At 37.4% G+C, this 117,182-nt stretch overlaps 1 protein-coding gene across 4 annotated transcripts; it reads right to left on the reverse strand.

Annotated features, from left to right (window-relative positions):
• Positions 1-9,296: 9,296 nt before the first annotated feature.
• On the reverse strand, positions 9,297-97,349 carry TDRD15 (tudor domain containing 15). Of its 4 annotated transcripts, none has more exons than XM_080812881.1 (5): positions 97,056-97,272; positions 70,487-70,578; positions 33,534-39,720; positions 29,590-29,703; positions 9,297-11,213 (listed from the first exon to the last, which is right to left on the reverse strand). In XM_080812881.1, exons 3-4 carry the CDS (start codon positions 39,715-39,717, stop codon positions 29,651-29,653), a joined length of 6,237 nt encoding a protein of 2,078 aa, XP_080669007.1. In that variant the 5' UTR covers positions 39,718-39,720; positions 70,487-70,578; positions 97,056-97,272; the 3' UTR covers positions 9,297-11,213; positions 29,590-29,650. The 4 variants fall into 4 exon arrangements, 2 of the variants coding, with proteins under 2 accessions (XP_080669007.1, XP_080669008.1); XM_080812882.1 differs by lacking the exon at positions 9,297-11,213 and adding an exon at positions 19,274-19,327; XR_013967372.1 differs by lacking the exon at positions 9,297-11,213 and having other exon boundaries at positions 29,589-29,703; positions 35,266-35,394.
• Positions 97,350-117,182: the final 19,833 nt, after the last annotated feature.

Below are 117,182 nucleotides of genomic sequence, written 5' to 3' on the forward strand. Positions count from 1 at the left end.
TTACTATTTTTGTCTTTTAACCTTTATGTTATCTCATAAGTGATTGTTCTACCCTTACTGTATGTTTGCTTTTATCCTCAAAAGTTTTTCCTTTCATAATTTTCTTCCACTTATGGTCTTTCTTTTCCACTTAAAGAAGTCCCTTTAAGTTCTTGTGAGGCCCATTTAAGTGGTGATGAACTCCGTTAACTTATGTTTGTCTAGGTAACTCTCCATCAATTCTGAGTAACTTTGCCACATAGAGTATATTCTTGGTTGTAGGTTTTTTTTCTTTCAGTTCTTTTATCTGTTTCTCTATTTCCATTCTTTTTTATTATGTTCAGTTAGCCAGCTTATACTATATCCTTTCAGTTCTATGAATTCATCATGCCACTCCCTTCTGGCCTTCCTGCTGAAACAAAACAAAACAAAACAAAATCAGTGACTAGCCTTATGGGGTTTCACTTGTATATTACTGCTTTCTTTTCTCTTGTTGCTTTTAAAATTATTTTTAATAGTTAGTATTTTAATTATAATGTGTCATGGTGTAGACCTTCTTGGGTTCATCTTATTTGGAACTCTGTGCTCCTGAACCGAGATGTCTGTTTCCTTCCCCAGGTTAGAAATCTTTTTAAGCTATTCTTTCTTCAAATAGGTTTTCTGCCCCTTGCTCTTATCCTTCAGGGACCCATATAATACAAATGTTTGTTTGCTTGATGTTGTCCAAGCAATCCCTTAACCAATTATATTTTTCATTCTTTTTTGTGCTGTCCACCTTGGGTACTTTCTATTACCCTGTCTTCCAAATTGCTGATTCATTCTTCTGCATCCTTTAATCTACTGTTGATTTCTTCTTTATTTCATTTCAGTTATTGTATTCTTCTAATCTTCTAATCTGATTGGTTTTTATGTTTTCCATCGTTTTGTTAAGGTGCTGAGTTCGTTCACTCTTCTCTCCAGTCGAGTGAGCATGTTGTATGATTACTTAAGATTCACAGATGAATTTTATCAAGCATCAAAGAGTTAATACCTATTCCCCTCAAATTATTCAGAAAAAATAAAGGAAAGCTTCCAAATACATTCAATAAGGCCAGCATTACCCTGATACCAAAAAAAAAAAAAAAAAAAAAAAGACTACAAAAAGAAAACAGACCAATATCCCTGTATTGGGATTTACATTTTACATAAATGTAAAAATCCTCAACAAAATATTAGCAAACCATATCCAACAATACATTGAAAAGATGATTCACCACAATCAAGTGGAATATACTGGAGGGATACAAGAATGGTTCAATATTCATAAATCAAAATTATATATCACATCCACAAAATGAACACTATGTATAACCATTGCAATAGATGCAGAAAAAGCATCTGACAAAATTCAACATTTTATGACTGACAAAGTGGGTTTAGAGGGAACACACCTTAACATAATAAAGGCAATACATGAGAAACCCACACTTAATATCAATGGTAAACTGACAGCTCTTGAAGATAATATCCACTCTCACCACTTTTATTCAACAGAGTACTAGAAATCCTAGCCATAGCAATCTGACAAAAAAAAAAAAAGAAAAGCATCCAAACTGTAAGAAAGAAGTAAAACTATCACTATTTGCAGATGACATACTATATACGGAAAACCCTAAAGACTCCACTGAAAAAAATTATTACACTGAGTTTAGTAAAGTTGCAGGATATAAAATATGCAAAAATCAGCTTCACTTCTCTATACTACAACAAAATAGCAGGAAGAGAAATTAAGAAAACAAACCTATTTAAAATCCCCAAACAATGCATTTGTAATTGCACCAAAAATAATAAATTATTTCAGAATAAACTTAGCCAAAGAGGGGCAGGACCTGTACTCCAAAAACTATAAAACGTTAATGAATGAAATTAAAGACACAAATAGGAAGACATATCATGTTCTCAGATTGTAAGAATATTATTAAAGTCTCCATACTACAAAGCAATCTATAGACTCAGTGCAATCCCTAGCAAAATACCAGCAACATTTTTCACATAAATAATAATAAAATTTGTATTAAACCACAAAAGAACCCAAGTAACCAAAGCTTTTTTCAGAAATAACAAAGCTGGAGGTATCCCAATATATACTATTAAAGCTACAATAATCAGAACAATATGGTATTGGCACAAGAACAGACACATAGATCAATGCAACAGAATAGAGAGCCCAGAAATAAACCCATGACTGTATGATCATTTAATCTATAATGAAGGACGCAATAATATACAATGGGGAAAGATCATCTCTTCATTCAGTAGTGCTGGGAAAACTGGGGAGCTACATACAAAAGAATATAAGACCACTATCTTATGTCATACAGAAAAATAAACTCAAAATAGATTCCAAGACCTAAATGTGAGGCCTGAAACCATAAAACTCAAGGAAAATATAAGCAATAATCTCTTTGATATCAGCCTTAGCAATATTTTTCTGGATTTGTCTCCTCAAGCAAGAGAAAAGCAAAACTATTAGGACTATACCAAAATAAGAAGCTTTTGCACAGTAAAGAAAATCAATAAAATGAAAAGGCAAATTACTGAATGGAAGAAATTTGCTAATCGTGTATTTAATAGGGGATTAATATCCAAAATATATAAAGAATTTATACAACTCAATGCCAAAAATACCCAAATAATCCAATTTTTAAAGGGGTAGAGGACCTGAAAAGATATTTCTCCAAAGATATACAGATGGCCACAGACATATGAAAAAACATTGAATGTCACTAATCATTAACGAAATCCAAATCAAAACCACAATGAGTTATCAAATTATACCAATCAGAATGTCCATTAAAAAAATAGTAACAAGTGTTGGTGAGGATGTGGAGAAAAAGGGACCCTTGTACACTACTAATAGGAAATAAAATTGGTGCAGCTCCTATGGAAAACAAGATGGAAGTTCCTTAAAAAAAAAAAAAAAAAATTGAAAGAAAGAGCATATGCTCCTGTAATTCCACTACTGAGTTTTTCCCATATAAATGAAAACATTATTCAAAAAGATACATACACTCCATGTTTATTGCATTATATACAACAGCCAAGATATGGGAGTGACCCAAGTGTCCATCCATAGATGAATGAAGAAAATGTGGTTTGTGTATATGTATTATATATACTTTATAAATATTATTGATGATGCTCATCCATAAAAAAAGAGATCTTGCCATTTGACATACTGTGGATGAAACCAGAGGGTATCATGCCAAGTGAAATAAGTCAAAGTAAGACACACATACCATACAATTTCAATTATATGTGGAATTAAAAAAAACAAAACAAAAAGAAAAAAAGAGATAGATCCACAAATAGAATATACTGGTAGTTGCCAGAGGAAAAGAGGTTTGGGGGATGGGGAAATTGGTGAAGAAGAGTGGGAGGCACAAAAATCCAGTTATGGAATGAGTCACAAAGTTGAAAGGAGAATAATCAAAGGTATCATAACAGCATTGTAGGGTAACATGTGGTAGTTACACTGGTAGTCCTCATAGTATAATATATAGAGTTGTCAATTCACTATGTCATACACCTGAAATGAACATAACATTATATTTCAATTAAAAAAAAAACTGTAACTTGAGGGAAATAGACAAATCCCCTATCAAGATGAGAGACTATAATATATCCCTCCAACATAAAATCTGAACAAAGTAGGTAGGGATGTAAAACATCCAAATAGCACAATTAAAAATGACCTGACAATCATAAGTAGTCTTTTCAGCTGTACATACAAGACAAACAAAATGATTATATGTGGTTCATAAAATAAGTCTTAAACTTGAACTATAAATCATTCAATTATGCTGTCTGACCACTATTGAATTAAGGTAGGAAAAAAAGTAAAAAGTAACTTGAAAAATGCCTAAATGTTTAAAAATAATATATTTCTAATCCATTGTTCAAAAGAGAAATGGAAATGGATATTAGAAAACATTTTAAACAATGGTACTGAAAATATATCTCAGGAAGTTGTAAGAAGGACAGCAAATTAAACCCAAAGAAATTAAAGAACAGAATTAAGAAAATAAAGGTAAAAGTACTCATCCAAACCCCCAAATTTGGCGTCCAATACAACATTCTCAACTAATAGAAACCAGAGTTCTTTGAAGAAATTGCTGATGCTGGGACTTGGGTAGGGAATATATAAGATGTGTCTAGAATATCTCATAACACCAAAAAGAAAAAGAAAAAAAGTGCTTAAGAACAAAACAATGGGACCATGTCAAAGGAACACAGGAGGCAACTGAAAGAGTGCTCAATGGCCAAAGCTGGGGCCATTAGAGTAAGAAAACACATGGTATCAGGAAATAACCAAAAGTATGAAATAAATATCCATGGATCCATACTGATAAAAAGAAATGATCAAATATTCACATGGGGGAGAACAAATATCTCAATTAATTTATGTAGAAACTCCCTCCTCCAAGAGGTGGGGCATAACTTACCACCCATTAAATATAAGATGCACAAACTGACTCTTTCCTAAAGAGTATATATATTCCAGAGAGGGGAAGAATACCTTTACCCAGAAGAAATCTGATTAATACTACCTCAGTCAAATGAATAAGTTTTCATCATCAGCGATAAGTCATGTTAACAGTAACTACCCCTGATACACAAGAATGAAAGTTTACCCCAGTAGTCTTTCTCCCACTCAGTTCCAATCAGAAAGATAGTCAATATATGAAAATATTTTAAAAGATATCACTACAGATCTTGCAATCATTTAAAGATTAAGAGATTATGAATTAATGCTAATAAATTTGGAAATTCACAAATATGGACAAAAATATATCGAATCTGATACAATAAAAAAAGAAAGAAAGTTTGATCCTTTAAGAATGAGATCTTGGTTTTAAAATTTTCCTAGAAAGAAATGAACAGACCCCTACAGTTTCACCAGTGAATTTTTCAAAACATGGAAAGAAAGTGTAACACAAGTCTTACATAAAGTCTTCCAGAGAATACAAATAAATACTTTCCATTCAATTAATAACAACTTAACCTTTACATCAAAACCTCTAAAGTTAGAAGAAAAAAAAAAGTATAGATAAATCCTCCTAATGATTATGAATGCAAAAATCTGAAACAGAAAATTAAATATGAAATAACTCATCATGATCAAGCAGAATTTAATCCATCAATGTAAGTTTGATCAAATATTTTTAAATGAAACAAAATGAGAAAAAGTTTTGAGATCATATCACTAGAAGCAACCAGATAAAATTCAATACCACTCATACTAAAAATTTTAAACTAGAAATAAAAACTTCCTTGATCTATTAAAGAATATAAAAAGCACTTTTGCACACATCCTACTTAATGGTGAAATATTAAAAGCCTTTTTCCAAAACTGGGAATGACATCAGGATGCTCACAACCAGTACTTCTATTCCACACTGCATAGAAATCAAACACAGTAAAGAAAAAATTTTAGATATAAGGATGAAAAAGAAAAAACCCTTCAAAAACTTCATCAGAAATAATTTAGCAAGATCACTAGATACAAGATCAGCTGACAAAAGTAAAAGGAAATAAAAATCTTAAAAATTATACCAACATCCAAAATAATCAAATACCGAGAAACAGGCCTATTTAAAGATGTAGAAGATTCTTATTATGAAAGTTCCAAAGTATTTTAGAAGAATTTTAAAGGACTTTAAAGAATTTAAATGTAAGAACACACCATATTCAGAGATTTGAAGATTCAATTTTTTTTTAAAGATTTTATTTATTCATTTAACAGAGAAAGATCACAAGTAGGCAGAGAGGCAGGCAGAGAGAGAGAGAGGGAAGCAGGCTCCCTGCTAAGCAGAGAGCCTGATGCGGGGCTCGATCCCAGGACCCTGAGATCATGACCTGAGCTGAAGGCAGAGGCTTAACCCACTGAGCCACCCAGGCACCTTGAAGATTCAATATTATGAAGCTGTAAGTGTTCTCTAAATGATCTACAGATTGAATGAAATCACAATGAAAATCACAACAGTGTATTTTTGTAGAAAATTAAAAGGCTAGCATTAAAATGTTTATGGAAATGTAAAAGCAAAGAAATGCTAAGGAATCTTTAAGAAGCTAGTGAATACTGGCAGATATCAAGACTTAGTGTAAAGCTACAGTAATTAAGACAGCAAGGTATTGACTTTATTGTCCATGAAAGAACACAAGAGTCCAGAAGCCTACCCAGGATAATAAACTCTTGATTTATCAGTTCAGCAGAGCATGTAAAGCCTTTTTCAGTAAGTGCTATGGGGTCAAATATCTATATGTAAAAAGTGAATACTGATCCATTTCTTATCACTTATATAAAAATTTTTAAGTGACTTGTAAACTGAACTTAATAAAATTCTCTAGGAAACAGAATTTGAGTATGTTTAATTTCTTCAACATGACAAAAAACACTAAACATAAAGGAAAAGAAATGTAGAATTAAGAGTTTCTGTTAACCAAAAATAATATACTGTCATAAAAAGTTTTTTTTAAAGCACTAAGTGGAAAACAAAGAGCCTGATTCAAAATATATAAAGAATTCCTACAAATAAGTAAGAAAATATCTACCTAAGAGGAAAGTGGCCAAAAGCAATTCTTAACTTAGTGACTAGTGAACATATGAAAGTAGTTCAACTTTAGTAATCAGAAATGCAAACCAAAACTCCAGTGAAGGAACTGATTATACTAAAGTTGAGACAGTCTCTTCAATAAATGGTACTGGGAAAATTAGACAGCTACATACAAAAGAATGAAACTCAACCATTCTCTTACATCATACACAAAGGTAAACTCAAAATGGATGAAAGACCTCAATGTAAGACAGGAATCCATCAAAATCCTAGAGGAGAACATAAGCAGTAACCTCTTCAACATCGGCCACAGCAACTTCTTTCAAGACACTTTCTCTCCAAAGGCAAGGGGAAAAAAAGTGAAAGTAAACTTTTGGGACTTCATCAAGATAAAAAGCTTCACACAGCAAAGGAAACAGTCAACAAAACGAAGAGGCAATCCACGAAATATGAGAAGATATTTGCAAATGACACTACAGACAAAGGGCTATAAAGATCTATAAAGAACTTCTCAAACTCAACACCCAAAAAACAAATAATCAAGTCAAAAAATGGGCAAAAGACACGAGCAGACACTTCTCTAAAGACATACAAATGGCTAACAGACACATGAAAAAAATGTTCATCACTAGCCATCACGGAGATTCAAATCAAAACCACCTTACATTGAGATACCACCTTACATTATACCAATTAGAATGGCAAAAATCAATGAGGCAAGAAACAACAAAGGTTGGAGAAGTTGCAGAGAAAGAGGAACCTTCTTACACTGTTGGTGGGAATGCAAGTTGGTGTAGCCACTTTGGAAAACAATGTGGAGGTTCCTCAAAAAGTTAAAAATAGAGCTACCCTATGACCCAGGAATTGCACTACTGGTATTTACTCCAAAGATACAGATGTAGTGAAAAGAAGGGCCATATGCAGCCCAATGTTCATAGCAGCAATGTCCACAATAGCCAAACTGTGGAAAGAGCCGAAATGCCCTTCAACAGATGAATGGATAAAGATGTGGTCCATATGTACAATGGAATATTACTCAGCCATCAGAAAGGATGAATAACCAAGTTTTGCACCAACATGGATGGGACTGGAGATTATGCTAAGTGAAATAAGTCAAAAAGAGAAAGTCAATTATCATATGGTTTCACTTATTTGTGGAACAAAAGGAATAGCATGGAGGACATTAGGAGAAGGAAGGGAAAAATGAAGGGAGAAATCAGAGTGGGAGACGAAGCATGAGAGACTATGGACTCCAGGAAACATACTGAGGGTTTTAGAAGGGAGAGGTTTAGGGGGATGGGTGAGCCTGGTAATGGGTATTAATGAGGGCACAGATTGCACGGAGCACTGGGTCTTATATGCAGACAATGAATCATGGAACACTACATCAAAAACTAATGATGTACTACATAGCGACTAACCTAAATAAAACTACAGTGAGATACCAGTATCTACCCATAAAAAAGAGTAAAATTTAAAAAGACAATGATAAGTATTGGTGAAGATGTAGAATGTTAGAATTCTTACTCACTGGTGGAAGTGTAAACTAGTATAATGATTTTGGAACACTTCTGGGCAGTAATAACTGACCTACTGAAGTTGGAAATCTACATGACTTATGAGGCAATTTCTCTCCAAAATATACATCCAACCGAAACGAATGCACAAAAGCATCAAGAGTAATGCACAAGAATATTCATAGCTATATTCTCTATTGCCATTCATTGAAAAAAATCCAAATATCTGTCAACAGTAGAATAATCACATTCACTCAATGGAATACCATACAGCAAGGAGAATGAACTGGTGCACACCACATGTAGATAAAACTCACCAACAAAATGTTAAACAGAAGATATTGGATATAAAAATACATATTATATGAATTTATATTAAGGTCAATGAGCAACAAACTAAACTGTAATGTTTAGAGATCCAGTTTAGAAGGCAACAATATGAAGAAAAGCAGGAAGGCAATTATCATAGATATCATGACAGTAATATCTAGGATAACGCAGTTTTAGTAATCAAGACTAGGATTATTCTGAGTGACTGGCTGCTGATTACATGGATCTATTTTGATAATCTTTTGATACAGTACTTCACTGGGTATATGTGATCTTTCAGTTCTGAAAAGTGTAATTAAATTCCGGATGGGTTAAAATTTAAACGTAAAATTCAGACAATAAAAATTCTGCAAAATTTTTTTAAAAAGGAAGGGCAGGGAGGAAAGGAATCTGGAAGATACATCCCATATGGGTGAGTGAGACTTTCTTCATTACATGCAGGAAACTGTTTAAAACAAAGATAGACCTGTTCATTTGTATCAAGAGTTAAAACTTTGTTATCTTTTGTACAAAAAGATTTGTTAATTGGGATGATAAACAAAGGAGTCAACATCTTACAATATAAAAAGTGCAAACATTAAAATCAGAAGTTTCATAGAATAAATTCGGTGTCAACAAACATGTAAAATTGTTCAAATTCTCTAATTAAGAAATTAAAATCATTTTAATCTCTCATACAGGCAAAAATGTTTAAAATTCTATAAAATGTACTACTGGTAGTGTAAGAAAAAGGTATTCTCATACACTGACATTTCAGCTGTTTTCAAAAGCAACAAGGTAACATCTATTCAAATTAAAAATATATTCTTTCACCCAGCAATCTTGCTACTAAAAAGCTATCTCAGAGAAACAAAATTACACCTAGAGAGGGATATACATGCAGATATTTATTGCAATCATATTCAAGGTGGCAAAAAATGCAAAAATAAATGGCAAAAATAAATGTCTATCAAGAGAAATTGTTAACAAAATTAAAATACATCTGCTTTTTAAAATCATGCATACATTTAGAATAGAACTACATTACTTCTTAGATTTCTGATACACTAAGTGAGGAAAGCAAAAGGCAGAAAAATTGTATGTGATCTTTTTTCTAAAACATAACAAAAACATATCATTGTATTTATGTTCACATAATTATATCCATTCATTCACTGAAATCTATGCACATGAAGAAAATGTAGACTATTATGATGTACCTCAGGGCAGGGGTTAAAAAATTCTATGAATGGTAAAAGGAAGGGGAACCCAAGCAAGTGAAGGAAAGAGTGCAGGAAAAACTGTACTTAAGAATGAATAACATGGTCATGTTTATTCACTTCTGTTAAATCATATAGGAGGCATATGTAGAATACCAGGTTTCTTCAAAAAAAATGATAGCCTCTCTTTAGGCACTTGAAATATATTTTTCCTTTAAAAAAAAAAAGTCTTAAAAAAATTAAGAGAAGACGGTGCCAGGAAAACGAGTAGAAATAAAGCTTGAAGGAATTTAAACTATAGAAATGACTGCCACTAGATGGCAGTAAAACCCTCCAAAAATTATAGGAACATTTTCTTAATTGCTAGAAAAACTTATCTGTAATCTTTACCTCATAAAAATACTCAAATTATATATGCAGACCACGAATCAAGTTCCTTAAGACAGACTTTAACCCTTAATTTAACACTAATATATAACTACCTATTTCCTAATTCATCTAGAAGTCATTAAAAAAAAAAAAAACTCAAGAATAATGCCCTCTGAGAGCTGACAAAATATTCGATTAGTATGTATTTATCTTACATCTACTATGTGTAAAATATGGAGGCAAACTGAAGAAAACATTTATTGAGTTTTAATCAAGTAGAACAAAATGTAAAGTAAATGGAATGTTTACAAATAAACTAGTACAAGCTAATATACTGGTTTGTACAGTGGCATGTCAACTCTCAAGAACGCATATGGCCACAGAACTTAGTGTCCCAAAACCAAATAAAAAAATAAGCAAGCCATTAGGCAGATAAAACATGTCACACTTTTTCACTGAAACTCATACTTTACTCAATAGCAGGCCTTTTTACTCTTACTATACACCAAAAGTTCTAATGATTCTTTAAAGTGGTTTAGAAGTAATCCAGTCATTCCACTTACTACCTCAAGGCTTAGTATAGAACAACTATTTTATTAAGTTTATGAGTCCTGTAGCTTAGGAATTTGCATATGATGAACATGACGGAGTTGTCTTGTTTCTGTACAATCAACACCCATGGCTTCAGCAAGGAAAACTCAAATGGCTGGAGTCTGGAACTATTGACAGGAGTCCTTACACATGGCCTCCCCATGTGGCGTGGGCTTCCTCACAACCTGGATGTGGTATTTGGATTTCTTGCATGATGGTCCAAGGCACCAGGTACAAGTGTTACAGAAAATAAGGTGAAAGCTACATCACTGCTTGTGAACTAGCCTTGTAAGATCACATGGAATGACTTCCACTCAAACCTACCCACTCCCAAGGGAATGGTAATTATACTCCTTTTCTTGAGGAGGAATAGCAAAGTCACAGCAGATAAAAACTTAAATATTACTGAGACAATCTTTGGATAATAAAGTATAACACAGTATGCCCTCTGGCCCCAATTCACATCATTCCCATATGCAGGAGTCACTACACCCTTCCCCAAAAGACCCCCAAAGTCTCAATCCATGATGGCATCAAAACAGTCTCAGACCTCATCATCTAAATCAGGTCCAAGTGTAGATTAGGCTCCCCAGTAGTCGTTCCTCAAGTACAGTTCCTCTTGATCTGAAGACCTATGAAACAAAATGGCATGTTAGCCCACACACATCCAACACACCACTCTGGGACAAGCATAGAGTAACTTCTATAGGCACTCTCATTCAAAACAAAGAATCAGGAGGCATACAGTAATTTCTTGGAAATCCCTGCAGACTAAATCCTTAATTCATTAGGTACATTTTCATTTTTTCCATATTGTGGCAGTAGCAATTTTGCTAGATATTCTTTTATTATACATAACAAAGATCTCCAGTCTCCTTTCTTTCAGCTTTCAACATTTTCCTCAGCTTCCTTAAGGCCTTCACTGACAGCCTCCTTGAGGCTTGTCAGGTTTCCTCTCCTCAAGGACCTTCCAGCTTCTGCCCATGATTCAGTCCAAAAGTTATAGCAGCATCTCATATCTGGTACCAAATTTTGTTTCAGTTATTATTTCTTTTTTTGTTAACATATAATGTATTATTTGCTTCAGGGGTACAGATCAAGAAATGGGCAGAAGACATGAACAGACATTTCTACAAAGATATCCAAATGGCCAATAGACACATGAAAAAGTGCTCAATGTCACTCATCATCAGGGAAATACAAATCAAAACCACAGTGATATACCACTTCACACCAGTCAGAAGAGCTAAAATTAACAAGTCCAGTTATTATTTCTATATAACAACTTCTTCCTAAAACCCAGGGGTAAAAATAGTATTATATCATGGAGTCTATGAGGCAGAAATTGAAACAAAACACAGCAGTTTGGCTTAAATCTGTTTCACAATGTCTGGACCTTAAACAGGGATATGCAAGTGGTAATACACCGGAACTATCAAGAAAAGAGCCCAAACGGAACCTTTCCATGTAGCTTGAGTTTCCTAGAGCATGGCAACCTTCAAGGTCACTGGACTACTTGCATGGCAACTCGAAATTAAACAGGACTATTCTAGTGAACAAGTTAGAGGTACACAACCTTGTACAACCTAATCATACAAGTCAAGCAGCACTCCTTAAAAAGGGAACAGGACAGAATACCGATGGTGTTGTAGCCATTTCTAAAAACTAAAATCCTCTGTCCCAGTTTATCAAGAAATAAATGAAGACCAAAGTGCTACTGGCAATATGTATAATGACAGGAAGGAGAAATAATGCTTGCAACACATGCATTGTTTTTTAAAGATTTTATTTATTTGACAGAGAGAGGTCACAAGTATGCAGAGAGGCAGGCAGGGGTGGGGGGAGGAGGCTCCCTGCGGAGCAGAGAGCCCAATGCGGGGCTCTTTCCCAGGATACCGAGATCATAACCTGAGCCAAAGGAAGAGGCTTAACCCACTGAGCCACCCAGGAGCCACAACACATGCGTTTTTGCTCTCTCTCAAAACCCTATTAAGATAACGAGAAGGTCGCCTGGGTGGCTCAGTGGGTTAAGCCTCTGCCTTCGGCTCAGGTCACGACCTCAGAGTCCTGAGATCCCCCGGGGTCGGGCTCTCTGCTCAGCGGGGAGCCTGCTTACCCCTCTCTCTCTACCTGCCTCTCTGCCTACTTGTGATCTCTGTCAAATAAATAAAATCTTAAAAAAAAAAAAAAAGATAACATGGGAAAAAAGCCACTTTGGGTTCCTCATCCACTGAACAAATAAGTAAAGAAGAGTTATATATAGTGGCTGAGGTGCTTGATCCAGCTTATAATGGAGGAAGAGTAGAAATTAAAACAAGAGGTCATTTGGAGACAATTATTGGAGAGAATTTCCCTAATATGGCAAAGGGAACAAACATCAAAATCCAAGAGATGCTAAGAACGCCCCTCAAAATCAATAAAAACAGGTCCACACCTTGTCACCTGATAGTAAAATTTACAAGTCTTAGTGACAAAGAGAAAATCCTGAAAGCAGCCCGGGAAAAGAAGTCTGTAATATACAAAGGTAAAAACATTAGATTGGCAGTGCACCTATCCACAGAGACCTGGCAGGCCAGAAAGAACTGGCATGATATATTCAGAGCACTAAAAGAGAAAAACATGCAGCCAAGAATACTTTATCTGGCTAGGCTATCATTGAAAATAGAAGGAGAGATAAAGAGCTTCCAGGACAAACAAAAGCTGAAAGAATTTGCAAACACCAAACCAGCTCTACAGGAAATATTGAAAGGGGTCCTCTAAGCAAAGAGAGACCCTAAAAGTAATAGATCAGAAAGAAACAGAGAAAATATACAGTAACAGTCACCTTACACTCAATAAAATGACATTAAATTCATATCTCTCAATAGTTACCCTGAATGTTAAGCGGCTAAATGCCCCAATCAAAAGACAGAGGGTATCAGAATGGATAAAAAAACAAAACCCATCAATATGCTGCCTACAAGAAACTCATTTTAGACCCAAAGACACCTCCAGATTTAAAGTGAGGGGGTGGAAAACAATGTACCATGCTAATGGATATCAGAAGAAAGCTGGGGTGGCAATCCTTATATCAGATCAATTAGATTTTAAGCCAAAGACTATAATAAGAGATGACAAAGGACACTATATCATACTCAAAGGGTCTGTCCAAAAAGAAGACCTAACAATCTTAAATATCTATGCCCCTAACATGAGAGCAATCAACTATATAAAGCAATTAATAACAAAATCAAAGAAATACATCGACCGTAATACAATAATAGCAGGGGACTTTAACACTCCCCTCACTGAAATGGAAAGATCATCTAAGCAAAAGATCAACAAGGAAATAAAGGCCTTAAATGACACACTGGACCAGATGGACATCACAGATATATTCAGAACATTCCATCCCAAAGCAACAGAATATACATTCTTCTCTAGTGCACATGGAACATTCTCCAGAATAGACCACATCCTGGGTCATAAATCAGGTCTCAATCGGTACCAAAAGATTGAGATCATTCCCTGCATATTTTCAGACCACAATGCTCTGAGGCTAGAACTCAATCAAAAGAGGAAATTTGGAAAGAACGCAAATACATGGAGACTAAACAGCACCCTTCTAAAAAATGAATGGGTCAACCAGGAAATTAAAGAAGAACTGAAAAAAATCATGGAAACAAATGATAATGAAAACACAACGGTTCAAAATCTGTGGGACACAACAAAGGCAGTCCTGAGAGGAAAATATATAGTGGTGCAAGCCTTTCTCAAGAAACAAGAAAGGTCTCAAATACACAACCTAACCCTACACCTAAAGGAGCTGGAGAGAGAACAGCAAAGAAAGCCTAAACCCAGCAGGAGAAGAGAAATCAAAGATCAGAGCAGAAATCAATGAAATAGAAACTAAAAAAACAATACAACAAATCAACAAAACCAGGAGCTGGTTCTTTGAAAGAATTAATAAGATTGACAAACCCCTGGCCAGACTTATCAAAAAGAAAAGAGAAAGGACGTAAATAAATAAAATCATGAATGAAAGAGGAGAGATCACAACCAACACCAAAGAAATACAAACAATTGTAAGAACATACTACGAGCAACTCTACGCCAACAAATTTGACAATCTGGAAGAAATGGATACATTTCTAGAGACGTATAAACTACCACAACTGAACCAGGAAGAAACAGATAACCTGAACAGACCCATAACCAGTAAGGAGATTGAAACAGTCATCAAAAATCTCCAAACAAACAAAAGTCCAGGACCAGACGGCTTCCCAGGGGAATTCTACCAAACATTTAAAGAAGAATTAATTCCTATTCTCCTGAAACTGTTCCAAAAAATAGAAAGGGAAGGAAAACTTCCAAACTCATTCTATGAGGCCAGCATCACCTTGATCCCAAAACCAGACAAGGATCCCACCAAAAAAGAGAATTACAGACCCATATCCTTGATGAACACAGATGCGAAAATTCTCACTAAAATACTGGCCAATAGGATCCAACAGTACATTAAAAGGATTATTCACCATGACCAAGTGGGATTTATTCCAGGGCTGCAAGGTTGGTTCAACATCCGCAAATCCATCTATGTGATACAATACATTAATAAAAGAAAGAGTAAGAACCATATGATACTCTCAATAGATACTGAAAAAGCATTTAACAAAATGCAGCATCCCTTCCTGATTAAAACTCTTCAAAGTGTAGGGATAGAAGGCACATACCTCAATATTATCAAAGCCATCTATGAAAAACCCACCGCAAATATCATTCTCAATGGAGAAAAACTGAAAGCTTTTCTGCTAAGGTCAGGAACACGGCAGGGATGTCCGTTATCACCACTGCTGTTCAACATAGTACTAGAAGTCCTAGCCTCAGCAATCAGACAACAAAAAGAAATTAAAGGCATCCAAATTGGCAAAGAAGAAGTCAAACTATCACTCTTTGCAGATGATATGATACTATATGTGGAAAACCCAAAAGGCTCCACTCCAAAACTGCTAGAACTTGTACAGGAATTCAGTAAAGTGTCAGGATATAAAGTCAATGCACAGAAATCAGTTGCATTTCTTTACACTAACAATAAGACAGAAGAAAGAGAAATTGAGGAGTCAGTCCCATTTACAATCGCACCCAAAACCATAAGATACCTAGGAATAAATCTAACCAAAGAGGCAAAGAATCTATACTCAGAAAACTATAAAGTACTCATGAAAGAAACTAAGGAAGACACAAAGAAATGGAAAAATATTCCATGCTCATGGATTGGAAGAACAAATATTGTGAAAATGTCTATTCTACCTAAAGCAATCTACACATTTAATGCAATCCCTATCAAAATCCCATCCATTTTTTTAAAGAAATAGAACAAATAATCCTAAAATTCATATGGAACCAGAAAAGACCTCGAATAGCCAAAGGAATGTTGAAAAAGAAAGCCAAAGTCGGTGGCATCACAATTCCAGACTTCAAACTCTATTACAAAGCTGTCATCATCAAGACAGTATGGTACTGGCACAAAAACAGACACATCGATCAATGGAACAGAATAGAGAGCCCAGAAATAGACCCTCAACTCTATGGTCAACTAATCTTCGACAAAGCAGGAAAGAATATCCAATGGAAAAAAGCCTCTTCAACAAATGGTGCTGGGAAAATTGGACAGCCACATACAGAAAAATGAAATTGGACTATTTCCTTACACCACACACGAAAATAGACTCAAAATGGATGAAGGACCTCAATGTGAGAAAGGAATCTATCAAAATCCTTGAGGAGAATGCAGGCAGCAACCTCTTTGACCTCCACCGCAGCAACTTCTTCCTAGGAACATCGCCAAAAGCAACAGAAGCAAGGGCAAAAATGAACTATTGGGATTTCATCAAGATCAAAAGCTTTTGCACAGCAAAGGAAGCAGTGAACAAAACCAAAAGACAACTGACAGAATGGGAGAAGATATTTGCAAATGACATATCAGATAAAGGGCTAGTATCCAAAATCTATAAAGAGCTTAGCAAACTCAATACCCAAAGAACAAATAATCCAGTCAAGAAATGGGCAGAGGACATGAACAGACATTTCTGCAAAGAAGACATCCAGATGGCCAACAGACACATGAAAAAATGCTCCACATCACTCGGCATCAGGGAAATACAAATCAAAACCACAATGAGATACCACCTCACACCAGTCAGAATGGCTAAAATTAACAAGTCAAGAAATGACAGATGCTGGCGAGGATGCGGAGAGAGGGGAACCCTCCTACACTGCTGGTGGGAATGCAAGCTGGTGCAACCACTCTGGAAAACAGTGTGGAGGTTCCTCAAAAAACTGAAAATAGAGTTACCCTATGACCCAGCAATTGCACTACTGGGTATATATTCTAAAGATACAAATGTGGTGCTCCGAAGGGGCACGTGCACCCGAATGTTTATAGCAGCAATGTCCACAATAGCCAAACTGTGGAAAGAGCCTAGATGTCCATCAACAGATGAATGGATAAAGATGTGGTACATATACACAATGGAATACTATGCAGCCATCAAAAGAAATGAAATCTTGCCATTTGCAATGACGTGGATGGAACTAGAGGGTATCATGCTTAGCGAAATAAGTCAATCAGAGAAAGACAACTATCATATGATCTCTTTGATATGAGGAAGTGGAGATGCAATGTGGGGGGGTTGGGGGGAGGTAGGAAAAGAAAAAATGAAAAGATGGGATTGGGAGGGAGACAAACCATAAAAGACTCAATCTCAAAAAACAGACTGAGGGTTGCTGGGGGGGAGGGGGTACAGGAGAGGGTGGTGGGGAAATGGACATTGGGGAGGGTATGTGCTATGATGAGTGCTTTGAAATGTGTAAACCTGGCGATTCACAGACCTGTACCCCTGGGGATAAAAATACATTATATGTTTATTAAAATAAATAAATAAATAAATAAATAAAAACAAGAGGTCAGAGAATATGCCCAAAATCCAAGTGACTGTATGACCTCCAAGTTCTTCCTTACTCAATGGTGTAAGTTAATGAAAAACTAGGGAATTCTTGTCTTGGCTATGAGATGGATATTAAACTTGTCCTATTACAAGCAATAGGACATAAAACCTAGAGAATATATAGAACTTTTGCAGGCATTGGACAGCACTCATGAAAGGCTCTAATCCTTGAGAAAGGAGACACACATGGAAAAATCCCTATATTCATCCAGATTCTCTCCCTAAGTAAGTTATCTGAACCACAGCACAGGAAGGGAGACCAAGCACAGAGCAGTAGTTTTACTGGATTAAGGATGCAGAAATCAAGGTTCAAGGCAGCTGGGATTTAGGTGCCACAGTTAGATCCACAGAGAATGAACCCCAAAGGCTTGCATGTTAATTCCACAGGTCCTTAGCCAACTACTAAGCTGCAAATTTACAGGGCAGGACTCTTTATAGTTAGTGTAGCTGTTATAAGAGGTTGAAAGCTGGGAGGAGTTTCTGGACGTAACAGGGTGCTTGGGTGAATTTGCAGTTTGGGCCAAGCCAGAATATAAGCACCCTGGAAAACAGTCTGGGCGCTCAGTTGAGACTCCAGAAAAGTTATCTACAGAAAGATTAAGATTAAAGCATGAAAACAAAATTAAAAATAGATCTTCCCTTATACTAGATGAGTAAAAGCCAAGTGATCCATCTGTAACTTAAACACCTACCAGAACAAAAATTTATAATCTTAAAAAGAAGGAAATATAACCCAAAATAACTATAATATATATCCACATTGTCTTCTATGTAATAAAAAAATAGGGAAAGAAACCAGTAAAAGTGATACATAACCAAGAGAATTAAAGTAGGCATCCATTAATGATAAACTCTCAAATTTAGATTAGAAAAAAACTTCAACCTGTTTAAATGTTAACACACAACCACAAACATCATACTTAGGTATAAGACAGGCCTTTTCCCTAATACAGGCAACAAGACATGGATACCTGCTCCCACCATTTCTTTCCGTTACATTGGAGATTCTAAATACTGCAATTTGGCAAGGAAAAAAAAAAAAAACCAGCATCCTAATAAAGGGAAGACTTAAATGTTTTTGCATAGTATATTCTGTATGCAGCAAATCCAAAGAAACACATACACAAATTAGAATGAATGGATAAGTACAGGAAGGTTACAAAACACAAGGTCAAACTTCAAAAAAATCAACTGTATTCTAATTCCAATAGATAAACAATTAACAATTAGAGAATGAAATCAGTATCTTTCATAATAGCAACAAAGAATGAAAATATTTATAAATAGAATAAGTGCTTCAAGACCTGTACAGTAAAAATTACAAACATGGAGGAGGGAAATTAAAGATCAACAAACAGATAGTTACCGTTCATAGATTGGAAAATTCAATATTGTTAAAATAGCAACTCTTCCCAAATTAGTCTACAGATTCAACCAACTGCCATAAAATCTAGCAGGCTTTTTTGCAGAAATTTAAAAGGTGACCCCCCCACACATTCATACGGAAATGTAACAGACCCAAAACCATTTTGGGAAAAAAAATGTGAATTTTCACATTTATTTCAAAAAAATATTCCAAAGCTATAGTAATCAAAATGGTGAAGTATAGGCAAAAGGCTAATCCTATTCATCAATGGAAGATAATTAAGAGTCCACAAATAATTAATTTTGGGTCAAGTGATTTTGACAAAGTTTCCACAACAACTCAGTGGACAAAGTGTCTTTTTAGATAGATGGTGATGTAAAAACTGGAAATCCACCTGCAAAAAATAAAAATAAAAATAAAAATGAAGTTAGATTCCACCTCATTCCACATACAAAAATTAACTTAAAATAGATCAAATACCTAAATAAGAACTAGGATTCTAAAACTTAGGAAAAAAACTTTTATAAGCATTCATCATCTTGAATTAGGTAGTAATTTCTTATGTAGGACACCAAAAGAAAATGTAAAAGCAACAAAAATATGGATATCACTGGACTCCATCAAAATTAAAAACATCTGTCCTTCAAACGGACATCAAAGCCAAACAGACAACCCTCAAAAAATGGCATAAAATACTTGTAAACCTATACGGGATAAGGCCTTGTATCCAGAATACACATTACTACTCCACAATGAAGAGACAAAAAAAATTTTAATGGTGAAAATTTTTGAAAACTTATTCAAAGATATACAAATGACTAATAAGCACATGAAGACATGCTCAATATCATTAATTAAATGCAAATTAAAACCAAAAGATAGCTTTTCACATCCACTAGGATGGTAAGAATAAAAATGGATCAAGAACCAAGAACTGGTCCTTTGAGAATATAAACAAAATTGATAATTCTTTAGCCAGACTGAAGGGAAAACAAAGGACTCAAAATCAGAAATGGAGAAATAACTATCTACACCAAAGAAATACAAAATAATATTATGCCAACCTAGAAGAAACGGATTCTTAAAAGCATAATCTTCCCAAACTGAATTAGTAATAAATAGTAAATTTGAACAAGCCAGTTACTAGAAATGAAATAGAATCAATAGTCAAAAAAATCTCCCAACAAAATCCAGGACCAGATGGCTTCACAAGTAAATTCTACCAAACATTCAAATGATTTAAAGAATAGTACCCATTGTTTTCTATTAGGGCAGCATTACCCTGATACCAAAACCAGACAAAGACACTACAAAAACAAACACACACACACACACACATGCAACAACTACAGGCCAGCATCTCTGATAAACAGATACAAAAATCCTCAACAAAATATTAACAAACCAAATCCAAAAATACATTTAAAAAAATTACTCACCACAATCAAGTGGTATTTATTCCAGGGGTGCAAGGGCAGTTCAATATATATAAATCAATCAACATGATACAACACATTAGCAAGAAAACAAACATTTCAAAAGATTAAAAAAAAAACATTTGATAATGTACAACATCCACTCATGATAAAAATTCTCAACAAAGTAGAAGGAAACAGGGCTGCTGGAGGGAAGGCAGGTGGGGGGATAGGATAATTGGGTGATGTGATAAACACTGGGTGTTATATGCAACTGATAAAGTATTGAACAGTACATCTGGAACTAATGATGTACTACATGTTGGCTACTTTAAAAAAGAAAAAAACACACCTCAACATAATAAAGCCCTCATGTTAAAAATGTACAGCTAGCATCATATTCAATGGTGAAAACATGGGAACTTTTCCTCTAAGATCAGGAACAAGACAAGGATGTCCACTCTCACCACTTTTATTTCAGCACAGTACTAAAAGTCCTCATTACAGCAATCAGACGAGAGAAAAAGAAGGCATCCAAACCGGTAACAAAGAAGTAAAACTTTTACTGTTTGCAGATAATATGATATGTATTTTAAAAACCTAAAGACTTAGAAAAAAATCTAGAATAAGTGAATTAAGTCAAGTCACAGGATACAAAACTAATACCAAAATCTATTAAATTTCTATACACTAAAATGAAGTAGAACAGGGAAATAACCCCATTTATAACTGCACCAAAAATAATACCTAGGAATAAACCAAGGAGGTGAAATACCTATAAGAACCATAAAATGCTGATGAGAGAAATTGAGGACACAAATAAATGGACATATGTCTCATGGTTATGGATGCGAAGAGCCAAAATGGTTAAAATGTCCATACTACCTAAAGCAATCTACAGATTTAGAGTAATCCCTATCAAAGTATCATTTGGAAAAAATGATCCTAAAATTTGTATGGGACTACAAAAGAACAGCCAAAGCAAGCTTTGGAAAGAATTACAAAGCTGGAGATATCATAATCCCAGAATTCAACATATACTATGAAACTATAGTAATCAGAACAATATGGTACTGACACAAAAATAGACACACAAAACAATGAAACCTATAATAAACCTATGCTTACGTAGCCAATTAATCTATAATAAAGGCGGCAAGAATATACAGTGGGAAAAAGATGGTCTCTTCAACAAATGGTGTTGGGAAACTGAAGAGCTACATGCAAAAGAAAGTAACGGGATCATTTTCTTACACCATGCAGAAAAGTAAATTCAAAATGCATTAAGTACCCAGAAGGAATGCATACTGAATTGCAGGAATGATACTGAATAATAAGACATTGCAAAAATTATTTATGGAGATAGTCGCTCAACTTGTTACAACTGCCAAACACAGAGCTGTACAAAGTTTATCATATGATACAAAAATATGTCTGAAGTTAGTTTTTAAGTAATGACAAAAGATATTCACAGAAAAACAAAAGCTGAGAAAATTCATTGTTATCAGATCCAAGTTAACATAAAGGGATATTAAAATAATCTAAATGAGAACATTTCAAAATATATGGGATGCCAGTGAAGAATGCTTAATAGTTTATAACATTAAGCACTTCCATTGCAAAAAAGAAAGATCTAAAGTAAGTTCACCTCAAGAAGCTAGAAGAAAGAAATAAAGCACAGAGTAAAAGGAAATAAAAGTCATAGCAGAAATAATGAAATGGAAAATGGAAAAATGGAGAAAACTTAAATTTCTTTGAAGATGAGTTAGAAATACAAACCTCCATAAGATTTCTCAGAGGAGAAATTTCCCAACTCATTCTATTATCCTAATACCAAATCCAGAGAAGACATGTGGAACAAAACCATGGACCAGTATCCCTCAAACAAAATTCCTTAAAAAATGCTAGCACCAAGTCTAGCAAGACATTAGAAAGATTACATAACATGCCTAAATGGGGGCATCCCAGAAATGCAACAGTGTTTTAACATTCAAAAATCATATATATAAGTTGGTTGGTTGGTTGGGGCTCAAAAGGTACAAATCTGGAAAACAAAGATAGGAAAACCTGTAGAAGAGGAATTTGGATGAGCCAGTAGTAATGGCCATGTGAATCTTGGCATGCCAATCTTGGTGATTCATGCCAATGTTTATCATATGCATTTGGAAAATGCATATGCACAAAAATACACTCAGCAACCAGGTAAAAGGACTTACCCACCCAATAGGTATCCTAGCACCTCTATTCTCTGCCACACTAGTGTACAGCCAATGACTCAATTCCAGCAATGGAACCCAGCACATATCCAGCAGAAATGCACATATATATTTATGAAATTCACAGAATTCAGATCAGGTTGGTTTTTTTTTTTCTCAATTGATGACATTTTTCCAGTTTTCAAGGGTGGAATGAATAACAGATGTTTGATAAAGTATTCAGAAATGAATGAACCACAACTACACACACACACAAAAATGGATAAATCCTGTATTTTAAAACTGTGCAAACAGAAACCTGTATAAAAATTTACTATCAGTTCCATATATAACCATTAAAAAATAAACACATTTTTTCTTGGTTGTTGGCAAAATTCGGTGGTAAAACTATTTTTAAAGACCCAGAAAGGAAGATAGTACCACGAAAGTCAAGATAGTAGTTCCTTTGGAGAAGGGCATAAGTATTTGTGAGGATGGGAAAAGAGCTTCTGGAGTTTTGGTAATGTTCCATTTTTGAACTGAGTAGCAGTTACATGGGTGGTTCAACCAGAAATAAAGCCTTTAGCTATAGATATGTTTTTTATACTTTAATGTCTATACTTAAAGATTTAAAAATGAATTACACACCAATAGCTAATAATGACATGCACAGAATGATCTTGGCTAAGGATATTACTTTCCCCCTTCCTAGGGCTCTCTTTTTCATCTATTCTTTGAACCTTGAGGTTTGAGATTTTTATTCCCTTTAATTTTGAGATCCTTAAACTAGATATCAGAATTTCATTACACTTCTCCATTCTTCTCTAAATAGTCTCAAGAATAGCTTATTGAATTCATAAGCTATATATAAGCATCATACATGCAATTTTTAAGAACCTTCACTGAAATATTCGCTTGGCATAAAATTCACTTTTCAAGTATACAGATCAATGGATTTTAGTATATTAACACAGTTGCACAACCACTATCACCATTTAGTTTCAGAACATTTTCAGAGCCCCAAAGAGAAATTCCATAGCCATAAGCAGTCTCTTCCTATCCCCAGCTCCCCATGGGCCTTGGCAATCAAAACTGGTTTGTACTGAGTCAGTTTTGCTTGGCTGTACTACGTGGTCTATAATTTCCTTCCTTGTAGGTTTGCCTAAGTTCCCTGACAAATTATACCACACATCTATCAAGAATCAGGCTCAGAAGTCATATTTTTTAAGTCTTTTTCAACTGATTCCTTAATCCCAGGAAGTTAGGCTCACTGCCCTCTGTGGTCCTAAAGCCCCTATTATACACCCTTATTACATGCCATGTACCACTTGTAATTACCTTGTTCCCACCACTGTGAATATCTTAAGAACCACAATTTGACTCATTTTTCTATCTCCTATATCGAATACAGTGATTTCCAAAATGTTTGATGAATGAATGCACCATATAAGAAACTGTGACTGGATTATAAAGAATGATGATTTAGTACTCAGAAGACATTCAGAGATATTTGTATGTTCGAGGACATCAAGACAGAAATATGTTATGGAAAAGCATTATGATAATATAACTTTAGTCAACTGATCAGTTTTAAGATTAAAAATTATGAGTAAACTAAGAAAATATATTAAAACTATTACATAGAGTTCATGCTAAGATTTTAACGTATCCTGGGGCACCTGAGTGGCTGTCATTAAGCATCTGCCTTCTGCTCAGGTCATGATCCCAGGGTCTTGGGATGGAGCCCCACACTGGGCTCCCTGCTCAGCGGGAAGACTGATTCTCCCTCTCTCACTCCCCCTGCTTGTGTTCCCTTTCTCGCTGTCTATCAAATAATTTTTTTTAAAGATTTTAATGTATCCTAGCCAAAGGGGAATAGCTATTAGAATCTTAAATATATTTAGTATGGCTATCCTAATACAACCTAAGAAAAATTATGAAAGTGTAGGAAAAAAATATTGTTGGAGACTTCTGAAAGGTTGAAAATTATATCCAAACTACCAGCCAAATAAAAAAATCAAGGTAACGCTCAACTCAACTCATAGAATGAGTTTGGAAGTTTTCATTCCATTTCTATTTCTTGGAACAGTTTGGAACAAATAGGCATTAACTCTTCTTTAAATGTTTGGTAGTATTCCCCTGGAAAGTCATCTGGCCATGGACTTTTGTTGGAAGGTTTTTGATTACTCATTCAATTTCTTTACTGGCTATGAGTCTCTTCAGATTTTCTCTTTCAGTTTTGGTAGTTTATAGGTTTCTAGGAATTTATCCATTTTTTTCCAGAATGCTTAATTTGTTGGCATATAATTTTTCATAATATTCTAATTGTTTCTATTTCTGTGATGTTCATTGTGATCTCTCCTCTTTCATGATTTAATTTGGGTCCTTTCTCTTTTTGATAAGCCTGGCTAGGGGGTTATCGATTTTATTCTTTCAAAGAATCAGCTCCTAGTTTCATTGATTTTACTGTTTTTGTGTTTCTATATCATTTATTTCTGTTTTAACCTTTATTATTTCCCTTCTGCTGGCTTTAACTTACTGTTCCTTTTTTTAGCTCCTTTAGATGTAAGGTTAGGTTGTGTATCTCAGACTTTCTTGCTTCCTGAGATAGGCCTATACTGCTATATACTTTACTCTTATGATCGCCTTTGCTGCAAGTCCCAAAGTTCTGAACTGCTGTGTTTTCCTTTTCACTTGTTCCATGCATTTTTAATTTCTTTGATCTAATTAACCCATTCATTTTTTAGTAGGATGTTCATTGACCTCCACGTATTTGTGATCTTTCCAAATTTTTTCTTGTGGTTGACTTCAAGTTTCATAGCTTTGTGGTCTGAAAATATGCATGGTATGATCTCCATCTTTTTGTAGTTTGGTGAGGTCTGATATGTGACTCAGTATGTGATCGATTCTGGAAAATATTCCATGTACACACAAAAAGAATCTGTATTCTGGTGCTTTAGGGTGAAATGTTCTGAATATATCTGTTAAGTCCATTTAGTTCAATGTGTCATTCAAAACCAGTGTTTCCTTATTGGATTTTCTACTTAGATGATCTGTCCATTGCTGTGAGGTGTTACAATCTCTTCAAATGGTGTTGGAAAAACTGGACAGCAACACACAGAATGAAATTGGACCACTTTCTTACACTATACACAAAAACAAATTCAAAATGGATGAAAGACCTAAATGAAAGAGGAAACTATCAAAATCCTAAAAGAGAACCCAGTCAGCAATCTTTGACATTGGCCACAGCAACATCTTACTAGACATGTCGCCAGAGGCAAGGGAAACAAAAAGAACAATTGGGACTTAAGATAAAAACTTCTGTACAGTGAAGGAAACAACAAAACTAAAAGGCAACCAACAAAATGGGAGAAGATATTTGCAAGGGACATATCTGATAAAGGGTTAGTATCCAAAAATCTATCAAGAACTTATCAAGCTCAACACCCAAAAAACAATCTGGTTAACAAACAATCTGGTTAACAAACAGGTAGAAGACATGAATAGACACTTTTCCAAAGACTTCCAGATGGCTAACAGACACATGAAATGATGCTCAACATCATTCATTAGGGAAATACAAATCAAAACCACAATGATATACCACCTCACACCTGTCAGGATAGTTAAATTAACACAGGAAACAACAGATGTTGACAAGGATGCAGAGAAAGGGAAACCCTCTAACCCAGTTGGTGGGAATGCAAACTGTTGCAGCCATTCTGGAAAACAGTATGGAGGTTCCTCAACAAGTTAAATAAAACTACCCTATAACCCCCCAACTATGTTATAGGTATTTACCCAAAGGATACAAAATTACAGATTTGAAGGAGTACCTGCACCCCACTGTTTATATCAACATTATTAATAATAGCCAAACTATGGAGAGAGCCCAAATGTCCATCGATTGATGGATAAAGATGGATAAAGAGGTGATTGTGTGTGTGTGTGTGTGTGTGTGTGTGTGTGTAATGGACTTTTTTTTTTTTAAGATTTTATTTGACAGACAGAGATCACAAGTAGGCAGAGAGGCAGGCAGAGAGAGAGAGAGAGGAGGAAGCAGGCTCCCTGCTAAGCAGAGAGGCCGATGCGGGGCTCGATCCCAGGACCCTGGGATCATGACCTGAGCCTAAGGCAGAGGTTTTAACCCACTGAGACACCCAGGTGCCCTGTGTAATGGATTATTATTCAGCCATCAAAAAGAATGAAATCTTGTTATTTGCAAAAACATGGATGGAGCTAGAGAGTATTGCTAAGCAAATTAAGTCTGAGAAAGACAAATACCATATGATTTCACTCAGATGTGGAACAAAACAAAACAGATGAAAATGAGAAATGGGGGGAAAAAAAGAAGTGAGGAGGGGGTGGGGGTTAAATGAGTGATGAGTATTAAGGAAGACACTTGTGGTGAGCACTGGGGTTTATACATAAGTGATGAGTCACTAAAGACTACTCCTGAAGCCAATATTTCACTATATACTAACTAACTGGAATTTAATAAAAATTTGAAAAAAAAAAACCCACAAAGTTATAGGCCAAGTAAAAAGATCTAATTTAAATATCCAACATTCCTTTAAAAGTGAAACATAAAAAAATGAAAACTTTTGAGAATAGAAGCACTTTTAAAGAGAAAAAAAATGTACTAAGTGTTTGAATAAAGACTAACTTTGTTCACAGGAAATGTTAAAGTGAATTCAATGTTTCATCACAATATGCACAAGGTATGATTCTGTTAATGCTATAGTACCCTTTTAAAACACATTCATATAGACACATTCAGACTTTAAATATTTTACTGTGAAATATTTTTTACACAAAATACTCCATTACAAAACAAAAATAATTTCCCTTGGGTGTACACAACTGTAAGAATCCTTAAAGTGATATTAGAGTTAAATGCTCATAAACAAGTCAGAGAGTTATATTAACACAGATTTTAAAAATTTTTTAAAAATCAGATGAATTTAACCAACTCAGCATCTTATATAGAAGAATTTAGAATCAAAGTGATTATGCCTGGAAAAGACAAATGAATAAATTTGTCTTTTTATGAATATTTTTATTCTATATAGTTTTGAATAATGCATATGTGAATTTTTTTTTAAATCCATTCCTAAGGAATACTTTTTTCCATTCTCATAAACCATTTTATGAGAGTTCAAAAATATTTTTAATTTATATGAATAAAGCAAAATTAGAAATTATTTAAAAAGTAAAGCTAAACAATCATCAACTTTGAAATATTTTCAACTAAAAACTTAAATGTGATATTGCTTCCCAAATTTTGAACCAACAGTCTGTTGCCAACATAAAAGAAGATTCTACTAACAAACCAATACAAATGTTTTAGACTAGGAAAAATGCATTAATATTGACTTATCTGTGAAATACAGTAAAACTTAATCCTAAGAAAACATAAATCCTAAAATGAATATGCTATTTTGTTTTTATTTGAAAGTACTCTGAATTACTAACTCATCCTCCATGTTGTAATTTTACAGTATATTAAACTAGCTAACACAGAGGGGTGAAAAACATGCCTTCAAGTATAAAAAGAAAACCATCGCTTTAAATTAATCATTTATATCTTAAAGGGAAACTTAATTTTAATGTTACCTTCAACTACTTTCTATATTGGGCTTCTGTTGAAGTTAAAAAAAAATCAAGTAGGAAGTATAGACTTATAAAAACGTTATTTTAAATGCTACAATAAATTTGTGAATTTTGGAAACAGAAAAACATAAAATACTATCCCCGAAGACACATATATGAAGTTAAATCTGAAAAACTGAAGGGATATGAGGCTCTTCCTGATAAAACTGGTACCAAAAACATCCATTACTATTTTATTTTGGCATTCAAATTCATCTAATTAACCAAATCACTATCTTTACCATATTTTATGGTACCAAAACCAAACAACAAAAGCAGCCCAGGGATATAACAGTCACAGAAGTTGAAGAAAATTATTTTTCCAATAGAAGCCCTTTTCTAAATTGTGCAAAATAATCTTAAGATCTGGTGAGGTCTGGGGGAAGGTAACAAAGGATTCAGAGAAATTAGATTATAAAGAGTTCATTGTTAAATTATCTGCTCTAAAATCACATACCACAGATTAATTTGTAATGTAAAAATACGAAGTCTCCCTGACTTGAATAAATTTTAAGATACCAGATTTAAACTCCTATTCCTATTCTGGAAATTATTTCCTAACCTCAAAAAAAAAAAAAAAGACAATATCAATACACTAATATGTATGTACCAATGATAAATTTGTCCCCAAGTAGCTTAGGATATTTCTAAGTTTTCTCAAATATCCGCTAAGTCACCAAATCCCTAGTTCTTCAAAACTATTTGGCATACATTGACTTTAAGTGCAATTGTATGATTTTATGGTTCTATCTTTACAACAAAATACTCTGAATTTGCACAGTAAATGTTTACTTGTAACAAATTCTAATTCACAGGTAACTGCACTGGCAAGGTATCTCCCTACCCCCACCCTCCCACCAACTAAACAGTAATGTTCTTGAAGATCACAAGTATCTATAACAAACCACCAAAAATATAAAGCCAAATTAAGTGAAAGAAAAATCCCATTGCATGAGCTAAAGAAAAGGAAGAATGGGATTAAGTTGGACTTCTCTTCCATATTCTACTACGAAGTGTCAGTCCTATAAGCACCTATATTTTCCTGGGAATATGGTTGTGTAGCATTAACTATATATTATCCATGACTGCAATGAAGACTCTAAAAGTAATGACAGAAACAAAGGCTTTAGTCAGGAAAGACACCTGAAAGATGTAAATAATGGTGAAATAGCTAATGACTGAAAATATAAGTAAAGAATGGTTTATCAAATATTTAAAATGCTTTAGGAGTGAACCCCATTTCCCAAATAACCTTTCTGAAAACAAGTCATCCTAATTCCTGGTCACTTAAGATTTCTGTAACATTCTAATCACTGTCTGCTGGGAAAATAAGCTGAACAACCTAGATGCCTTTCAGATACTTTTAATATTAGAAATTGTCATATGCTTACCACTTTTATTATATATTTGGAGCAGCTAAAACAAAACAGTAATTACTGGGTATCCTATATATTATTTGTTGCCAAACTGATGCATAAAGGATCTGAGCTTTTCATCTCCCTGCACTGAAAAGCAAGCAAAAAAGAATAATTAGTATTTCATAAAGGATTTTTCCAAGCATTACAGGTTTCATTAATAGTTTCATTTTGAAAATTCCTACTATAAACAGAATTTTTAACTAATTTCTAAAGTCACAATTTTAAAAGGTAAAGAACAAATGAAATATGGCATACAAATCACATACTCTGATATATATACATAATTATACATATAAATAAAAATGTTTTATTACTCATATATCCATTTTGGAAAAAATACATATAGCTTATTCTAATCTTTATTTAGAACTATAATTCTCTCAATCAGAAATCCTATCTTCCAAATAGATCTAACCATTAATCTAACCACTATACTGCAAATATGCATGTTCATATATACATACACACGCTGTCCTAAATATTGCAATTTCATGCAGAGAAGCATCAGCAGTTTAAGTTACTATTTCACAAAAGATTTTAAAAACAATTGTAGCTTTATTAAGATGGCTATTTCTAAAATTAGTGAGCACGTATTTTATACCAGATACTAAAAGGTTTTACATGTTTTAACTTACGTAGCCCTCACAAGCAGCAAGTGGCATCATTATTAGCTGTGTATTACAGATGAAGAAACTAACTGAAGAAACATATGTTAAAAAGCCTACCTCCAGTTTCACAGTTAAGGAATGAAACAAGAATGCAAACTCAGGGAGGGTGCCTCACTGCCCATACTTTTAAATACCATGCTAGATCCAATGTAAGTGATTCTTAAGTATGTATCACTTACAAATCTTGTATTTTCAGAATTCAATCTAACATTTTATATGCCTGTCAGCCATTCCCCTTTGGATATCTAGCTATATCATCTCAAATGTAAAAGGTCAGACAAATCTTTCCTCAAAACTGGGCTGCCATCCCAGATTTCTTTCAAAGGTGTCCTCCAGTTAAATAAACAACTGTAAGAAAGTAGCACATATCAGCATCAAACATTGCCTCATTACCAGAGAGTAACTAGTCATTTTTGCATTTTTTAGAAGGGTTATTACATTCTGATTTCCATAGTTATCTATTCAAGGACGTCCAGGGAAAAAGCAAGTGAGCAAGCAACAACAGCAAGAACATCCCAGAAACGGACTAATAACTTATTTTGAAAAGAGTCTGCAAATAAAAACAATTAGCTGACTATTTTAATATTGATATGTTACAGTAGGCTGAAACAACGGGAAAGTTAAGCCCATTTTCTAAATGTAAGTAGCAGCAACTTCTATAATTAAAACAATACCAGGACAAAATAAATGCATTATACTTCAAGGCCATTTCTAACACAATGACACTCTAAGTTTAGCACAGAATTACTGTGACTCATTGTGTATAGTTTGGACTCCAAACACCGGAAGGATAGATTCTATAAAGTTTTCAGAATCCAGAATTAGTGTTTTCTCTCACAGAAATAATTCAGGAAGTTGTCCACAGTCATCTCCAGAATAGGGGTTCTCAACCTTGGCTACACATTAGAATCACCTGGGGAGCTTTAAAATCCTGATAATGAGACCACAGCATGACCAATTAAAAAAATCTCTCTAAAAGTGAGGCCCAGGCATCAGAATTTTTTTTAAGCTTCCTTTCTTAATGCCAGTGAAAAGCCCTGAGTGAAAAAGCACAGCCATTAGATCCACTTTTCTAGACTCTTCAATAGGCAAGGGAATATCAAATATTGGTAACTTTAATCCAGAAGAAAAAAAAAAAAAAGACTATTTTGCCCCAGATTCAGAGCAGACAGTAAACAGCAGTGGCTCCTACAGTGCTGCCTTTGGATGAATAGTAACGGATGTTAGGAGCGTGGACAGTACTCAAGGCGATGAGACCATCTGACGTTTTCTCATTTTGTTTTAAAACGGAGAATAGCAGGTGCATTAGTAAGTTCTTAGTCCACGTAACCATGTTTCTTCTATTTGTCTCAAAGTTACGATTTTCCCCTGAATGAAACATCAGGTTCTATTTTTTAGAACTGTAATTTGACCTCTGGACTACTTTTGTAATAGCTACTTCCACTTAACTCACTCACTGATTCACTGTGTGCTAGGCATGCAGGAGGTGGATGGAGATAGGGGCTCACAGTGAGGTCTTAGAGAATTTGATAAGAAAAACATGGAGGTAGAAGCATACACATATGAAGTAGTAAAAGAAATTATGTAAGTACTAAGATGCATGGGCTGAGGGCCAAAAGCTCATTGAAAACTCTTCCTCAAATGATATCACTGCTTTGCAAAAGGCAGTATGATTAACAAAAAACTTTGGAGTTGGAGACACAGTTGCTAGTAAATAAGGAGCTGAGATTCTGTCTTTATATCCGAGGAAAATTTAATTTTCCTGAGCCTCATTCATAAAATACTGATAATTCGGGGGCGGAGAGGGTCATTCTTCCCATTCCTGAGGTAGCCTTCCATGTAGAAGTATTCACAGCTGAGGCACTCTCCTAGCCTAACACTCCTCTGGTTTGTTTCCTCCCTTACTTACACCAGGAGTAGGACCAATCTGATTGGTCCACTTAGAAAGACAAATTCCCATATTAGTTTAGCCTGTTCTGCCTCCCTCCCTTTTTGGAGATAAATGCCTCAAGCCATAGTTTCTACATGGGTAGACCCCTGTGCAGATAAGTCTAAATTATTGATTCATTGTTGGTAAACCCATTTTACCATTGATATAAACCCACACTTATCAATACTGTTTGTTTTTTTTAATAAATGTGATATTTTGCTCACCAATTGTTTCTCTCCTTGACCATCTCTAAAGTGATTTAGAATTCAGGCAAAGAAATGGGTACTAGTTATCTGACTCCATTCAAACATAAAAATCAACCTACTTCACAGAGTTTGGTAAGCTTTAAATGAGGTAATATGTACAAAAATTTTAGTACATAATACTAAGAACATAGTAAGCACTCTACCATAACTGCTAATCCAATACAAAATACTCAAAAATAAGCGCCAACTTTAAAGCACTTATTAATTCACTATAGAACACCTAAATATGAATTCAAATATTCTTTCTAAAATATACCAATAAAAACAAGATCCCTCCACACTGATTAAAAGAATGTAACGTGCTATAATAGAGTCATAACATGAATAACAGATTCGTTAAACAGGGAACATTTATAGCCTACAAAATCCTCAGTAACTAATCCCCACAGAAAATGAAATATGATATGCACAAGCAAAATCAGACAATACCCTAGCTATAACATACTAAAATTTTATTATAGAATCAGTTTGACATCTAAAAATTTTAAGAGGAAATAAGCTCCAGTTTATTCCATAAGTTTTTAACTACATTATCAATATGCCAAAGGCATATTTGAAAAACTTGAAGATACATTTCATCTGATAAGAGGCCTGGTTCTTCAGAATGAGCCCAGGAGCTCATGAACAGCAAGATTTATTAACCTGAGCTCTATGGGGCTTTAGTTTTGTGAAACCCTTGAAATTATCTGTAGAATGTCATGTTATATGCAACTGATAAGTTGTTAAACACTACATCAGAGACAATGATGTACTATATGTTGGCTAATTGAATTTAAACTTCAAAAATGTCATGTATGTGTGCATGCATATATGGTTAAAAACGCTCTCCACTTTCATTATAATCTCAAAGGTCACCACCATTCAAAAAAGAACTAGTCACATACCATTTTATAACTAAGTGATCAGTCCCAGTTTATCCATTTATTCAGATTTTCTAGTAAGTTTCCTTGCAGTATGAAATTTTCAATTTGGATAATTGACATATAATAAGCTTTTAAAAAATCAAAAATGGAATCTACAAAAAAGGATATCTTTTTTAAAATAGCTACTTACCATTTAAGTGTTCCTCTGATACTATTTTTTCATTAGCGTGCAATGCTTTTACTGTTATTCTCAAATCCGTTGTGTTACTTTCCTCTATTTCTTCAGTTGGTACTTTTTCAAAAATGTTTTCAATGCAGTTGGTGTTGGTCTTTAAACCATTAGGTAGTTCCCAAAATGAAGGATTATGTTTTCCAAAGTCAGCCTTCTTCCTCAGAGCTACGTTTTTGGAATACAATCTTTTACTGATACGGCTTTTCTTTAAGAGGTTCTTATAGACCTCTTTCCTCTTTACAGTTTTCTCTTTCAGCTTTTGTTTCTCAGTGCATGTACAACTTATATTTTCTCTTTTGTAACAATTTTCATCTAACAGTGGGAGAATAGGCTTACTCTGTAACTGATACTGGACTTTAGTAGGTCCAGTAGTAGTACCTCCATCGTTAAGAGGATCTGTATCTTTAGAATATACTGCAAGACCAGATGCAACTAACAAATCTGCCAAGTTGTTTTTCTCATGAAGGACATCTACTGTCAGTTTTGTTTCAAAATTATGCTTCCTAAACTGAAAAACTAAACCTGGTTTACTTAGGAAGTTTTGAAAGAAACTTTTCACTTCTTCATCCCAGTGTTGCTCTTTAGAGGGTAAGATACCATATAAGATACAAGGATAACTTAACCTTGGTATATCCAAAAGTTCAACAGGAACAACTTTCAGATTTTTTATATCTGAATAAGGTATGCAAACAGAAAATCCATAGTCGATCAACACAAGTAACAGGGACTGACTAGAGACTTCAGAAATTTCTACTCTATTCCACTGATCTTCCAAATCATATTTGAACAAACAACTAGCACCAGGAGTTACGCACTCTTGAGGCACTGTTTGCAAGTTTTCTGGTAGATCAGAAAGCAACGCAAAGAGTGATTTCATTGTGTCAAAGAAATCTTCTAACTGAACACAGAAATCTGATGGATCACAAACCGCAGTGGCAATACCTGAATACCGCTTTCCGTTTTGGAGTTGGGCCCAAGTATATGATCTCATTGTACAGGACGACACAGGAGTCACATTAAAAATAGCTTCTGAAGATTTAAGTTTGTTTTCAGCATGAACTATATTTAAATTTAAGTATTCTAAAAGTAGCAGGCCATCTACCAAAATGTCTACTTTCCACACAGAGTTCAAGTAGTTCAAGAAAAGAATACTTATTTCCAAATGAGCAAATAAAGACACAATGGACTCAAATGACCGGTTTCTAAAATTTTCAAACCAAATCCACTTACAAGGCACAGCTTGTCTTGGAATATTTCTAATCTCCTTTCTGAGCACCCTGATATTCCCTAAAGGTACTATTTCACACCTACCACGATCTACTAAAAAAACAAGCACTTTCTCATCAACACACTTCTTTACTACTTCTGATCTATACCATTTCAAGGTTTTTTTAGATTTTGCCAAGCACTCTAAACCTTTTTCAATATTTTCTACCAATAAGGAGGGTTTTTTTACTTCTTTATTGATGAATACTGTTAAATCTGATAAGACTTTTTTATTTTTGGATAACTTCACATAAAATGTCCCACTTTTTGAGAGACAAAGTATCTCGGACTTTTCAAGTTGTCCAGGTCTTAACTCTTCAAAAGGAATCTTAACCAGCTGTTGGCAGGATGGTTGAAGGGTCCCAGAACCTTCACACTCCTTTGACTTTCCTTTTTTCCTTTCATTATCCTCCCCAGAGCTCACCTTTTGAGAGACAGCTGTAGGCAGCTGCAGTACAGTCTTCTGTAGTTTTGAACAGGCTGTCCATTTCATTAGTTCATTAATGACACATGTTCCATCACAGATGATATTGACCTCCCATTTCTGCTCATGCTGTTTCAGAAATTCACAAGAAACGGTTTTGTTACTCACTCTTGACACGAAATAATCCACAGTTTTACTGTCCCATATTTCATCAGGCTCATGCCACTTGACGCCACTGAGAAAAGAATGGATTCCTAGCTGAGGAACGGTTAAGAATTCCCTCTGAAATTCATAAATTTTGGATGTGCTTATTACCGCAGTATTACCATAGTCAATAAACTCCACTTCAAAAGAATTTCCTGGCAAAATTTTCTTAATAACAGCTCTGTAAATGGCATGGTCACCAGAGTATTCTGCAACTACTAGGTCTCCTACCATAGGCTTCGTGGACTTTCTCTCTTTCACTATATTCAATCTTTTTTCATTTAGAGCATCTGCAAGTCTGAGGATTGCATTTTCATTCTCCGCAAGCTGGATATGGAAGCTTGCTGGATTACTGATATTAGAAACATATCCTTTAACTTTGGCATTCAAGTAAATCTGGGGTTGAGGAAGATCTTTGATCTGTGGTCTAGTAAGAGTAGATAGGTTTTGAGAGGCTGCTTGGTTTAGTTCTCGGATAAAAGACTGCGATATAACCCTTGTTGATTTGCAGCTCACATCATTTTCATCAAATCCAGAAACACTTTTTACACCTTTATTTTTTAGTCCATCATTCAAAGATTTCACTTTGTTTTTTGACGCAGGCTCAATTTTATAACAAACTGATGGTTTCAAAATCTTGGCATATGTACTTCCCAGATTTGTTAACTGATCTATTTTACTTTCAGAGTATGTTACTAGCTTAGTTTTATTTATCACATTATGGTGATAGTTTTTTTCTATTTTGCCTTTCAAAGAAACAGCAAGTCGCTTATTCTCACTTATTTTAGGACCCTTTTCCACACAGTGTGCTTGGTCACAGTGTTCTTTTCCATAAGCATGGAGCAACATTTTAATTTCCTGATTTATATGTTGACATCCATCATATAATTCTACACCAAGCTGGCCATCTGACTCCCTGGCCAATATTATTGCCCTTAATGGTTTTCCCAAGAAGTTATCTTCAAACCAGCTACAGATTTCTGCTGGAATATCTACATCTCTAAAATCTGACAAAAAACACTTAATAGCTTGCATAGGTGTAAACAGCAACTCTGGAAACTGATCTGAGATAGCCCTCAATGTACTTTCTTCTACTAACTGCTTATTTCCGAAGTCTACAAAATAGACCAGAAAGTCAGTTAGTGAGTCTGTTGGCATTGCTAAGGCTCGGTAAGAGAGACCATCTTCTACATACTTAGATATGCACAGTCTCATTTTACTAGGATCATATTTTGGATAATTTTTGAGGTTACTAATCTCTCTGATTTTTGTTTCTATCATCTCTAGGTCTTTATTATTTCTACTGAGTTGGCAATAAAACTTTTTAGGACTATAGATGTGAGAAATGTATATTTCTTCCTCACTTCCAATTTTTATGTTAAAGGAGGAATAATAGTAACTGTAAAGACTAACTGAAGATGGAAATGGCCTTGATAATGTATTATACTGTGCTGAGCCATGATTAATAAATTCTTTTGCACTAGTAAGTGGAGATTGTAAATCCACTAAGTTACATAAATAGTTTGGATATATAAGAACTAGGGCATAAATGACACAAGTCAATAATCCTCTAGATGAAGAAATAAAATTCCCAAAGTCTCTGCATGCTTCTCTTGTCCAACTGAATTTATAACTGATGGGTTCAACTAAATGGTTAAGACTACATCTGAAGGCTTGGCCTTCTAAAAAAAGGAAACGTGGGTTAATGGCACAAATATCTTTAACTAAAACCCTTTCTTGGTAACCATAATCAACAAACACCACGTCAAATTCTTTTCTTGATATTTGAGTCAAAATAGCAGCTCTATACCACTTCCCATCTTTGGAATACTTAGCAACACAAGCAATCTGCCCAATTTGATAAGGATCAGAATGAACGCTATAGTAATTCTGAATTTGTTCCATTAGTGATTTTAAGTCCTCTAACTTACATTGAAGCTGGCATGAAAAGTCACCTGGGCCATAATAAGAACAACACTTAACTTCAAGCACTGTTCCTGGTTTAAACATGTATTCTTTATAAGGTTGTAGCGACTCAGGTCCCACAGACAAGGTGAAAGGATTTTTTAAATCTGAGAAATTAACAGCTGGGGATTTTAACAAAGACAAGTTCCTTTCTTTTACCTTATTTGAATGGTATTTTTTAGGTTTGGCTCCTTCAAGAAGGGCAGATAGGACTTTAATATTAACTTTGCTTTTAGGTTTTAAATTTAACACTGAATATTCACTTACAGATCTGGGACAATATTCTGGTTCTACTTCCCAATATTCTGCATATCCAGCTTGTAACATAAGAGAGACAACATCAATATTTTCTGAGGCTTCAATACTCTGAATATTTACAATGTACTTGTCATCTTTTTTTGCTGTAACTTGAAGCAAAATTGCTTTGTTCAAGACAATTTTTTTAAAATAGTCAATTGCTGCCTTCACCCATAAATCTTCAACAGGAAATAGATGCGCAAGTGAACAGCACATAGCTAAGGCAGGCAACTCACAAAACTCTGGAAGCAAAATTTTTACATCAAAAAATGGTATAGAATCAGTATTTCCATAATCTAAAAAATAAACATTAATCTTATAACCATTAATTTCAGTGATGACAGCTCTATAAAAATGTTGGTCTCTGCTGTATCTAGCACAACAAAATAATCCAGGTTCTGGATTTCTTAGAATCAGTTCATCATTTTCACACGAATCATAAGATTTGTTTATATTTTTCATTATATCTTGAAGTTCATTCTGATGTTCATTAGTGCGTACCCAGAAATTTGATGGGTTTAAAACATAGGCCACAAAAGCTATATAGGCAGCCTCTATCTCCATATTTACAGTTTTAATAGGAAAACCTATTTTCAAAGTGTTTTTATTTGAAGAGTCTATTGATGGTTCTGTACTTCCAGTAAAAGAATCAACCACGCTGTTTACATCAGAAGCACTAGCCTCCTTAAACATATTGGAGATCTTTGATTCAGACACTGGACAGAGTACTTGTGAGCCTACAGTCTTCAGCAGACATTTAGAATTAATTGTAGACTCCTGAGTTTGTAACGTTACATAATACAAATGTTCATCCTTCTTGAAACAATCAATGTGTGCATATACTATTTGTCCTAACAAAGCTTGTTTAAAAACACTCAGTTGAGATTTTCTGGCATCTCTATCTGGACTGTGTAAATAGGTCAGAGAACATGGAAACGAAAACAACGGTACTAAAATAAAATCCTGCTTAAGTTTCTTCACATGGATTGAGGGTATAGCCTCACTACTGCCATAATCCATGAACCAAATTTTCACTTGATTATTGGGCAAGAGCTGCTGAAGAATTCCTCTATGCCACTGTCCATTTCTCCTTTTGGCAACACAAAGTAGTCCAAAGTTATCACATGTGGGACTACTTTCTTGACTGACAATATCATAATGCAGAGTCATACACACTGTTAAGTTTTCTAACTCTGGAATCCATTTAATTAGTTGACAATAAAATTTACTTGGGCTCAATGCAGAGGATACCTTTATACTTTCAACCTTGCCTACTGACAAAGATGGCTGCAAATTAGCCAGAATGTGTTGAATATCAAGTGAAGTATCATTATTACTTAACAAGTCAGGTCTTTTATGTTTTAGTAAATCTGGCATTTCCTGTGGGAATTCTTTTAACATTTCCACAATAAGGCGAAATGAATCCCCATCAATAAGTCTACCTATTTGTAATTCAAGAACCTGGGATATAATTTTTGGCACTTCAAGAAGAATCGTTTGAAGAGGCAAAACAGCTTGTACACAACCTTTCACTTGTAGTCCTACTAATGACTTGAAGTAATTCAAAGCCTTAGGAGGCCATCTTTCCCCATTTGGTAGTATGTTGGCAAAAATACCAACTATTACCCTTGGTGGTAGTTCAAATAAGTTGCCACAGGCTGAAGCAACCTGTGTACCATCAACTCTTAGTTCTTCTCCATGATCTATGAGGAATACCGTATAGAGTTCATTTTTCTTTTCCATGACTCTTCCTCTTTGCCATTCTCCAGATACTCTTTCTTCAACCAAACAAAATTCATCAATGTCCACATTATTTTTTACTTTTGGAATATGCTGCATTTCTCTCTGTAATATGTGGTAGTCAAACTCACATTCAATATGATTTCTGCCTTGAAATTTCACCAGAATGTCCTCGGGAAGACATTCTACATGTGATATTGTCAGATTCATGTTTAAAGACGTTGGTAACAAAGATGTAGAATCCATTTTCTAAAAGCAAATAATAAGTATGAATTAGCTTCTAGACAGACCACTATCAAAATTAAATAAGCCTTCTATAAATTTGAAATAAGTCTTATTTGGTATTTAAACAATCCTTAAAATCCTTATATGCCTGGGAGCACCTGAGTGGCTCAGCTGGTTAAGTGTAAGACTTGATTTTGGAGGTGCCCAGGTGGCTCAGTGGGTTGAGCCTCTGCCTTCAGCTCAGGTCATGATCTCAAGGTCCTGGGATCGAACCCCACATCCGACTCTGCTCAGCAGGAAACCTGCTTCTGCCTCTCTATCCCTGCCTCTCTGCTTACTTGTGATCTCTGTCTGTCAAATAAATAAATACTTTAAAAAAAAAAAAAAAAGACTTGATTTTGGCTCAGATCATGATCTAAGGGTCATGAGACAGAGCCCTGTGTTAGGCTCCAAGCTAGGAGTGGAACCTGCTTAAGATTCTCTCTGCCCCCACCTCTTGTGCATGCATGTTCTCTCCTTCTCTTGTTCTTAAAAAAATAATTAAATAAAAAACTAAAAAGTTACATGTCTGTTTTTCTAAAATTGAACACATTGGTTAAATAAATTACACTCAACTAGACAAGAATGTATGCAACTCCACTGCCTTCTGCTTTCAAAAAATTCAACTGAAATAACCAAGAGAACAGGAAAAATAGAGAGTATATATAATCACTGGAAAAGAGTAGAGAGCAATCTTTGTTTTAGAAATTTCCAAGTTTCTACTGGATATTGGGCATATGTGGTATAATAGAAGGAGACCAAATAGTCTACTGGAAACATCCTTCTATTGCTGTGAGAGGAACTACTTTACTTCATGCAGACTTCTAACAACCCAGAATTCAAAGGGGTGAATGCTAGGAGCAAGGGCAGATGGTGAACCCACAGGAGACATAATTTTTGTATTCCCCACTTTGTCAATCAATAACATTTGGACTCTATCAGCATCATTACACAACTCTGGATTCTTCTTTGAGGGCAAGAGGCTAAATCCTGGACACCATTAAGAAAAGCCAGGCATGGAAAGACGCTAAGGTATGTTAGGTACATCCAGGCTTTTTCACTGGCATGGCTGGCCACATAAAGTGTAGAGGGAGAAGAGATCTTTAGCATCTGTGCAAAGCTTTCTACTCGAACAATGGCTCCAGCTAATTTTCTCTAGACTGTTGAAATTCTGAAAGTAGTAAAACCAATATTCAAATATAAAATATTCCCCAAATTCAGGCAAGAACCAACATTTGTTGTGATAGGACACAACTCAACTCCTACTTGACCTGGAATTAACACTTCACAACTATAAATTTTGTTCTATGATGAGAAAAATTCTGGACCTTAAAAAAAAAAAAAAAAGAGCAAGAAAGAAAACCATGTAAAAAAAGAAAATACTCCCCTAAGGAATAAATACATTGAATGAAACAGCAAATAATTGTTCCCCACAAGTATGACTTGTGTTTTCAAAAGGTCAAAAAAGAGCACCACATTTTTATATGACTATGTAGTCATTAAGATGCAGCAACGGAGATTAGGAAAAAATACACATAAGAAATATAAAACTGCAGTGGGGAAAAAAAAAAAACAAAAAATAAAGATAAATGGAAGAGAAGGAAATTGCGAGAATAGCCCAAAACTTGGAAGATAAAAAGATAAAAAAGATGAAAGAAACATGGAGGACGAGATTATAAAATCTTATGAAATTATAAATGTTCTCTCAGAGATAAACAGAACAGAAGCCCTTTCTAAGACTTAAACTCAAGCCTGAAAGCTGAAACTAGCCACTGGAAAGCTAGAGAAAGAGTTAAGATTTAGGGACATCTGGGTAGTAACTATGGTTTTTATTTCTTCCTAGATAATTAATTTGATGATAATCATCATGGTCTGATCTACAGATTATAGCCTATGCTTATTTGATCCTGGAGTCTAAAAAAATCACCATCATCATCAGACTGTACACTGAAGACTGTCATTGAATAAACCAAAACACTTCAGGACAGGAAAGACCTTAAGCCACTGTTAAAGTGACAGTCCTTTTCCAATTCCCAGACTTGAGTCAGTGTATAGACCTATTATTCCTTATAGAGAGAAGACCAGGTACTCAAGAAAGGATCCTCTGGGGCGCTTCAGTGGCTCAGTTGGTTAAACAACAGCCTTCAGCTCAGGTCATGATCCTGGGGCCCAGGGACAGGCTTGCTCAGCAGGGAGTCTGCTTCTCCCTCTGACCTTTCCCCTCTGGTGCTCTCTCTTTCTCTCATTCTCTCAAATAAATAAAAATAAAATCTTAAGGAAAAAAATAGTAAAGAAAGGATCCTGTGCTATGAAGAACACAAGAACATTCTTCCTTGCATTCACCCAAAGGGTCATAACACAATTCCCTTGAGAAAAATATGAAAAGAAAAATACCTAAGCCTTTCAGGAACCACACCACTCTAGGTATAAAAAGCAAATGTAGCCAGAAAGACTTCTTCATTAAATGAAGGGGTATATATAATATTAGTCCCACAAAAACACAAAGAAATTGAATGGCATGTTCCAACTACCAGGAGCCTATTCCTCCACACTGCTAACCCTCCCTCAAACAATACAAATAGCCTTATGTGGCATTTCACAGCAGGAAGGAGAAAAAAAGCCTGAGCCTGGTTTGCATACGCTCTCACCTAATGCCAGTAACATCTAGAAATATATTGCTGAAGTACTGGAGAGTCTTGTCTGAGAAACAAAATGAAATAGTCACGGTTGACAGCACAGTACATCTACTACTTTGCTGGAAGAAATTATAGGTGTTAAGAATCTATTCCCATTAATGGACAATAGCTTATGCTGCAGGATGATTAGTAATTCTGATGGGGAAAGACTGTGGGATTTACTAAAAATAAATCTGAAGAAGAGTAATGGGGATGAGCCCCTAAGAATCAACACGTAAGTTTGTAAGTCCTGTGTGATGGTCGCCAATGGTCCCCACTAAGTTTTGGGGTTTGTTTCTGTTTGTTTTTTTGAGGAGGGGAGAAGCAGAGAAGAGGAAGAGAGAATCTCAAATCTCCATGCTGAGCTCGAACTCACAACACTGATATCATGACCTGAGCCAAAATCAAGAGCCGATGCCCAACTGACAGAGCCAGCCAGGCCCTGGAAAAGATTCTTGATCAGCAGACAGAATAACCTATTCTATGGGTGTCAATCAGCTTCCTTCCCCTGCCTCTTCAATTCTTAACGGGATCATGAAGAAAGTTCCCAATGCCATGGATAAAGTTCCTACCCTTGTATTTTTGAAGCTCAAACTGTAATAATTCAGAGAGAATCAGTGGGGGGGGGGGAGGAATTTAGGGCATTTAAGACCAAACATGTTCAAATAATCTTCAACAAATCAAGAAAGAATATCTAATAGAAAAAAAGACAGTCTCTTCAACAAATGGTATTGGGAAAACTGGATGGCAGCACACAGAAGAATGAAACCGGACCACTTTCTTACACTACACACAAAAATGGAAGACTTAAATGTGAGAGAGGAAATGATCAAATCCTGGAGAACACAGGCAGCAATCTCTGACATGAGCAGTCGTAGCAATGTCTTACTATACACATCACCTGAGGCAAGGAAAACAGAAAAAAAATAAACTATTGGGACTTCAAGATAAAAGGCTTCTGTACAATAAGGAAACAACAGAACTAAAAGGCAACCTACAGAATGGTAGGAGACATTTGCAAAGGACATACCTGATAAAGTGTTAGTATCCAAAATCTATAAAGAATTTATCAAATCAAAACGCCCAAAAAACCAGATACCTTAAGAACCAGGCAAAAGACATGAATAGACATTTTTCCCAGAGACCTACAGATGGCTAACAGGTACATGAAAAGATGCTCAACATCACTCATCAGGAAAATAGAAATCAAAACCACAATAAGGTATTACTTCACACCTGTCAGAATGGCTACAATTAACACAAGAAACAACAGATGTTGGCAAGGATGCAGAGAAAAGGGAACCCTCTTACATGTTGGTGAGAATGCAAACTGGTACAGCCACTCTGGGAAACAGTATGGAAGTTCCTCAAAAAGTTAAAATAGAGCTACCCCATGACCCAGCAATTGGACTACTAGGTATTTATCCCAAGGATACAAAAATACCCATTCAAAGGGACACATGCACCCCAATGTTTATAGCAGCATTATCAACAATAGCCAAAGTATGCAAAGAGCCCCAAATGTCCATCAACTGATACATGGATAAAGAGGTGATTTTGTATGTATATATACACAATGGACTGTTACTCAGCCATCAAAAAGAATGAAATCTTAGCATTATGTATGTTGTTGAAAATGGTAAGTGAAATGTCAGAAAGACAGATACCATATGATTTCACTCATGTGAAATTTAAGAAATAAAACAGATAAACATAGGAGAAGAGAGGGAAAAATAAGAAAAACAAAGAGGGAGACAAACCATAAGAGAATTTTAATTATAGAAAACAAACAGAGTTTCTGTAGGGGAGGTAGACAGGGGAATGGGTTAAATGAGTGATGGGGCATGGTTGTGTTGAGCACTGAGTATTATACATAAGTGATGAATCACTAAATTCTACTGCTGAAATCAGTATTACACTATATGTTAACTAAAACAAAAAATTAAAAAAAACAAACATGTTCTTGGTTGAACTAGAGTTTCTTAAACTTTTTTTGGCAACAATAGCAGCAAAAATCCTTAACCTAATAGAAGATGCAGAAATAGAAAACATAAAACCTCTATAAATTGGATTCATAGGAGGTATTCTAATAACTTCATGACTTGATAGAATTTAATTATAAAACAAGTAAATGAGAATACAAGACTATTCTGATTAACACAGTCTTCAACATAAAATTTTCCTTATCACTGTGTTGGATAGTACAGTAGTAGTAAGAAAATTAGGCTCAGACATATATAATAGTTCCATAATTTTATATGATCAAATACATATTCAAATAAAGAAAAAACCACAATAATCAATAAATCTGATGATGATAATTAGTGCTTATCTCTTCTTTTAAATTTATCCTATTTGAATTTTAAAAAAGGCTTTTTTAAAATTAAATTCAAGTCAAAATTTCAAACTTCTGAATTAAATTTAAATAAAAATTCACAACATCACAGCTTTCCTAAGGTTAGCATTCAACTATGGCCACTCTAAGAATAGATACGGAAAGCCCTTCCCACACTAAAATTCCCTAATTCTATAGAATATACATAGAACATATGTCCCTCTTACCTTTTTGGCAACTGTCCATGACTTCACATCTAGTATGTCTAGACCAGTGGGATACAAGAGAAATGTAGTTGATCCATATATGTAACTTTAAAGTTTTAAGATCTCTCATAGAAGTGTAAATGTCCTTCCTTATATGAATAGCTCCTTTTAACACTACTGTTTTTATTTTTTTAAATTTTTTATTATTTGACAGACAGACCACAAGTAGGCAGAGAGGCAGGCAGAGAGAGAGAGGAGGAAGCAGGCTCCCCGCTGAGCAGAGAGCCCGATGGGGGGCTTGATCCCAGGACCCTGGGATCATGACCTGAGCTGAAGGCAGAGGCTTTAATCCACTGAGCCACCCAGGTGCCCCAATACTACTGTTTTTAAAGAGGCTTTCAGTACATTAACTGATGTCCACAATAAAACTGTTACTTTTCAGACCAAAGAAGTGAAGATAAAAGATTAAAAAGAGCTTGAATTTAGGTTTTATTCAGTCCAGTTCTCTATGTACTTACTCCCACTGTTTCACACTGCTCTTTCAACTAAACCACATAATTATGGACAACAACTAAAAGCAGAAGATACAAATCCAAAATGGACCTACGAACAAAACTGGTGAAAGCACCTTACAGAATAGAATCCATTTATGAATTCTCCCTTTTTCCAAAATTTAACATAGTTCTTATAAAGCTGACTAGTAGATACTCTGGCAAGGTTACCATGTTCCAAAAGACTGATCAAATTAAGCATCTGTGGGTGCCCTGGTTTGCCTTCTCCTTTCTTCTCTATTCAGTTGATTTCTAGATTCAGGTCTTTTAGGACACCAATTCAGCAGAAATACAATGGTTTATTTTTTAATCTGCATATTTTAAACCCAGAGCTTCCATTTAACATTCCTCATCCAAGGGCCTTCTTGTCCCATAGGGAACATCTGGCAATGTCTACAGATCTATTTGCTTGTCATAACTGGGCTAGGGTGGGTGGCAGGAGTAGCTACTGGCATGCAGCAGGTAGAGGCCAGAGAAGTTGCTAAATATCACAGAGTGTACAGAAAAGCCTGCCCATCCCAACAACAACTTTTATTCTTTCATCCAGACCAAAATGTCAATAGGTGAAGGCTAAGAAACAATGCTTTGCTGAAAACAAAAATAAATACCGGGCAGATAAAAGAACTAATTTTTTTAACTATCTAAAAGATTTTTTTTAATTTTTATTTTTTTAATTTTTCAGTATTCCAGAATTCATCGTTTATGATTTAAAGAGGAAATATTTTTGCTAATGAAAGCTTTCAAGAGACGGAAGAGGCTACAAAAAGCTTAGTGTATAAAAATATAGGGAAAAGAAGCTAGAACAAAATTAAAATCAGTGTCATCTACCACATACAAGATTTGTTCAGGCCAAGTATCTTCAATCATACCTGACTCCACTCTTTTGTATCCTACACACAATCCACCAGGAAATCCTACTGGTTTTATCCTCAGCACATAAAAATTTTGATGCCTTCTTCCATCTCTGATACATCCCTGACCCAAACCACCTTCCTCTGTCTTCTGTAACACGAGACTCTTGTCTTCCTGCTTCTATCCTTAACCCCACCATTCCATGACTATTCTAACCATAAGGACCTTTTTAAAATAGAAGACACAGCATACACTACAAAAACATCAGTAGCTCCTAATTACTCAGAGTGAAAACTAAAGCCATTATAGGGGTTTAGGAAGTCCCACAGGATCTAACCATCACCACTAGGACTCCCACCACCACCACACACACACATTTTTCTGTTACCTTATTCCTACTATCCTCATTATGCCATAGCTACAGTGCCTTCTATTCCTTGAACATCTGGGTTTTGGATCTGGGTTTGGGGCCTATTGCCCTTCAGGTACAGTTTGCTTCCTTACAGCCTTCAAGTTTTTGTCAGAGGTTTCTGTTTAGCTGAAGCATTCCCTGACCATTCAATTTAAAATGCAACCTTCTCCTAATTTAGTAGTCTCTGGACCCCTCCCCAACTTCTCTTACTCCAACACCAAAAAAAGTTCTATTGAACCAGTGGTTCTTAAATATTTGGTCTTAGGACCCTTGCGCTCTGAAAAAATTAATGAGGACCTTGTTATGGGCTATTTTTGTGCCCCTCCAAAGTCATACATTGAAACTATCTCCCAATGTGGTGGTATTAGAAGGTGGGGCTTTGGGAGGTTATTTAGGATTAAATGAGAGCATGAAGATGGAGCCCTCGGGAATGTGATTAGTACCCAGACAGGAATCACAAGAGAACTTCTACTCTGCCATACAGGGATACCAGGAGAACACAGACATCTATGATCTATAAGCCAGGAAGTAGGCTCTCACCAGATCTGCTAATCTTGGACTTCCCACCACGCAGGATTTTGCGAAATAAATTTGTTGATTATGGGCCATTCAGTGTAAGGCATTTTGCCAGAGCAGCCCAAGCCAAGATAGACACCAAAGACTGTTTATGTAGCTTCTGTCAATGTTTACCATATTAGAAAAACATTTTTAAAATATTTTAAAATCATAATAAATTCATTAAATGTTTTCACGAAAGATATTTTTCAAAACCAAAAATTTAGTAAGAGGAATTTACAATTTTTGCAAATCCCAATGTCTGCTTAATAGAAAATAGCTGGATTCTCTGAGCTGCCCCTACAATGTGCTGCAATAGGCTTTTTTGAGGTAAAGTATCTGAATAAAATCTGGCCACACACATATAATTAGAGAAGAGTAGCATTTTAATAGCTTTTTCATAGGACTGAAAATACTCTGATAGTCATAAAAACTCAATGAGGGGTGGTTTCTTAGACATTATTTACAATATGGAAATACTAAGCCCTATAAGTGAATTTTTTGTATTTGGACCTTAAAATCCCTTCATTTGAGCTTTGAATGGAATTTTTTAAATCTGAACGATTTTAAAGGTACTACATTGATCTGCTTGAAAATATTCGTTCAGAATTATGCAGAACTTCCTTAAACCGACCTGCTGCATTACCCGAACATCTCAAAAATCAAATATCACAACCAATCTCAGACAACTTAAGTATTGGGAAGCTCTAAAGCCTACAGTGATAAGCACAAGTTTTCCAACTTTATAATTTTGGCTTTAAAATGTGAATTTTGTCATCAATAAATACTGACATTTTTCCCTGAAATATCAAGCTTGCTTCACTCACTCTTGAGAAAAGGTCTACAAAATTCTCAAATCTGAGTAACAACAGTTTGTCTCTTACTGAGTTGGAACCACATAATGATTGTAGGTCATAAATAGAAAGTGATCAGCAATAAAAAAGGGACAAAGTACTCTACATCTGAAACTAATGATGTGCTATATGTTGGCTAATGTAAATTGTTAAAAAGATGCTTTCTATACACACACACACACACACACACACACAATAGAAGGGACAACATATTGACACACACAACACAGATGAATCCCAAAATAATTACTGAGTGAAAGCTAGGAGAATGTATACTGTGTTTCATTTATATGAAATTCTAGAAAATGCACACTAATCTACGGTGAACAGAGAGCAGATCAGTGTTGCCTGGGGAGGGACCACAACAAACTTTCGGGTGTGACGGGCTAGGTTTATTATCTTGATTACGGTGATTTCTGTGGGTATGTTTCAAATGTCATCAAATTGCACACTTTACCTGCAATTCGTTTTTCCTCAATTATACTTCTGTAAAGCTACAGAAGACACCTAGCACACAACCTGAATATATACTTCTGGTGGAGCAGGTTACGGAAGACCTCTTTTATTCTTTAAATCACAAAAACAAACAAAACAAAACAAAAAACGAAAAACAATAACAACAACAACAGAAAAAAAAAAAAAAAAACAATGAATCTACTTTCATTGGCTCTGATGAATAGGTCTCAGGAACCCTGTAGCGTTGGGGGGCATGGAAGGGGTCAGAGTAAGGCGTGGAGAAAACTAACAGGATACCCCGCACGCGTACATAAATATGTGCCTGTATGCACACGGCTGACGGCGTCAAGGAGGGGCCGCGTGGAAACGCAGACGAGGGATTAACCTGGCCTTCCAGTTTAGGGGACACGCCGCAAAGCATCTGCATTTCTTCAGAATTCCGAAAGGCAAAAAGGAACTTCTGAAGGTGTATTAAAGTATCACGACAGTTACGTGACTCAACAAAAATAAGTTTCCTCAGAAGAGCGCTTGCGTCCGTCGTGTCTTTCCAGCTCCACAAGTGAAACACCCGGCCATAGTCTCAGCCTTCACAGAGACGACCCCGAGGGCTACGCTCCCGAAAAACGACGCGACTGGGGGCAGGACTACTGGTACCCACGACGCCGTTAGCGGGCAGAGAGGACAGCCGGGCTGCGCGGATGCCCCCACAAGGGGCAGAGGGCTGGTGCCCACTCCTCTGAGACCGAAGCCACGACCGTTCAAGGGACAAAGGTGAGGGGAGTGGGGGACAGAAAACGATACAGCCCAGAGCAGGTTGACAGAGAATACAGACTTACAGAGAAGCGCTGGCCAGGCCGTTCTTCCCGGAGCTTTTAGAGGAGTATCAGCGCCCAAGATGGCAGCAAACTAAAGACCTAGTTCCTCGCTTCCCCCACCCCCGCCTTTTATGCCCCAGGGTGCATGCGCAGAGCTTGGCGGCTGGGGGGGTGGGGAGTGGGAGGTTCACAGGTGGGCACAGTTCCTCCTGCCCTGGGGCGAGGGCGGAGGCTGTGTGGGGCCCAGGGAGGGCGAAGCCCAATCTGAGCTCCAAGCTCCACAAGGACAACCTGACAGACTTTACACACCGTGTGGCCGCCCAAGATAGAAACCCAGGAACCCCTAATGAATTTACAGATTAGTAAAAGTAATGGTCAGTAATGGTCAGTTAATTACATACTTAGATATATTATTGCACTTAATTCTGTTTTTCTGTTTGGGAGAGACTTGAATTGGATCTCCGGTTAGATACTAGTAACTTAACGATGTTAATTTCCTGATTTTAATAAATGTATTGGGGTTATGCAGGAAAAAGTCCTTGCTTGTAGTAAATAAACACTAAAGTATTGGGGGTGTTGAGTATGATGTCAGCAATATACTTTCAAATTATTGGCGGTGACGTGTTCTTTCTACTCTTCTTGTACCTTTTCTGCAAATTTGAAATTATTTCAAAAGAAAAAGGAAACCTTAATTTAGAAAATTATTCTAGTTGCATAAAATGAGTTGCACAACTCTCACTATTTTTCTATATTCTGTAGCACTTTCTATTACACAATAATTAACAGTTCCTTGAAAGAATAGGAACTGAGCTGTAAAGTCATCTAGATACAGGTATTTGGAGGAAGACAAAATCTTTGACTTCCTTATAATTTCTTTCATGCAGATCTAGTCAAGTTTTCAATCCCTTGAATGAATTTTGTCATTTTATTTTTTCTATCAGTTTATCCATTTCCCTAGGTTTTCTAATTTATTAATGTGTAGTCTTAATGATACAAGCATATTATTTTATTTTTTTAAGATTTTATTTATTTATTTGACAGGCAGAGATCACAAGTAGACAGAGAGGCAGGCAGAGAGAGAGGAGGAAGCAGGCTCTCTGCTGAGCAGAGAGCCGGGTGCGGGGCTCGATCCCAGGACCCTGAGATCGTGACCTGAGCCAAAAGCAGAGGCTTTAACCCACTGAGCCGCCCCGGCGCCCCACAAGCATATTATTTTAAAATTTTTTTGTGCCTATCATTTCTCCAAAGACATACATATGGCCAACAGACACGTGAAAAGCAGCTCATCATCCCTTATATCAGGAAAATGTAAATCAAAACTACAATGAGGTTATCACTTCACATCTGTCAGAATGGCTAAAATCAACAACACAAGAAACAGCAGGTGTTGCCAAGGATGTGAAGAAAAAGAAACCATCTTGCACTGCTGGTGGGAATGTAAACTGGTGCAGCCACTCTGGAAAACAATATGGAGGTTCCTCAAAAGTTAATTACTGGGTTATTTACCCAAAGAATACCAAAACCCTAATTCGAAGAGATACATGTACCCTTATGTTTATAGCAGCATTGTTTAAATAGCTGAGATGTGAAAGTAGCCTCAGTGTCCATTGATTGATGAATGGATAAATAAGATGTGGATATTACTGAGCCATTTGAAAGGGGGGTGGGGGGGGTTTGGTGGGTAGGGAGGGAAAAAAATGAAACAAGGTGGGATCAGGAGGGAGACAAACCATAAGAGACCCTTAATCTTAGGAAACAAACTGAGGGTTGCTGGGGAGGGGGTAGGGATAGGGTGGCTGAGTTATGAACATCAGGGAGAGTATGTGCTATGGTGAGTGCTGTGAATTGTGTTTTAAGACTGATGATTCACAGACCTGTACCCCTGGGGCAAATAGTACATTATATGTTAATTTTAAAAAATGAGATATCACATTAAAAAAAAGAATGAAATCTTGCCGTTTGCAACGACATGGCTGGAGCTAAAGTATTAAGTGAAATAAGTCAGTCAGAAAAAAACAAATACCATATAATTTCACTCCTATGTGGAATTTAAGAAACAAAGCAAACAAGTGAGGGAAAAAAGAGAGTCAAACCAAGAAACAGACTCTTAACTGTAAAGAATTGATGGTTACCAGAGGGGAGGTGAGGGGGGGATGGGTTAAATAGGTGACGGGAGACAGGGTGATATATGGAAGTGTTGAGTCACTATATTGTACACCTGAAACTAATATAATCCTATGCTAACTGGAATTAAAATAAAAACTTTTAAAAAGAGATAGAAAAAGGAATAATAAAGTAAAAATCTGTGTCTGTGACCATTTCCTCCTTTATTCTGTATTTACTTATATCTTCTCACTTTTTTTCTTGACGGATCTGATTAATCTTCTTTATTGCTTTTTCTTCTTCTATTTGTTCTCTAGTTCATTTATCTTTTCTGTATCTGTATCCTTTCCTTTTAAAAAAATTTCTTTGAGTTTGTTTTATTATTTATCATAGCTTCTTGTGTTGAATGTTTACTGTCTTTATTTATTTGTTTATTTATTTAAGTAGGCATCACATGTACTCAGGGCCTAAACTCATGACCCTGAGATCAGGACCTGAGCTTAGATTGAGTTCAACGCTTAACTGACTGAGCCACCCAGGCGTCGCTACTGTCTTTTTTTTTTTTTTTTTAAGATTTTATTTATTTATTTGACAAATACAGATCACAAGTAGGCAGAGAGGCAGGCAAAGAGAGAGAGGAGGAAGCAAGCTCCCTGCTAAGCAGAGAGCCCCATGTGGGGCTTGATCCCAGGACCCTGAAATCATGACCCGAGCCGAAGGCAGAGGCTTTAACCCACTGAGCCACCCAGGCGCCCCTCTACTGTCTTTATTTTTAACCTCTCATTTCCTAAAAAAAAAATGTACTTAAACTATATAATTTTCCTCTAACAATTGCTTTAGTTGTATCCCTTAAGTTTTTATGACTTATTTCATTATAATTCAGTTTTAAATTTTTCTGATTCCTATTGAGATTTATTTTGTAGTCTATGGGCCAAAGATCATTTTTATTTCCAGATATGTGAAGTATATTGTTGTCTTCTTTCTATTCATTTATAACTTGTATTGATTGCATTGTGGTCAGAGAATATGGTCTATATAATACTGATTACTTCAAATTTCTTGACACTTGCCTCATGGCCTAGTGTCTGGTCTTTTTTTTTTTTTTTAAGATTTTATTTATTTATTTGACAGACAGAGACCACAAGTAGGCAGAGAGGCTGGTGGGGGGTGGGGGGAAAGCAGGCTCCCCACTGAGCAGAGAGCCTGACACAGGGCTCGATCCTAGGATCCCGAGACCATGACCCAAGCCGAAGGCAGAGGCCCTAACCCACTGAGCCACCCAGGTGCCCTGGTCTTTTTGTAAGCATCTATCCATGACAAGAAGTCGTTAATTTTTTCCAAGTATCAGGCACAGAAAGTGATTTTTGTCAGCTTCTTGTAAATCTGCCAATTTTTTCTTTCTATATTTTGACTATATAAAGTACATAAAAGTTTTAAGCTTCTTTCTGATGAGTTTGCTTATTTAATCAATTTGTAATAATCTTCTTCAAGTCCAAAAAAAGTTTTTGCCTTAAAGTCTCTTTTGCGTGGTATTGATTTAGCCATGCCAGCTTTCATTTAGTTGGCGTTTGCCTTTGTTTACCTTTGTTTGGCGTTTGTTTTGTTTATCTGTTCTTTTTCTATTAACCTTCTGTGTCTTTATAAGTGTCTCTTGTAAATAAGATGTAGCTCAATGTTTGCTCATTTTTTGTTTGTTTAATGTTTGTTTATTCAGACGTAGTAGATTCTTTTTACCTTTGCTCTATTGACATTGTGATTTCTAATTTTTGAGATTCATTCCTGCCATTTTAGGTGTGAAGATTTTGATATGTTTTGTAGGTTTCTCCATTATTGTTTTCTTTGAGACTGATTAAAAAAAAAAAAAAATACCTTCTCCTTCTCTAGTTCCCCCCACAGGCCACTTTCTTCTCTACCACTTGGGAAGTTACTCACTCTGTAACCATCTCTCAGAGATCATCCTACAATTTGTAACACTTATTTAATGAAAGGAATTCTGAAGTTAATCAATGTCTTTACCCTGCTAATAAACAATACAAAGACCTGGAGGCATATTAACTTCAATTGTCACCTTCCTCTTCTAACTTATCTGCTGGGAGGAATTTCTGTGGATATCTGACAGATCATCTGCCCCTTGTATTTAACTTACTCCTACTTATCCTTCATTTCCCAGCTTAAATGCCATTTCCTCAAAGAAGACTTCCCTAGAGTCTGGGTCAGTAGTCATCAAACTGGATTACCCTGCACTTAGAAAAACACCCAAAGAGGGGCACCTGGGTGGTTCAGCTGGTTAAGCGTATCTGCCTTCAGCTCAGGTCATGATCCCAGGGTCCTGGGATCAAGCCCCACATTGGGCTCTCTGCTCAATGGGGAGCCTGCTCGTCCCTCTGCCTGCCTCTCTCCCTGCATGTGTGCTCTCAGTCAAATTAATTAATTAATTAATTGCGTCCCAAAAAATACCCAGACTTCCCAAAGGGGCACTGGCATAATAATTTTAAAGGATTCAATTTCCAGATATTCACCTTTTTTTTTTTAAGATTTTATTTATTTATTTGACAGAGAGAGAGATCACAAGCAGGCAGAGAGGCAGACAGAGAGAGACGGGGAAGCAGGCTCCCCCCTGAGCAGAGAGCCCGATGCGGGGTCCGTCCCAGGACCCTGAGATCATGACCTGAGCCGAAGGCAGAGGCCGAACCCACTGAGCCACCCAGGCGCCCCCAGATCCTCACCTTTTATGTGTAGTCTTCCCTAATACTGATCTGCCTGAGAAACAAGCTACCTACAAGCCTGAAGCAGATAGTTCTTTTCTCCTTCCCTTTCATCACTTTATAAAGTAAAGGGATGTCTATATTACCTCTATTTACCATTGTGCTTGGTCTAGCCCTGACATATAAATTCCCCTCAAACACCAAACAAATAGTCAGCAGTTCAAAATATTAGCATCAGCGAAACTTTCAGTTGTGCTTTCTCTGTATTATTCAATTTTTTCTGAAAGGCAAAGCATTAGAAATGGAGTGTTTTGGTGCCTGTTCGGTTGTTAATAATTAGACATAACATGGAGTCAAATAAGAGTAGAGTTGCCAGATTAAGCAAGTAAAAACACAGAAACCTAGTTTCCTTTGAATTTCCACTGGCAAAATTTTTTTCAGTATATGGATTACCAGATATACTAAAACACTGAAAAATTATTGGTCTCTGAAATTCAAACTTGACTCTGCATCCTGTATTTTATCTGACAACCCTAGCTAATATTAAGAACAACTTTCATTTTTTTCTTTCGTCTCTTTGACATTTTTTAAAAATACGGTGTTCCCAAGGGAGAGTTCTATTGGAGCGAACCCAACCCAAAAATGTAAGAACTTTTAAAGCAGAGACGCTTTATTTCAACCAGGCTACAAACTCATGGCAAGAATCTTTTCCTTATTTAGCAATCTATCTTGGAATTAGAATTACAAAATAAGATGGTTATCATAGTGATGTTTATTAATATGTTGATTTGAAATGAAAACTTAAGTCAGACTTGTTCTGTTGGAAAATGAATCAGATTGGGCTAAACAATTTGGCTATATGTGGGAACTTTTCACATATTAAACTCACCAAATCTTCAACTCCAGGGTTTTACAGAAACTAACACATTATAAAAATAAATGTTATCAAATAAGTAATGATAAATATTATCAAAGTATCTTCACGTTAAAAGTTCATTGATCTGTATAGTTAAGATGAGTACCCTTTATATATGTTATACCTCAATGAACAAGTAGAAAAAAGCTTTGAAAAGGAATGTGGAAATTAACAATATATTTTCTAATTTATATCTGCTAAGTCACAGCTAAATGAAAGAATTACACACATAATTTGGTAATTTATGATAAGGCCTCTTTGCTAAAATTCCCAGAAATTCAAAATGTAGACAATTCTGAAGGCTGGGAAGGAAATTTTTTTTCAAGTCAACCGCCCCCAATTTTGGCACTAACAACAAAAAGAAGGAGAAGATTGAAAAATCTAGCCAAGTCCTCAGTTAATCATTGTACTATGAGAGCATTAAGAATGCAAGAACAATGGGGCACCTGAGTGGCTCAGTGGATTACAGCCACTGCCTTCAGCTCAGGTCATGATCCCAGGGTCCTGGGATCGAGTCCCGCATCGGGCTCTCTGCTCAGCAGGGACCCTGCTTCCTCCTCTCTCTCTCTCTGCCTGCTACTCTGCTTGCTTGTGATCTCTGTCTGCCAAATAAATAAATAAAATCTTAAAGAAAAAAAAAAGAATGCAAGAGCAATAAGGTTTAAGAACCACAAACACCAAGTTTTAGTTTCTCATAGCAACCTGGACTTCTTCCTTTGCTTATCATAATATGTAAACATATACTCATTCATGTAACTATTTAATGTCTGTGTATCCTACAACATCAAGTCGTACAGAAGCAAACACATTGCTGAGCACGTTGCTTTTCCTCAGTGAACCTTGCATGAAAGATTTAATGGGCAAGTGCACCAGATGCAGGCGGTATTTGCAATTCCAGGAGTGGATGTGATTAGCCAGAACACGTGCGCAGAGCAGAGGATGGAACTCTAGAAAGAGAAGTAGATTAGGAAGCCCTTTTAGGGCCACATCTGTGTCATCTGCATTTACAGCTCTCCCTTTTCCTTTCCTCCCTCATCTCTAATAGGGGCATGGTGTCTTGCACACAGGAACAATACAAAAGGAAAAATGACCCTGCTTGAACTGCTTTACCAAACCAATCTAAGACCCAGAGTAGATAACTACTGTTAAGAGATACAGTTACTCTAGAAGAGTATGGGACTGGGCAAGTCTCTCAATGTCTTCAATCTTTATTGTCATCACCGTCCTATGGAAGAAACAGATGTTAAATGCATAAAATATAGTAGCTCCCACCTCCCCTTCAAGGAAGCTGCAGATAATCCCTCCTGAGAACTAGCCATTTAAATGTTTTCTTTTTCTATCATCCATTTTAGCCAATCATCTCAGATTGCATCATGCACTCATACCACATGCAATATTTGTGGGTAAGAATTTTTTCCTCCAGTTTCCTTTTCCTTCAATATCCTAGAGTCAAGTCCATTTTTTCTGTTTCCTTTTCCTTCAGTCTCCTAGAGTCAAGTCCATTCTTTCTATGTTTCTGCTAGCCACTTTCTATTACTTTTACCCTAATTTATTTAACAGTGATGACTTGTTCAGATAGTTCAGTTTGACTGGGTTTGGGTGTTGTCTGGTTTTTTTTAGATGCCACCAGGAGGCAGCATGAACTTAGCGATGACCTCACATCTATGGTCATTTTGTCACTTCTAAAAGAACATGTCTTTTCTACTTAAGATACAATCAAACCTGACCCTTTTTCTTTTTTCTCAAACAATACCCAGTGTTAATGAGGACATGGGGGACCAGTTGAAGTGCTCATACAATGCTATATACTTGCAGTTGAAGTGTTCATTGGGGACAATTTGAAACACCATGTTTCAAATTGTCCCCAATGAACACTTCAACTGCAAGTATATAGCATTCCCCTTTCCCACAACCTCTCCTACCCCCTGTCATTTCATTTGAGGAGATTACTGTGGTCAAGAGCAAAGATTTAGCTACAGGGACATTCAGTACAGCATTGCTTAAAATAACATAAACTAGAAAACAATGTAAAGATCCATCAATAAGGGATTCGGATCATATAATTGATTACTACATGGCTGTTAAAAATGATATTGTTGAAATGTTTTCCAAATATGTAGTGTATATATCACAAGATGTGGTGCATGGGACAATTGTAAATGGACATTGTTTCATCCCTATATCTGCTCCCATTTCCTAGAAACCACCCTGGCTCATCATGGCCTCCCCCTGGACAGCTAGAAGGCTAAAACTTCCCATACAAGCCCACAGTCTTCTTTTACCTATCTTCCTTAGGGGCTCTCTGTCCCGTTCCTGTTTCAAGGCCGAGGCTTCATCCCGCCATCGTGGCCCCAGCATCTTTTCCTTTCCAATTAGCCTTTCCTAGGTCTAGCAGTCAGCTTCATCCTCATTGCCTTCAAGTCCTTTTTAATGTTTCCTGAAATGCCCAACTCTGCACTGAAGTAAGCTTTGAAGGATGGGGAGGATTTGGTGTGGCAGAGACAGAGACCATGGAGGTATGTCAGAATAATATAGACCAGGGCAAAAAAAAGAGAAACATAGCATGAAATGCAGAGAGAACTAAAATCAGGTCAGTGGCAAACAAGAGTAAATTGAGAAACTTATTCAAAGATCCAACCTAGGGGTAGCAGGGACTTGATTACAGAGGACAGAGCATGGTATTCTACAGAGTTTGAACTTCACCCTGGAACTAAGTTTAAGGAGTGATGAAATCTTATCACTGCGTTTTGTGGGAAATGGATTCATAGGGAGAGTGGGTTTTCACAGTAAGAGATATGAGACATGGTAAGGGCTTGAATTAGAGCAGAGGCAGGAAATACAAAGAAGAGGGGTCAGATTCAAGATTATGTAGAACATCAAATGAACAGGACCTTGTGACTATGGACTACAGACCTAATGTAGGTTAGGTAAGAACCAGGATTCTATCTCACCCACAGCTGACATCTTCTGCACCTAACACAGTGTATTCCACATAGGTACTCAGTACGAGTTTCTTAATGAATTGAAGGTGGGTAGATATCAGAAGAATTAAATGCAAAACGACTGCAGATCTTATTACTGAATATAGGAATTTATTTCTCCTCCCCTTAAATACTCACTGGCCTTGTGATTTGAATCACTTTAGCCACCAGAATTCCTGATACCAGAAGGATTAAAATGAGAAAGAAAAGAAGGGTCTCAATTGAATAATTAGCATAAATTTAAATAATTACTGATGATACATCTGTGAAATAATATGTAATCGAGTGTTCCTCAAAATAAAAGTAGAAATGTGTTTGACAAATTTAATGATTATGTAGAATTAAAATTGTTGGCAATGTCAACATGATTTAGAAAAGGAGAGGCATAGATAAGAATGAAGTTAAAATCAATTAAAAGAATCTTCTTATTTGGCATGAGACTATAATACTGATTAGCTTTAGACAAAGTAAGAAAATAGAAGTACAAATAGGTTTATCTATTTGAAATGTAAAGTTACAGACTGTAACTATAGACAATATTAAAGAATAAAATACCAAAAATCCAGTTATATGAGACTTACAAAATACATACCAAAGAAGCACCATATACAAAGATTGAAACTGAAGGGATAAAATACATACACCTTGTGAATCACAAGGACAGCTGAGTTTCAAGGGGAGAGAAATAAACACTTCCATGTGATGGTCTGATCTTCAGAGTCATTTTACAAAGTGCGTGATTCAGGAAGACATAAAGATGAGAGATGTTTTTGCAATTAATCACCACATCATGAAAATTCTAATTGAGATCAGTAGGAAAATAGAAGAAAGAAACAGGAAAATAGGGAGAAAAACAAAAGATATGGAACATAAGAAACAAACAGCAGATGGTAGATATAAACCTAGCCATACTGATAAGCACGTTGAGTATAAATGTGCTAAACATTTCAGTTAAATGCACAGGTTGTCAGATTGGGTAAGAAAGCAAGAGTCAATTATATGTTGTCTAAGAGAAACTCTCCTCAAACATAAAAACACAGGTTAAAAGCAAAGTGTGGACTTGATTATGGTGACAGAAAAATATATATTATGCCTACACAATCCAAAGAAAGCTAAGGTGGCATAGGAATATGAGAGGAACCAGATTTCAGAGCAAGAAACAATCCTAGTGACAAAGAAGGTAATTGCATAATGATATAAAGGTCAGTTTATTAAGAGGATATAACATTCTTCAGCGTGTATGTAAATAATAACAGAGTTTCAAAATATCTGAAGCAAAAACTATTGGAGATGAAGGGACAAATGGACAAATCCATAATTTTAGCTGGAGATTTTAACAGTAATAGACAAAGTGAAAAGAAAATTGGTAAAGGTATAACAACTGACCATTATCATCAATCAACTTGACCTATTTGCCATTTAATAAAAATTCCACCTAGCAACAGCAGAATGCATCATCTTTTCAAGTGCACACAAAACATTTGCCAACATAAGCCATATTCTGGACCACAAAATAAGGCTTTATAAATTTAAAAGAATACATCATAAAAAGTATGTTATGACCAGAGTAGAACTAAATTAGAAATCAACAAACAGATATTTGGGGAAGCTCTAAGTATTTGGAAATTAAACACACATTTCTAAATAATGGAGGGCTAAAGAAGAAATTACAGGGGAAATTAGAAAATACATTGAATTAAATGAAAATTACAAAGCAGCTTATCAAAGTATATGAGTCACTGCAGCAGTAGTGCTTTAAGGGGAATTTATATTATTAAATGCTCTCAATTTAATGTTATGAAATTTTACTTTAAGATCATAAAAATGTGAATTAAGTGAATTAAACTCATAGGCATTAGGAAGGAAATAATAAACATCAGAGAAGTCAATAAAATAGAAAATAAATAACAAAGAACAATCAGTGAAATAAAACCAAAGACTAATAAAAGTGACAAAACTCAGATCAAGTCTGACTCTCGAACAGTCAGACTGATCAAACATAAAGAAGGAAGACACAAATAAAAAAGGATAGAGAGGACAAGACAACAGATATGACGTATTTTAAAATAAAAGAATATTATGAGCAATTTATGCCATTGAGATGAAATCGACAAATTCTTTGAAAGACAAACTACCAAAGGTCACTCAAGAGAAAATGACAGGCTGGCTAGCCCCAGGCCATTTAAATAAGTTGCATTTGTAGACAAAAATTTACCCCAAAAGAAAAGTCTAGATCCAGAAGTCTCCAGTGGTAGGTGATACCAACATTTTAGTTAAGAAATAAGACCAGGCTTATGTAAAATCTTCCCAAAAATGTGAAGAGGAGAATATGCTTCACAATTTGGGTTTTTTTTTTAAAGATCTTATTTGTTTATTTGAGAGAGAGAGAGAGAGAGAGAGAGAGCATGAGAGGAGAGAGGTCAGCTGGAGAAGCAGACTCCCTGCAGAGGAGGGAGCCCGATGTGAGACTTGATCCTGGGACTTCAGGATCATGACCTGAGCCGAAGGCAGTCGCTTAACCAACTGATCCACCCAGTCTCCCCCACAATTTGTTTTTTGAGGTAAACATTACCCTAGTACCAAAACCAGATAAAGCTAATAGAAAATAACTACAAACCAAAATCTTTCATAAAAATGAATGCAAAAAATCCTTAACAAAACATTAGCATAGCAAGTCCAGAAATACATAAAGGGAAATCACTACATGGGATTTACCTTGAGAATGCAAAGTTGGTTTAACATTTAAAATATCTATCAACGTAGGGATGGGGTAGCTGGGTTATGGACATTGGGAAGGGTATGTGCTGTGATGAGTGCTGTGAAATGTGTAAGCCTGATGATTCACAGACCTGTACCCCTGGGGCAAATAATACATTATATGTTAATTATTTAAAAAAAAAAGAATGTTATAGGGAAAAAAGATCTGAATTACAGGTAAGGTGAAATGGATTGATTCCTGTCCAGCAGTGAAAATGAATGAACTGAACCTACATATATCTAAATATCTTGAAAATATAACTTTGAATTAAAATAAATTGCAGAAGTCTATCTCTGATATTGTACATTTGTGTAAACACTAAGCAAACAATAGTATATATTGTTTATGGATGCTTACACGTTAAGATTTTAAATTCTCTTTTAATACATGAGAATTAGAATGCTCATTTATCAGCTTTAAGATATTGGTTTCCTCTGGCAGGAAGAAAGTTTGAAGGAATGGGTGGTGGGGTGCCAGGGGAACTTGAGCTATATCTTTAATGTTTTATTTCATTTATGTCCCAGAGAAAACAACAGAGACAGAACTGAATGCAAAAAAAAAAAAAAAAAAAAGCAAAATGTTATGATCTTCTAGGCATTATGGGGAGTATATATAGGTATCTGTTGTATTATTTTCTGTACTTTTTATATATTTAAAATGTTTTACAATTTGACATCACTTTGAGATTGAATAAAGCTAGCCATACTAACCACTTGGCCCCACAAAGTGCGGTATAGTGTAATCATATACCTGAAGAATTTCACGATGGACACAGCTTCCAGATTTACAAACAGGAGTCAATACTTATTAGTTGTCTCAGAAAACTTCCTCGGAGGGATGAACAGAGAATCAGGTCACCAGTTTCTTAATGACACTTCCATAGTGATCCCTTTAAGGATTCCAGTCAACCCTAGTGATCCACCAGATAATGGCAGCAAGTCAGCAAACAGATACAGCTGCATGATTAAATTATCACTGAGGGTGAGTGAGCGCCCTGTGATACTGGCCTTGCAAGTGAGGTCAGAGATATGTCTGTGCTTAGAAAGGAGGATTCAGTGCAATTAAAGTCCAGCCTGTAAGGAACTCTACCATGTTCTTCCCCTATCTTAACACTGATCACTTGGAATCATCGTCACCTGTCTGTAGGCTTGGCTCAGTAGACACACAATGAATAATTGCTGGCTGACTAATTAGCCTCCAGGAAATGAAATTCCATTATTAAGGGGGTTGTGCCGACTTATCCCTGACTCCTAATATGGTGGACCTAGAAGAAGGGAACCAGCAAACATATTGAATGGATGAAGGGAAAGCCAAAGCTGGGGCTACTTCCATGAAATCTTCCCATTCTCTCCAGCCAAAAGGATATCTTCCTTTCAAATTTGTACCCTCTTAGAATATTGAACATCCATTCTTACAGATACATGTGTTTAGGTCTCATGTTCCATTACTACCTTTTAGGTTTAAAAGAAAGGACTGTTTTCTTGGATGCCTGGGTGGCTCAGTCAGTTAAGTGGCTGCCTTCAGATCAGGTCATGATCCTAGTGTCCTGTGATCAAGTCCCACATAGGGCTCCTTTCTTGACAAGGAGCCTGCTTCTGCCTCTGCCTGCCTGTGCTCTGTCTCTCTCTCTGAAAAACAAATAAAATTTTTTTTAAAAAAAGAGAGAAAGGACTGTTCTCTTTTATTTTTTTTTTTTTAAGATTTTATTTATTTATTTGTCAGAGAGAGAGAGAGAGTGAGCACAGGCAGACAGAGTGGCAGAGGAAGAAGCAGGCTCCCTGAGGAGCAAGGAGTCCGATGTGGGACTCGATCCCAGGACGCTGGGATCATGACCTGAGCCAAAGGCAGCTGCTTAACCAACTGAGCCACCCAGGCGTCCCAGGACTGTTCTCTTTAAGACATTTATTACAGAATGATAGAAAAGAGAAAAAAAAGTCTTAAAGCTAAAATTAATTCATTTTATAATTTCCTAAGTTCAGTAGAATTATATTAACCTTAATCTACGCAACTCCAAACCCTTGAAAATGAAATCCCACCTCCACGTATTTAGTTAGTAGGTACCGGAGCACTGGGTGATGATTTGTGCCAGACCACCAATAGGGTCAGTGTGCCTGTCTGCTCAGCCATTTCCCATTAAACACCAGCAAACAAAGACAGCTGCCAAACATTTTCTAGGTCATTTGTTCTGTTTGTAAACAGAAAGTGTACAATAATTAACAAGATGTAATCATTTGCAAACTGGGTTTACACAGAATGAAAGTTTTTTTTTTTAAAGGAAGGAAATTAAGGCAAGTCTTAAGTGCTTAATGACCCCATTAATTGAGAGATAGGTAATTAAAGAAATTAAACAGAAGGGGTAATGGCCTTGGAGCCATTAATCTATTCTGGGAGTACTGCTAATGCTTACCAGGTGATTTTCATCTGAATTAAGAGCTGAGCATCGGTCTACTTTCACACAATATTTCTTGGATCTAGCCAATCAGAAGAATCACTTGGAAAGCTCTTGAACAACACAGATCCCAGGATTCTCTTTATACATCCTTAATCAGAATCTCAGGAGTAGGGCTCATACACAAGGATTTTTCAAAAGCCTAACAGGTGATTCTTTGAAAGGGCTAGCTAGCCAGGTTTGGACATCATTGTGCAGGACACAGTTTCTCAATGTAGGCACTGCTGACGTTTTCCGATAGTTAGTTGTTGTGGATGCTGTCCTGTGCATCATAAGATGTTTAGCATCATCCCTGGCCTCTACCCAGTAGATACCAGTAGCACCCTCCCTTCCACAAATTGTAAGAAAAACAAAATGTCGCCAGACATTGCCAGATTTCCCTGGGAGCTGAAATCACCATCTATTTAAGAACCACTGCTTTATTATTTTTTTTAATTTTTATTGTGTTATGTTAGTCAACGGACAATACATCATTAGTGCTGGAACAAATAATCCTAAAATTTGTATGGAACCAGAAAAAAACCAAATCGCCAAGGAAAGGTTGAAAAAGAAAAACAAAGCTGGGGCATCACATTGCCTGATTTTAAGCTTTACTACAAAGCTGTGATCACCAAGACAGTATGGTACTGGCACAAAAACAGACACATAGACCAGTGGAACAGAGTAGAGAGCCCTAATATGGATCCTCAACTCTATGGTCAAATAATCTTCGACAAAGCAGGAAAAAATAGACAGTGGAAAAAAGACAGTCTTTTCAATAAAGAGTTCTGGGAAAATTGGACAGCTATGTATAGAAGAATGAAACTCGACCATTCTCTTACACTGTGCACAAAGATAAACTCAAAATGGATAAAAGACCTCAATGTGAGACAGGAATCCATCAAAATCCTAGAGGAGAACCTAGGGAATAACCTCTCCGACATCAGCCACAGCAACTTCTTTCAAGACAGGTCTTTAAAGGCAAAGGAAACAAAAGTGAAAATGAACTTTTGAGACTTTATCAAGATAAAAAGCTTCTGCACAGGAAAGGAAATGGTCAACAGAACAAAGAGGCAACCCATGGAATGGGAGAAGATATTTACAAATGACACTACAGACAAGGGGTTGATATCCAAGATCTATAAAGAACTTCTCAAACTCAACACCCAAAAAACTGATCATCAAGTCAAAAGAGGGGCAGAAGACATGAACAGACACTTCTCCAATAAAGACACACAAATGGCTAACAGGCACATGAAAAAATGTTCATCATCATTAGCCGTCAGGGAGATTCAAATCAAAACCTCATTGAGATACCACCTTACACCAGTTAGAATGGCAAAGATTAGCAAGGCAGGAAACAACGAATGTTGGAGAGGATGTGGAGAAAGGGGAACCCTCTTACACTATTGGTGGAAACCACTGCTTTAGAACAACCATGTCAGATGGAACTTTCTGCAGTGAGGGAAATGCCCAACATGGTAGCCACAAGCCACATGTGGTTACTGAGCTCTTGAAATGTGGCTAGTACAACAATGGACTTGAATTTTAAGTGTTATTTTATTTTAACTAATTTAATTGTAAAATCCCCATATAACTAATTGTTATCATATTGGACAACACAGTTTTACAAGATTCAAATCTAACTCTAGGCAGTGAAATGTATACGATGTTTTCCCTACGTGCTTCTGAGACATGCCATGTAGAAATAATTTACAAAAATAGAAAATCTACCTACTCTGTTGTATGAATTAGAAAGGGGCTGGCAGTAGCCCACTTCAGTCCCAATCTTTATCTCTTTTTATTTTCAGTCCCTAACATTTTCTTAGAAAAAAAAAAATCCCATTGCTATCTGGTTTTTATCAATTCTTAGCAGGTTAAACATAGAGTTACCATCTGGTATAGCAATTCTACTTCTAGATGTATACTCAAGAAAGATGAAGACATATGTCCATGCAAACTCTGGAACATGAATGTTCATAGCTGCATTGTTTTTTCCAGTTTTACTGATGTGTAACTGACATACAGCACTTTATAAATTTAAGGTATATGGTACAATGATTTGGCTTACATAAAAGGTGAAATGATTGTCACAATAAGTTTAATTATCTCATATAAATAGAAAAAAATAGAGAAAAAGAAAAATAAATTTGTTTTTCTTGTGATGGGAACTCTTAGCATTTATTCTAACGACTTCCATATATACCATACATTAGTATTAATCATAGTTGTCATGTTGTACATTACATCCACAGTACTTATTTATCTTATAACTGAAAGTTTATACCTTTTGACCGCCTTCATCCAATCCCCCCTCCACCTCTGGTAACGAACACATCTGATCTCTTTTCCTTTGTTTGTTTTGCAGATTCCATATACATATGAGATCATACAGTATTTATCTTTCCCTGGCTTATTTTTCTTAGCATAACATCTTGAAGGTCATCCATGATGTTGCAAATTGCAGGATTTTCCTTTATTATAGCTAATTACCATATATAATAATTTATATGGTATTATATATATATGTATAGATTACCACATATATATAGATATAGGTATCTATATCTATATATATCTCACATCTTCATTACCAGTTCATCCGTCCATGGACAGTTAGATTGTTTCTAGGTATTGGCTTTTGTAAATAACACTGCATAGCTGCATTATTCATGATAGCCAAAAAGGGGAAATAACCCCAATGTCTAACAACTGATGAATGAGTAAACAAATGTATATCTATCAATGGAATATTACTCAGCAATAACAAGGAATGAAGCCCTAATATATTCTACAACAGGATGAACCTTAAAAACATTATGCTAAATTAAATAAGCCGGTCACAGAAGACCACACACTATATGATTCCATTGATACGAAAGATCTGTAACAGGCAAATCAATAGAGACAGAAAGTAGTTTAGCAGTTGTCTAGGACTGGGGTGAAATGAGGACATTGGTTGATTATAGCTAATGGTTATGGGGTTTCTTTTTAGTGTGATGGAAATGTTCTAAAATTAGATTGTGGTGATGGCTATACGATTCTATGATTACACTAAATCTGTTGAATTATACACTTTAATAGGATGAATTTTATGGTACGGAAATTGTATCTCAACAGAGCTGTTAAAACCTCTGTTGGTGTAATTCACTCTATAAGCAAATCTAACAAGAAAATCTGTATGATAATATCATTTGGTGGATAATATTTATTATCAAACTGGAAGTGGCTTTGGGTAATATTATTATCTTTTTCCAAAATAGTCTCTCCACTGGTTACTAGCACTCTCATTTCCAAGATAATTGAAGTGACCTTGCATTACATCCAAACTTGGGCTAAAAAATTTTAAGCCCAGCCCTTTCTCAACAACAAATCCTTCCACTCTATGAGACCCATTGTAGGACAATGAATCCATTCAAAGGATATTCTGCATAACCCAAGCCTGCAATTCAATGGGCCCATCCATGTAATTCCTGCGTTCCTCTCTAGTCCATAGGAATAATGGACTCATGAACATTGCCAATGAGAAAAGATAAAAGGATTAAGAGATTTTCTAACTTAATTTTGTCACAAGTCTGGTCAGTCAGACCCTGTCCTGGACATAAATTGCTAAGTCATGGAAAATAAATAGTTCTGTCAAGCAATTAGAAGAGGACATTCACTTTTAGGACCCTGAGTTCTTCAAGCAACCCCAGATAGAGCCCCATCTCTGCCTTTCAGCTCATCTGACTCAGATAACTTTAAAGGAAATGAAAACATTTCCAGGTTTTCCATTATGAAGTGAGACCTGGTACTGAAGATAACTGCCAGGCTTATGCAGCCTGAGCGTGAACCATTCAGGAGACCTCCAGGGAGTGTGCAGAGGATGAGGAAGAAAAACAGCAAGTACAAGGGAGGTAAGATTTTTCGTAATGTAAACAACAACAAAAAAAGGTCTATCTGTGGCAATTTTGTTTTTATTGTCCAGAAGAAATCATGTCGAAGGAAATTAAACTGTTTGTCTAAGTGGTTAGATAGAGATCTGTGAAGAATGATATATAGAGAAGTAGGGGCTCCGATTCCAAGGCAGAAAAGAACAGGCTTTTTAGAGGAAAAATGTGTAGGGAGGAATACTAATTCAGCAACTCATTCAGTAGACAAGGCAGGAGACCTCAGGTTACAAAGCAGTGACATAGTTCTGACCTCTCTTCCATTCACTGAGGATGTAGTTGAACAAACACATAGAGCATTTATGAGAAAAGCTAAGTCCTTTGGAACGGTTCTGGGAAAAGTCTGAGTTGTTTGGAGGAAAAGTGCCATCTTCAAGACATGATGCATTAATTGTACCTTGAATTTCTTATAACCAGATAGAGTGGCAACCTTCCCTGGCCTTCATCACCTGGCTGGATAAGCGTGTCCCTCTTCCGTGTTCTGACAATGCCCTGGATATACCCTTAATTACACCACTTTAAATTATTTAAGGTTATTATTTTTTATCTTCTTTCATCACAAGACAGTGAACATCACAAGAATGAAGATACTGTTGGCATTTGTATGGTTTTCAGTTTTCAAGGTACGCCTCAACAGAGTTTCTAAGTGGGCATACTTTCTCATCCCTGGTAGGTAGTGTTTAATTTTCAGGTATTCCATAGGCCAACTGGCTACCCTGATTAGGTAATTCAAAGATTACCATACCTAGACTCTGCCACAAGACCTTGTAGTAAGTCAAATTGTAATGTAACGCTGAATTCCACTAGTATTTGGGCTAGGCTCCAAAATGGAAGCCTTATACAAAATTGTGCACTGGAGTGGATTTAGTGTCATTACATAGGCTTCAAGTCTAATGTTCTCCAAAAAACATTGGCTTGTGGGACATTTGAACCGCACTTCCCCAATCTGGCACCCAAGTGAGGTTTACGTGTTATTTCAGCCATCTGTATGTGAGATGTTAAAGAAACAAATTGCTTGGTGACACCCATAGGCCCTGAAAGAATTCAAGCACCTTCCCTGTTGCCTGTCATAATGGGAGGGGGCATGGTGGGGGCAGGGTAATAGAGCCGTTGAAGAGTCTGATATATGTCTTAGACCCCGTACCCACATCCCAGACATGGAATCAGAAATTTTATTACATTCCTTGCGTGTTCCAGGTCATTAACCCTAATCCCAGATGTTGTTCTTTTTCTTTTTTTCTTTTTATTCTCTTGCTCCGAGTAGAACTTTTTAACTGCAACATTACGATGGATTGTCTGGATAGGAAGTATGTTTTCAACAAATCTTTCAGTTATGATCTTTCCATTTATCCCACTTAAGTAAAAGTTATAAAAGACACAGTTTCTTTTTTCTGGACTGCCTGTGTTAGTACAGACACTATGTCAGCCTGAGGTGGGAGGGGTGGGAATGGGAAAGAGAGAGATAAATAAGGTCTGTGGGTGTCCCCATGCGGCGCCAGCTTGTTTGAGCTGGTCATTATCTCCAGAGTTATAAGAAGACCTTTTGGAACTCTCCTGCCTCTGCTGCCAAGGCTCCTGGGATTAGAGACCAGCGGACAGAAATGCTCTGTTCTTTATTTCAGGGAGCACACATAGATGGACTTTGGAGTGAAGAAATCGTATTTGTTGAAACCTTTGCTCAGAGTTATAAATCTATGTGCCGCGTGGCAGGGATGTCTCTAACTCTGGAACAAAGAACAAAGAGCATTTTAGTTAGTCACACTGAGGAAAATACCAAAGAAACAGAAACCACAGGAGGGTTCATAACATCCCCCTGCCTCCTCCCCTCCTGTATTCCCTTTAACTCAAGTAGAGATTTCTTGGGGTGGCTGGGTGGCTCAGTCATTAAGCGTCTGCCTTCCGCTCGGGTCATGATCCCAGGGTCCTGGGATTGAGCCCCACATCGGGCTCCCTGCTCTGCGGGAAGCCTGCCTCTCCTTCTCCCTCTGCTGCTCCTCCTGCTTGTGCTCCCTCTCTCGCTGTGTCTCTCTCTGTCAAATAAATAAATAAGATCTTAAAAAAAAAAAAAAGTAGAGATTTCTTGGCACATTCCAGCTCCACAGCTAAGGTTTTGAAACAAGCTAGTATCAATAAAGCTAGTATCCGAAACATCCCCCAGGCTCTACAGATACATTTTTAATGATGATGAATTTAGATCTTTCATAGAGTCATAAAACCCCGATATAGCCAAAAGCCTGGCAGTCATACTGTTTCACTTCACCACAGAAGTGAGGGAGTGGCTAAGATCTGATGTCACAGAACCCCCTCAGTCCACAACTCCTACTACACGGAGAAGGATTCTTTAAAACATTTATCTGATTCATAAACATAATAAATTTTCTTGCCTCAAAATTGTTTCAAGTTATTTAAATTCCAGTTAGTTAACGTACAGTGTAATATTCGTTTCAGGTATACAACATAGTGAAAAAGGGAAACACTTTCATAATCTACCACAACACATTTTGTTCACCATGCTCTGTGCGCTTAAAGAAAAACGAACATGCTAAATCCTACAGAATAAGAAAGAAAAGTGTGGGTTTCTACTTTTGATGCTTCAATCCTGAATTTTGCAACTTACGACATAAAACATCAAAGCATGCTTGGACAGGGCCTTTGCGTGAGATAGGAATAGATTACAATAGGTGTCAAAAATTGTGAAATCGAGCCAGCTTCCAAGGAGTGTGCATAGCGTGACATGCTCTACACAGGTCTGGGCAGTGCCAGGAAAACCCTGCACTCATAATTGGCCAAATCCTGTTATCCTCACTTGCAAGGCACAGCCCATAACCAGTGGAGGGATTCCAGAGGTGTGTGATATCGTGCTTGAGTTCTTACCACAGACACTGAAATTCAGGCAATTAAGTGAGAGAGAGCAATCTAGAATGGGTGAAAACAGAGTGATTGAGGTGTGTGGACTTGTGTTGATCTTGCACTGATCGGGGCTGCCTACAAAAGCCACCAACCGCCCTGCAAAGATAAAGAGGCAGATCTAGGGAACATTATGTCAAGTTATCCGGGCTCAGAAAGGAGTTCTGGTGTCAAGGAGAATGAGCTAAGTGCTAAGCCAGGTTCTGTTGGCCTTAAGTCCATGTATTTATTGAGATATTTGGTCTGGAGTGTTCTTAAATTGTCCTGTAAACTCTGCAGACCCTGTGGGACATCTGAAGGAAGTTCTACTTACCAGTCAGTAATGGCTCCCTGCATCCAGGATTGATGGCTACACACTCTTGCCTCGTTCCTCTTGCTTCCCATTGAGTTCTTCAATTTGCAGCTCTGAAATGTAAAAGAAAAATGATTGACACCTCTCCTGGCTTTGTCATCTGCACAGCGAGAGCGTCAGTTGGATGGGATCATCACCGAGAACTATCTCCTAAAGATTAAGTCTCCTGCCTCAGGCAAGAGTAGTGTGGTTACTGCTCCACACCAACAGGCCTGGCCTGTTGAAAAAGCTGCGCTATTTACTGTCTTAAACCAGCCACCTTCTCCCTTCTTTATGCCACAGCACAGACGACCCATAAATCCACTGAAACAGCCCCCCTTTAATCTCAGGCCAAAACTGCATCACCTTCAAATCTCCCTGGGAACAGAGTTAAACCAAATCAACAGTAGTGTAGAAAAATAACTGCCCCCGTAGTAGCTCAAGACCCCAGGTGAGTCAGGTCATATCTGACCTCTCCCCTGAGGCTCTGGCCACCTCAGGGTCTGAAATGGAACTGACTGAGGGAGCCTGCATTCACCAAAGTTCAAGGATGAAAAGGTGAAAAAAACAAAGATCCATCCCCAAACACCAAAGAACACCGTTCCTGAGTACTACAGATGCATTCAGTAGAATCTTTGCTATAGAATCAGAAAACTCACTCATAGAAACTATGTGAGGACATCCCTGCTTTCAAATAATTAACAAGGTTTCATTGAATCACTTCCTGCACCCTCAGACAGGTACTGGGATGGAATCTACCCCATAGCATTTTTTCAGGACTTTAATTATCTCAAAGTATCCTTTGGTAATCTTTTTCAATGTCTCACCTACATCAGCCACCCAGTTAATATCTAACTGAAGTCCTTCCTGCCACTTATTGAAACCACTTATTTTCTTTAATACCTTAGGACATATGGGAGAATAGCAGATATCCTTTTATTGGAATCTTTTCGCAATGTGTGAGCTTTCCTTTTGCTTTGATTCCAGCAAACAGAACATGCAGGAGAGAATCTCAAGGAACACAGACTGTTTAATTCTCCAAATAATAAAAAGAATCAGGAATAAAGTTTATGTGTTTGACTTTTCCATATATTAGCTTTGTGATCTCCAAGGATCTTGCAATACCTCTGACTTCGATTTCTGCTTTTATAACATAAATATAATACTTAAACCAAAGATTATTATAAAGATTCAAAGGCTAATATATGCAAAAAATTATCAATAAAGATGCTAGATAGATTAATAATTATTTACTTGTCTTGATGATGAAGTCCAAAGAATAGTGCTAAAATAATGTTGGGAGGATGTGGAGAAATTGGAAGCCTTGTGTATTGCTGGTGGGGACGTAAAATGGTGCAACGTTGGGAAAGAGTTTCGTGTCCCCTCAAAATAATTAAACACAGAATTACCATATGATCCAACAATTCTGCCACTAGGTATATACCCCAAAGAACTGAGTGCAGGGATTCAAACAGACATTTATTTACATTTAGAGCAGCATTATTCACAGTAATCAAAAGTGGAAACAACCCAAATGTCCACCATGGAAGAATGGAAAAGCAAAATGCAGTGCATGCATATAATGGAATATTATTCAGCCTTAAAAAGGAATGAAGTTCTAGGGTGCCTGGGTGACTCAGCCCGCTAAGCATCTGCTTTTGCCTCAGGTCATGATCTCAGGGTTCTGGGATTGAGTCCCAACTCATGCTCCTAGCTCAGGAGGGAGCCTGATTCTCCCTCTCCCTCATCTATCTTTCTCTCTCTCTCTCTCAAATAAACAAATAAAATCTTAAAAAAAAAAAAAAGGAATGACTGACACAAGCCACAACATGGATGAACCCTGAAGATATTATGCTAAGTGAAATAAGCCAGACACAAAAGGACAAAGATTGTTATGACTGGTGTCACGTATGTAAGTGCAGTCAAACTCATGGAAACAGAAAGTAGAATGATGATTGCAGGGGTTGGGGGAAGGGAATAATGGGGAGTTGTTGTTTAATGGGTACAGTTTCAGTTTGAGATAATGAAAAAGTCCTTGAGATAGACGATGGTGATAGTTGCCCAGTAATGTAAATGTATTTAATGCCACTGAACTGTATATTGAAAAATGGTTAAAAGGTAAGTTTTATGTCATGTATATTTTACCACAATGCAAAAAAGAAGAAGAAGAAGAAGAAGAATATAATGATCACTACATGGCCCCCACTTGGCAGAGGATACGGGGGATACAAACATTAAAAAAAAAGATTGGAGAGACTGGACAATATATCAAACAATCCAGTAGAATGGGCAGCACTCTGTGATTGGAGGCTTCTCTGAGAAGTGGGAAGAGGTGGTAGGGAGGGTGTGGGATCAGAATGTCCAGAGAATGTGGGCCTCATGGACCTAGACTGGACATAGGTCTTTGAACGGACACAATCAAAGCCTTAATTAATTTAAGGCCTAGGAAGCATTTTCCCAGCAATGACTCCTTCAGTTTCCATCTTGGAAAGCACCCATTTTCCTCCTGTTCCTACATGAACCCCAGGAATCCTATGCAATATTGTGTAGTGCCTTCATGCTGAGGGTCTTCCCAGAGAGCTAGAGGCAGACCATCTTCAACACCCGTTTGAAATGGGGGATTGGGAGAGATGGCATGGAGAAAATCAGAAGGCTAGGTATTGATTGACAAATTATCTGGGGTCAACTGAGATAAGCAGCAGTAAACCATTAATGTCTGCATTCTCCTGTCTGTGGTGCTAAAGACGAAGTGTCCTTCATCAGGCAGGGGCAGTGTGATCACTGCTCCAGGTCAACAAACCGGGCTATTTACTGTCTTAGACGAGCTATGGAGGTACCACCTTGGTGCTCTATGGACACACGTGCTCTAAAAAGCTCTGGTTTGGTAACATCAGAAAAAGGTTATGGTGGTGGATTTTATAAAGAGTGGTGACATCAGGCTGAGTGATATAATGGGAAGAGCACGGACTTAAGTGACAGACAGACATAAAATCAAGTCTCAATTCTGTCACATACTGCCTTGTGAATTAGAAAATTATGTCACTTTCTTAGCTTCTGATATAGCATAGTAATACCTATATCACTGGTTTTGTAATAAGATGGTGACAGTTTATATAATGTCCCTAAAACAGAAAGGGCCTTTAACAATAAAAAGAAAATCAGAAAAAAAAAAGAAAGAAGAAAAAGAAAAAGGAAGAAAGGAAGAAAGAAAGAAAGGTTTTTAGAGAAGGTAGTTGTGATTGGTTCTAGATTATAATAAGAATAGCTAAAGTACCAAGAACTAACATTGTCCCCAGGACTGTTCTAAGAACTTTACATTTTGAACTCTTCATCCTTGGGAAACTCCTATGAGGTAGGGACCATGGTTAGCTCCACTTTACATTTGAGGAAAGAGAGGCAGAGAAAGAAAAAGAAACCTGCCAAATGTCACAGAGATCATAAACGTTGGCACCAGATTCCAAACTGTGACAATATAGACCAAAATGATATTTGATAGCCCCCTAAGGAACAAATTCACTGTGCATTAAAAGCTATAACTTTTGGCTTTAATAATGAGATGACCAGAGGAGACATAAGAAAATGCACCTTTAAATCCCCATAGCAAATCATATAAAGGTTATTTTATGGTCATACTAAGTTTCTATTCCCAAGGAATTTTAAAGATAAAGATAAGAAAGAAACATATATCACCATATCATATTAATAAGATACTTCATTTTTTATACATAGGTATTAAAATATTTAAAGACAGAAATATACAGATTTTCACTGCTTAAGGCTTTCACATTTTTGATAATTTTAGAATTCAAAGGTTTTAATATGGCTATAGTTCAATGTGTACATTTTTCTAATTAGTAATGAAAAAGAAATAAATTACCTATTAAGGGACTTGCATAGGTAAAACTCAAAAATACTGGACATACTATAGAGGAATGTGGGGTTGCTTTGGCTCCATACTCATTACCCAGAAATGAGTTACAAAAAGAAAAGTATGTGCCAGAACACTCCAAAATCCATGGAGAAATGGTAAGATGTTCTGCTGGTCTGTGATTGGCATAAAGCACACAATGTCAGTTCTTATTACAGAAATCATTTAACAAAGAACTTCACGAATTAACAGGTCAGTTAGCAAAAAATAAAAGAATATTATGAATCAGTACTTGTGGAATATAGGAAACTTCCTAGCCCTGAATGCCTTTCTAATGAAATAAACAAAAAATGAACTATATTCAAGATATTAGAAAAAGAACACAAAATAAAACCAAGGAAAGTAGAAGGAAGGAATTAATAAAAATAAAAGCAAAAATAGATAAATTAGAAAATGTGAACACTGTTAAATCAAAATTCAATGGTAATAACTTTGATTTATCACATTAGGGGATTAATTAATGGTTTAAGTATCTGTGATACTCTTGAGTAACCATCAGTTTCTTCTCTATTGCCAAGTAGCTCAGTTTCTTCTCTATTGTCAAATTTTTTTTTAATTTTTTTATTTTAATAAACATATAATGTGTTTTTATCCCCAGGGGTACAGGTCTGTGAATCGTCTGGTTTACACATTTCACAGCACTCATCATAGCACATACCCTCCCCAATGTCCATTTCCCCACCACCCTCTCCCATCCCCCTTCCCCCCCGCAACCCTCAGTCTGTTTCTTGAGATTGAGTCTTTTATGGTTTGTCTCCCTCCCAATCCCATCTTTTCATTTTTTCTTTTCCTACCTCCCCCCAAACCCCCCCACCTTGCATCTCCACTTCCTCATATCAAAGAGATCATATGATAGTTATATTTCTCCGATTGACTTATTTCGCTAAGCATGATACCCTCTAGTTCCATCCACGTCGTCGCAAATGGCAAGATTTCATGTCTTTTGATGGCTGCATAGTATTCCATTGTGTATATATACCACATCTTCTTTATCCATTCATCTGTTGATGGACATCTAGGCGCTTTCCACAGTTTGGCTATTGTGGACATTGCTGCTATAAACATTCGGGTGCACGTGCCCCTTCGGAGCACCACGTTTGTATCTTTAGGATATATACCCAGGAGTGCAATTGCTGGGTCGTAGGGTAGCTCTATTTTCAGTTTTTTGAGGAACCTCCACACTGTTTTCCAGAGTGGTTGCACCAGCTTGCATTCCCACCAACAGTGTAGGAGGGTTCCCCTCTCTCCGCATCCTCGCCAGCATCTGTCATTTCTTGACTTGTTAATTTTAGCCATTCTGACTGGTGTGAGGTGGTATCTCATTGTGGTTTTGATTTGTATTTCCCTGATGCCGAGTGATGTGGAGCATTTTTTCATGTGTCTGTTGGCCATCTGGATGTCTTCCTTGCAGAAATGTCTGTTCATGTCCTCTGCCCATTTCTTGACTGGATTATTTGTTCTTTGGGTATTGAGTTTGATAAGCTCTTTATAGATTTTGGATACGAGCCCTTTATCTGATATGTCGTTTGCAAATATCTTCTCCCATTCTGTCAGTTGTCTTTTGGTTTTGTTAACTGTTTCCTTTGCTGTGCAAAAGCTTTTGATCTTGATGAAATCCCAATAGTTCATTTTTGCCCTTGCTTCTGTTGCCTTTGGCGATGTTCCTAGGAAGAAGTTACTGCGGTGGAGGTCAAAGAGGTTGCTGCCTGCATTCTCCTCAAGGATTTTGATAGATTCCTTTCGCACATTGAGGTCCTTCATCCACTTTGAGTCTATTTTCGTGTGTGGTGTAAGGAAATAGTCCAATTTCATTTTTCTGCATGTGGCTGTCCAATTTTCCCAGCACCATTTGTTGAAGAGGCTGTCTTTTTTCCATTGGATATTCTTTCCTGCTTTGTCGAAGATTAGTTGACCATAGAGTTGAGGGTCTATTTCTGGGCTCTCTATTCTGTTCCATTGGTCTATATGTCTGTTTTTGTGCCAGTACCATACTGTCTTGATGATGACAGCTTTGTAATAGAGCTTGAAGTCTGGAATTGTGATACCACCGACTTTGGCTTTCTTTTTCAATATTCCTTTGGCTATTCGAGGTCTTTTCTGGTTCCATATAAATTTTAGGATTATTTGTTCTATTTCTTTAAAAAAAATGGATGGGATTTTGATAGGGATTGCATTAAATGTGTAGATTGCTTTAGGTAAAATAGACATTTTCACAATATTTGTTCTTCCAATCCATGAGCATGGAATATTTTTCCATTTCTTTGTGTCTTCCTCAATTTCTTTCATGAGTACTTTATAGTTTTCTGAGTATAGATTCTTTGCCTCTTTGGTTAGATTTATTCTTAGGTATCTTATGGTTTTGGGTACGATTGTAAATGGGACTGACTCCTCAATTTCTCTTTCTTCTGTCTTGTTGTTAGTGTAAAGAAATGCGACTGATTTCTGTGCATTGACTTTATATCCTGACACTTTACTGAATTCCTGTATAAGTTCTAGCAGTTTTGGAGTGGAGCCTTTTGGGTTTTCCACATATAGTATCATATCATCTGCAAAGAGTGATAGTTTGACTTCTTCTTTGCCGATTTGGATGCCTTTAATTTCTTTTTGTTGTCTGATTGCTGAGGCTAGGACTTCTAGTACTATGTTGAACAGCAGTGGTGATAACGGACATCCCTGCCGTGTTCCTGACCTTAGCGGAAAAGCTTTCAGTTTTTCTCCATTGAGAATGATATTTGCGGTGGGTTTTTCATAGATGGCTTTGATAATATTGAGGTATGTGCCTTCTATCCCTACACTTTGAAGAGTTTTAATCAGGAAGGGATGCTGCACTTTGTCAAATGCTTTTTCAGCATCTATTGAGAGTATCATATGGTTCTTACTCTTTCTTTTATTAATGTATTGTATCACATTGATGGATTTGCGGATGTTGAACCAACCTTGCAGCCCTGGAATAAATCCCACTTGGTCGTGGTGAATAATCCTTTTAACGTACTGTTGGATCCTATTGGCCAGTATTTTGGTGAGAATTTTCGCATCTGTGTTCATCAAGGATATTGGTCTGTAATTCTCTTTTTTGGTGGGATCCTTGTCTGGTTTTGGGATCAAGGTGATGCTGGCCTCATAGAATGAGTTTGGAAGTTTTCCTTCCATTTCTATTTTTTGGAACAGTTTCAGGAGAATAGGAATTAATTCTTCTTTAAATGTTTGGTAGAATTCCCCTGGGAAGCCGTCTGGTCCTGGACTTTTGTTTGTTTGGAGATTTTTGATGACTGTTTCAATCTCCTTACTGGTTATGGGTCTGTTCAGGTTATCTATTTCTTCCCGGTTCAGTTGTGGTAGTTTATACATCTCTAGAAATGTATCCATTTCTTCCAGGTTGTCAAATTTGTTGCCATAGAGTTGCTCGTAGTATGTTCTTATAATTGTTTGTATTTCTTTGGTGTTGGTTGTGATCTCTCCTCTTTCATTCATGATTTTATTTATTTGCGTCTTTTCTCTTTTCTTTTTGATAAGTCTGGCCAGGGGCTTATCAATCTTATTAATTCTTTCAAAGAACCAGCTCCTAGTTTTGTTGATTTGTTCTATTGTTTTTTTAGTTTCTATTTCATTGATTTCTGCTCTGATCTTTATGATTTCTCTTCTCATGCTGGGTTTAGGCTTTCTTTGTTGTTCTCTCTCCAGCTCCTTTAGGTGTAAGGTTAGGTTGTGTATTTGAGACCTTTCTTGTTTCTTGAGAAAGGCTTGCACTGCTATATATTTTCCTCTCAGGACTGCCTTTGTTGTGTCCCACAGATTTTGAACTGTTGTGTTTTCATTATCATTTGTTTCCATGAATTTTTTCAATTCTTCTTTAATTTCCTGGTTGACCCATTCATTTTTTAGAAGGATGCTGTTTAGTCTCCATGTATTTGCGTTCTTTCCAAATTTCCTCTTGTGATTGAGTTCGAGCTTCAGAGCATTGTGGTCTGAAAATATGCAGGGAATGATCTCGATCTTTTGGTACCGATTGAGACCTGATTTATGACCCAGGATGTGGTCTATTCTGGAGAATGTTCCATGTGCACTAGAGAAGAATGTATATTCTGTTGCTTTGGGATGGAATGTTCTGAATAGATCTGTGATGTCCATCTGGTCCAGTGTGTCATTTAAGGCCTTTATTTCCTTGTTGATCTTTTGCTTAGATGATCTGTCCATTTCAGTGAGGGGAGTGTTAAAGTCCCCTGCTATTATTGTATTACTGTTGATGTATTTCTTTGATTTTGTTATTAATTGGTTTATATAGTTGGCTGCTCCCATGTTAGGGGCATAGATATTTAAGATTGTTAGATCTTCTTGTTGGACAGACCCTTTGAGTATGATATAGTGTCCTTCCTCATCTCTTATTATAGTCTTTGGCTTAAAATCTAATTGATCTGATATAAGGATTGCCACCCCAGCTTTCTTCTGATGTCCATTAGCATGGTACATTGTTTTCCACCCCCTCACTTTAAATCTGGAGGTGTCTTTGGGTCTAAAATGAGTTTCTTGTAGGCAGCATATGGATGGGTTTTGTTTTTTTATCCATTCTGATACCCTGTGTCTTTTGATTGGGGCATTGAGCCCATTAACATTCAGGGTAACTATTGAGAGATATGAATTTAGTGCCATTGTATTGCCTGTAAGATGATTGTTACTGTATATTGTTTCTGTTTCTTTCTGATCTACTACTTTTAGGGTCTCTCTTTGCTTAGAGGACCCCTTTCAATATTTCCTGTAGAGCTGGTTTGGTGTTTGCAAATTCTTTCAGCTTTTGTTTGTCCTGGAAGCTCTTTATCTCTCCTTCTATTTTCAATGATAGCCTAGCCGGATATAGTATTCTTGGCTGCATGTTTTTCTCGTTTAGTGCTCTGAATATATCATGCCAGTTCTTTCTGGCCTGCCAGGTCTCTGTGGATAGGTCCGCTGCCAATCTAATGTTTTTACCCTTGTATGTTACAGACTTCTTTTCCCTGGCTGCTTTCAGGATTTTCTCTTTGTCACTAAGACTTGTAAATTTTACTATCAGGTGACGAGGTGTGGACCTATTTTTATTGATTTTGAGGGGCGTTCTTAGCATCTCCTGGATTTTGATGTTTGTTCCCTTTGCCATATTAGGGAAATTCTCTCCAATAATTGTCTCCAATATACCTTCTGCTCCCCTCTCTCTTTCTTCTTCTTCTGGAATCCCAATTATTCTAATGTTGTGTCGTCTTATGGTGTCACTTATCTCTCGAATCCTCTCCTCGTGTTCCAGTAGTTGTTTGTCTCTCTTTTGCTCAGCTTCTTTATTCTCTGTCATTTGGTCTTCTATGTCACTAATTCTTTCTTCTGCCTCATTTATCCTGGCAGTGAGAGCTTCCATTTTTGATTGCACCTCATGAATAGCTTTTTTGATTTCAACTTGGTTAGATTTTAGTTCTTTTATTTCTCCAGAAAGGGCTTTTATCTCTCCGGAGAGGGTTTCTCTAATATCTTCTATGCCTTTTTCGAGCCCGGCTAGAACCTTGAGAATTGTCATTCTGAACTCTAGATCTGTCATGCTACCTATGTCTGTATTGATTAGGTCTCCAGCCTTCGGTACGGCCTCTTGTTCTTTTTTTTGAGGTGAGTTTTTCCGCCTTGTCATTTTGTCCAGGTAGGATTTGCTTTCTCCTGCTGTGGAATTCCGCTGTTCTTGGTGACTGAAGTTGGTTTTGGATGGTTTCTTGTTGATCTTCTGGGGGAGGGGCCTGTTGTAGTGATTCTCAAGTGTCTTTGCCGCAGGCAGAATTGCACCGCCCTTGCCAGGGGCCGGGCTAAGTAATCCGCTCGGGTTCGCTTTCGGGAGCTTTTGGCCCCTGAGCGCTTTCCGTAGAGTCCGGAGGACGGGAATGAAGATGGCGGCCTCCCAGTCTCCAGCCCGGAGGAGCCGAGAGCTTGGGGTTCCGCTCCTCAGTGCGCTCTCAGAGCAAAGCGCCCAACAGCCCCGCCTCCCTGGCTTGCGGTCGCGCCTCGAGGAAAGCAGTCAATTGTTGGAGCTGGAGAAAAGCGCCGGGTCGCTTTTGTCTCCGTGGCCTCCGGCCGCGCTCCGAGCCCACCCAGCCTGCGACCGGCACAAGGTAACCCCGGGCTTAGGGCTCACTCCTCGGCTTTGTCGCTATAGCCGGCTTCCCCGCTCTAATACCTGCGAGCTCTGCGGCACTCAGACATCCCCAGTCCTTCTGTGACCCCGCGGGTCCTGGGGTTATGCTGACCCCGCCTGGGTTTCCCCCCAGTTTAGCCTCTGGAGCGATGTCTCCCAGTGGAGCCGACTTTTAAAAGTCCCGATTTTGTGCTCCGTCGCTCCGCCGCTTGCCGGGTGCCGGCCCCTCCCCCCGGGGTCTATCTTCCCGTCGCTTTGGATTCACTTCTCCGCAGGTCCTACCTTTCAGAAAGTGATCGATTTTCTGTTTCTGGGATTGTTGCTCTTCTTCTCTTCGATTTCCCGTTGGATTTATAGGTGTTCACAATGGTTAGATAAGCTATCTAGCTGATCTCCTGCTACCCGATGTCGTCTCAGCCTGCTACTTCTCCGCCATCTTGACTCCTCCCCTATTGTCAAATTTTTTAAAATAAAACTGAACACCCACTCCTGCTTAAAACAGCAACAGTAAGTTAGGAATGGAAGGGAACTTTCCTAACTCGATACGGCATATCTACCAGAAACTTTAATCTCCTATCTTATTTGGGCAGGTACGAATGAGCTTATTTCCCACTTAAGTGTTAGTCCAAGGCAAGAGTTGTTGGTCAGCAGGAAGCTCCGCTCCATGTGGCTTTTAACATATTCAGAATCCCTGGCTCTCATGGCACCATTTCCTAGAACTTCATCACCTTTATCCTGGCTTCAAAAAGGATGATGGAAAAACATAAATGAGATCTTTTTATGGGTCTGGCATGAATATTGTTCACATTGCACTGGAGAATTTAGTCACCTAGCTCTACAGTGAGAGAGGCAGAGTGATAGCCTCTATCCATCTGTCCAAAGAGAAAACTGGAAAATTACTTCAGTGCACAATGCTCTCTGCCACAGTCAGCTTCTCTGGCTTCATGTATCTACATATGCCCTTCTTCCTACTCATCTGCTCCCCAAGAGAGAGGACACCAAATCCCAGGCAGGTACTGCATTCATCTCAAGGTTCAAGAACTCTGAGTGCTGCACAGTCCAATCCTCAAATATCAACTTGGTTCATTATGGGGGGATGACCTATGAACTAAAAAATATTAACCACCCCTGCATACCCCCCCACCTAGAACATGTTAACAGAACAAGGAAGGACATCAGCAATAAAAAAAAAAACAAAAAAACCCTTTCATTTTAGAAGAGAGGGAATGGGACACACACCAAGTCTCACACAAAACACAAAATTAAAACCCTGATCCATCCATATCCAAACATGAAATATCTAATCACAAAAGACTGAACCATGAAATAGTAAAAGGCACTTTAATAAAAATAGGTTTTAATTATGTATTGGAAAGGCCTCCTAAATGCAACACAACATCCAGAAATCTTAAAGTAAAAAATGAAGTTTATCTTCCTAAGAATGTAAAATTTCTGTATCTCAAAAGTTACCTTAAACAAAACCAAAAGGCATCTTCAACAAATATTTACAACGTAAGTAACAATTTGCTTACTATCTCTAATATCAATGGGAAAAAAAAAGGCAAACAACCCAAAGTAAAAGTAGAAATTTTGTCTTCCAGATAGGAAACTAATTGGAGACAGCCATGTCCCCTCTTTCCACAACCGTCTCTATCCATCTACTCTAAGTTTTAAATTACTTTATTAACTATGAGAATACATATCTTATTCTGTAAAGTCAAAGAGAAATTTTTAGCTAGTCAAAATTATGAAAAAAATTCCTGAGAATCTAAAATTACACAGGATAAGTTTGAAAAGGGTAAGTGCAGCCTGAAATTTGTCCTGGAGCCTTTTGGAAAGTATGTCACAGAAGACAGAAGAATGACCAGGGCTATCTCAGGCTTTTGGGTGGTAGAAGTTGGGTGCTAAGAGGAGGGCTTCAACACACATGACAGGGAAATGAGTTGGGGTACCCACACTGTGCCGTGTGTAACTCACTCCCCTCCTCCACATCCTCCACAGACATTCAGGTCGGTCTTTGGGCAGGGGCCATGCTGAAGGGCAGCAAAGCCTGAAAATGCCCAGAGGGAATGACTTTGCTCAGAATATTGGCTTCTAAGATATCCGACCCAGTATACATCCCACCTTTTTCCCATTCATCCTGAAACCATGCAGAGCACAAACCTTAGTAGCTACTTCTCCACCTCTCTGAAGGCTGGCTGTGGGACCAGAAAGAGAGAGAGTCCAGATAGGGGATCCAAACCAAAAAGAGAAGCCCATAGGCAAAATCACCAACATCTGGCATGAAGCCACCACGAAAAATAGTTAACAACCCAAAAGAAGAACTGTAATTACGGAAAATTAATGGACTGTTAAGAAAAGGCCTTTAACACAAATTTAGTATCTTCAGACATAGTGTGACATCACAGTAAGGAACTGTCTGCTATAAAACAAACCAAACACAAACCTCAGGGAAGAAAACGTGATTACTGAAATTCAAAATTCAGTAGGTATGACTAGAAGAATGGGCCCAGATGAGAAGGAAATTAGATACCCGGAAGGCAGCCTAGGAATGAAGCACAGGTGAAAAAAAAGATGAAAATTTAAGAGACATGGAGTAAAGTTCTATAAGTCATAGCATCTACCTAATGACGAATAATGAGGATAGAAGAGAGAGAAAATCTGAGGAAATTACAGGATAAAATTTCCTCTTCCAGTTGATGAAGCATAAATCCTCATATTGAAATGGTTCACAAAATATACAGCAGGATCAAAATAAATAACAAGGGGCACCTGTGTGGCTCAGTTGGTTAAGCGCCTACCTTCGGCTCAGGTTATGATCCCAGGGTCCTGGAATCAAGCCCCGCATTGGGCTCCCTTTTCTGTGGGAAGCCTGCTTCTCCCTCCCCCACTCCCCCTGCTTGTGTTCTCTCTGTCACTGCGTCTCTCTCTGTCAAATAATAAATAAATAAATAAACCTTTTTAAAAAAAGATAAATAAATAAAATAAAACAAATAACCATACACATGCACACACACACACACAAAAGGTAATGTACAAAGGTAGTGACAGTTTGTAACATTAAATAGACAGTCAATATGCTAGGCACGAGAATGGCTACGAGGATAAAGAGAAGTTGTGGAAGCTTCCAGAGAGGGTGAGAAAATGACTATTCACAGTAATTCTAGTCAGATTTGGCATTAGGTGTTTCATCAACAGTGTAGGGTGAAAAAAAGACATTGGACAGTATCTTTACTTTGCTGAAAGCAGAGAAGCTCAAATCTAAATATCTATATTCAGACACATTATTATTGAAATGTGAGAATGACCTAAGATTTTTTTCAAATACCCAGAAAGTCAGAGTTTTAACAACTCAATAGGTACTGTCTGAAAGTTAAGAGAACTACTAGAGAATATTCAAAGAAAATGAATCCAAGACTTAACAACAAGCTGCAGTAGTTAGCAGGAAAATAATATAACTATTTTTTTTCTGTGGGATGCAATTAAAAAATTATTTTTTAAAAACAAAATTTTGGTGCCAAAACTTCAGATTATGTCAACATGGGATATGGAAGATGGAGGCAGGGATGCTGGCAAAGAAGTCAGGAAAATAAAAGCATTTGAATATTCATCAAAAATGATCAGTAGATACTGCATAACTTCAGATGCAATTAGAAAAACATAAACTTAACAACTTATGATAAAAATTTAAGCATAACCTCTAGAAGCATAAAAATAAAATGTGTGTGGTTTTCAAAGTAGTAAATGAAAGGAGGAACAAAGGAAATCCTAGTCACCCATAGAAAGGCTGAAGAGGAAATGAGAGAAAGGATGGTAAATGGAAACACAAAATGACGTGGCGGGAATAGGTCTAAATACGTCCAAATAAAGATAAAAACAACTTGGGTAAGTTTGTCTTATAAAAGGTAAATTAGATTGGATTTTAAAAATCCAGCCACGTGCAGCTTACTAGAGAATGCCAAACTATGGTTACTCCAAGTTTGAAAACATACTCCCAGCAACTACTAACAGAAAGCTGCTCATAGCCTGATCAATATCACACAAAACAGAATTGAAAGTCAGAAAGATCACAAGTTTATAAAAGGATATTTCACAGAGCTACCCTACAGCCTAGCAATTGCACTATTGGTATGTACCTCAAAGATACAGATGTAGTGAAAAGAAGGGGCACATGTGGCCCAATGTTCATAGCAGCGATATCCACACTAACCAAACGTAACTCCTTCTGTGGAAGGAGCCATGATGCCCTTCAACAGATGAATGGATAAAGATGTGGTCCATACATACAATGGAATACTACTCAGCCATCAGAAAGGATGAATATCCTCCATTTGCATCAACATGGATGGGACTGGAGGGGATTATGCTAAGTGAAATAAGTCAATAAGAGAAAGACAATTCTCATATGTGGAACATAGGAATAGTGCAAAGGATCACAGGGGAGGGAAAACTGAAAGTGAAGAAATCAGAGAAGGAAACAAACCATGAGAGACTCTGGACTCCGGGAACCAAACTGAGGGTTACAGAAGGGAGGGGGGCGAGAAGATGGGGTAACTGGGTATTCAGGAGGGCGCATGCTGTGATGAGCACTGGGTGTTATAGATAACTAATGAATCCTTGAACACTACATCACAAACTAATGATGTACTATATGCTGGCTAACTGAACATAATAATAAAAAAGGACATTTCACATTGTTAAATAATTCACCATGAAGATATAATAATCATCAACTTAAATGTTCCTAACATCGTTTTGGAGTACATGAAAAATTGGTAAAATCACAGAAGGAAATTACGAAATCCACATCTGAGAGGTCTGTTAAAGTCTCCCACTATGATGTATTATGAGTAATAATACATTACTCTGTAATAAAAAATATAGAATACTTAAATAAGATAATCAACAAGTTTATGCTAATAGATGTGCATAGAACTCATAGTCAACAGAGAATACATAATTTATTCATTTGCTCTGTTAAAATTTACAAAAATTAGTCCTACAGAAGGCCACTAAGAAAACTACAATAAATTTTTAAAAAGATATATAGACTTAAGTCAATTATCATATAGTTTCACTTACTTGCAGAACATAAGGAATAACATGAAGGACAGTAGCAGAAGGAAAGGAAAAGTGAAGGGGGGAAATCAGAGGGGGAGACGAACCATGAGAGAGTGTGGACTCCAAGAAACAAACTGAGGGTTTGGTGGAGGGGGGCGGGGTGAGCCTGGTGGTGGGTATTAAGGAGGGCACATATTGCATGGAGCACTGGGTATTATACATAAACTATGAATCTTGGAACACTACATCAAATACTAATAAATATATTGTATGGTGACTAACATAACATAATTAAAAAAGATAAATAGAAATACATAGACCACTCGTTGAATGTAGTATATTAAAACTAGAATTTTTTTAAAAAATTGAATCCATGCATCTAGATATTTTAAGTCACTTCTAAATAATTCATTGGTAAAGAAAATACCAAAATTGAAATTCCAAATTGTTTGGAAATGAGTAAAAATAAAAGCACCCCATATCAGAACCTATATGTTTTGTTCATGGACACGTGTATATATGGTTTCAAATGCATTACACATTAACCTAAGAAGCTAGGAAATAAACAACTCAAATAAACCCACAGAAAGTAGAAAGAAGAAATAAAAATAATAAAAGCAGAAATGGGTAAAATAGCAAACAAATAATTCCATCTCTTCTACCTCCTACCTCATTTCTTCTCTTTCTTGTAGCAAAGTCTTCAAAATAATCATCTGTCTCCAGTTGTTGTCATCCATTTTTATAAACCCTTCCAACCAGGCTTCCATCTTCAACAATCTGCCAAAATGTGTCTTGCTACGGCTACCACTTGTACATTTCAACTTTAATTTTATCTGACCCATCAGTAGGTTAATCATATACTTTTGAGAGTAAGGAGATTGCTATTAATTATTATACCTGAAAAAAGACATAAACTGGGGCATATGATCACTCCAAATATCAGCAGCATTTAGTTACAATCAGTGCATGGCATACAGTGCATTAAAAAAAAAATAGTTATAGAATAGATGGCATTTACAGCTCCCCAAACTCCCCCTCCTCTTTTTTTTTTTTTTTTTTTTTTTTTTGCCAATTGAATATAATAAAAGCCTTTCACAAGATTAGTCAAGGAAAAAAGAGAAGCCACAAAAAACACATTAGGAATGAGTGAAAGTTGTAGATGCACATATATAAAAAATAAAAGGAAATTATTACACTATAACAAATTAATACTAATCCACTGGAAAACCTAGATAAAATGAATATACTTCCTGAAATACAAATGATTAAATTTGACCTAAGGTGGAATAGAAAACCTGAAAAAATCAATCACTGTTTTAAAAAAACATTTCTGAGGGGCGCCTAGGTGTCACAGTCCTTTAAACATCTGACTCTTGGTTTCAGCTTAGATCATGATCTCAGGTCATGGGGTAGAGCCTTGGGTCAGGCTCCACACTCAGCAAGGAGTCTGCTTGAGACTCTCTCACCCTCTGTCCCTCCCCCTGCTTGCTTTTTCTCTCTCTCAAATAAATAAATCTTCAAGAGAAATTAAAAATAAATAAATAAATATTTCTCAGCTGTGCTATGGGGAATTAGGAAAGTGACCTGCATACATGCTGGGGCCAATGTAACAGGGCAGTAAGAAACTCCTTACAGAAAAGTGGGAAAATTACATAGCAGGAAGAATTTTTTGTAATCAAAGAAACCAGGTTCAGCTTCATATTTCCTGATTTCAAACTATGTTTTAAAGCTATAGTAATCAAAATAGTATAATACTGGCATGAAAAGAGGCACATAGATCAACAGAATAAAGAACCCAGAAATAAACTCACGCATAGAGTAAGGTCAATTAATTAACAACAAAGGAGCCAAGAATATACAATAAGAAATGGGATAGTCTCTACAACAAATGGTATTGCAAAAACAACCTCATGCAAAGGATGAAACTGGACCCCTATCTTACACAATACGCAAAATGCAACTCAAAATGAATTAAGGACTTAAAGTTAAGATCTGAAACCATAAAACTCCTAGAAGAAAACATCAGTGGTAAGCTCTTTGACATTGATCTTGGCAAAGAGCTTTGGAATTGACACCAAAAGCAAAGATAACAAAAGTGAAAATAAACAAGTGGCACCACATCAAACTAAAAAGCTTCTGTTCAGCAAAAGAAAACATCAAAAAGCAAAAAGTCTATTTGCAAATGATATATATGATAAAGTGTTAATATCCAAAATATATAAAGAACTCATACAACCCAACAGCAAAAACAAACAATTTGATTTAAAAATAGGCAGAGGTAAAATAGATGGGTATTTTTCCAAGATATACAAAAGGCCAACAGATACTTGAAAAGGTGCACAACATCACTAATCATTGGGGAAAGGCAAATTAAAAGCACAAGAAATCACCTCACACCTGTTAGAATGGCTCTTCTCAAAAAGAAAAGAGGTAACAAGTATTAGCAAGGATATGGGGGAAAAGGAATCCTTTAGCACCATTGGTGAGAATGCAAATTGGTGCAGTTACTATGAATAACAACATGGAGATCCCTCAAAAAATTAAAAATAGAAACACAATTTGATCCAGCAATCCTACTTCTGGCTATGTATCCAAGGAAACAAAAATAGGATATCTAAGAGATACCTGCATTTTCATGCTCATTACAGAATTATTCACAATTGCAAAGATATGAAAACAACCTAAGTGTTCATCAACAGATGAATGGATAAAGAAGATGTGGGATATATATATACACAAGGGAGAATTACTCAGCCATTAGAAAGAAGGAAATCCTGCCATTTGCAGCAACATCGATGGCATAATGCTTAGTGAATTAAGTTAGACAGAGAAAGACAAATACCACATGGTATCACTTGGGTGTGGAATCTAAAGAGAAAGCCAAACTCATAAGAAAAGAAAATAGAAAAGTGGTTGCCAGGCCTGGGGGCCTTGGGGGAGGAGAGAATGAGAAGCTGGTAAAAGGGTATCAACTTTTAGCTATATAATGAATAAGGTTCTTGGGTGCCTGACTAGCTCAGTTGGTAGAGCATACAACTCTTGATTTCAGGGTAATGAGTTCAAGCCCCATGTTGGGTGTAGAAGATTACTTAAAAATAAAATCTATAAATAAGTAAATAAGTAAGTAAATAAATAAAATGAGTGCAGATCTAATGTATAACATATTGACTATAGTTGGTAACACTGTATTTTATGATGAAAATTTGCTAAGAGAGTAGAACTTAAGTGTTCTCACCAAATATATCTATGTGATTATAAAGTATATACATAACATTACAATCTATATTACATATATACTACATGTAAAAATATATGAGGTGACAGATGTGTTAATTAACTAGATGGGAGAAATCCTTTTACAATGTATACACATGTATCAAATCATCACAGGGTATTCTTTAAATATCTTACAATTTTATGTCGAGTAAAACTTAATAAATCTGAAAGAGAGAGAAAGAGACCAGGTTCAAATACTGTCTCAGCCTCTTCCCAACTGTGTAACCTTGATACGACAACTATCTTTGTAGAGGATACCCATCCAAGACAGCCTTCAATGTCATGACATTATCCTACTACCTCAGGCTGATGCGTCTAGTCTCCTCACGGAGAAAGCATTAGGAAAACATGATCCGAGAGGTCATGGTTTCATCAATATGTATTTCTTCTATTGTATTTGCATTTGTTTTGTGTTTTGAGGCTCCTATTTTGTTGAGCTCTGCTCCTAAATTCTTCACCCAGTAGGCAGATTTTAATCAAAATTTACAGTGGATTAGGGACATAGCATTGCAAAGCATTCCTATCATTCCAAAGCAATTTCAGCTCCCCTAATCTCACTTCTGATCTAATACCCCCTTAGGACAATGTAAGCACTAAAACAAGGTAAAATTAGAATATTCCTCCCTCTAGCTCTCTCCCTAAATGTTGCCCATGATGCTTTCCCTTGTCAAGTCACCATTGCTTGTCTATACCAAGTACCCTCCTGTTTCCCAAAGAATCCTTACATAGATGAATATATGCTGATATGGAAACATCAAAGCCAATATTCCAATGGTTTCAGAACCTGTCCCTATTTTCAACCATTAGCTCAAAAAAGAAAGCAATGAGGATCAAGAACTTATAGTGAGATAGACCTATCAGGAATCTTTAAAAGGGTTGGGAGTTACTTAGAAAGCATATGAGGATTGTTCGTGAGAAAATAAAATGGTGCAACCTCCTTGGAATGGAAGGCAATTTGATATTTGTCATCATTTACCAGCTGTGTGATGCTGAGTTTTATTTTCCTTCCTGGCAAAATGGAACTCTTAATACCTGCCTCCTAGTTTTGTTTCAAAGATTAAATGTGATAGAGGGTCTTATATGTAGTTTGTACTTAAGAAGTATTACCTCCTATCTTAATCAGCTTGGGCTGCCATAACAAAATACCAAAGACTGGGCAACTTAACCAACAGAAATGTATTTCTCACAGTTCTGGAGGCTGGAAGTCCAAGATCAAGGTGCCAGGAAGATAATTCATTCTAAGTCTTCTTCTCTTGGGAAGGAGGGAGGGAGGAAGATGGCGGGGGAAGGTAAGGGATATAGATTGAGGGGCGGAGGAAGAGGTGGAAAGGGAGACAGAGGGAGGGGGAAAGAGACTATTCTGTGGTGTCTCTTTTTAAAGAGCACTAGTCTCACCATGAGGACCCTGCCCTCAAGATCTCATCCAACCTTAAACACCTCCAAAAGGCCCCACCTTTAAATATCATCCCCTTGGGGGTTAAGGCTTCAACAAATGAATTTGGAGGGGACACAAACATTTCAACCATAGCATCACCACGGAAGGAGAATTTTAAGAAAGGGAAAGATATTCGCTCAGACTTTGCATTCTATTGAAACAGATGTTAAGAAGTTTATTCCAGGATATCAGGTTTAAGTTGGGATTTCATTTTTAAGTTGGAAAATATATTCTAGGGTTTTCTGTTTATGCCCTAAAGCAAGAACACTATCATCCTACCAAGCACATAGCAGGTTTATTATCCCTCTCGGAAGGTATGGGAGAGAAATATTCCCTCTGATCCATTTCAGAGACAAGAAAAAGTTCAGGGATGGGGCCAAAAAGCCTAGTGGGCTTTGGCCACAGGATAGTTCCTATAATGCTTAACTAAAATTTATCTTAGGCTTTCTTGGCAAACTATCCAGGGAGGTGGAAACATACCAGAGATCTTGCACACACCTGCCTTTATTCTGGTCTGAATTCAGTCACCTGAGTAATAATGAGAATTTTCCATTAAAATGACTTAACTTTAATCCCCAAATTCTAACTTTAGACCTTGCTGGGCTAAGTAAAAGAAGCCAGACACAAAAGAGTACCTGCTGTGTTTCCATTAATATGAAGTTCTAAAACAGGCAAAACTAATCTTTGATGCTAGAAATCAGGACTGTAGTTGCCTCAAGAAGGGCAGGAATTGAGTTAGAGGGTCACCAGGGAACTTTCCAGAGTAATGGAAATATTCTGTAGCTTGAGGGCTTACACATTCATCAAAACTCACCAAACTGCTCTTGAGATTTGCTCATTTCACTATAAATAACATCTCAGTTATAGAAAGTGAATATATGAATGTAGGCTCTTTCGTACCAAGTGGAATGTAATTATGAGAATTATGTGCATTTTTCCTTGGAAAGATCTGTCAGAAATCTAGATTCATGTTTTTATATAGTCTTCAGTAGCAAACAGGAGTATGGATGGGATAGAAGCCGCATGTTCCTCAGGAATTCTGCATTTCTGTAGCCATCCATAAAATAGCAGTTCTCACTGGGAAGGGAAGGACACTGGAAATTAACGCTTTTTAATGGGGTATACTGGAGTTACCAGGCTAAGTTTTTCTAGTATAGATATGGACTATCACCCAACTTCACCCCCAAGGATTCTGTTATGATGCTCTCCCACCTTAAGAACCAGCCCAGAATGTGCCACTCCATTAATGGGACTGTTGTACCCCTCGGGGTTGTTGTGTGAAAGCCCTTGATTCTATGAGGTTGAATCATTCAGATAGACCAATCTCTGCCTCATTTTCTTACTGCCATCTCTCAACTTCTCAGGTACTCCTCTTCATTAACTGACAATGATAGGACCTGCATCTTTCTCTCTACCCCAGTTATCATCATAATTCTGGGTGATATCAAGGTTCATCTAAATGAGCCATCCAGAAACACAGACTTGGACCTCCATAATTCCAGTAGCTGTCACCTCTACTCTACTTGGCTAAGTCATGCCTGGAATCTTACTAACCTCTGGAGCTGCACCAGATCAGAACTTCTGAATTCCATTATTCCATTATGGGCCTCCTCATCCTTCTACCTCTCTTGTGCCTTAATTCCCATTAAACCTACTTTTTGACTGCATAGACCTCCAGTTCTTTAACACCACAATTTTTTCCCAGTCTATGAGGAACTCCTAAAGCTCCCTTGCCAACCTAATCTGTAATAACATGATTGGTTGTCTCAATTACTCTTTGCCAGTATCTTTGATACATTTTGTTAATATACTTTCCCTGCTACAGCAACTGTACAGTAAATCTCTATCCCAAGATCAATGCAAGATTATTGCTTATATATCTCCTTATTCTTTTGTGCACATGTCCCTAATGACCCTTTTACTTGCTTTTGGTCAGAAACACCTGTTGACCCTATTACTTGCTTTTGGTCAGACTGCTCTCCAACCTCCTCAACAATTATTCCAAACATCTGCCATTATCCTCAAAACCCTCAGCAGATCACCTATGCTCCTATGTCATGGAGAAATGGAAATCATCAAGCCTACTCTACATTAGCTTCTTGTTTTTAGTCAGCAGTTTTAAATTTTTATTTATTTATTTGACAGAGAGAGATATCACAAGTAGGCAGAGCAGCAGGCAGAGAGAGAGGGGGAAGCAGGCTCCCCGCTGAGCAGAGAGCCCGATATGGGGCTCGATCCCAGGACCCTGAGATCATGACCTGAGCTGAAGGCAGAGGCTTAACCCACTGAGCCACCCAGGTGCCCCTAGTCAGCAGTTTTAATGTATTCTCTAGCTCACATTCTCATTCATATCTTTCCTTGGTTCTTTTCCCCAAATCTAAGAACATAAGGTAAACCTTAAAGTATCACAAAGTCATTGCCTAAACTTAACTCTCCCCCTTCTGACTCCTGTGAGACTTTAGCAATTATCTTCTTTTTGTTCAAATATCAATGTCTTTCTTTTCACTTGTTCCTTCTCTTCAGCCTATAAACATGCTCATGTCAGGCCCATAATAAAAAACAAGTCATCTGGACCCCATCATTTAGTCTAGGACCGTTTATCTTATCACCATCTTATTAAGATTGTACTTTCTTAGTATAACAATGGCTCTGATTGGTAAATCCGGTGGGTATTTTAAACCCCAATGTCATTGGACCAAAGAGAAACATTAACTGACCGCCCTAAAATAAACATTCTAAAACCATAAGAGCTAATAAACAAGGTTAGCAAGGTTGCAGGACACAAGGTCAACAGAAAAAAATCAATTAGTTTAAGGATATCGCCTCACACCTGTCACAATGGCTAAAATAAAAAAGATAAGAAATAATAAGTGTTGGTGATTATGTGCAGAAAAAGTAACCCTTGAGCACTGTTGGTAGGAATGTAAATAGGTACAGCCACTGTGGAAAACACTGTGGATCTCCTCAAAAAATTAAAAATAAAAATACCATATGATCCAATATTTCCATTACAGAATACTTACCCAAAGAAAATGAAAACCCTAATTTGAAAGATATATGCACCCCTATTTTATTGTAGCATTATTTACAATAGTCAAGATATGGAAGCAACCTAAGTGTCCATCAATAGATAAACAGATAAAGAAGATGTGGCACACATACACATACATATATACACATATGCAATGGACTATTACACAACCACATGAAAGGAAGATATCTTGTCATTTGAGGCAACATAGATTGACCTAGAGGATATTATGCTAAGTGAAATAAGTCAGAGAGAAAGACAAATACCATATTATTTCACTCGTATGTGGGATCTAAAAAACAAAGCAAATGAATAAACAAAAAGGCAGAATCAGACTTATAAATACAGAAAACTGATGGTCCCCAGAAGGAAGGGGTGGGTGGATAGGCAAAACAGGTGAAGGGACTGGAAAATACTAACTTACAGTTATGGAATGAATAAATCATGGAAATAAAAGTCACAGCACAGGAAATATACTCAGTGATATTATAATAGCATTTTATGGTTGACACATGGTAGCTACACTGTGGTGAGCACGATATAATGTTTAGAGATGTTGAATCACTATGTTGTACCCCTAAAATAATGTAACACTGTATATCAACTATACTCAAATGAAACAATTGGAATAAAAAAATAATTATTTCATTTCTATACAGGAACAATGCATAATCCAAAAATGAAATTTAGAAAACAGTCCCACTTAGAGTAGAATTAAAAGAATAAAATATTTAGGAATAAATTCAACAAAGTATAGTATTTGTACACTTAAAATTATAAAACATCATTGAAAGAAATTAAAGAAGACTTAAATGAGTGGAAAGACACCTGATATTTAAGAATTGGAAGATAGCATTTTTTAAAAAAGATTTTATTTATTTCTTTGAGAGAGAGAGAATGAGAGACAGAGAGCATGAAGCAGGAGGGTCAGAGGGAGAAGCAGACTCCCTGTTGAGCAGGGAGCCCGATGCAGGTCTTGATCCCAGGACTCCAGGATCATGACCTAAGCTGAAGGCAGCCACTTAACCAACTGAGCCACCCAGGCACCCCTAGAAGACAGTATTATTAAGATAGCAAAACTCCCCAAATTTATCTAAAGACTCAATGCAGTCCATTTCAAAACCCCAGCTGGCTTCCTTCTAAAATGACAAGATGACACTAAATTTATATGGAAATGCAAGGAGAGCAGAATAACCAACTTAAAAAAGAATAGTGGATTTGAAGGACTTACACTTCTCCATTTCGAAACTTACTACAAATCCACTGTAAACAAGACAGAGTTGTACTGGGATAAGAGTAGACATACAGATAGAGAGTAGAATTGAAAGTTCAGAAATAAATTCTCACATTTATGGTCAAATGACTTGACAAGGATGCCAAAAGATTCAATGGGGAAAGAATAATCTTTTCAAGAAATGGTGCTGGTATAAATGCATATGCAAATGCAAAAAAAAAATGAAATTGAAACTTCTGGTTTCAGCCCTACTTACAGACAGCTTGGAAATCAGTCACAATCTTAAGTGAAAAAACTGAACAAACTAAAAATTAATCACGTTTCTTGGACTCATAGGGAGCTGAGGTTGTGGGGCTAGCCACCCCAAAATCTGGACAAAGAATGGAATCCAGGGACACCTCCAATGGCTCAGTCGGTTAAATATTCCACACTTGATCTCAGCTCAGGTCTTATCTCAGGGTCATGAGTTCAAGCCCTAGGTTGAGCTCCACACTGGGCACAGAGCCTACTTAAAAAAATAAAAAATAAAAAAGAATGGAATCCGGAGAGTCTCTGAGATCTGCTTATGTGAAGCACTAAAGCCATGCATCATTGATAAGAACATTTTTGTGATAATTTCAACAAATTGCTGGAGCTGAGTGTGGACTACTATGAGAGAGAGAGGCTGTGCTCTTAGGGGGTCTCTCTTATTTTCATGGGCTTTACTTCTCAAAACCCCACCAGGTTCTCATGGCGAAGAACCAAGAAAGCTAACCTCATAGCTCTGACACGTGATGAAGAAATGTTCTCTCTCTCTCTTTTTTTTAATAGACCCAGAATTTCTTCCACAACAAAGTTCTACTCTCCAGGGGAAAGAATTTACCAGAGTCTTATTCTGTCTGGGAGAAGTATACTTCCGTGATTCTAGCTCCTCTATCTTTCCTCCTTACTTAAGGGGTTGGGGGAGTCTAAAAGAAACATTTGTGAAGGTCACATCCCAAGGACCCAGGCACACTAAAACACTAAGGTTTAACCATACAGTTACAGAACACTACCCCTTCCCAAAACCTCACCACCACAAACACAGACTGTCTAAGGAAGAGAAATCCCAGGACAACAGGGGAGACAAAAACAAAGACACTATAGAAATTTGAAGCCTCTGGCACCTACAGCTACAGAAAACATTAAACACAGCCCAACTCCTAGTAGACCCACTTGGCTTCATTTTTTTTTTTTAATCATTTTTTTTTCTTTTCAGCCTGACAGTATTCATTGTTTTTGCATCACACCCAGTGCTCCATGCAATACGTGCCCTCCTTAATACCCACCACCTTGCTCCCCCAACCTCCCACCCCCCACCCCTTCAAAACCCTCAGGTTGTTTTTCAGAGTCCATAGTCTCTCATGGTTCACCTCCCCCTTCCAATTTCCCTCTACTCCCTTCTCCTCTCCATCTCCCCATGTCCTCCATGTTATTTGTTATGCTCCACAAATAAGTGAAACCATATGATAATTGACTCTCTCTGCTTGACTTATTTCACTAGCATAATCTCTCCCAGTCCTGTCCATGTTGCTACAAAAGTTGGGTATTCATCCTTTCTGATGGAGGCATAATACTCGCCAAACTATGGAAAGAACCAAGATGCCCTTCAACGGACGAATGGATAAGGAAGATGTGGCTTCATTTATTTTAATCATTCATAAATTTACTCACTCTACCATAAACTCTTTTATTGAACATGTGATTGGTTACATGGCAAAACATACCTCACCTCTCTAATACTTTTCACACTATGTAAATAACTATTACCGTATCATTTTAATCTCTGCCTATCTTATTCCCCCAATTTTAGTTGAAGTCCATTAAGGACAACATCTGTGTTTTACATTTCTGTACCTTCTGTGGGTAGCCTAACTCAGTGCTGAGTGAGTAAGTGCATGGTTAAATGAATGAATGACTCAGCCTAAGATTGCCTTTGGAGTGACAAGGGAGTCCTTAGGGGAGATACTGCAGTTCTGATTATTATTGCTCTGAGAGAACTTTCTTAGTCCTGGACATCGCCTGCCAGGGAAGGAGTATGGCACAGTCGGGAATGGTCTAGAATCTGGAAGTCTGGTTTTTAGACCTGAATGTGCCAGTAAGTAGCTATGTGGCCTTGGAGAGCTCAACTCTAGGCTTTTTGCAGATCTATAAAATAAACATTCCTTTCAGTTCTATCATTCCAAGATTCTTGAAGCCACTGGTCCTTATTAAAATGAAATAAATAAATAAATAAATAAACAAACTTTGAATATAGAAAATGAATTGCCTCTTTTCTTATATCCTTTAATAGCTAGGACTTATTAAATGCCTGCTATACTCACATACAGTTTTCACCACATTACCTTTATTAACTTATTTATTCCTATGAGATAAAACTATTTTATCCCTCTTTCACATGTGAGGCACAGAAAGATAATGTGACTTACATAGCTGGTAGCAGAATTAACTTCAGATCCAAGCAGTCTGGCTCCAGTAGCTGTGCTCTTGATCCTAATGCTTCTCCCAGACCCAAGGGTAGCACCAGTCTCCTGCCCTTGGAACCACTGGCCTTGTCCATCACCATACAGTTCATCTGAAAGACTACCTCTTGCATCTCTGGAAAGTGATCATTCAGAATGATGCTGTGAGAGAACACCATTCCCAGAAGAGGAAAGACATTTGCTAATGCTCTCATTTGGGGCAAGGGCCTTTGTTTTATTTGATATTACCTCTCCTGGATTGGGAAATCAACTTGTGGAGAGGCTTTTGACCTGACTTTTGGACAGAATGCTGTTCTTTCCCCAAAACCATATCAAACACGGGGTTGAAAGGTGAGTCCTTTCATTGCAACATCTCCTATCATCCTCCTGTTTGATTCAATGTCAGAGAAGGCTTCCTCTCTCTGTTCTTCCACGGGAACTGGATTTAGGAAGCTACGATGACACCTCTTTCTCCCATTTCTCAGCTCAGCTCAGAATTTTATCAGCTGTAAGAGACTTACTGAGATGCTTAAACAGCCTTTTTAAACAGGCTCAGGAAGAATAAGTAACAGGAACTTTTCATCACATGAAACATGTACTTTGAATCTAACAAAGTATACAGAGTAACAGGTAAGATAAAGGTAATTCCAGAACCAACAAAGATCGAAGTCAGCATTTGGTGTTGCTGGGTCTTCTTCCTGTCATTCCAACCACACAATTCCCCCTCATTCCTCTTTCCAGTTCTTCCTTTTTCTCCCCTCAATTCTTCTCCCCACCTGTCTTTTCTTTTCCAAGTACCCAGAGGACTGTGTTATTGTCACATTTCCCCCTCCTGGGACATTGAGGAAAAGAGGCTCCTATAGGTGCATATAAAAAACCCTAGATATCTACATATGGATAGCATATATTTACACTTCGAGTTTTTTCATCCATATAATCATTCATACATGCATTCAACAGAGGATGATTCAGTGCCTGCTCAGTCTTAACTCTCTTACCCCACCTCCTCATACACATGAGTATATACCCTAGGACAGACGTATGTGTTTCCCCAAGGACATTGGATTTAGCTGGAGAGGCCCAAGGTAGCAGAAATTAGGGCATATTCTCAATAGTTTGCCACTGATCATGGATTCAGGGTTTGATAGAAGCCAGGTCTACAGATGATAGCCTTGGAAAACCAGCTGTCTGGGAAAATGAGCCAAAAGCAAAGATCTTCTTTGGTGCTTTTAATGTCTCTCTGGAACTTTCTTTTGGAGATCTGGGAAAAGCTCAAAGACAGGGAGGAACCAAATAGTGTTCCTCTGTCAGTACTTATTATCTGTTCATTGAAGAAGCCCTACAAGCTTGGGAAACTTTTCCATTGCCACCCCATCGACCAATGGCTCGTAGACTATCACAGCCATGAGATTATACATGAAGTATAATCATACCTCATAAGAGATACGGCTTTGGACCAACTGTATTATACCCTTCTGTTTATCAGGTATTCATTGAGCACCTCCTGAGCATCCAGCCAGATGTTAGGTGCATTTCTGGTCCATTGGGTATTTACAACTAAGTTGGGAAAGCTAGACAGACACAAATCAGATAACGGATGTAACATGATAAAGTAGAAATGACCTTTGATTTGGAATCTTAAATCTGGATATGGCTTTTAACTTCACCACTTGTTAGCTGTGAAATACAGTTAAACCCACTTCAGAATTGTTTTAAGTATTTGCTTTGGATGTTATATGAACTGCGGATGAAGAAAGAATTATTTTAAAGATTTTTAGAGAAGAATGCAAAGCAGGGTAGCTCTCCTTGTCAAGGTCACTACAATCTCACGTGGTAAGTCTGTGTTTTGCAAACAAAAAGTGGCCACCCATTGGCGGATCACGAAATCAATTCAATGGGTGGTGACCAGCATTTTTTTTTTTTAGTGAAATGGAACAGAACAGAAAATATCAGAGTGCATCGCATGATATAGTAAGGGTAAGTTTTGTTTCAGGTCACTTTTGTCTCTATTACATATATTTGTGTTTATTGTATTGTGATGGGAAAATAATTTCTTAGTATGGGTCACTTTCAAAAAGTTTGCAAAATGCTGAGAAGATTTCATGCCCTCTCCACGCCAATGTTCATAAAATTATTTGGATTCAGCGTTACCTCTCTAATAACCAATAGTGGGATTTCTAACTCACTCAATCCAATAATTCTTGATTTCTGTACTTGCTCAACCCCATGGAGCAGTATCTACAGACATCCTATGCTCAAAGATCCAACTAGGGAAGGAGAATGACCAGAAACAACTGGAGACTATTGAGAATATTTAAATGCCACATGGATAATAATTCTTCTTCAGTAATAGGAGGTCACAGAAGAGAAGTGGAGCTGAGATATTAGAGGAGCTTTCCAAGAGGTCCACTGAGAGCAAACCCTAGAGAAAGTAAGATTTGGCTCACAGAACAACAAAAGAAAAGGAACAAGAGTAGAGGACAGAGCCTGAGACAAGTCAGGGAGACCGTAGTCTGTCTAAAGAGTCCGCCTGAGCTACCTTGCAGAGCCATTCTCCCCATCGTGAGTCCTTGTTTGCCTGGTTGACCCCAACTACCAGCTCTCAACAAGCATAGCCTGGATCTCCTCTCCCTTGGATCATTGTCCCTTAGCTCTGACCCTGGCAAGTCACTACATGGAGTAACTATAAGCCAGAACAGAGTAAGACACAGGCAGTACAACAATGTGTAGTTGCAGACTTAACCACATTCGTGTTCGTGATATGCTGTGATTGAACTGAAACTTTGCCACTGGGACATTCTCATGGAAACCTGATCTCTGCACTGATGAGCTGTCAGTGACAAACACTGCCTTCCGGGCTTAGTGTGGCTCTGCTATGAAGGACTGTCAAGGCATTGGTGGGTTTCTGGGACAATGCTAAAGGCTCTGGATCAGAAAAAGTCAAGTCACAGGTCACGTGTGCCTTAGAAATTCTAGCCTCAAAATATCTCTCAAAGTATGGTTTGAGTCCATAGCTTTGGGATCTCCTTCTGCATCTCCCTATCACACACACACACACACACACACACACACACACACACACACACAGCAGTCATAATCCTCTCCTCATCCTGAAAAGGACGTGATTCTAAAACTGGAGCATGGAATAAATTTGAAGTCATTTCCTATATTCTTTCTATAGCACAAATTCCCTGTCGAGATAATTGGTTCTGGACCTATGCCTCAGTGCACTGCTTCTCTGACTCATTTCAGAGATTTCCTGGTGACACAGCAATAGTTAACTGTACTATTTATTGAAGGACAATGATATTCTAATAACGAACATCATCAGTGAAGAGCCAAAACCAGGATCAGCCTGACAGCAGTGACCTTACTCAAGACTTGCCCAGTTGGTCATGTTAGGCTTACACTGCATCTGGTCATCACCCACACTAGCACTCACACCTGCTACGCAGCCATCCCAGTCTTCCTGGAATCCTTCTGTCCTGAACAGACAAGAGGCAGTGGTGGGAGAGTGCTAGATCTCAGACACAAGGGCACTGAGTTCCTAGGAGGCTTTCCACTGGTGCTCTGGAGCTCCCTGTGGATAAAAGCACCAACCCCAACCCCTAGTAAATTATTGATTCCCAAAGTATCTGAAAATCTACTCCAGGCCATTCAGTGCACTAGAAAGTTTAGAGGTACAGAGAATTAAGTATGAATCTAATCTTCTAGTTGTCACGTTAAGTATCTTGACCAAGGAGTTGTTGGGGGTATGTGGATGGGTTTCAGGGGTTTCATTTATGTGCAAAATTTGCTGGATATTTCTAGGTTTTTACAGTAAGAAGATACTAGCTCTTATCAGCAAAGGGCTCTGGGTCCCCCAAAATTTTTTAAATGATTAGTTTTCTCATCTGTAGTTGTTATATATTCTTATATTAATAACAGAAGTCCTGTAACCCTGGACTTTTAAAAAGCAGGGGAGGGTGCTTTTGAGTAACAGGAGTTGGCTTCTATCTGGTTTACTGTTCCAACATCTACTTGTTAAGTTTCATCAGTTATCAGACTCTAGCAAAGGGGTAGCACTGTCCCCATGGACATATGGATCCTGCAGAAGATTAATTAGAAGTGCTTTGACCAAAGCTAAGGGCTGACCCTTATTTTCTGTAAATAGTGTATCATATGTCACCAATCCCTGCAACAATTATGCAAGTATGTTCAAAACAAGTAAGCTGAAGGTAATCAATTTGTTGTGCAATATAGCCATTCCCATTATTTCTGTCATTAATGTGAAGAATATGGGCTGCCCCATGGTGGACTCTGTCACTAAGATTGCTACTGTTGAAATATGGAGAAATTTGAGTTTCCAGAGTCCCATTTGGCTGTTATTTGATAGCATTGTGTATATATAATCTGATTTTTTTTAATTTGAATCTAAGCAAATCTAAAATTTATTCTTTGAAACTGGATATTTCTTTTTGCTTTTGTTGTGGGAGAGACATTTTTTCCTTTATTTTTTTTTTCTTCATTGCTGGAGTTAAGGGGAAAGTTTACTTATAGGAAATGTCCTTTAAATTACTAAATAACTTTTAAACAATTGTATAAGCTAAATCCAGGTGTTTTAATCAGAAGATTAACCATGGCCTAATTTCACAGCTGTAGCTTTCTTGAGTTCAAAGAAGGTTAATTCCATACCTAAATTGGGATGCTTCTCTCTCTTTGTAGGAAAATACCTAATTATTTAGGGTAATAAGTTTCTTACAGATAATTAATACTAGCAAAATTAATTCATTCTTTTTTTTAAAGCATTGGTCTGACAATAAGTGAAAAACTTAGGCTGAAGAAAGCATAAGTTGTCCTCTATTTATTTTTTCCAATATTCTAAATCAATAACTATCTTTACCATAACTGGGTCATTACTGATAGAACAATAAAGAGTAGGAAAAGTTAATAGTTAACTACACTATATGACTTCATTTATATAAAATTGATTTTGGAGAGCTGGATAAAAGTTGTATAAAATAAGTTCTGGTTGGCTTCTGAAATAATAGAAAATAGTATCAGGCAGCTTTATTACCAGAAAAAAATCTAACATGATAATGTAAAAATACCCACTTAGTTTTTGATGCTGCATCTCAAATATACATTTAGATGATAATGGGAAATCTGATTAAAGTTGGTCCAGTGACACTTTTCAGATAACTGAAAAATGAGAAATATATTTTCCCCTTCACAGCTTTATGTTTCATGGGTATGAATTGATAGGCTCCTTTGCTAAAGAAGTAAGCCATAGTCATTGTACTAGAGTGTTTCTATTTCCAATTCTAAACTACTCTTTTTTTCCCCAAATTCCAAAGAATATTACTAGAATGAAGATTATGTCTCATTACTGAAATCATAAGAATGAATTAAAAAGTAAACTCTATGCTTTTGCTCAAGGTAGAACAGTAATAAATGTATAGCCGGAAGGAATTCCACATAGCACAAAGGAAAAACATTCTCCGTGTCAAGTCTGACCAGACAGATAGTAGAAACTACTAAAAACCATCTACTGCTACTAAAAACCATCTAAGGTAATATGGATTTTTTTTCCTTCTTTATTCAGTTAATTTTTTTGAGAGTTGTGAATGAAGTGTGCGCGTACAAACAGAACTTAGAAAAAGTGAACTGCAAATAATTCTGCCATCAAAATTATCTCGTTGATCTTTGGTTTTTAAAAAAGATTTATTTATTTTTATTTATTTGAGAGAGAGAGAGAGAGAAAGAGCAAGTGGAGGACGGGGCGGAAGGAGTGAGAGGGAAAGAATCTCAAGCAGACTCCACACTGAGTTTGGAGTCCAACAAGGGGCTCAATGTCATCACCTTGAGATCATGACCTGAGCTGAAATCAAGAATCAGATGCTTAACTGACTGAGGCAAGCAGGCACCCCTCCTTATCGATCTTTTAAAACGCATGCCTACTTCCTTAAAGGGTCCAACGTCCTTTCCAAATCCAAATGCACCTCCAGAAGCATTCCTGTTAACACTTTACTTAAGTCAAAAGATGATCTTTCCATGAAACAATGAAAACTACCTTGGAGGAAAAACCGTCTTGTTTGTCACACAACTGAGACTTGGAAAGGAGACCAATTGTGAATGCTAGTTGAGCAATAGTAAGTTATGAATCTCCATCAATCAAGACATGTGACTGAATATTGACCACCAAACAGAAAGATAACTCCTTCCCATACTCAAGATGCAGAAGATGGAAGAGATCTGTTCAACAAATTCATTCATTTATTCATTCACTGAACAAGCACATCCTGTGGAGATGGTTGCGGAATGCACAGATACCAAGGGGATTTCCCAGAGCCCTTCCGGTCTCCAGGAAAGTTTATTTATTTCGCCTCACAGTCTCATCAAAGCTCTAAAGAGCTTTATCAGCTATAACTGGGCAGAGGGGTCCACCTCTGTGTTTTCTCGGTCAATAAAAATTTGTTGAACATTTGCTATGTTCCAGGTACTTTGTGTGACTCATAGGTCTACAAACTTTTTCTACCATTCATGCCTTCTTGCATCAGAAAGCATATATAAGATACACACTAAAACATCCATGCTTCTGGATGCTTGATTACCACGATGCTCACTTGCAGCAATTGGTATCCACTCGTTGTCTCCCTTAACACAAGAGTAAATTCTGAGCAAGGTTATCACTCTCCTCTGCACCTTCCAGGCCACACCATCACCATTTTATCCTTCACCACGCTTTAAAAACTGTATTTTATTTATTTATTAATGGATAATACTTAAACCTGGTGTAAAATAAATACTTATACATGTATGGGTTCCTATTGGTTCAGTTTCTCTGAAGAACTCTGACAAATAAAGAGGGCATATGCATATTTAAGCATACATTTGTATGTTGCAGCTACCTTGTACATGTGTACGTAGTTTTACACAGATAACACACTATGACCATTCTTTTCATCTGCATTTCAAGTAACAGTCTATTTTGGAGACTGTTCTATATTGGTGCACATGTAGAACTGCACAGTTCCCCATAGTATATTTGTTTAGTAATTTCTTTTTAAGATTTTATTTACTCGTGTGTGTGTGTGTGTGTGTGTGTGTGTGTGTGTGACACAGAGAGAGAGAGAGAGCATGAAGGGAAGGAGCAGAAGGAGAGGGACAAGCAGACAACGCTGTACACAGTGCCCAACATGGGGCTTGAACTCACGGCCCTGAGAGCATGACCTCCAGCCAAAACCAAGAGCTGGATGCTTAACCAACTGAGCCACCAGGTGCCCCTGTTCAGTAATTTATTGACTTAATCTCCTACGGACGGACATTTAATGTTTCTAAACTGTGCTATAATAAATAATGTTGTGGGAATATCTTGGTACACATGTCATTTTATAGATGTAGGTATATTATATACACCTACAGATACATATTGTGTCTCAGGAAACAAACAGGGTTGTTGGGGGCAGGGGATAGGTTGGTTGGGTTATGGCCATTGGGGAGGGTATGTGCTCTGGTGAGTGCTGTGAATTGTGTAAGACTGATGAATCACAGACCTGTACCCCTGAAGCAAATAATACATTATATGTTAATAAAAATTAAAAAATAAAATAAAATAAGTGTTTACAGGTAGAATTTCTGGGCCTCAAGTTATGTACATCTTATATTTTGTTTCATCTTGCCATATTGTCCTCCATGGAACTTGGACAGATTTACACCTCCCCCATCAATAATGACACAGTGTGTTTTCTAAATTGTTTTATCTTTGTTAGCCTGACAGATGAAAACATGAATCTTAATGTAATTATGATTACATTTTTCTTATTATAAGAAAGAGCATCTTCTTACATGTTTAAGAATTATATCCTTTTCCATGAACTATTTATATGCTTTTCCATATTTCTGTTGGTGTGGAAAGAATAGCTTTTTGTAATAGTCATTACTGTGTGTTTAGGAAGTAGTTTCAAGATACATAAATGTTTTAATGTTAAACTGGAAGTGGACAGCTGTCACTTGAACAAATTATCATTAAAATTTCAAAGATAGGGACCCTGATGAGGCATATGGAATGCAAGTACTATTAGGTGGTAATCTATGTCTTATGCAATAACTATAATATGAAGGTAAAAATATCAGCCAAACCATTCCAAGGTGGAGTAATTTCTGTGCTCCTTGGAACTCTCACAGTTAAATCTATTAATATTCTAAGGTTAAATAATTCATAGTTAGAATTCATGGTTTTGTGAATTGTTATGTAGGGGAATACTTTCTCAAATTTCAATTTCATGAAAGAGTAAATAATCATTGAAGACAAAAGCATCTAGTTTTCTCCTAATCCTGTCAGTTGTTCCAATGCTCCTTAAAGCTGTGATTCTCCCAGACACAGCCATTTTTTTTAAAAAAAGAAGAAGAAGAAGAAAGAAAAACTTACTTTAGGTAAGTCTCTTAGTTTCTAAGGATCGTCTTATCTCACTCCAAAGTCTAGGGAATGACTAAATAATCCAAAATTCTATGATACCTTATTTTCTCTCTTCTTAACCTTTGTGATTCTACATTATTTTACAAAAGAAAAAAACCATAAAATCAAAAATTCCCATTCTAAATTCTTTAACATAAGATTATTTTCCAAAGGACTTATCTGTGAGGATTCACTTTCCACCCCTGACTGGAGACAGAGCTGTAGGCAGCCCCGTCTATTCCTGCCCATGGTGTCCAGGAGGTTCTAAGGCAACCCACCTTTCAGGCCAACCGTGGAGACTTTAATTGCATTGAAACTCTATAATGATACATATGATAATTTTATAAACAGGAAAAGAATTGTTTCTCATAAATATGAAAAGAAAGGACAGCTTCCCTGAAGAATAATTTAAGAGTTTCCAGATTTCTGCAGAAACTCCACTGAAAACATAAAGACACCAGATAGAAGCTCAAATAGATATTTATAAAACTGAGAAGTTAGTCTTTCTACTTCAAAAAAAAAAATCAACCTAGTAAAGAAAATATGGACATATTTAATACAAAACAAATATCATCAAAAAAATGTCAACTGGCCATTTAGCTGAGATCCAAAAGAACTATTTGTAAAATTCCTCAGAGGGTTGGGGCTTTCATCATAGCAGTTAACCACCCTCCCCCACCTCCTGTGACCCCAGTAGTGGATGCACCCCTCTTAAGGCAATTACAGTAGGTCTTATAGTTTGGCTGTTCTTACAGATCTTACTTCCTCTCTAAGAGTGTAAACTAGCAGAAAAGAGGCCCTTTTTATTCACCTTGGGAAAATGTCTGAGGTAAACCTATGTGTGCACATCAGAAGATCACACACATTGGAAGAAGGAGGGGATTGAAAGGATGTATTGACAGACCAGATAATAATGAATACTTACAGACTATTTGTCATGCACCACAGCTGAGCCAAGTACTTTATCTGCATTAACCCATTTAATAATCACAAAACCTTATCAGGCAGGAACATCTATTATGATTCCCTTTTTACAGACAGGGAAGCAGAAGGGACACGAGACTAAATATTGTCCCACATCACATAGCCAGTAAGTGACAGCTGCTGCATAAACCCAGGCTTTTGGCTTCTGGAGTGTTTGCTCTTAACCCCTCCGCTGGTCCACTTCCTAAAAAGAAAAGATACAGGGGCGCCTGGGTGGCTCAGTGGGTTGAAGCCTCTGCCTTTGGCTCAGGTCATGATCCCAGGGTCCTGGGATTGAGCCCCGCGTCGGGCTCTCTGCTCAGCGGGGAGCCTGCTTCCTCGTCTCTCTCTGCCTGCCTCTCTGCCTACTTGTAATCTCTGTCTGTCAAATAAATAAATAAAATCTAAAAGAAAAAAAGAAAAGATACTTGAGGAGAGGAAGCTCCAGTATCCAGCTCTGAAAAAAATGGTGGGTTTCTGAGTCTGCCTGTGATCAGCTTACTCTACAACAAGAGTAAGTTCCTTAAAAAAAAAAAAAAAGAGTAAGTTCCTAAAGAGACTGTCCAACATGTGGAAATTTTTTCTTCCTCCTTAGTCCATAGGTTACCTTGAACCAAGTTTAGCTAACCAGATGAATTAATCAAACATATATAAAATCTTTAGAAAGGGAAGTTACAAATCCTCCAGCATATCATCATCAGCCTATACACACTAATTTCATACATAATGAAAACATCTAAGTCTCTTAACTGGACTTATATCTTATTTTACTAATTGATCAATTGATTGACTGATTGATAGGAGGAAGCCTAGTCTTTTTGTTTTTCGAGCCCCAGCTTCATTTAAAGTCAAGTACTTCAACATCCCACTGTCAGCAATTCATAGAACCAACACTCAAAATAACCAAAGATGTAAAAGAACAGCACCATCAACCAATAGCATCTATAGAAAACTACACCCAACTCAGTGAGATAGTTCTTTTTTTCAAGTAATCATGAAATATTCAACAATATAGACCATACTCTGGGTCACAAATAAACTGCAACAAATTTAAAATAATTAAAATCATACAGCATAAATTCTCAGACTATAATAGAATCAAACTATGGTTGGGTTCAGTCAAACTACTCACCCAAGCAATATAATGCTATTTTCCCCTTATTTTGATATCATTTTTATGAAATAAAATATTATCATACTTTTCTTCATAGGCTGATTAATATCAAAATTGTCACTTTTTAAATCTCCTAAATAGCCAAAAATATTTCTTCCAGCACTTCTTTGAAGAAGCCTGATATCTCACATAAATGAACCTTTTTTAATTTATAATTTTTGCACTTAATCTTTTCTTGCCAGAGACACCTTTACTTCTCTGTTCACTACCCAAAGCATCCAGAGCGTTAAGCTTTAATCTGCCCTTCCAGATTAGGCAAAGGTCACTGGCTGCATTGTCTCTGGAGCTAAGTGAATTGCTGGTGTGGACATAGAAGGGAGTCCATTGCTTTCTGGGAGCCTGCCTAGAGATGGGTTTAATCCCCAGAGATGAGTTTACTCTACTAGGAGAAAATTAGCCCCTGGAGAGCAAAAGTCAACAAGCTTTATCATTCTTCTTCCTTGGTTATTTTGCTATTGTTGACAGGCTGTCTTAACGTCCCAGGGCAGTTGTTTTCTGGATTTGCCTTACCCTTGGAATAAATCCCCCAGGATTCATGGGTGTATGGCCCCAGAGAGCAGTAGAAATGCTGCCCAACAGTATGCCCTAGATGCACTTTCCAACAATATCCTTCCACTGCGGCAAGCACCATGGCCAAAACCTATCTCAAGAAGCACTTGGACACTAAGGAAGCCATACTTCGCTCTATGAGGCAGATACAAGACCATTTGGATCATACTCCACAGTCAGGTAATCAGCTAACAGGATCTCCTTCTCAGGAAGAAACAAAACAAAAATAAAATAAACAAAACAAAACAAAATGAAAGCAAAAACACCCTTCTCAGGAAACACAGAAAGTATGGGTCTATATCACAGCCCACTATAAGGAGAACATGTACTTCTGTTTGTGGTCCCCGTTCAGACTAGTATGGGCTAAAGGGTGTCCACCACTATCCCCAAAATTCACATGTTGCTGTGGACTGAATTGTGTTGCCCCAAAATTCATATGTTGAAGCCCTTATCTCCAATGTGACAATATTTGCAGCACTTCTCTCTCCTCTCTATCTCCCTCTTCTCTCCCCACCTCACCCCTACTCCCCCCGCCATGTGAGGACATAGGCTTCCTGAAAGCCAGGAAGAGAGTTCTCACCAGAACTCAACCGTGGGGCATCCTGATCTCAGACTTCCAGCTTCCAGACTGTAGGGAAACAAATTTGCGTTGTTTAAGCACACAGTATTTTGTTATGGCAGTCCAAGCTGACTAAGACACGTTGAAGTCCCAACCTTCAGTACCTCAGACCATGACCATATTGGAGAAAGAGCCTTTAAGGAGGTAATGTAGGGAAATGAAGTCATTAGGGTGAGCCCTAGTCCAATATGAGTAATGTCTTTATAAGAAGAGATTAGGAAACAGACACAGAGGGAAGACCATGTGAGGACACACAGAAGAGAAAGCAGCCAAGGAGAAAGGCCTCAAAAGAAACCAACCCTGCCAACACCTTGATCTTGGACTCCTAGCCTCTAGAGTTATGAGAAAATACATTTCTGTGGCTTAAGCCATGCAGTCTGGGGTACTTTGTTATTGAAGTCCTAGGAAAACTAATGCTCAGGCTACTGGGGGAGCCCTTGTGGTATATTCCACATGTACCAGCATCACAGTCCATAAAGTCACTCAAAACAATAATTAATTCAGAGAAAATGGAGTACCAAAATGGGGGATATGATAAAGAAAATGTGAAGGAAAAGGAATAGGACAGACAACCTTAATAAAGTGGTGATGAGCGCTGAGACCGGGTGACCAGGGCAAGGGAGTGAGTGCACTGAAAGGGACCCAAGTGAGGTCAGGGCATGGAGGAGGAGTCACACACAGGAGCACCCCTTCTCCACCTGTAGAAGAACGGTAAGGCAGGGGAGTGTGAGGGGGTGAAGCCCAGGAGCCAGCTGAGGAGAGCAATAGATGGGGGTCCAGTCATTAGAGGGAAGAACTCAGAAGCTACTCTAGTTATGTGACTCTCCATACCCCCCCCCCCACTTCAGGAAAGTTCTAGCTTCTCTGAGCAGTAAGGGAGTAAATAGCTCATCGACCCTCTAACAAGGAGACACAGGACTGTTATTAATGAAGTGAGAACAAAGTAATTATCTGGATAATTCAGACATCCATCCCCATTTTCAACTAAAATGTTCAGGTAAAAAAGGTGTAAGAGTCAAGAGGAATAGATTGATTTGAATTAATTGCCTCAATTTACCATTTTATATTAGACTTGCCCAAAGTAATTTACAAAGATGACCTTTTAGCTGTACTCATGGGTCAGCCAGTGATAGAGAATGTTATCAGCCAGTATTGCACCAAGGGACTCCAGTCCCAAGACCTGGTCTGGAAGGAGAGAACAGACGTATCATTTCATATTGAGTCATCCTCAGAGGTGTTTTCTGGGTATGATGCAGTGTCTCACATCCTAGAGGGTGAATCCAGTAGGATGAGCCATGCAAAGACTATTATGTACAGAACAAGTCTGGAAAAAGAACTGAGGTATCTGAGCCAGCTTCTCGAGTACCTACTTGGGGAAGATGCATGAAGGCAAGAAGAAGGGGACATTGCAATCAACAGCATTTACATGAAGATCTCACCCAAAGAGCAGCGACCACTGTGTTCCAGCATGCCTGGGTGTCCCCCCTCCCAAGCACATGGCATCAGAAATCTGAATGTTATCAAAGACCTACCTTAGGAAATGCCACTCGGCCCCATCTCCTTCTCCGGTTGTGAGTGCTAGGAAAATTTTATGTTGCTTCCCCGAGTGTCCTCTCTGGAAGCCAGCTGAATCTAAAACCCCCATGCCTTAACTCTCTAACAAATGCCATAAAGAGTTCAGGATTTCCTAATCTTCTCATTGAGATTCAAGAGTACAAACTACTTGGGATATGAAGTCACAACACCTGAGTTCAAGTTTTAGCTCAGCCAGTTATAAGCTGGGCGATCCTGGAAAATCTTTAACTCCAGAGATCCTCAAATGCTTTACCTGTGATATAGAGCATAAAATACACTGGGTTATTAGAAGAATTAAAAGAAATAATGAATACCAAAACAATGTGGAATTGTAGCTCTTCTTAGTAAGACACTAGCTTAAACCCCAGATAGAAGGCAACTTGTGTATGAACAGCGTCACTGAGATACAACCTTCTGCTGCTTATTGGATCCTCTGACACATTCGTAATCGGCCCTTGAAGGTATCTGGGCTTGCACAATGCAGACAGTAGAATCTGGTGAGTTATGTAGAATTTAACTCCGGTTTCCTTATTTGTAAGGCTGGTGGTTAAAATATCCACCTGGCAGATTTTTTTCTTTTGAATATTAAATGAGACCATTTATGAGTTAACTACCACAAGGACTGGTACATTTCTGGTGCTTGATAAATAGGGTTTTGGGGCGCCTGGTGGCTCAGTTGGTTAAGCGTCTGCCTTTGACTCAGGTCATGATCCTGGAGTCTGGGTTGGAGCCCATGTCAGGCTCCAGGCCCAGCTGGGGGCCTGCTTCTCCCTCTGCCCCTTCCCCTGCTCATACTCTCACTTGCTCACTCGCTCTCAAATAAATAAATAAAATCTTTAAAATATATATATTAGGGTTTTAAAACTATTCATAATGATATGACTGTTGTTCCGTTGTCACTTGGAGCAGAGAGATGGCCTTTCTTCCTTCTCAGTGGCTGGCATACTGTTATCATTGGTCTGTTGGTTTACTGGTTTGCATATTCCCCATTCCAACTCCTACCCCCACACTCCACTTCTGTTCTCCTCTTCAACCCCAAAGTAAACATTTTAAGGTTTTTGGTGTCAGTTCATTTATTTTATTTATTTTTTACTAGTTTTGTATGTTTTCTTGTAAAACATGTTGAGCTGTTTTGGGTACAAAACAAAACAAAAAACTTCATTTCCCTCATCTCTGGATCCTTTCTGGAGAAAAAGAGAGAATGGCTCTCACAGCATTGTTGCATTTTGGGCTATACCAGAAGCTTTAGAATTCAGCTTGAGAGACCAAAAACATCTTTTTTTCTTTCTGAAATGACAAGGGCTCAGGGCCTGTCCCTCAGGGATTGTGACTCTCAGTCCCAGGTGACTGGTCACTGCTTGGAAAGCACCAGGGAGGAGCAGCAACCTGATAAGGGGCTGATCCTGCTCCTTGAGCAATAGGACTGATGTCATCCTTGTGGGGAACAGGTCATGCCCTATTAGCAGGAGGAAGGAGAGGTTACTCAGGGCCATCCATAGGCTTACAAAACTTGGACATTTCTAAAAATGAGGCTCAAAAGGAATCTTCTATACACAATAATAGCTCTAAATGGGTCATAGACACAAATACAAAACCTGAAACTATAAACCTTTTAGGAGAAAACCTGTAAGGAGAAAAAAATTCATTTTCTTGACCTAGTTTTAAATGATATTTTTTAGGTATGATGCCAAAAGACGAGCAACAAAATAAAAAATTAATTAGACTTCACCAGAATTTAAAACTCTTGTACTTTGAAAAACACCATCAAAAAAGTGGAAAGAATCCACAGAATGAGAGAAAATATTTGCAAATCCTATATCTGATAAGACACTCATATTCAGAATATAGAAAGAACCCTTGGAACTTAATAACAAAAGTCAAAACCACTCAATTAAAAAGTTCAAAACCATGAGAGACTCTGGACTCCAGAAAACAAACTGAGAGCTACAGAGGGGAGGGAGTGGGGGAATGGGATAACTCGGTGATGGGTATTAAGGAGGGCACCCAATGTGATGAGCACTGGGTGTTCTACGCAACTAATGAATTGTTGAATACTGCATCAGAAGCTAATGATGTACTATATGTTGGCTAGTTGAACATAATAAATAAGTAACAATTATTTTTAAAATACTTAAAAAAAAAAAGTTCAAAACCCAAAGGATTTGAATAGACATTCCTCTAAAGGACCTTTCTCAAATTTCCCAAAAGAACATGAAAAAAGGCCCAAGATCATTGATTGTCATGGAAATACCAGCCGAAACCACAATGAAACTACCTCTTTATACCCAAAAGGATGACTGTAAGCAAATAGATAGATTAAAATAAGTGTTGACAAGGACTCAGAGAAGTTGGAACATTCATACAACAGTGGTTAGAATGTAAAATGGTGCAGCCACCTTGGAAAAGTCTGAAGCCTGGTTGTTCCTCAAATGATTAATCATAGAGTTTCCATATGACCCAGAAACTCCACTCTTAACCGAGGGAAATGAAAAAATATGTCATGCAAAACTGATACACAAATGTTCATAGCAGCATTATTCATAATAGCCACTAAGTGGATACAGCACATGTCCATCAGCTGATGAAAAGATAAATTAACTGTGGTATAGCCACACAATAAAATATTGTTTGGTAATAAAAAGGAATGAAATGCTACAATATGGATGACCCTTGGAAACCTTATGTCAAGTGAGAAGACACCAGTCACAAAAGACCATACATTGTATGCTCCCATTTATATGAAATGTCCAGAATTGGTAAAGCTATAGAGACAGGCAGGAAATAGACCTGTGATTGCCCAGGGCTGGGGAATGCAGAATTTAGGGGGTGTTGGTTAACTGGTTCAGAATTTCTTTTTGTGGTGATAAAAATGCCTAAAAATTATTGTGGTTGTGCAATTCTGTGAATATACTAAAAATGATTGAGCTATAGACTTTAAATGAGTGTGTATTAATAAAGCTGTTAAAGAAGTCCCTCTCAAGGGCAGATCTCAGAACCTGAAGGTGGCCAATATTTTTCAAAGTAAATGTATTAAGGCTGAGTGCCCCCATTTAAAAAAAAAAAAAAAAAAGAAAGAAAGACAAGGGACCCCAGATACTAAACGGCACATGCTTCTACCCACTTTCTGTTTCAGAGACCAAGAAATCAAAGTAGCCCCAGTTGTGGGCCTGGCTTGACCCTGCCACTGCCACACCCTATGTTAATAGGGAGGAAGGAGGTAAGGTGAAACCATCAGACGATCTAGTAATTACTTGGTTTTGACTTCAGAATATCGGTAAGACCTGTCGGAGAAACTTCCATTCCCAGACTGGCACCTTTCTCAGCTTTCCCTGCAGTGGATGGTCTGTGACCCAGACGGGGGCAGAAACAGAAGGGACGTGATGGGGCGCCTGGGTGGCTGAGTCAGTTAAATGTCCGACACTTGATTTCGGCTCAGGTCCTGATCTCAGGGTCTTAAGTCGGCTTGTCCTTCTCCCTCTGCTCCTCCCCCCCACTCTCTCTCACCCTCGCTCTTTCTAAAATAAATAAATAAATAAAATTTTTTTGAAGGAAAAAAGAGAGAGATGTGAGATATGGCCACAAAACATTGCTGTCCATGCACAGGACCATTTGTCCGTCTGTAGATAAGCAGGCTGGGAAGCTTCCTTTTTAGGGACTCTGAATTGCTATACTGACTGAAGCATTATCTAATTTCACAAAAAGTACACCAGTTAGGTGGGCTGCTAACGGGTGCCCAGGAATTCTCAGACTGATGGGACACTTATATTGGGAGACAAATAGGATTCAATGACCTTAATGGCCCTTTGAGACCCCGAATCTCTGATTCTATTTAATTAGTCACATAGCAATATTTATTCTGAATATGAATCCACAAAAATTTTAATGAACTGTAGATTACAAGGAAACATGTCAATGTCAAGGAGTCATCTTCATAAAATAGTCTCCAAGCAATTTTTTGTAATCAACATAGATTTAATGCAATTAGAGTAGAATGACTGATCTAGATTATAATGGAGGAGAACCAAGTTTTTGTCCTGACTCTGCCCTTGTCTTGGACACTACAACCACGACCACAGGCTACCCAGGCCTCAGTTTCCCTATGCATCTAGAGTCAGTCTCTTAAGATCTCTGTGTCTAACCCTCTACAAATCCCTGCTCCTCCATTTCCCTTTATGGCTCTGCAAAGGAGAACTCTGCCCAATACTTATGGCCTTCTATACAACCTAGGGTCTCAGCGGCACATGCACTATATTTAATACCAAATATATACTGTGCAGTTTATACAGTAACTCTCCATTAGATCAATGATTGAACTAGCCAGAAAGCTTAGTTCCTGGTTGGGTCACAACAAACTGTCCTCCCTCCCTATGCCCAGCCCACTTTCTCCCCAGCCTTTTCCATGGACTCAGCTGCCTGGCTGGCTTATGGACGGACTCTCACAGTCTCAGCTTCCTGCAACCTTCTATTTCGGTGATGCCACCCGGTCCCACTACCCAAATCCCACCCATCATCCAAGATGCAGCTCACGTCAGGACCTCTGAACCCCACACTGGACCAGTGAAGTCTGCAGAGACCCCACACTGGGCACTTTATATACACTGGCTATCAGCTGTGATGCGTATCCATGCCCCTCTCCTCATCTGTAAGCTCTCAGAGCACTTACAGAGCGCTTACAGCTCCCTGAATACTTGAGAATCAGAGCTTGTGTGAGGATGGCGAGTCTTGCTAGCAGCCAGCCATCAGTTGACCATCAGCACAAAAGTCTCAGCCTTTTGAGGGTAGTGTATTCTAGTCCTTAGCCCTGTGAGAACATAAAGGAAACTTAAGGGAAGAAAAAGTCAGTAAAGAGTAACTGACAAAAGTCATCAAAGAGCCTTTCAAAGAAAAGCTAAAGAAGGTATACCTAAGAAAGTTTATCTGAAGTCAAGGCAAAGACGAAGACCAAAGTTAGACCAAAGTTAGACATGAGAACGAACGTCCTGAGAGTGCGCCAGTAACCCCAGGAAGGCGTGTCTTCTCCTTATCAGGAAATCCAGTTAAAATGAGTGGAGTGTTCTAATTCTTAGATGCAAGAATGCAAGTCTTTGTGGATGTAGGTGGCCTCCCAGAAAAACCCATCCTTCTCAATGATTCCAAATCCTCAGCCCCAGCCCATAACCACCATGAGGCGGGAGCCCAGGGTGCCTTATAAATTGTTTTTTTAAGTTGCACAGTCTTCATAGAATCAAATTCATCAGAGCTGTGGAGGGCATAAGAGATCACCTAGTCCCGTCCACTCATTACACAGGTGAGGGACAGACACTCAGACTTTTGGAGACGGTCCCATAATCGTGGTTCATAGCAGCAACTCTCTCTCATACAGATTCAAATGCACCACCACACATTCTAAATTAAGACTGAGAGTTGCTGGAGGGGAAGGGGGTGAGAGGGTGGGGTGACTGGGTGATGGGCATTATGGAGGGCAATGTTGTAATGAGCACTGGGTGTTACCTGCAAGGAATGGATAACTGAACTCTACCTCTGAAACTAATGATACACCGTATGTTAATTAACAAAATTTAAATATAATTTAAAAAGAGATATAGGGGCACCTGGGTGGCTCAGTGGGTTAAAGCCTCTGCCTTCGGCTCAGGTCATGATCCCAGGTCGAGCCCCACACGGGGCTCTCTGTTCAGCAGGGAGCCTGCTTCCTCCTTTCTCTCTCCCTGCCTCTCTGCCTACTTGTGATCTCTGTCTGTCAAATAAATAAATAAATAATCTTTAAAAAAGATATAGACACATGCAGACAGCACCCAGGAGTAAAAATGAAGTGCACGTATAAAAAAATACCTGTCTTACAACTACCGTCTCACATTATAATCACAGTAAGTACATCCTCGCTACTGTCTGCCCAGCCTAATACAAGGTGTTGGTGAGCAAGAGGGACCAGGGATACATAAGTGAAAACCTCACACAATTCTTGCCCTCCTCACTTATCTCTCTGGTTGGCAAGGTAATATGTAAGCACATGAAACATTAAATCATATTACCAGAGAAAAAATATAAGTTCAGGGCAATAGTAGAAGGTTTGTATGAAGGCTCCTCATGACCAGTTGTTCTAAAATGAAACTGAGAAGAGACCAGAGTCAGAAGCCTTGAGGTCCAGCTGGGCTGGACCAGGAGAAAGGTTCCTTGAAGTAGGTGGGGCTGCAGCCTGCCCTGGAAGGTAAATGGATGAGATGGGCATAATCCAGGAAGTGGTACTTCATAGGCACAGAACCTCACTGCCCAGACAACAGTGCTGATTTCTCAGGTCTCTCCCCTTGGAAGAGCTGCTGTTCTGCATTCTGACCTTATCTCTTGGATAGCAGAATGAGGGAGTAAGAAAATTTCTCTTTTGCTTCCTCACAGGAGTTAATCACCCAACCGTAATGTCTTCATTTGGTTGACAATGGCCCTACCCACTATCTTCCACCTATGCCCTCCACCTAAATGCACGCCCCATTTTTTTCTTGACATTTCTTATTTGTGTACGTGTACGTGCATGGTGTGTGTGTGCGTGCACGGTGTGTGCACGCATACATGTACAGACCACACTGGGTCTGCATGGTTCCAACTACAATTCTGGAAGCTGGAAAGGTCCAGCTTCTGGGGATCATTTGCAAATACAATGTAGTCATAGGCAGAGAGGAGATAGGCTAATTAGTCATTGTCTGTACGGGTCCCTATTTGTCAGATGAGTTTTCTGAACAGCATAGCTGGGAATAATTTGTATCAGATTGTATTTCCCTGTATTAT

The sequence above is a fragment of the Martes martes genome (genome assembly GCF_963455335.1).
Source record: "Martes martes genome assembly, chromosome: 9".
Classification (NCBI taxonomy): domain Eukaryota; kingdom Metazoa; phylum Chordata; class Mammalia; order Carnivora; family Mustelidae; genus Martes; species Martes martes.

Bases quoted from the DNA above. Each gene is read 5' to 3' on its own strand.
- TDRD15 (XM_080812881.1), bottom strand. From the start codon at position 39,717: ATGGATTCTACATCTTTGTTACCAACGTCTTTAAACATGAATCTGACA. The intron at 29,704-33,533 runs GTAAGTAGCTAT...CTTGCTTTTCAG, and splicing joins ATCAGAGGAACACTTAAATG to TGCAGGGAGATGAAAAGCTC.